Source organism: Anas acuta, chromosome 1, assembly GCF_963932015.1.
Source record: "Anas acuta chromosome 1, bAnaAcu1.1, whole genome shotgun sequence".
Lineage (NCBI taxonomy): Eukaryota > Metazoa > Chordata > Aves > Anseriformes > Anatidae > Anas > Anas acuta.
Genome location: NC_088979.1, coordinates 29,835,506 through 29,979,684, shown reverse-complemented (window position 1 = coordinate 29,979,684; position 144,179 = coordinate 29,835,506). Strand labels below are relative to the sequence as shown.

The 144,179-nt window shown below is 40.7% G+C and overlaps 4 protein-coding genes across 12 annotated transcripts; 1 reads left to right on the top strand and 3 right to left on the bottom strand.

Annotated features, from left to right (window-relative positions):
* Nucleotides 1–3,016: 3,016 nt before the first annotated feature.
* On the bottom strand, nucleotides 3,017–50,292 carry ZC3H13 (zinc finger CCCH-type containing 13). 6 transcript variants are annotated; one of them, XM_068675022.1, is made up of 20 exons: nucleotides 49,982–50,292; nucleotides 44,156–44,278; nucleotides 43,605–43,714; nucleotides 38,139–38,250; nucleotides 31,393–31,501; nucleotides 28,661–28,800; nucleotides 27,737–27,897; nucleotides 26,232–26,429; nucleotides 24,719–24,892; nucleotides 21,123–21,433; nucleotides 19,667–20,131; nucleotides 18,614–18,793; nucleotides 15,839–16,382; nucleotides 14,690–14,793; nucleotides 13,347–14,354; nucleotides 11,801–12,310; nucleotides 8,753–8,908; nucleotides 7,655–7,855; nucleotides 4,105–4,268; nucleotides 3,017–3,502 (listed from the first exon to the last, which is right to left on the bottom strand). In XM_068675022.1, exons 2-20 carry the CDS (start codon nucleotides 44,270–44,272, stop codon nucleotides 3,332–3,334), a joined length of 4,935 nt encoding a protein of 1,644 aa, XP_068531123.1. In that variant the 5' UTR covers nucleotides 44,273–44,278; nucleotides 49,982–50,292; the 3' UTR covers nucleotides 3,017–3,331. The 6 variants fall into 6 exon arrangements, with proteins under 6 accessions (XP_068531123.1, XP_068531102.1, XP_068531112.1 ...); XM_068675001.1 differs by having other exon boundaries at nucleotides 44,156–44,281; nucleotides 49,982–50,270; XM_068675011.1 differs by having other exon boundaries at nucleotides 8,759–8,908; nucleotides 44,156–44,281; nucleotides 49,982–50,270.
* A 1,357-nt stretch (nucleotides 50,293–51,649) lies between these two features.
* On the bottom strand, nucleotides 51,650–67,263 carry CPB2 (carboxypeptidase B2). The gene is made up of 11 exons (XM_068674985.1): nucleotides 67,108–67,263; nucleotides 64,223–64,298; nucleotides 62,730–62,854; nucleotides 62,528–62,636; nucleotides 61,857–61,958; nucleotides 60,593–60,697; nucleotides 58,624–58,740; nucleotides 57,573–57,663; nucleotides 54,014–54,216; nucleotides 52,048–52,132; nucleotides 51,650–51,906 (listed from the first exon to the last, which is right to left on the bottom strand). The coding sequence occupies exons 1-11, from the start codon at nucleotides 67,176–67,178 to the stop codon at nucleotides 51,722–51,724; spliced, it is 1,269 nt and encodes a 422-aa protein (XP_068531086.1). The 5' UTR covers nucleotides 67,179–67,263; the 3' UTR covers nucleotides 51,650–51,721.
* A 9,073-nt stretch (nucleotides 67,264–76,336) lies between these two features.
* Nucleotides 76,337–121,911, bottom strand: LCP1 (lymphocyte cytosolic protein 1). Of its 3 annotated transcripts, XM_068674972.1 has the most exons (17): nucleotides 105,333–105,604; nucleotides 97,972–98,002; nucleotides 96,087–96,169; nucleotides 94,013–94,164; nucleotides 92,998–93,127; nucleotides 91,745–91,877; nucleotides 91,095–91,176; nucleotides 88,996–89,161; nucleotides 85,427–85,569; nucleotides 84,109–84,204; nucleotides 83,287–83,482; nucleotides 81,939–82,017; nucleotides 81,623–81,737; nucleotides 80,618–80,751; nucleotides 79,584–79,707; nucleotides 79,004–79,128; nucleotides 76,337–77,769 (listed from the first exon to the last, which is right to left on the bottom strand). In XM_068674972.1, exons 3-17 carry the CDS (start codon nucleotides 96,151–96,153, stop codon nucleotides 77,637–77,639), a joined length of 1,875 nt encoding a protein of 624 aa, XP_068531073.1. In that variant the 5' UTR covers nucleotides 96,154–96,169; nucleotides 97,972–98,002; nucleotides 105,333–105,604; the 3' UTR covers nucleotides 76,337–77,636. The 3 variants fall into 3 exon arrangements, with proteins under 3 accessions (XP_068531073.1, XP_068531064.1, XP_068531054.1); XM_068674963.1 differs by lacking the exons at nucleotides 97,972–98,002; nucleotides 105,333–105,604 and adding an exon at nucleotides 121,877–121,911; XM_068674953.1 differs by lacking the exon at nucleotides 97,972–98,002 and having other exon boundaries at nucleotides 105,333–105,602.
* A 2,180-nt stretch (nucleotides 121,912–124,091) lies between these two features.
* LRRC63 (leucine rich repeat containing 63) lies at nucleotides 124,092–143,499 on the top strand. Of its 2 annotated transcripts, none has more exons than XM_068674928.1 (10): nucleotides 124,092–124,174; nucleotides 124,488–124,606; nucleotides 127,679–128,518; nucleotides 131,445–131,579; nucleotides 132,178–132,338; nucleotides 137,709–137,807; nucleotides 139,350–139,486; nucleotides 140,267–140,350; nucleotides 141,165–141,404; nucleotides 142,161–143,492. In XM_068674928.1, the coding sequence occupies exons 2-10, from the start codon at nucleotides 124,519–124,521 to the stop codon at nucleotides 142,318–142,320; spliced, it is 1,944 nt and encodes a 647-aa protein (XP_068531029.1). In that variant the 5' UTR covers nucleotides 124,092–124,174; nucleotides 124,488–124,518; the 3' UTR covers nucleotides 142,321–143,492. The 2 variants fall into 2 exon arrangements, with proteins under 2 accessions (XP_068531029.1, XP_068531039.1); XM_068674938.1 differs by having other exon boundaries at nucleotides 124,146–124,174; nucleotides 124,488–124,596; nucleotides 142,161–143,499.
* Nucleotides 143,500–144,179: the final 680 nt, after the last annotated feature.

Sequence of the window (144,179 nt, the reverse complement as noted above, 5' to 3'; positions counted from 1 at the left end):
TTTTTTATTTTATTTTATTTTATTTTATTTTATTTTATTTTATTTTATTTTATTTTATTTTATTTTATTTACCCAATTCTGCTCAATTTCTACTACTCCCTTCTCCCCCTAATTCCTACTACTCCCTGCTCAGGTACTTCCCATACTGTGTCCCAAGATCTCCTCATACTCATAATTAGGTTCAAACAACAAATCTAATCCCAAAGTAAATCAAAAAGGGGTTTTCATTCCCACTAAACCCATGAGCGTTCTTAAAATCCACTTCAATACCTGTTACTCCAACAACCCCTTGTTTAGGAACCGTGTTCCCAACCAACACAACCCTTTCCCATGTGAATGCCCCCTTAAAATCCGGCAACGCTTCGGTTTGTACCTCAGCAGTTTGCTCTAGCACGCCTTCCAACACTTCTGTCTTTCAAAGCACAACTTCATGACTCAGGAAAAAGCCACTCTGTGGTAGGCATATCCCTGACAGTGAGTGCTGATACCAAGAAATTAAACTCGCCCAGCACACACTTATTTTCCCTCTTTAATCTCTTGATCTCTTACCGATAGGGTAAAAGCAATGGAACTGTCTGTTCCCGTACAGCACTGCCTTCTTCCCAAAACCTTTAGTTTTACTTGCTCTCTGAATGCCATTTTAACTCTTCCCTCTCCTGCACATTCCAGTTTGGGCATCGATTTTGATGGAGGCAAGTTTCCAAATCCAGAAGCCTTAATTTAGTAAAATTATCTAAACTCTGTCTTCTGAGTGCACCATACAGATGGCCCAACTGAGATAATAAACTTGAAAGCATCCCAAGGTACAGGCGTCAGCCTCATTTGGCCCTTGAGGCTCTAAAAACCTGCCCTGCCTGGGAATTTGTCCTGGCTACGAGAGCTGGGCATGGTGGTGTGCCTGGGTGAAAGCCTGCCTCATCCCACCAGCTCACCTGGCAGCTTGTTCCGCATCGCCACGCTCCGTCCTGCGCCTCAGGGCTGCTTAAAACCAATTTATCAAGGAGAAATTCTCCACGTTTTCAGGCTTGGAGCTGGAGCCCCCAAGGGATGCTGAGACGCACGCAGCCTTGCCCTTTCTGCTGCCCAAAAGGTTACAGGCAGCTGTGGACCACGGCTAGAGCCTCACAGAATAAAAACTGGACTAAAGTCACTACAAAGCACTGCAGATCACATCAAAACAAAGAGGAATATGGGGCAATGCAGCACCTTTTTGGTTTTTGTACTGTTCCAATACATGGTGGCACAGGTCAGCATTGGATTTGAGGTTCAATGGGACAGTCACTTCACAAGATACTCACCGTAGCACACCAAGCCTACCTGGTTTTGCTTCTTCTAGGGCAGTCTGAAACAGTCTTCTGCAAACTAAGTGCATATATACACTCTGACTGGTTTATAGGAAAAGTGTTTAAAGTAAGCAGAGTGTAATTAAATACCCAACAGTGAATCTATTTTGTGTACTGCAGCCTTAGACAAGGCTGCTCCCAGCTATCAAACATTTTTATGTCTTTTAGAGATGATTAAAATAGGCTGGAATGTAATTGGAAGCAATGATCTAATACTTTCAACTTAAAGGCAGCATTATTGTAGCTATAAAATAGGTGAGAATGAATTTAAATGCTGAATAGGTTTGTTAACTCTTGCTCAGTTTAAGATACTGGTGTGCTTAAGAACACATACTTCTTTTTAAAGCATGCATTAGAAACTCCAGTGACATCGAAACCAGCCACCAAGTCCCTTAAAATGTTCAACAAGTGAAAAAACTAGGAAGATTAAGTTTTGCCTGGACCACTTAGTTTAATAAGAATCGAACCAATACTAGAAACTTCTCACATCTTTCATATTTGAAACGGGCACATATATTGTGTGGGCACTTAGGAAATATAAATAACCTCCCCCACATTTTCTTTAATAACTATTTCAATGTGGAATAGCAACGTGTCACTGAAGTAAGAGGCATTATAGGAAAGCATTACAGGTAAGAAAGCTTTGCATTAATGTTCTGAATAGTGAATTTGAACCAAATTGGAATTTGTATTTGGGTATTTACTTGAAGCCAGCACAACTCTAAGCACCAGGCAGATGCTAGATAAGCCCATCACGTCGAACTACACACAGACAACATCCCCCTCACTGTGTTGGTTCCAACCAGAGCAAAAGGATAAGAAGCTAGTATCAGCCAACCATCAAAAAGACTTGTGGCTCGTCACTAATTTCTAACCTGTATGAGAACAGTGAAAACAAGTTGCTTTGCAGCAAGCCAGTACCAGGGTTAAGCTCTGGATTTCTTTCTCACACTGTGTGAGCAGATTTCAACGCAACAGTTCAGGTTTAAACCTGGGACAAGTATAGAGGTGTACGCAAAGACTTAATTTAAAGTTTCAGAAGCCTCAGTTTCACATGGAGGCTTCCACAGACTACCTAAAGATAGCTGACCGGCATAATCCAAAGATCCCACTAGAGATTCGCTTCTCAAACTGAAAACAATTCTTACAAAACTGAGCCCAGGTTTGATGAGTCTCCAATCAGGCCCCTGAACCTGTAACACCCAATAAAACACAACTGCTCACTGCCTTTACTGCTAACATCTGAAAACTTACCAAGTGTGAAACACCCTCAGGCTACTGCAGGAAATTGATCTGTCCTGATACGTACAGAATGTAAAGCGTGCACCAGTCTTCCTTTGTAAGCAGCAGGCATTTCCAAAATGCAGTGAGTCTCATAAATACAGACATCTAAAACTGGTCAGAAATCACTTCCTGAAAGGTTTTTCTTTCCATCTATCACACTAGATTTTTACATCCAGAAATTATCAGAGGAAATCACTGCTAAAGATACAGACCTAGAGCTTTGTCCAAATCCAGATTCACACCAGAGGCTACTGCAATAAGGAAAGGGATTTGAAAAGCAGAGGTAGACAAACTCCCAGGAAGCAAGCCACTTAGGAAATTCCAGACACCTGTGAAGGGTCTGCAGTGGTGGAGTACAAACCCATTTGCAATAAGGAAAGAGATACACAGACTGTTTTCTTCACTTTAATATCAGCTGGAGTTATAAACTGCTAAAACCAGACATCTTCACATTATTACACTTGATGCACCATAAAACAGGTTTTTGTTAGTGTAAGATTCATATTACAAAACTTGCAGAGAACTTCACACAGAAGTCTACTTTTTACCACTTTTATTCACAACCGAAATCCCCAATTCTTTTCTGTGTACAAACAGAGTCTTTCCTTCCATCTTCTACAGCTGCTTTCCAACCAACCAGTTCTAAACAGTACCAACACTGGGAACGGGATATCAACTAGAAAGAACTGCTGCGGTCGTTGGCTTTAAGACACACACACTTCTTGCTGGATAGCTGGCTGTGGAATTTTACTATCCTCTGTCTTTTCTTGCCCAGGAGCCTGGCACACAGTCTTGCGTTTGAATAACCGTAGACTCAACCGTAACAAGTCACTGTCCATGGCTGCAGGATTCGTGTAAGCTTGTTTTGTTGCACCCTATTGAAATTAAAATAAAAACCAAAAATAGTGGCTTTTAACGTGCAAGCTGAGAAATTAACATCAAGTATTTTCAATAATTACAGGTTTAATCATGCATATTCACTAGAAAATCTTCAAGAACTAAAGATTTTTCTACTAGCCTGCCAGAATACAAAACCTACTGTAGTATAAGAAATGGCTGAAGTATCTCTTGTTTTTGAAAAGAAAAGTATCTAAGTTCTTTTAACTTGGAAGAACAGAATCTTACAATTCTTATAAAAGTACATGGACTCTTAAGCAGGAAAATTATTCAACAGTTATACTTGAAAATGTATTTTAACCTATTACTTTGATTACATATTCTCTAAATGCAGAAAGCACCTCCAGAATTTAAATGCCACAATAAGGAATAGTTTAAGTCTCCATCTTAAATTAATGTCCCAGCTTAATGAAAACATAAAAACCCTACAATATTTCAGTAAGTCTGTTCTCCATTATTTAAAGGACTAGATCTGCTCCAGAATAAACAATTACTACTAAAATTACCACCCTAGACAAATGTTGTGCACAGTAGGACCTGTTTCCACATTTTAACCCAGCTCTGTAAGTGAACAACTTGCCTTTTCATTCTTCATTAGCTGCTTACGAATTGCAGAATCCCTTCTAAAGCACAGAGCTTTACAGCAAGGACCCAGATTACTGAGCAGACCCGCTCTCTCTTCTTTTCGTAGAAGTGCAGCCATGTTCAAGGCCCCCAGTTCATGTTCAAAAAGGTTTTCCGCATCTGCAAGGAAATGACATTTACAAAGATCAACAAACACACGGCATTTTGGAACTATAATATACAGTAATATGAATTTACTGGAGTTAAAAACAATCTTGCATGAGATTTAACAACTGCCTTGAAATTTTACTGTTGGTGTTTCTGCCTTTTAAACAACGCCAAGCTTTGGGGAAAAAAAAAAGGTATTGCAGCTTGTAGAAAAAATCAACAAATTCCTCACCATCTTTCGTAAGTATGGGTACACTTGGATGTAGCTGCAGCACTGGAAAGCAATATTGAGACAGCAATCACCAAGCTGCCTAAAAATCGAGTGAGAGCTCTGATGCAGAAGAGGGGATATCACTCATGATCAGACATATGAAGAAAGGTGTTTACTAGCACTAATCAAAAAGTGGTTAAAATTGTACTTCCCTGCAAAGAGTAGGACTGTACCAGTGTTAAAACAGGGTTTGTATAGCTAAGTAGGAGTGAAATATACACAATAACTCTTTTATCCATGGTGGTGAACCAGGAGAACAACTGAACAGATGCTAATAAGCTACTCCCTCCCTTTAGACTCACTTAAAGCATTAGCTAATAGTACTTAAAGCAGCAACACTAGGCCTTTAATACATTTATCAGAAGAATGTGTGCAGCTAGAACACATTAACCAAAGTTGCTTTTCAAGATGGATCCTGAGACAAATCTTGTTCTGTAACATCTTTTCTATGAAATGTTGACAAAGACCAAAAGACTGCGTATGGCGGGACTGCAGTATATTGACTTATAACCAATCCTTTCACAATAAATAAGAAGATACAATATGATTGAAAAAAAGATGGGAAGTTATGCAGTTAGTAGTCCAATCCAATCTTCTGTATTTAACACAGCACGTGGTTCTTAGCAGAGAATCGAATGCCTAACTGCAGACACCAGCAAACCTAGGGAAAATTTAGCAGCTAAAAGCAAAGATTGTAGTTTGGCAGAACACACCCAAGAGAGAGCAAGGACACCGCTTTAAACCACTGAAGTTGCGATGGAGCTGAGTATAATTAGTTTTCGAAGAAGGTGAAAAGAAACAAAAAAAAAGTTAGAAGACATCAGGGACAGGTTAAAGAACTGCACTGAAGTTATCCAGACAACCAGCACAAGTGAGACACAAAAAGGCCACTTCAAAGCTGACAGAAACTGCTTGCTTGTAGTGCCTATGTGCCAGGTGCTGAGCATATCTGACAACAAAATACTGTTTGATGCTCATCCTCAACTGCACACAACAGGCGAGGGCAAGTCAGATACAAGTCTCAATTCCATCACATACTATAACACATTCTTGTTTCCAAAGGAAATGAACACAAAAATCCCAGTAATAAGCCAGCACTTCCTTTTTTTCTGCATTTCAGAGTATTACCAGGAACTACTCATCCATAAATAAGAACAAAAAAGTGAACACCAGAATCAGGAATAAAACAGGGAAACAAAGACATGATATGACCACAAAGAAATCCAGAATGAAAGCACTGCATTTTCACTGCAACACAAACTGAATGCCTAGCTCAACGTCTTCATTTTTCAGGGCACCAAAATTTGTGCCTTATTTTAGAATACTCACATTATGGCTGTGTAATCACTATACAAGGAATCATCTCACCTAGCAGGAGATTACAGAGAAAATGCATGTGCTTGAAAGCAATACTGGCACTTCCACATGTACTAACTTTGATGAGTGAGAGACTGCACACGCTAAAGAGAAATTAACAGAGGCATTCAAGCTTCCTTCCTCTCCAGAGCAACGTTCTCCTGCATCTGAGCACACTTGAGACAACCCAGAGGCAGCGCTAGAGAGCCTCCTACTATCACCACTCCCCTGGACTTTGTTATTTCTAGAGAAGCATGCACAGACTGCTGAGGTTATTTCAGGCAGCGTATTAAATAGCCAGGTGGATTCTGCACTGCAGCTCCTTTTGAAGTATGCAGCAAAATTAAAGCTTAACAGAGAAAGACACAGTTCATAGCTTTACTATGTCAGACAGCTTGCATACTCGGGAAGATACAATAGTGCATCAATTACATCAGTTACTTAAATTCCTAAGCACAAGAGCTACAATTTTCTCTTAAGCTAGAAAAATGCTAATACTGCATGGAAATAACTAAGTGATCACTGCAAAATAGTCACTAATACCAAGCACACACCTCAAATTACGCTTTATAAGATGCATTTAAAATGTCTGCATAGAATTGGGCTTTAAAAGAAATGTAGGAGCAGTAGCAACTGACCATGATTAACAGTTATACGTTTCTAATGGCTCAAGCAAGCAGTGAAATTCATGAAGATTAACAGGGCTTGGAGAAGCAAGTTCATTTTTTTTTTTTCCCTCTCTACTGCTTGAAAGCAATCTTACTGTAAGGTTAACAAGACAACTGCACAAAGGGTAACGTTGCAAAGAATTAGAGTACTGTTGCAGGGTGTTTGGACAATGTTCCTGGAAATAGGGTTTGGGCTTGATGATCTTTGTGGGCCCCCTCCATCTCAGGATATTCTAGGTGTCATGCAAGAACTAGAATTCACAGAGTTAAAACAAAAACCTACTCCCTAAGACCAAGGACTCTACAGAAACTGTTATTTATAAGGCACACTTTTATCATATTTAGATCCTGAAATAATTTGCATAGGGATCTTATAGAGAGCAAATGTTTCATAGACCTAAGTAACAATTTTACCAAGTAAATTGTTGCAAGCAGCTCAGCTGGTTCCTGGGATGATCAGTACCCTCTCTCACACAAAAGCCCTACTTACCCTACACAGCTGCAGTGAATACCACTGGTTTAGTTCTTGCCCGTTCCATCCATCATGCATGTCTTAGGCCCACGTATTTTGACCCAGTGCTAGACCTGCATACTATTCATTTAATTTCTCACTTCTACTACATAATACACAAATTTCATTTGAGTTCTTCATTCTGAACCAGGAACTCCTACCTATGCATTCTGGAGAAGGTCTTCAGAAAGCAAGCAAGAGAATCTTCAGAGAAAATAAGAAATCCTATTTTTCCCCTCACACAGTTACTACTGGTTCACTGCAGAAGATCATTACCTCTCAAAATGTTGCCAACACACTGCAGGCCAGGCATTAATTCAAGATAGTCTTACAGAAGAATATTCCACTATGACAAAAAATGCTTAGGCAGTTCTTAAACGATCTCTCTAACACTGCTGGAACACTAATATGATTGATATACAGCTGTATTAGATGCCTGAATTTTTTACGCAATGGTCAGGATACACTTTCTATGGCCTGGAAACCTGGAATAATGAATTAGAACCTGTTTCATTAAGTATCTTTACAAAGTTTTCATTAAATATCTTTACTAAGAACAAAAAGACAGTTTAAACCCTGCAGAAATAATTACCTTTAGGTTTTTCTAATACTCTCTGGCAAGTCTCTTTAATTTTGGTGAAGAGTTCTGGTCCTGCCAATCGCTTGGAGATGCCAACTCTCAACATAACGGCCCCTGGTGTGAATTTTAAGAGCGCAGCCCCAGCCTCCCGTGGTTCTTTTGGCTGCTTTGGCATAAGACTGGACCAATCGACATCGATAACATCCACAGGATCTGTGAAAACATTGACAGAAAATGAGTTATCACATCATCATCTCCTACCACAGCTGATTAATTTAACATGCTGTAGACATTCCTGTCTTCTAAAAGCAATATACATTGGATGAACATCGTTCTGCAGTTCTCCAAGAGAGTTCCTTGGACACTTCAGATAAGAACATTCAAACTCACTTTGATTGGTGCTGAAAAGGGACATATAGTTCCTTAAAATATAAAGCTTCGTGGATTAAAATAACATTCTGTTTCACTTTGATCGTAATCACTTTGTGGAAGGCTGCTCAGACCCTGCTTAGACAGCAGATTTGGACAGAACCACTAACGTGCTACGATATATCCAAATTAAATACTTAAAAAACTGGCTATTCAACTCTGGATGCTGCTTTTTTCAAAGGAACGGTATATATTAGTCATTGAATAACCATACAACTGTGGGTGCGTATTTACTACATAAAATATGAACCCTGATCATGCAGCCCAGGTGACCTAGAAGATTCCATGTTTCCCAGTGCATTCAGGAAGCATTCAAGCAAGGACAAAAATCTGTTCCTAAAAATATCAGTTCCAAATAATGACCAGCTCCAAATGGGCTAACATTTGTAATCATTGATGTTCATTTATAACATTTATAAAACCAAAGCTGCTGCTTCTAGCTATAAACATAATAAATACTACTTCAAAATGAAGTTCCCAGGACTTTTTAGTTACCTCTGTACCTCACAGGCATACCCGACCATTATAGAAAAAATGAGAAATACTGAGGAGCACAAAAACAATGCTCTGAATTCACAACTACTCTACATTACAATACATTTTGAGACAGAACAAAGTAGCTTTACATGCAAACAGATCTCATCTTTATATTCAAATAAACATAAAGGGGTTTTGTTGTACTTTTACCAGGCATCTTCTCATCCTCTTGTTGATCCTCCCTCTTCTCGGCATCACCTGCCAGAATTTCATCCAGTTCATCATCACTGATTGGTTCGTATTCTCCAGCACCAGATCCCAGCGACTGAACATCATCAATCTTTGCTTCATCTTCTCCTCCTACAGACACAGATACAGACTGTAGCTTTAAAGCAATCATTCTTGTTTTTCAGACATGCTTCAAGCAGACTGACAAAAAAAACAGGGTCCATAAACGAGCTTGTTAATTTTTTTTGGGTTGAGTATATTCAAAATGAGAAAAGGTATTCACTTATGGAAACAAAGTTATTTCTCACGTAGACAAAGTGGCCATTTGAATTTCACACATCTTGGCCAATTATTTTTTGTGCGGTATTACTCAAAGTGCTTGTAGGAGACCACATTCAGAAGAAATTTAAGTTGATGATCTGATATGTAGTTATGCAGCACCACCATGAATTCTACCAGATGCTTTTGCACATGTATCCTAACTCAAATGTAGCAGCTTGCAGCTCATGAAAGGCACCTCTGAAGGTATTCTCTCACCCCCAGCACTCAAAGACCTGACTGAAGCATTCGCAAACCCTGCTGCTCAGAATTCAGGCTTCCTTAGGATTCTCCGCCAAGGTACTTGCAATCAGTTGCACAGTACAAAATTGACACAATTTACAGGGGTCATCCCCTGTGGATGACTAATCTATTTTCTCCAATCTTCCCTACCCAGAAGAGAAACTGCCTCTGTGTTAAGATATCCCCTCACTTTTTTTTTTTTTCTTTCCTTTGTAAAGCCTGCAGGAAAAGAAAAGTCACCTCAACTAATCTAAAAATCAGCACTGAAAAGACAAGTAAAAGAGGTGCTAGCAGAGTGTAAATTAACTACTCAGACCACCTGGCAGCACTTTGGAGGAAGCATCGAGTATCTTGGGCATCATTTAAACCTATTCCTGAAGCAAACACATTAAGGTTCAACACATCACCATAATTAAGTAATTATACCCTCACACATCATGTTAGACAATGTACTGCAGTCATTGATCCAAATAAATACCAGATACCTCCTTACCATCACCAGATCTGGAAATTTTATTCAGTTAGTTTGCTATCATCTTTAAAGGATCATCTTTTATATCATCTTTTATAGCAATCTTTACTAGATTTCATTTTCTATCTTGTGATTTTAAATATTGACTGCCTGCACGATCCATTTTCTGCTTCCACACGGACCTAACAGGTACACCACCAGCTCACTGTGACTCCATGCCTGGATGGCACAGATGGACCATTAAAAATTACTGTATGAAACAATTAAAAACAACAATCTACAGTTCTCGATATGTAATCCAAAAAAGACTGAATTTCAAATCAGGTTGATAATTTCTAAATTATATTATCACTACCTGTACTGCTTTTTTACTGAAATGTCATTTTATGTTAATTCTGATTGAACACAACACAGCTAAAAGAAGGAACAGGAGTAACAAATTAATGAAAGAGAATAAAATACACTACCATCTTAGAAGATCAGAAATATGTTGTTTATAGTACGCTTCACTAAAATTGTCACCTAGTATTTTACAAGACGTTTCTTCTAAAAAAAAAAAAAAAGAAAGAATCCTAGACTAATATACCATAACTTCCTACACGATCATTTTCAGATAACACACAACCTTTGAAAAATACACGAATTCATATTAAGATTCTTACAAGAAGTCTGCGGAAAGGCTAGACCTAAGAACGCATTTAATATTCAAAGTCTGTTTGGCTCCAGGCCCTCTCTGAAACAGAAGATAAACCTAAGAACAGCCTTTCACCAACTCTTTTCTGAAGTTACCATGCTGTACTCTCAGATTTACTACACCATTCCTTCCTTTTGCTTAAAAATGGATGAATTCTGTCCATTGTACCAAGATAGAGCAGACTTTCCCCAGGCTCGCTCCAAATATTATCTCTGACAAATGCTTCCACTCCACAGATAATCTCCTTAAATGGAATTTTCTCAATTGTACCAGTCAACCGTAATGACCATTTTGTGAGCAATCAGGTAAGAGATATTGTAGGTAATAAAACAGCCCTCCTCATCCTCTCCAGACTGCCCAAATGAACAGGTATCTACAATAAGATAATTCTTTTTAAGAATGCAGATAAGATGAGACAAGGTGCTGGTATCTTACGGAAAGCCACAAAAGCTTAATTTGTTTCTGAAGACTACAGACTTGAGGCTTTACCAGCCCAAACACTCCAAATTCCAAATCCTACACATCACCTTCCTGCTTATTAGAGGATGCAACACTACGATCACCAAAAAAAAACCTACTTACTGAACATAACCATAACTTACACCACTTACTCTGGATTTAGATTTCTGCTTTTTGCATTTTTATAAGGGTTAGATGTACTTCCCAAGCTCTTTCTTCTAGCAAAGCTCAAGCTATGTGAATTTGTCAGCATTTGGCCCTTTATTTATTAATCCTAAGCGTGTTTTCCCCAGTACCATTACAGCCGGCAAATTGAAGCTACAGTTAATAAGATTACTTCAGTAAAGTAATTTTTGGACTGTTGTGCCAAGTCATACATATGTTTCATCTACTAATCAGACTATCATTTCTATGGTAATTGGGCTCTGCAGAAAAAATCCCAAAGAACAGCTGCAACTCAACCCTCATTTTTTTTCATTCATTACCTGTGACTTCCTCACTAAAAAATATATCTTATAATGGTTTAACAAGGCAATCAAACCTTTGGTGTTTCAGCAAAGTGCCTATGCAGAAATGTTACACCTTGGCAAAATTATATCATTTATGAGGCATATCCTAATGCCTCTTTGACTCGAAACTTTAGAAATGAAGCACTACCATTCACACAATTAACATTAAGAAGATGCTTGCCAGAATTCTCCCTTATCCTGCTTCTACAGTAGAGAAGCTGGGGCCAATACACCTTTCAGTAGCAAAGTGTTCTAATACAGTTCAGCATTGTGCTAAAAGGGAAGAATGAAATACTTGACAGTGAAGGCTCTTTCCCAGAATATCTCACCTTCTAGACTCTCCACCTTCTCAGCCTCATTTCCGTCTTCAAAACCTTGTAAAGGTCCTAAATCTTTGTCTGGCCTTTCCTTCTCTGAAGCTGCAGAATCCCGACAAACACTGTCAAATTCTTTTTCATGATCTCTGTCCAGTTTTGTTTCACTGTGTTTTGTTGATTCTTTTTGAGAGGAAATGTCAACAGTTCTGTCTCTCTCTCTTTCAACAGGATCAGGTAGCTGTCTGTCTCTCTCTCTGTCCAGCTCCCTTCTCTTTTCCCTCTCTCTCTCCCGTTCTCGGAGTCTCTCTCGTTCCCTGCTCCTTGGCCAGTCTTTGTCAACATCTCGATCCCATTCTCTCTGTCTTGCCTCTCTCCTCTCTCTCTCCCGCTCGCGATCATGGTCGTGTCGATCTCGCTCCTGAAGCCTTTCCCTGCTGTCAAAGGACCCAGATCTGGAATGAACCTGACGGTCTGATTCAGGAGAGCTTCTTCTTGAACTGTGGCTTCTTGAATCTTGACGATCTGGATAAAATATTTTAAATACAGGAGCATGAGTACAGCTCATGAACTTAACACCATTTTCCTACACCAAAGTGTTTTAAAGATTCTGGTATGAAAATGGACTTGTGAAAAGCATCATCTTAGAATTAAAAATGGTATTTCTCCCACTCCCCAAAAAACATTTTTAGTGGCTAATTCAACTATTACAGAAGTCTAACTGAACGTGCATAATTTACTCACACATTTAAGCAATGAATTTTTTTTTTAAAAAGAATCATCTCAAAATTATTTTCAAAATATGTTTTTTTTTTTTTTTTTAAACTATCATATAATAAATTCAGAAAGATAATTTCAGGCATGTAACCATGTTAAGAACAGAAAGCCAAATGGCTTTAGGAGGAAGATATTTTTCTATTGATGCTGTATGTATTTTAAGCAAATATTTTACCCATTTCTTTACAGGAATTACAGAAATAAAACAAGTTCATTGTGATTACTTTGATTCGCAGCAAAGATGATTTTCATATTTATCAAAAGCATGCCTGAGAAGAACCACAACAGATTTCCCTCAGCTAAAAAAAGCTCCAGAGATCATAATGGATCTCTCTCTCCCAGAGCGAAAGGGCATTTCAATTTTGCCTAGATTTCAGTATTTCCGTATCAAAATGAATGTTAATAGCAAATTTAAAAACATTATTTATACAAAACTAGCTCAACGGTCTGTTAGCAGAAGGACTTTTTCTTTCTTTCAGTTTCATTTGTTCTACAAATTGCTTTATCCTCTAGACAGCATGAACTGCTAAAGCTGACTGAATATTTTGGCGTAAACAAAGTGGTAATCATCATGCCCACTGAGGATCAACTTTTCAAGTATGGTAACACTTCCAGGAATCTTAATTCGCTCTGGTTTTACTATGAATTGCATAGAACCTCCCTCTCCCTTCACACTAATTACAAATTAGAAGAGTATATGGCCACACAAGAACGATTTGGGATTTGTAGCTTTGCACTTTCATGAAGAGTGATAAGTCAGCCTCGCTAAAACGTATCTCATTACCTGAAGATGTGCTGCGACTGGGCTCCCCTCTTTTCAACTGATCGATCCTGGACTTGCGTTCCCCAGTGATTTCTAAGCTTTTCTTCTCTCTGTCCCTGTCCCTCGAGGCACTGTGCAGGATCCTCTTCCGTCCAGTCTGGTCATCGCCACTGCGATGAGCTGACTCGTTGGAAGGGGATCGAAGTCGGCTTGAGGCATGGCTCCGATTGCTGCCGAGGCTGCTGCTGCGCTTCTGATCCACGGGTTTACGGTGTGGTCCATCATCTATAGTAACATGAGGGGCTTCCACCTTTTCTCCCCTCGTTCTATGACTTTTTCTATGGGAGTCCTCAGTGCTTCTTTCTGGAACAACAATGTCGCCACGTTCGGGAACATCTTCATCTGACCAGTCACTAAATGTTGTCTCTTCCCTTTTTGGGGGGACTTCTGCCACAGTTTTCTCAGGTGGTGCTTCAACCATTTCTTCTTTTGTGACAGGGGGGGTTCTTGGGCCTTTCTTCTTTTTATGATGTGGAACAATTTCTTCATCAGATACCTCAGAATCACCCTTGGACCTCTTCCGCTTTTTCTCTATGTTCTTCTTCTTTTGACCTTTCTTGGGCGAGAAGACCTGGCTTTCCTCAGTCGTTGACTCATTAGCATACCTTTCCACCCCACTGTCATCATCTTTCTTTTTCTTTGTGGCCTTCTTCTGTATTTTAGACTTTTTCTTGCTGTCATCATGCATTCTATCAGAAGCATCTCTTTCTTCCGAGGGACGGTGCCCAAGGTTTTCCTGAACCCTGGACCGGGAGCTTTCTGAAGCATCTGGTTGCTCTCTTTGCTTATCTGCTGAGGAAATTCTCTCTTTAAACTCTGGTTCTTCGTAACGCCGGGAACTTTCCTTTCTGTCTGATTTGCGCTCTTCTTCTTTCCAGCGACTCTGCCTATCTTCTGCAGCATGAGAGGGGCTCAGTGACCGGGATTCCTGTGGTCGCACAACCTGGCTCAGAAGTCTGTGCTTTTCATCTACAAGATGGGAAAAAGAACACACTTGCATAGTTTAGAAAGGAGAAAGGATGCACATTTGGTATCTTTACATGCTAAGAAGTATCAATCGAAACAAAAAAAATCCATCATTTCAGTTACACAAAAGTTTTGTTTGTGTTTTTTGGTTTTTAAAACTGCAGCAGCAGCAGACTGCTACGATTTTGGTAAACATACACCTTAACAGATGAGAAAGGGGAAGAGGACCTTTAAAAACTCTCCCCATGCTTTCTTCTATTTAAGATTAGAGATTATTTTCCATAGGCAGAGGATAAGCTGGATCCTGCCTACAGCAGAAAGAGACAACTCCTACTTACTTTTGTCATCTCCACTGTTGTAAGCATCACTATCAGGAGAGTGCTCACGGCGACGTTTGGGTGACTGACGAGGACTTGGGCTGCTTTCATTTCTGTGACGCTTCCTGTAGGACAAACATTTGTAGTCAAATTCCTTGAGAATTCTTTGAAGAAAACCTTCAGTGATTGAGTTTATCATCAATACAATCCCTCAAGTGTAAAACACCTCACACAGAAGATCTAAGGATGCTCGGAAGTTTTGTAGCTTTCTAAGTTGTTATTTCAATACTTCCAAAAGTATTTGTCTTGTCGTACATATATGACACCTTAAAACTAAAACTTAAACACTTAGGACAGCTTTTTTTTTATTTTTTAAACAATAAGTACAAAAGGCAATTAAGATCACTTTTTTCCTATGGCAATGATCCTTGCAGTGGGTTGACCCTAGGTGGCAGCTAAGCCAGACGCTTGCTCACTTCTCCCCATGAGGGACTGGGAAGACTCTGTACTGGATGATTTATAGGATTCCATACTTTTCTCACACAAAAGCTGCTAATTATTTCTAGGCAAAGCAGCCATCCAGGACAACACTGCTTTGCTCATTACCAATGTCACAATGAGAATTTTATTGTACTAAATGGAAAAAAAAAGAGAGAATCAGTGCCATTTAGATAAAACAATAGAAGCACCACACATTTACTTGAAATATTGTTGATGTCTTCATCGGTAGCCTTCTGGTGTTGAAAATTCAATAGTGCAAAGGGTAATGTAAGTTCCACAGAAATCTGATGAACAAAGTCATGAACCCTGACCTAGTTAGTTCCTATCACACTCTTGAGACTACAAAAGGTACCACAGCCTCCTATTAGGTTTCAAAGAACGCCTGCATTATTAAAGCCAAGGCCAAACAAGCAGACTTTAGCAGTTCCATGATTTTGCATTAGCAAAAAAGCATCAGAATAACATCACCAACATAGTACACAGCCTACGATCTGATTTTGGGGCCACCAGCACATGCAACACAGATGCAGGGGAGACATGGTTCCAGATCACACCTCTGAAGGGTATCTTCTCCTTCCCTGTGATATTCCCCTGCTTACTATCTTACCAAAATCAATATTAAGAGAGTTTTTTATTGATGTTATTGAAGGAACAGTCAGATCCACTCACTTGGATTTTCTTTCTTCATGGACATCTCTTGAACTTCTTTCTTCTCTGATATCTTCTCTCTTGTCCCTGCGGTCATCCCTTCCTTTTTCTTTGTCATCCCAGTCTCTTTGGCGCTCTCTCTCTTTATCTCTGTCTCGACCTCTCTCCCTTTCTCGCTCCCGCTCTCGATCTCTCTCCCGCTCCCGCTCCCTTTCCCGCTCCTCCCTCTCCCTCTCTCTCTCCTTTTCTCTCTCTCTTTCTCGTTCCCTTTCCCTGTCATGGTCCCTGTCTCGATCGCGCTCACGGTCCCTGTCTTTGTCTCGCTCCCGCTCTCTCTCCCGTTCCCGAGCACGATCTCGTTCCAGCTCCCTCTCCTTCTCCCTCTCCCGTTCACGGTCTCTCTCTCTCTCCCTCTCTCGATCCCGCTCTCTTTCTCTCTCCCTCTCGCGGGCCCTTTCATCTCTCCTATCATCACTCCGATCCACCCTTCGCTCTTCTCGTCTTTCGTCCCGCTCGAGGTCATCACTTCGTCCTTGATGTCGTACCGGTGAGCTTGCTCTTGTATCTGTGAAGAGAAGCAAGTTTGATTACCAGAAATTAAAGGGATGTACATTACTTCCACTAATAAAACACCCATGGCTTGGTGTTTTGGCAATCTAGCTACTGGTTTGTGCCAACTGAAAAGCAACTCCCTGTAGCTCTGAAATATTTTTCCAGTATTTCAAGAGTGAGTTATCCTTAGTTTAGAGAAAAGTCACTATAAAAAATTATTTTCTACTGGGCATTTCTGAATGGCTTCAAAAGCTAATTATACTGTCCCAGAGCCTAGCCATTACTATTACATTACGGAGTCATTCAAAATCTGTTAGGACCTTGGAAAGCTCAGAATGACATACATATGAAAACCAAGTATCAAGACTTCCATAAGAAAATTTCACTTCCAAACTTTCAGAGTCACAAGCTGATAAGAATTCACACTGTTTATTTTCCTGTAACTTTACTAGGTATTATAAGAAATATTGTCCTCTCTCCTCACAGAAGAGATCCCTGCATAGAAATATACAACCAAATCCAAGAGAAAGGGAGAGATGAGGATGAGCTACAGGAAGCATAACTGCTGTAAACTTGCACATGCATTCACATAAGGTGAGTTTTTCAGTGTTCATCCAGTGGGCTACGGTCATGGAGAAAATTATATTCATACAGAAAACAACTGATCCAGAAAGATAGTGAAGACAGCTTAGATAAGGGTATTTAATCTCCACAGACTTAAGGCTGAATTTGGCTGCATTCTGTTAGTTATTTTTTGATATTTTTGGAATATTTATATACATTTTGACTACTTTATGGCAATTTTTATGCTAACATTTGTAGCATTTGAACAGGAACAGACCAGTCAAACTTCTTTCACAATACATATTCAAAGCATTATACAAAAGAACAAGAAGGGCATGAATAGAGGTTGGTATTTTTAGGTCCATTACTCTGACGCTGAGTGTACTTCCCTGTAAATTGAGACCATGTCCACCAGGGACAAGCAGACAGAGCTTGAACAGGGCTAAGTCAATAAAACATGCATTTCCATTAGTTTAATCAATTTTAATCTCTGAGTGAATTAACAATGACTTAATGCTCCCCTGTTACCAGGTAAAATTAAAAGCAAACTCGAGTAACGTTTCTGTCATAGATGTAACACTTCTTTTTTTTACAGATTTAAATGATCAGACTAAGCAAATGGTTCCATGAATGCATTTCACCTTCAACAATGCATTTCAACAATGGTTCCTGTAAGTTTATAATCTGATTTATTGTGCATAAAAAGTAGTAGGTTTTATACAAAAGTTCTGTAACGCCTGTTTATTGTGTCAGTTTTGGGTGACAAAACATCTACACACAACTCTTGCATGAATCAAGACGCCTGTAAGTGTATTAGACAACTGAACATGGATTGTCAACACTTCTGACACGACTTTGTTGTGGTAACACGGTTTTACTTCCAAATTGTTGTTTGTTTTTTTTTTTTAAATAAAAAACTTGGTCTGATAAGAAAAGTACAAATTATATGATAAGGTATCTAGCATTTACTGGAGGTTTGGAGGTGGAAGAGGTGAACACTAGTCTGCAAGAGCCAACCTTCCAGACACATTCAGACTGCAGGGTTTTTCAGCTGACAAGGAAAAGAAAGTCTGGAGATCAGGTTTATTGAAACCCTGCCTTGAAGACATGAGAGAATCTAATGCAAAACCTTTCGCAAGAATAGGTGATAATAGACATTTCAGTAAGCCAAAAAGCATTTCACAGAGTAGCATACAAAACATTCCTCTGAAAAACTGAAGGTGATTAACAGCTACCACACATCTTTCCCTTCCAAAACTCTCTTCTTAAAATAGAAAAAAATCATTTTCATTTTGTATTCATTCTTCACATCCTTTCATTTCCATACTATTTTTATTTGCTTGACTCCTCCTATCGTCTTGATTGGTGAGCAATACAATTATTCTCCAGAGTGGCAGTTGATACTAAGTTCCTCAGAGACAACGGCAAACTCTTTCAGGTGCAAAAGTTTGACATCTTGCACACTATGTCTGAAAGAACAGTCTTGTACATGCTTTCCACGATCACTGGTATCTGTATTGGCTACCTGTACTAACAAAGTTAACTCACATCAAGGATAGGACTTGTGTCAGCATGCAATTATTTATGAATTGGTAGTGGAAGGAACTGATAGAAAAACATATTCCTACATATACTTTCAACTCCATATATATGTGTGTGTAAAAATATACATGCAAATACCTCTTTCCCTGTTGTCACGCCTGTCCCGTTCACTATGTCTTCTTTCGAAGGAGGAATCTCTTGCTTGGTCTCGACTATCATAGCGATCTCGGTCAGGGTAGCTACTCCTTGATTCCCAGCTGTCGTGGTAGTTTCCACTACTGCTGTGACCATCCACCTGGGAGCTTCTAGTCCGACTTCCTAATAGTGACATACCAATATAGAAGATGAATTCCCACACGTCAGGAAATCCAGTGATGTTTTATAACATCTATCTAAAGCAGCAACTTTTTAACAAACTTGAATTAACTGTTCACAGAAATAAAAATTGCACTGTCAAACTCTACTTAACCAAAACCTCTTAAATTTCACACCGTTTAATTGTAAAGTTATTATTTTCCAACTGCAGACTCAAGATTTCCTACCTCATCCTCCTCTAGCCATAACATGAGGTCTCCTGACTAGGAATAAAACAGTCCAAAAGCCAGTTCATATTTGTTCCGAGTATGATGTAAACTTACAGACTTGGCAGCAGGAGAATAAGAAAGATCATTTTCCCTGTATAAGTTGTATGGCCTATTCTTATTGCAAAAAGTTTAAATGCCATTTATTAGAGAGGTGAAAGGTGATAAGTGAAGCTGTTCTACAAAGTGCATCAAGCTTTCAAAAACACTGCCAAAGGTTAAAATTGCATTTATGGTCAATCAAGAAGGGTGGCGAGGGTGAAAGATGGTTTTCAAGTGCCTACGCAGCTGCACTCGAGAAAACAAAGAATTGCTACCCAGTACTTTGAGACATGCAGCCTCCTACTAATCCTGCGCTGCACATAAGCCTCCTGCGTTTGTGGCACATGGGAAAACCTAGGGCTGGGTTGCAGAAAAATTAAGAGCAATGAGGTCTCCCCTGAGCCTCCTCTTCCTGGACTAAACACCCCCAGTTCCCTCGGCTGCTCCTGAACACTCTTATTTGGCAGCATTTCCACATGTTATATCAAACAAGGTAATACAAGTGTCAGTGCTTGATCTCCAATAATAAGGACACTTATTATTTATTTTTATTTAAATCATGTAATACCTTTATCAGATAGTTCTGGCCCTCTGCCTCGACTTCGGCCAGTTCGATCACTTCTGCTGTCGTTTCTGGAGTCACTTCGGGAGTCGTTCCTTGTTTCGGCACGAGAGCTCTCCTCTCTGCCATGGGATCTTCCATAGCTGCGTGAGTCCTCCTGATACTGGTCATCCTTTTTATGGGCATCCCGACTTTCTCTGTCTCTGTAGTCATGAGAATCTCGCGTGGAACGTGAGTCTCTTTGATCACGACTATCCTTGTTATCTCTGCTATAATCCCTTGTATCTCTGGAGTCTCGAGTGTCTCTGGATTCCCTCGTCTCCCTCCGATCTCTGGTATCTCTCGTCTCCCTCCGATCTCTTCCATCCCGAGATTCTCTGTCATCTCTATGATCCCTGGAGGTACTCTGCTCCTGGTCATAATCACGATCATCTCTTGTGTCTCTTTCTTTTTCCCTTTTCCCTCTAGTTTCTGTAAAATGTTTAAAGGAGTGTTATATACTGAGCTTAATCAAAGCAAGCAAAAATTTAGAGGACAAGTAACACTAAAATAATACAGTCAAAATATACTTCTGTTACACATATTAATTTAAATTTTGTGTGTAAGAAGAAGGGTAAGATTGTTCTTGGTAACCACCTACATATTTCATTAAGCTTTAAACATCTTTTTGTGAATTTGAGCTTTACAAATATTTATGTGTTCAAAGGGAGAGTAAGTATAGTAAAAATAAATTTCTAAGACATTAGAAAGCAAGCACACTTCAGTAATTTAAAGGTAAGATCACTTTTCCTACAGTCATAGGTTCCTTTGTTTTCTCTACACACACTTTCAATAAATTTGTGCTATAATTAGACCACTTGCTTTTAAGACCTCTTTGCCCTGATAAAATCATTTTTTTAAATTATTTATTTACAATGTTACTGCTAAAGGAAAGTGAGTTTACAGTCAATCTAAAAAAAGCTGACATGTTCTCTTTATAATCTGTCTATCAAGAGAAATGGCATGTTTGACCATCACAGATTGCTCGGCCAACTTTAAGGATTTCCAGAGGGAATGACTCTTTGCACACACCTCACTTAATGTCAGTGAAAAAGACAATGGACAAAGCAATCAGTGATGACTGGATTAGCATCGGATCCGCCAGTATATGCCTCATACAAATTGAAGATCACTTACCTACAGAAACAACCACTGCATTACACAAAACATATCTAAACAGATGCTTACAGGATCTCTTGAACCAGCTGAGCCTACCACCTAAGCAGTCCTATCAGGAACAAAGCCCTTGCACAGTCCCTGAAAACAACACCACAAACACAGCAAGAATTATACAGATTTCTACCAGTGCTTTCTTCACCACCTGGCCATTGGGATAGGTTCAGATTATGCCACAAACTGAAAATCTTGTTCAAAATGCAATCTGCAAACAAACATCTGTTGGAAATGTTATTTTTATTCATACCATCCCGTCTTTCGTGGCGCCTATCGTGAGACTGTGAAGTCCGATCACGATCGTGCCTTCCCTTTTCTCTTCCAGGAGATCGGTGCCTTGAAGGGCTTCGCTTCCTCTGAGGAGAAGAGGAAGAGCGTGGGGGGTAGGGGGAAGATGACCGCCTCGTAGGCGGGGAAGCTGTCCTTTGATAGGAGGGAGAAGGGGTTCTTTTGCGGTGTGGGGAAGGAGAATGTCTTTGAACAGAAGAACCCGACTGCGATGAAGAGGAGTGATGTCTGGAGGATATGGGAGAATGATGCTGACCTGACGGAGAGGCAGACCTGCAAGGAAGGGTTAGAATAGCCACGTATGAAATAACGTGATTTGAAAAGTTAAATTACTGTACCCTACACAAAATAGAGGGATTAAACTAATTTGTGCATTCTCTATCCTCTGTCCTGTTGAAAACAAGTGCTGTGTCTATAACATTCATCTAATCTGCCCTCGTATATTTCAAAGTATACTTATCTCTAAATGGTAATAGTTTATTTAATATCCTAGGACAAGTTTTTCAATCAAAATTACATTACATATACTGCATTACATAGATTAGACTGCTTTCCCAGGGGAAGAGAGGGAAGAGTCGGAAAAAATGTGATTTCTCCCACCCCATGAACCAAGTACAATTGTTTTCTTCAATATATGCTACTTCTTGGTCTTCATGATAAAATTAGGCAGATACCTTTTATACAGTGTTACATAAAAGCATCCCCCCTTCCTCCCAAATAGCATTTTTTTTCAGAGAACAGTGGTGTTTTTTTATTATTCCTTTTTTTATTAATTTCTTTCTTTTATTACAACTGTTGATCTTTAAACTACTTAGGCCTGAATCCTAGAAACCTAGAAACAGCATACCTACTTAAGTTTAGCAAGCATGAATTTTTCCACAAGCAGGGAGATCTCTTATCTAAAAGACTAAGAAAAAATATATACCAAGTGTCTCTCATCTTGGAAATCCCATAGCTTAGCTAAATATCATTTACATACCAGTGAACAGATTTCCTCATAATATGTTATCACATGCACAGTCTAACGTGGACACATCCACGCTTCAAGCCTTTGAGCTCAGTAGTTTTCATTACTTATCAGCATCTGAGCAACATGAAAGCATCGTTTCTCATGAAATACGCATTGCCCTTTATTCCCAACTGCCTTCCACTTCACAAAATTTCAGAGACTCCAAAGAGAAGAGTCAGAAGAACCACACACAGACAATATGTTCTCAAAAAAAATCACTTAAGCAATTTACTTCCTGCTTCTGAATATGCATGCCTGTAAGTGTCAGTGACTTCAAACAAATACCCTGATCACCCAGATGAATTCTTCAGTTTCAGGTGACTCACAAAAGAAGGAGTACTTTACCAAAGGCAGGACCTTCCTGCAGTACTCCATAATAGCCCAGCAGTTGTTACAGCTATATAGGTAATGCAGCTTTTGCTGAGTATCTTGCAAATGTCAAGATTTTTGTCTCAGCAAGATAGCTGATGTCAGTTGGGCTCTGAATAGAAGGAGCTCTGAAATAATTCAGATTAGCAGGCTTACAGCGTGTCGCAATGCTCTCCAGGACCCAAATGGACAGACATCAATGCTGTTCAGCAGCGGATCTCACAGCTAAGGCCATTTTCTAAAAGACCCAGACATTGTGCAGGTAGAAAGACTTTCCTTATGTCAAGAACACAGAGCAATGATTCAGCTTCCAAGGAGCAAAGCTCTGGGAACAGAATGTTATGTGAAATCACTGGCGACCTGAGGTAGGAACTCTGTAAGGAAGTCTTTTTTTAGGTAAAATACATCACAGTGGGAATCTTCTATTAATATCAGCGTTTTATCCTTCCTCAGAGTCAATGTCGGTGACTCAAGAAAATTGCCTCCAGAGCCCCATGGGGCAGTACGTTGGTTATCACAGGACCAGTCTCACAGAAGTGTTGGTTCTACACCTGGATTCCATTACAGAACCAGATATATCCACTAACGGATGCACTGTGACTTTTCCTTGAGGCACTTCAACTTCAGACTTGTCAACTGAGGGAAGTCAAAATTTTTTACAGCACAGCTGCAACAACACTTGAACAGAAACACTTTGGTTCTATTAGAAAAACACACAGGAAAATGGCAGAAAGAAAGGTGTGAGATAAAAATAAGTAAAATCAGCCTTTATAACACGCTTAACTGAGACACGTCGAGACAGGCTGTATCTGTTTTTTGATTTAATTCATACAGTGTCTGTGAACCTGTATGCTCAGATATTGCCAAGCCTGGAAACTATCCCACTGAGATGCATCTATGATGGTCAGTGCCAGACACTATTTGTAGTCCTCAGCAGTAGACTAAGATTTGCATCTCCTTGTCTGTGTAAGTAAGAGTGCATGGGGTCCATCTGATGCACTCCTGTAGCTTAGGGATGCCTTGAATGTCTACATGCAGTCTGACCTCCAGGATGTTTGCATGTAGCTTCTTTTGTCTGGAGAAAGAAAAAACCTCGAAGTCTCCCGTGCATGCTATAGGTAGGCATTCCTCAAGGATAGCAGGAAAGAGTAAACTCAAATTTTTGTTTCCTTGACTGCATATTTATGCTGGCTGTAGCTTTCTATCATGAGAGGAAAAGATCTGACCACTGAAATCAGAAGACACTTTTCCTGAGAGAACAAGTAGCCTGCATGCCTCTACAATGACCATTTGTACACATGCTCACATACAATTAAAACAGCCTGGATTTATTAGAAAAGCTTCTAAAGCACTCAAATTGAAACTCTGTAACAGCCAGAACTGACAAAATCTAATTTCATGACTTACTGTCTTTAAACAAAGACTACGTTTACTTTTCACCATTAAATGAAGCGTATGTAACAGACATAGGGTTACCAAAATTTGCTTGCGTGGAAGACTATCAACTGTTTGGAGACAAACAGAAAATTTCAAATCCTGCTTCATTGCCTCTAGCAGAAGGCAAGAGGCACTTTTCTTCCCTGCTTAGCTCCCTTCCACAACACTTTGTATATCTGCATAGAACCTCCCTGCAAGTAGCAACAAGCAGAACATTGGAGTAGGCTAGAAAAAATGGGGAAAGAGGCGCTGCAAAGGTGGTTTCCAGTAAATTTTCTCAGAATGGCAAAAGGTTTTCCTCTAAGGCTCCTAGAACCAATAGGAACTGTATCTTCTCTGAAGGGTCTCTGAAACTGTTCTGTGTAAGTCAGACACACTTGCTTTTGTAATTTTTGAAAATTTTCTTCAAGATTTTGTGATCTTTAAGAAGCAACGAGAGGAGGAAGAGGAAAAAAAATTCCCAAAGCATCACAGAAAGAGCTTGTCTCCTATCAAACTTCTGAAGCTCCACTCCAAGCCAAAACATTTGAGAGGAACTGACGAACAGCAACTTGCACAATGACTTGTGTTCCTGACCTGACAGGTACCTATAATATTTGAAAACAAACCAACAACCAAAAAACCTCACATCAACACCAATACACATAAAGGAGCCTCTGAGCTCAAGTTCAAGTAGGCAAAGCAACAGAGGAAGTTTCTAAACTAGATTAAAGAAAGTTCTGTCTTTGCAACTGACCACCTACCTGCGAGAGGGGGAAAAGTTATGCTTGTGAGTAGTCGACTTTGCTGGGGCTCGGGAGGCTTGTCGCCGCCTTGCAGCAGGTGGTGAATACTCTCTGGAAGGAGAGGAGTTGCTGCCAGAATGATCTGCAGGACTGGGAGAACGCTTCTGCCTATGGGAGCCTTCAGAAGGATCTCTGGGAAACAAAAAGAGCAGGCTGTTCAACAGGCATAGCAGGACATCAGTACATTTCCAAGAATGAACCTGCGCTTACGAGGTCAAAAATTACTCTTAAAGAATGCTTTGTTCCATCTGTAATTTCATGAAATTACCTGAAAGTTAGCAGAACTAAGGAATGCAAGACCCATACTAAATTTCTTCCTGATTTCTGGATCATAAAATCCAGGACTATAAGATAGTAAAACCAAAATACATTTATATTTTTACCTGATATTTCAGGCAGTGGCGAAACAAAATTTCTCTTAATAGAGACTCTTTTGCTGCCCTATTAAACATTTCTGTTAACATTTTATTCGAGAATCCTTAAGTTCACAGACATTTTCAAACACTAATCGCAATTTCAAATGAATTTAAAATATCTCCGAACCTTCAGCTATTTCACATCACGAAGCACTGACATTACGTCTGATTTTCTATTATAAAAAAGTCAACAAAAATCCAATACTGAAATTAAAGGTTGCAGTCACCATAGCAATACCTAAATATAGTACAACCATGAGCCAATTACTCCCTTGACCCTTTCAGCACTACCTAGAGCTTTTTTTCTACTGCTTATGGCCTTCCAGTAATACAGTGGGCAAGTACGAGTGAAATAAAATATTTTTAAACAAATTACTGCATTTTTACTACATTGATTAAAAACAGACAATTTACTGGTCTTCAACCTCTTAGTCTTTGCTATACTGGTTACAAAAGATGCACTTGTGACCACATACCCTATTTTCATCAAAGGAATACAGGACTTAAAAATGCAAGTGTTATGTTTAACAACTTAAATGGACAACTAAGCTTCAGAAAATAATGGAAATAGTCATGTAAGCTCACTATTTGATATATATACACACACACATATGCATCAGTGATGAAATTCTAGAATTGCAATAGCTTTTGACTTCAGCAATACTTTTTAACCTACAGAAGGTCAGGGAAAGTCTAAATGTGCCACCGCCAATTTAGAAAGATATTAGTCCTCTAGGATTTCAGAAAAGCAGGCAAGCAGACAAGTAAATGACTTTGACAAAGACTTTGGCAAATGAATTGTTTCACTGGTGAAGATCCAACTCTCTGAAAAATAATGAGTCTTTCAAAAGGGCATATGAAAACCTTATTGTGCAACTTAAACCTGTTAATATATTAGTTATAGTTTATTAAACTACATAAGGCATTTAAATATTTAATGAGTACTGAAATGGTTGTTGGCAAGGCAGGTATAAATCCCTTATTACTCTGTGTTTTGATAACATTAATGTAACCTTGCTTTTAAGAGTAAAAGCTAATAATGCATTATAACTTACCTCTGCTTCTCTTTTTTCTCTTTGTGCCTTTCAAAGTCACGGCCTCTCTCTTTCACCTCCCTCGTCTTCTCCTCTGAACGTTCTTTTCCTTTATGTTTTTCTTTGTGTTTTTTTCCTAACGGAGTTTCCTCTTGTACTGGAGGAGGAGGACTAGGGGTACGAGGACCTTTCTTTTTACTCTGGTTACTTTTAGAACTCCTAGATATAAACCAACAAGAAAAAAAAAATGAAGGACTGCCAACTACTTCAAATAATGATTTTTCAAATGTTGGCAGGAAAGTACAATGTAAAGGGCCTTGAAGCTTTTAGGATAGGATTTGCCACTCCATTAGCAAGCAGTGCTCAGGAACTTGACTGACGGGTGAATGCAGGTGGTAAAAATTCACAGCGAGCTCTGCAATTTGTAACCTTTATTTCTGAAGCAAAAATAGGAACTGCTCCCATTCAGAAAGAACTATTTTCCAAGGTTACAATGCCTTTGCATGAACTGCATACACCACAAGACCAGAACTCTGGAGTATCTTGTCTGTTTAGACTCCCAATTCTGCAATGCAACACCCCACTCAAGCATGGAAAATGACTTCAATCACTCATGTCTTAGATTTACCATTAACTACTTGATGCAGGATAAAGCTTTTGAGTATGTATTTCATATTACAAAGGAATTTACACAATTTTTTTCATATAAATTATCACTGACATAAACCCTACGAACTAGATGCTACCACGTACTACATGCCAGTAGCATATTATCCCCATGCTCCATCCTCCTGTAGCAAAAACCATTGGTTTGTTCTTAAAGGTTTTGTTTGCTTTGCAAATACAGACGTGTCTGCTTATACTGTTCCAGAAATTTCTAATTTCTTCTCTATCTAAAAGCACCAAATAGTCATTTGAAAGCCCCTGCAGCCATCAAGAACGTAGTTTCAGGAGACTGACTTTTTGTGGCAAGGTGCCCAGTCTGATCTTCCTGGAGCTTTCATGCATCTTATCCTTTCCTGTGCTTTTTTTTTTTTTTCCCTCACCCACATTCCGCCTCTTCTTTTCTTCTCCTGAAGCCTGAGAAAGTCTCTGGCTTTAAAATCAAACATTATTTCCCGAACAGCAACATGCAATACCAACAGAATGTGAAGATGGTCACATTTTAAACATCTCACTTCAGTCTAGATGAGCTACTTTGCAGGCTGCAGCATCTCAAAGAAAGCTGTCTCTCACTTTAGTTATTTATATTTCCTCATCACATCCCAGACACTCTGGACATTCAAAGAGAAAAGGCCTGCTGTAAAGCATGAAATCAGTCAACTGACAACTACGTGCATGTAGCAATTTTCCACAGTAGATGACTCACGCTGCATAATTTAGAGACTTTTCCCTAAAGTTATAAAATCAATAGTTCTGAAAGCAAGGAAAATGAAAAACTGTGTTAATTATGAAAGCCCCGGTAATAAAAATCAATGTGGTTCTCCACTCCCACGTTCTCCCAAGATGCATCTGTACGGACTGACCTCTGCTGATCCAAAAGCGGGGAAGATACAGCAGACGCTTTCTTTTCTTTCTTACTAGCCGAAGAAGATGATTTGGGACTGGATCTTCGTTTTGGAGACTTGCTAGACTTTCTTGGTGATGGTGATGGTGTCAATTTAGATCTAACCACCTCAGGAGAAATCTTGAGATAAAGAATATATTAAATGTTAAAAGACTGATGCTCAAAAGCTTTGCTGTATGCTGATACACGTCACATATGTAAAAACAGTAACAGTCGAGATGTGAGATCTTAAACTTTTATACATCTACCTCCAATAAACTAACCGTACAGTTTTCAAAACAGTTTATTAGCTTACAAGAACACCATAAATGAAACATGCCAAAAAAACGGTGGGGGAAGAAAAGATTTGCAAAAACTGTAACGAAAATTTTGAAGTTAGTATAATCCCAGATAGTATGATCCCAGCTAGCATTCAAGTTTGTCCAGAAAAGAAGGACCTTGTTTCAGACTTCTTTTATTTATTTTTTTTTAAAGTCTTCTCCAAAATTAGTCCTTCTAGCACTTTGGTAACAGCTTTGCCCATCTGTCACTCTACTTTCCCTCAGTTACCACAAGACACGTAGGAAAAGGGACTGGGTATAAGTTATGCCTTACGTTTTCTCCTACACCATCTCTGTTAAAGGTTTTATTAGCTTTAAATCATTAAACTGCAAAGTTGCCTATTCATTTAATAGCTGACTTCATAGAGGAGAAAACTTGTTTATGGTGCCAGATGACTGAACAGATGATACGTGACTTGCAACTAATATCCATGTCACACATCAAGTTATAAACATGCCACTTATCTACTACTATGTGCAGAGTAGAACTTTTGTAATCCAGAAAGCTCAGGTCTTTAGGAAACAATAAGAAGTGTTTAGTTTTGCATTTACAGAATACAAACCTCTTTTTTAATGACAATTTCCTCTCGTTTCTCCATGTTTTCCTGTTCCAATTTCATGAGTTCTCTCTGAATCTTTTGGCGCTTCATTTCCAAAGACAGCTCATGATCATAATCGTAGTTAACATCTCCATTATCAGAGTCTTAATTAAAACAAAAAGTAAACAGACTAGTAAATGGATTGCATAGGAAATAAATAATATTCCTTTAGCATGCTGGATGCCAAGCATAAATATTTCAGTGACTTTTAAGCATCGCATAAATGGTTCAACAAGGCTAAGCCAAATCTCTTCTCCAATTATCTGCGTGAACCTGAAATAACTCCAGTTAGTCCCATATGAACCACCATTAAAATACTTAAACTTCATTAGTAACACTTCACTTCTTTTAGAGACTTGTGTCAATTATTCATCTAAGGGAGCACGGGAAACCCAGTACACCATTTCTTTCCATTTATATAACAAAAATATTCCCCAAAAAGAGTGTTTTCACAAAGACTGAAAATATGTGGAGCCCTGCTTAATTGGGAATCTCACATGAAATGGATTAAAGTAGTAATGCACTATACTAGGGCTTTTTGTTTAACATGTTATTTCACACACCTGTCTAATTACATCTATAAAACGACTTTAAAATAAAAGAAGAGGTCTGCATAACTTCTTTCACTGGGTAAAACCACGCTTAAAACATTCCTACTCCTTGGTATTCACATTAGCATTTTTTTCTCGCTTTTTTATTAAGTCATTGTCAGTTCATACCACACCTTTCAGGCCACGCAACCGGAATCTTGTTGAAAAAGGAAGCAGTCTTACTGTTTACACTTCTTATTTTGTTTATAGTTACTTCAGTCAAATACTCAGAAAGCACATTGATAAAAGAACCTTCCAAGAACAGATACCTCATTAAAGATTCATTAGCTTTCTCCCCCCTTTTGACACACAGGAACTATATAAAAGCTTTGCAATAACTATATTGAGTTTACAAATTCTCTTCATGTGGCTTGAGAGCATGAGAACAGCCTCCAGAAAGGAGCAGCTCTTAACAGCGTAAGTTCTTTCCCAGTCCATCTGTCCAATTATATTACAATACAACTTCACAGACACCAATTCTGCTTTACCCACAGCAGAGGTTATAACTATGAACAGCACTATTTTGAGAAATTCATAATTCTCAAGCTAGAAGCCTCCATGTCTAAGAATTAAGACATTCATGTTACATATTTATATAAAAATAGATGTTTTTCTGTTGCAAATTTTCTTCAACTTAGATTCCATTTCCATGCATATACGCCATAGGACAGTCAGAGCACAAATAACTAATAGTACATCTTACTGCAAAAAGATTCGTTATATCCGAATTCACTTGAAAAATTTCTAGTTTGTTGTTTTGTTTTTTTGTTTTCCTTCCCAGAAACAAAGTCTGCCACTTGGACTATTAAAACTTTATTTTCTACACTGACTATATCACAGTTTTCTACGTCACAACAAAGTACCAGACAAGCAACCTTAAATCAACTAACAATTCCATTTATATGTTTAGCCAAAATTATTTTCACGTTATCAGAAAAGGTAAACCACAGCATATGCAGATTTCTAATTTGACAGAGATTTTTGCTATGACTGTGTAAATTTTAGGCACCTTAATTTAAGTGAAAATCACACATCTCTCTCAGTGTATAACACATACTTTCCCCCTTCCAAATGCTTACTACAAACACTTTCGTTTAGGAAGGCACTGTGACTGCATTTGGTTTGCATCATGCAGAACTTCCAGCAGAACATAACCAGAAACATAAGTAAAAGTGTTGACCATACAGGATCGTTTGTGCATTTTTAAAAGATCTGTGGTTATAGGAACAAAATGTAGATACGTATTCTAATATAATTATTTATAACTAATATCTTGTCTAATAAAGAGCTATAAATTCTTTGGAAAATGACTGTTTCTTTCTTTGGCATCGCTACTGAATGGTAAAAAGAATCCTTAACTGTGGACCAGAACCCCCCCCACTGTCTTGCAATATTTTAGTAACTGCTGAAACGTTGATACTTACAAAACTATGTAAGTACCACACTTTATTACAAGTTGCCAGATTTCAGTGGCAGTTTAACTTGGCCCTGAAAGGAAAAAGGAAAGACTCAGGAGAGGGATGAGAAAACAATACAGATTTTTCCTCAACCGTCTGTGTAGTAAATGGATGAATATTATCAGCACCAAGGACAGTAAAATCACCTTTCAAGCACAAGAGCCTACAGTAGCAAAGCTCTCACCACCCCACTAGTATTTTCAGTTCACCAACTGCGCCCTTCAGCTGTTGGCATATGCATTCTAATTAAATACTTGGTTAATGAGATAGTCCACACTAATACAAATTACACCAAAAAAACCAAACCCTGCTGACTTTTGACTTGAAAGGAGTCATGCTCTATTCTTGGACTGATCAGTTTCAAAATCATCTTGGATGATTTTTTGTGGTTCAACCACAAAATAGCCAATGGCCCTGTTCCTTGTCTGAAGATTCAAAAACAGAATGTTTCTAAAAGAAGTTGCTTTTACTATTATAGCAGCCCATATCAAACTGCTTCTTTGCCCTCTTCCAAAAATAAATCTTAATGGCTACTGCACAGAAATACTCTACTTAAAGACCGAATCTTTAACTATTTTCCTTTACATGCAGTCCAGTATTAGTGCAATTCTCTGAGCTGCAGGGAGACCATTAGTTTAATTTCGCTTACCTTCTCTATTTGTTTCCCAATCTCCATTTTCCTCTTCACTTTCTGGTGTTCTCTCCTTTGTAATTTTGATATCCTCCTTTTCTCTATGTCTTCCTCGTGAAGACTCTTTCTATAAGGGAAAAATGCTGCATTAGAGTAAACAACTTTATTTTTAAAAGAAGCCTGAAGAAGCAGGTACATTTTACATGGTATTTTGGCTGTTCCTTTTTTATAGTACAAAAAGCAATTTCCCCTTCAGCCTGTTGAAAAAATACCTTTTTAAATAAGCAGAGACTCCACAGGCAAAATACTCTAATGCAATTTCATATAATCAGTATGCAAATAGCAGATGGGGAAAAAGAAGGAAGAAGGAATTCATAAAATAAGGCTTAGAGGCAGGGCAAGAATTAAGCACGTATCAGAGAATCGAGTTTAAAATAAGAACCAAAAGAACAGAGCGGGTTCTTAAAACCAGAAGTTTAACAGCGTGAATAAGTTCTCAGCTGTAAATAAGGATGTCATATGCAAGGCAGATGACCCTGTGAGAAGCTGAACCACTTAACTCTCCAGAGGATAAAGAAGGGGGTGGTAAGGCAGGGGGGGAATCCTTGGTTGGCAGAAGAAAGGAGAAAGAAAATCTAAAGCAATGGACTAGATAAGAGTTTTCTTAATAGCTTTATAGCTGAACGTTCATCGGCTCGATTTATTAGTCGTGTCTAACCACTGCAGTAGCACCCACTTTGCATGTGGCAAAACAGTGCATGTGATGCACAGGACCGGTGGTCCTATGGATACCTAAGGATGCCAGACTGTTCTTACAGAGTGTAAAGTAATTTATAAAGGCGCCTGGTCCTGAGCTGCTCTTCTCCCCCTGCTATATTCCAGTAGTAGAGCTACTTAGTTGCATCATTGCCTCTGCTGAATCCGTATTCTCTAAATAATCTACCTGGGTTTAGTGGAGTACAGGACAAAGTTTTTTTTTTTTTTTAATTGTTCACCAAAAAAAAAAAAAGACAAACCACCCACGAACATCCAAGCTTAGAAGTATCACAGATTAATTTATGTACGAAACCACAAAAAGCAAATAACAAAAGCCTGCCCCGCTCCCCGTTTGTTCTCACCTCCCAGAGTGCTTTCTTTTGGGGATTCTTCAGTGCTGCTTTGTAGGACCCTTTATGCCAAGAAAAGGAGATGCCTGAGAATTTCGCTAGCTATTTCTTATTGAGACTTAGACCATTTACTTGATTTAAATTCTCAAGACCACGTCACAAACACGGTAAGGAAATAATAAGAGTGACTACGCAATATTATAAGTGAATACAATGAAACTATTCCTTTTTATTCCTTAACAATGTTACAGACTAGCTTAATGAAATAAGTGATCACAGAGTAAGTACTGCGTTTATTTTACCTAGTAAACTGAAAAATGCTTCAATGCTCAGTTACCTTCAAGCCCCTCATCTCAACACGCTAAGTATATCATATTCAAACCCTTACAAGATTTTGAAAAACTGACCATTTGCTAAATAACACAAAGAAACTTCACATGAAAGAACTAACTTGAGTCGAGTGTAACTAAAAGCAGCTTGTAGAATAAGGTAAAGTTATGTTTTCTTTACTTCATGACAGGATCTCTAAAGTGATGCACAAGACCCTAACCTATCAGGCCACATCGGTTTCTGACACCAGTTGCAGACAAGTCTACATCAACTAAGCCACCATCACAACAGGCACCAAATGCATTCCAGTCTAACAGCAACAACTCCACCAAGCTCCAAAGCAAGTTACTTCAAGAGAAAATAGACTTTCATAACTCTCAAAATTTGCAGCTTTATCAACAAGCTCCTCCTACAATTATTTTTTTCGTACAGCACCTTCATTTTTCTAGACTACTCTCCTTGAATGCTGAATTTGTTCTTGCAAACTGTTTACTTCTGCTATATACTAGTCCCTATAAGCAAAAAAAAAAAACAAAAACAAAACATTAAATACATGTACTAAATTCTATTAATTCAACCCTACGTGGTACTAGCAAGCCACAAGATGCATGTGAGGTCATACCCTATACATACTAACTTCAAAAAACTTCAAGGCCAATCCACCAAATAACTCATTAACAAAGAGCATTCTGAGTAAACTGCATGTTTCAAGAATAATTTCAGGAATCATTTCATACTCCACGTTAGAAGCTGTACACAACCTACACGCATCTCACCTACACCTCCAAACTCACAACACCACGCAAGCATATTGAAACAGCCCGTATTTTCTCCTCTCAGGGGAGACATTTGGTAGTGGCAGCAATGGGACAATCATACTTCTAAAGAAGAATTGAGAACAAAATCATCTATAAAAGGAATTTTATTGCATTATTGAATATAGGGGAAGAGAATAGACAATTTTAATGCAAGCATGCTATTTTAGAAGCCAACACAACTTGATCCAAGCCCATCCATACACTAAGCAACTTGAGTTGTCACAAGAAAAATTCTGGTAAGACAGCATCTTGGGAAGAAAAAAAAACAAAAACACAAAAAACTGTGCTTAGAAACTGAGTATATTTTCCTGGGGCACATGATTCAAGAATGTAAATTATGACGGTATAGAACACATTCAAATTTGCTCATGGAAAAGTCTTCAATATATTCCTTTCATTGCGTTTGTTTCACTTGCAAGGCATTTCATTCCCTCTTACTATGGGTTGTGTTAGTTAATGAGTAAATATTTCATTCATATCAGACCTTCTTACAGACCTTCTTATACTTTACATTGTTTTTTTTTGCACCTCTACCTTAATAAGCCAAGAATAAAATAAGTCAAACTCCTACAGGGCAAAAGCATGTCTTTTATTTGTACTACAAGATACTGTATCTGAAAAAGACTCCATTTACTAGAATAGAAACAAACTTTTATAGTAGTATAATTATTTACTTAAAAAAAATGTTAACTGTCCTAAATGCAGATAATAATTTGGTAGACTTTGTCTACGCTGTTTTCATGTATGTGCTCAAAGTTAAACTATTAACGTGTGTTGAATAGATTATTGCAGTTTAATGTTGAATTTCAGGAGAAATGCTACTTAAGAAAAAAAAAAAACACAACTTTATGACTGATTTCTATGAGACTTTATTTAATTAAACATCTGCTTAAGTTGAAGTTCCCCACCTTGTAAGACAATCAACCCTCTGCAGCACAAGACTCAATGTCTCCTTGGATGAATTTCCCACTGTGGCCAGAAGAGTTTGGCCAAGCACTAAAGGACTTACCCAGTCTGCAAAACATGCTTCTAGCTAAAGTGTTATTTTGCCAACACTGATGAAGAGAATATAAGGCTTACGGTCTACAATTCTTACAAGGCAGAAGCTTCAGTTGCAGCCTTGTCAGCACATGTGCATGCAGCAGCAATATAAACTAATTCAGAATTCACTTTAACTCTGGAACAAGCTATTGTGCATTACAGCTCACATCTTTTGGGTAAGCACAGTACTGTTTTGCTCTACGTACAATACCTCTATAATGAAAATTACTAGCACATTGCACAAACGTACAAGAAAATGTATTCCATTTCCCTGAAATGAACAGGTATTGATTCCATTTCAGAGATGGAAGACAACGCTGACCTCTATTTCCAGTGCAGATATTCAAAAGCCACAGTGACAAAAAGCAGATATAAAACAAGTGATAGATATTCCTTACAAAAACCTTCCCTAAAGGTAAATTAAGTTCTTCCCACTGTTTCCCAAATCACACAAACCTCCCAGAAGTTGCTTTATGTAATGCTTCAAATACTCCAACGTAACTATCTCAGAATTCGGAGATAATTTCAACATGAAAATTTCCAACTAAATACAGTAACAGCAAGAACCTATCCTAGTTATTTGCAACATATTTGATACACTAACATCAGAACTGAAGTACTTCCAAACACAAACCTAAAAACACAAAAACAACTGTGTTTGCTGTACTTGTCCACGTAACACAGCATATTGTCTCTGAAAATAATAGTACAAGACATGAAGAAATAATAGAAAATATATTTTTATAAGCTGTCCATATATATGAAGTTTCTTCCTAAATATAAAATAACCAGCAAAAGCTCTGTCTCCAAACACAGAAAATCTCTTCTCTTCTACTTCCTCAACTTTTTTTTGGAACCTATTCATGTTTTTACCTCTATCTTCCAGCAATCAGGTAGAATTGTCATATATAATGTAAATAGCATTTCCCCTCAATATTTTCAAACTTGCTATTGTTTCTGCTGGGATAAAGTACGAATAAGACGCATCTAGTTTACATTCTCTCAACCATACATTATATGCATTCGCCACAACTCCTTTCTTCTCCTCTCCGCAGTCTCCTCCCCACCCTTTGCTCACTTCAAAAAGACCTTGGACTGTATTGTCTTGCATACAGGTGATCATAACCAAACAGCATTTCAAATAAAACTGGACCATTAATTCCTACAGCATAGCAGTGATAATTTTCTATTCCGTTTTTATATTACTGAGCATTTTGTTTCTGTGACTGTACTTTGAACAGATGATTTCATTGAGCTGTCCACAATAACTTATTTCTACTGTATGGTTTTGGTTACTTTAAAAATATTAATTCATATATTTTTTGTCGTAAGTACTTCCTTCACTGTGCATTACCTTGCACTCGCCAACACCATGTTTCATCTGCCATTGTACTGTTGAAAATCTTTTCCGCAGTCCCTATGGCATTCCTCTGACTTTATTTAGCTCAGTTAGTATCCTCATATCTTCTGCAAAGTTTAACATTTGGGATGTCCATCATTTTTCCATTCTTAAAAAGTAGAATCTCTTTAGATGAAGCACCATAGCATTCTCTGCAACCTCATTTTAAATTAATCTAAAATTTTCCCTTTATCTGGCTTCTAAAACTTTTGATATTATGCTTGTTATTCACCTATCTATTCCTCAAAAGCTTTGTTTCAAAGGAAGCTATTTAAGATCTTGCTTATATCAGTTTTCTTTTAACCTCTGCTCTCTGGTCAAGTTTCAATGCTAGTAGATCAGCGAAGCACAAATTTTGACTGCAGGAACAGTGCTCTTTCTTCTTTATTTAAAAAGAAAAAAAAATCACAAACAAACCACAATTACGAAACTTTTCATGAAACAAGCTACCTTGCATTATTTCAAAATGAAATTAAGACTTCTTATCCGTTTCCTCAGTTATCCCAGAAGCTTTAGTAAGAGATGAGAACGTCAATCATTAGATCTCCACCGTAAGAGTAACTAATGATGGAGCAAGATTTCTGTAAGCAGTTCAGTTACTTCAGTCTTCTGTTCTTTTGGATATCCTGGTTCTTTGCAATGCAACTCTTGATGACTGTCCCTCTTCATCTATTTGTTCCAGAATATTTTCTTTGGATATCCCATATTTTCCACAGTTGCCTCCGTGCAATTAATACAAAAACCTCAGCAGTTTCCTCAGCCTTCTGTTTTATGAGACTGAAGCAGAGCAATTTTTTCTCTGCAGTGTGCTTATCCTGTAAATAACTCTTTGGTACTTTAACAGATGCTCTAATTCTCCAGTTCCTTTTGACTCCTGTTTCCAGGTCACCTTTATTTGGGGTTTAGTTGTTTAAGAGTATTTTATTATTACATGAATAGAACACTATAAAAAGCAGCAGGGTTAACTAATCAAACCCAGAATTACATCAAAATTAAGAGTTATACCAGGAGAGAAGTTACAATAAATTTTTAATAATGGTTGGAAAAAAAAACACTTTTCCCACCAACCATGTACTTAGTAACTAAACAGTTTATTCAAACTATTAGAAAATAAAAGAAACACATTTAAGAAAAGAAAAGACTGAAATTTTACACAAATTAACAGCAACTGAAAACATGATTGGAAGGTAAGCCATTCTGTTAATTTAATGATAGCAGCTGCTGTTGATTTATTTACACCTGACAGAAAAATTCATTTTACACAGCAAGTAGAAACAGATCCAGAGGAAAAAAAAAAGAATACTGTTAATACCTGCAGAAGCAAAACTGATTTTCCACAAAAATAAAAAAAATGAAAAATTAACCATTATTCATAGGAAGTCTTAAAAAACATGATACAAGAACAAACTGATGCTGATAGCACAGGTGGCAGGATCACACTACCAACTCTGTCCCTATTTGCAACATCAGTGCAGAAGTATATAACACAATTTTAAAGTAAATTTTGATATTTGAGGGGGGTTAGGATTGCAGAAAGATGCTTATGAAGTGAGAATGATGAAAAATTAATTTGTTGCAAGATCCAAAAATGAGCAGTCGGGATGGCTAATGAATATGTGAGGAGGAAGGTGAAGTGGACCAGCACAACAATAACTGTGTTGTCTCATCAAATGCAAATTTGAGATGAACAACTGAAGTCAGGATGCACATAAACAATGGATATGAATAAATGTCAGGGGGAAAAATAATGGATGATTTGAACAATGGTCAGTATGCTTTCTTGGTAATATTGAAGAGTCTGCACTGTTATTAAATAGCTGTTCATCAGTATTTATGGCATTTTAGTCTGTAGGACTTATAAAATCTCTGAGAACCAAAAGACCAAACAGTGCTATAAAATTTCAATTACAACTATTATGACACTTCATAATGAAATATGCCACATACTATGTACAATATCATCAATTTGTTAAACATTTCAAGTATTACAAAGCACCACAATCAGGTTTCTAGGACACAGTGCCCAATTGCTACTGAGGGATTCTGGAGTTCTGCAAACTCCATTCTTACCCTAACAGGAGAGGACGATTCCTCTGTACTTCGTTTCTGTGGCTCAGCCTCAATGTCTTGACGTTTGTTCTTCATTCTTTCCCGAAGATCTCCAGTAGGCCTTTCTGGTGACCTGTATAATACAGAAACATGATATGACCAGTTCTATGGGATCATTTTTAAAGAAATACAATCTTTTAACTATTTTTGTCATTAATATAGACAGAGATCTAAACCTCCCACCAAAAGCAATAAGGATGAAAAATAAGTATTCAGTTCTAATGGGTTTAAGTACTCAAAGAAAAAACAAATGAAAACCAAAACTCTTTCAGAACATCAAGGAAGACTTGACTCTAAGAAGTAAGATTACTTGTATGTACACATGGTACTATGTCATGGCTCACTGACCACTTTAAATCAGCTTTAGCTGATCCTAGCCACAACAAATCCTCTTTTTCTGACCATCATGCAAACGTTTCACAATCATTCAGACCAAGTCTTTCCAGTTATCTTAAGCCTTATCCATGTGCTAAGCTGCACTGATTTATATACATAAAATTATTGCAGAGTCAAACTACTGTAGACTAGCAGTTAGTCACATAAAAGCACAACTCCAAATGCAGAAGTGGAGATCGTCTGCCCTAATTGTCATCCTCCCATGATCTTGGTTAAGACTGCTACATAAAGAGTGGCTGTTGCAAGGCCGTGCATCAGAAATTCACTCTTGGAGGCCTCCTTCACTTTCCATCTTGCAATAACATAACTATTTCATTATTTAATTTTAAAACTCTACTAGTCTTACAACTGTTTATCTTCTGTAAAATGTATTACTGTGACGTGGGAAGGGGAATATCCTATACTACTACAAGGTAACTTTATAATTTCATCGCCTCCTCGTATGGATTCAGAAGCTGATTTATCAACTTATTATAGATTAAATAGATTAGGTTAAATATATATATATATATATATATATATATACACACTATAGGTTAAAAGGAGAACAACTCTTGCATTTAAACAAGTTCCTAAGCAAAAGGGACATTGGAGCTGCTTCAAATGATGTTTTGGTTCAAGAAAACAAATTTTCTCTTCATATAAATCTGTCTTGAAACAAAATTTGGTACTTCTGTGATGGCTGTTAAGCTTTAATTACAGATTCTTTTGTGAAATGGTTATATGGAAGTACTGGATCTGCACCCGTCAGTTTACACTAAAGAAAGAGTTAAAAATGCTACTTTAGTTGATTAAAAGAGTTTATCTAATATTTGGATAATGTAATTTGCATTTATTTTTTTTTAAACTGAATTAGTTTCCATTTAGAAAGAGTTGTTTCTTCCATCCTTCCTGTCACATAACATATAGTAGGAAAACTTCCCAGCTTAGGCATATTAAAATATTCAAATTAACATGATTTCATTTTCAACCCGTGCACCTTTGGAACACAGTAATTTGTTTCTACTTCCTCCTTTGCAATGTTACCTGTATTTAATTCTTTAAACAATGTCACAATGTTGTGTGCCTTAGTACATAAAAAGAAAAAGACCAATGACTGCTCTCATTTTTAAATGTGTTTAATTCTTCATGAAACTGCAAATACAGGTCAGTCTAGATCAGAGGAATGGTACAAAACAGTAGCGTGCTGCTTCTTTCAGCACTAACAAGGATCAAAAAAATATCCAGCATACTAATATAAACAAGTTACCTTCCTTGCACACGTGACTATATCATCTTTAAAGTATCTGGCTTTTGTAAAGGTTGTAATTCAGTATCTTTTTTTTTTTTCCCTCCCAGCTTAGAAACAGAATTCCATTGTATGACAAAAATTCTCTGAGGCGTTCCAAACCATCAGCTACCTCCACATGTAGACCAGCTTTCAATATTAAAGTGGCAATTCAAAGCTTAAATTTTTAAATAGTATTTCAGGTATGGCACAAAGGATCCAGATTTGTGAAACTGAAAATCAATTTCAAAGGCAAGGAGATTACAGATGGAGTACTTGTAATTATTATTCCTCAAGAAGAGCAATTCTCAGGAAAACTTGGTAGCTGAAGGAGAAAGCAAGAGAACTTACAATATAGCCCACACATTTTCTAGACAGACATATAATACTGTGATATTTATTGAAGTTGTATGCTGGAGTGGAAAAAATAATGCAAACCATATCACCTTCAATTAACACCCTTTTCCAGTGTGGAAGGGAAGGAAGAAAAAACTTAGTTTATTAAAACAGTATTTAAATCTGCTTTAAGATTATGAAAGTCATCAAGAAATCACAGGAATGAAAAAAGCTACAGCTTCAGAGTCGTGTTGTGCTCTTGGGTTTGTTTGTTTTGGTTTTGTCTTTTTTGCTTGTTTTGTTTTTGTTTTGTTTTACAGCTTTGGGAGAAGACTGGAGCAAAGTCAAGGTAACCATCCAGTCGTTCCACACTGCCCTCCTTCCCCCCAAGTATTATAGCATAAAAGCCAAAAATATCAACCATTTGCCAAATTTTCAATCTCATGTTATTGAGGAAATAATTACTCAGGAAGCTGTGACTCTTTTTCAGATGCTTTGGCTTATGCACAGAAAAACAAGCTGGTCTACTAACGAGTTTTCCCTTCAGGTGCACCACAATTTTTGTTTTTATAAATGGCCTACTGACGCACTTGCTTTTTTCTTCCCTTCCAAAAGGGGCTTTTGTTTATTCCAGGTAATGCATGCTGCTGAATTTCACCCCCCCCAAAATACATGATTTTAATTCTACAGTTTAAGACTGTAAGTTTACATCATAACTGATAGAACCTTCTGCACAAAAGGCTGCACGGTGTTATCACTGTACAATGAAAGAAGAAAACTAAATGAAAAATAACTTTAATGAATTAACATTTTGGGAGGGGCCCATATTTTAAGCAAGGCCAAAACCGCTGAATTTCACCATTTCCAATTTTAAGCAGTGCAGTGATGTGATTTTAAACAGCGTTACTTCCTGCTGCAGCTCAGTTCTCCAGGAGAAATGCCCATTTGAACAGCACCTCCATCTGCTTCTGTACCTATCTCCCAACGCTGGGAGATGTCTGCTAGCAGCAGGCACACATTACAGTACACCCAGCAGAGAATTTGTGTGTGTGTGCACGTGGGTGTGTACGGCCAGATTGGCATTTCATGTATATAATAACTCAGTGCTCATGAGACACTGTCCTGGTTTCAGTTTCCTGTGCAACAGTGTTTGTTCTTTTTAAGATTCATACGTTTTTACCTCCTACTGTTGCTTGTTTATTTTTTAAACCCTGTGTAAGGATGCAGAATTAAGAGGTTCAGGAAAGAGACAGGTACTACAATGGCACAGATCCTGACAACAATATAAGACGGATGGGATAGCTGCCAATCCACAGGCAGAGCAAAATTCCTCGCAGGACAGCATGTTTACACACAGCTCTTCCTTTATTAGCTGCTGCTTCTTTCAGATGCCTGGAAGGGCAGGTCTAGTACTGGGTTCTTAATATGCTTATCAGCAAAGCTTTACATGCAAAAACTTGCTAGTTGTTTTAAATAGAAGGATGAAAACTCCTGATGTGAGAAGCAGCATTAATGCTGAAACACACACACTACCTTTAAAAGGCTTTTTTCACATTTTAGAGTCAAATTTTCCTATTGTCTGGTGATGATTTGAACCAAGGGAAGAATTATGGTCAGAAAAACCATTAACAATGAGACTTTATTCAGACAGGTATGAAATAGGAGGAGCAAGGAAGGGATAATGGTGTGCCGTGTCCTACCAAACTGCCTGCAAAGCAGACAAAAGACTGCCAGCAGTGAACGCTGAACACACGTGTGGCCACACCGCCAGCACGTCCCAGACATGTGAATAGGAATACTGCTTAAACTGAACTGGTGTGGAATCAGAATTAGCTTGACCTGCACAAAGCCAATAAAATTACATTTAGAATACCTGGATACATTTGTAAAATGTTGTTGAATAGCATAAAAACTTCTATTATGCAAGTAAAACAGCTTTTTCTGTGCCTAGCCAAGAGCTCTCAGTAGAATCCTCTGAAGACAAGTGTGCTTTTTTCATTTGTCTGTTTTGGTAGGAGGGCTTGCCCCCCTGCCCCTTGTTTTTTATTTTTTCCTTTATGAACATCTTTATTAAAATGTTGAACATGTCAGCCAAATGAGCAGCAAGACCCATCCTTTGACTTTTTTAGTACATTCCTAATAGGGAGAAAAAGTTAGTAGTAAGTAAATCAGCGTTGTTCTTAAGTGTTAGTGGTGACAGTGCGGCAGTAACAAGGCTTTAGTCATTAAAAGAAATGTGACTTCTCTTCAAATGACCAAGCAGAACCACAAACTGTGCGTTCCAAACTCTGAAAGCAAGGAGAAAGCAGCATGCTACATTTAAGGTTTTTAATTTAATCTCTACCAATAAATCACTGGTTTTTTTGCCCCCATTTGGAACATTCAGCAGAGAGCAGAGTAAGATCTTCCACACAGTGAAATAAACATCAAGCTTAGTGATGTATTTCGTATCCCAGAGGCTGCCACGTTAGAAGATCAAACAAGCAAAGTCAAGATCATCCTGAGAGTATGGCACAAGAGCAGGAAAGAACATCAAGCCAACCTTCCTGTTTGACCTTCACCAAGTTGCTTTACGTTTTGATGCTTCAGTGCACCCGTCTGTAATCTAAAGGTAACACTGACATCACTGTAGCTCAGGAAACAGCACAGTTTTTGCATGGTTACCCTTTCTATGAAGTCTTCATTCTCTACAAATGACTATGTTTTTTTTTTTTTTTTGTCCTTTATAAAATTAATAGTACAAACTTACTGCTACATTTAGTTTCAGTTGACAAGCACGGTGTTACACCATACAGAGGACAGTGGGAAAAAACGCATTTTAAAATGAGAGTAATGTGGGAGTAACAGTAAAAATTCTGTTTTCTGAAAAAAAGTAGTAACTTTTAGCATCTCTTCTTTTGATATAGGATATTTAGCCTACAGCTAACGAAGTTACAACACTGTGTTTTGAAGAGAAGTGTTTTCTCACAGCTAGAAAGGTTATACACCGTAATCAAACAGTACAGTGAAGGCAGAAGGGCTACAAATACGCAATTATTGCTGTAAGTAGTTACAAAACAGTATTTTAGTAAAGGACAGAAAGGTGTATCAGAAGCTGCAGTGACACTACACATATAAAAAATAATTTTTTATGATTCTTGATTTCCCTATTTCAAGCAATGTAAGGAATTAATCTGCATCCAGTGGTCTTTTTAAAGTTACATACACACAAAAATCCTGGGAAAACCCACTGCAGGTTGCCAAATCAACTGTTTTGAGCAGCTTCGCAATACAAGTGGTTATTGATAAAACACACCATTAGGCACACCACAGCATTTCATTATTAAAAAAACAAAACAAAAACAAAAAACACAAAAGAACAGAAGACATAGTTGCAAAAGCTATTTTCCTACAGCATGTGAAGAATTCAAAGTGAGTTCTTGATTTACCTTCTATAACTGCTGCTATAGCCTTTACCTCGTGGTGAAGGGCCATGTACGAATCTACATGTGTTCCCATAGAGGCAGTTGCCAGTCTTCAGCCAGTTACGGCACTGTGTCTAAGAGACAGACATCACTGGGTGAATTTCACACTCATTTCTGGAAATACCATCGGTGTGAGTGTGGCAGAACAAACAAATGACTCCACATTAACTCCCATTTATCTCTACTTTCTGTCCACCAGTAATATAACTCAAAAAAAAAAAAAAAAAGATCAACAACGAGAATCAGGTCTGGCAGAGAAAAAATTAGGTTGGTGGAAACAGTATTAAAATGTACAGTACTACTGCTCCTGTCCAGAAGCTGGGACAACACACGTTATTTGAAAACTCTAGCATTAGTATTTTGAACATCCATGAGTTAAGGAGTTCTTTTCACCTTTACTAACACCTGTGACATCTGAGTATTTGGCACTTGTGAGCTACGCTTTCCCACCATCTAAATCCTGGAAAAGAAGATGCTGGGGTGGGGAGGAAAAGAAGAATGCTTTCACAACTCACCTCTGCAGTACTTCCAGTGCTGGGTCCAAGCCTTTCAAACACACTGGGTCTTCGGGATGTGCTATCGGATATGGTCTTGGTATTTTCCACTGTGACCTTCCTTCTAATTTTTGACATTTTGTACTACTTCAACCAAAAAAAAAAAGCAAAACTGTAAAATCCTTCAGTCTGGGGCTATTGACACTGAACTCACATGAATAAAATAGTATGATACACGTTGCAAGAGTTGCTGCAGAGGTGATGAAGAAAGAAACAGAAGTCATAAATGAGTGAAATGTATTTAATTACAAGGAATGTCTCTGATTCAAACTACTCAGCAGAACACCAGTAATGATCATTTTTCACTTTATTTTATGACCTGCTTTGGATTCTTCAGCTTCCCTTTGGGAAAAATCATATAATGTTATTCGTTTAGGTAGCAAACAATACACAGTGCAGATGCTTTCCTTGATCATGTATTTTTCTGCATCAATTCAAGTGACTTCAAGTGAAAAGAACTTTTAACATCACTTCACCGACCTCTCTGAAAGATTCCAGCTACTGAAAATGGCTCCCATTTTCAGAATGGTGTTTGAAAATGAGAGTTCCTTTTTTTTTTTTTTCTCCTTAGTTATGCATGACAGCCTATTGAAAACCACCTTGACATCATCCACACTCTTTACTTCTTACTGATTTATATCACTCAACTATTTGGAACTAGCCAAGTATATTAAAAAAAAAAGTAGTAATACAACTATTAGGCTTCCCAAGAAGTAACTATGTTTAATTAAAAAAAAAAAAAAAAGCAGATTTTGAAGCAAATACAGCACACATTTGACAAATAAGAAGTCACAATTTATCATTTATCTTACCTGAGAAAACAAAAAAAAGGAGTTATTGAAAACAGGAAGAAAACAATCTAAAAATAAAGCATGATACTGGGCAATAGAGACGGGTTATTGAAAAAGGAGACGATGGGCTCCAGGATCTATTGTGCATTCTTTAAGTGTTATCAACTTGCACGGAAACAACACAAATTTGGGAAAGTCTGCCAGTTGCAGGACAATTTACATGCAGCTCAAGAAGCCACCTCTTTGTTATACAGCCAAACGCTACCACTCTGGAGCTCATTAGTCAACGTAACATGATTAGCCCAACACCAACCTGCTGCCCTTCTGCTCTCTTCTGCCCCATCCTCGTGTTACTGCGCTCAGTGCACACGCACTGCAGCTGATTTCTTACACCCAAACAAGAGCCGCAAATGGCAAAAAGCTCGTCCATACAGTCAGAATACATTTTTAAACTAGCCCCCACCACACTGGGTTAGTACCAAATGCCACTCATCTGACCAGCAGCACACTCCCATAGCATTGACTGTAAGCTTCCATTCTACAGTAAAAAAGTAATAATAAGGTATAAACGTGTACAACTGCATACAAAATGTAGCACTGCTGTAACTTACATTTTACGCTTCAAAGTTTGGTAATACCTGCTTATTTTCCTTGTAGCTTGGTGAAATTTCTGAATCCTACTGTTACTTCAGTGGTGAGACCTCCCTAGAAGCTGACATCCGTGCACTTTCTACAAACAAAACTGGGCTGAAGCTCTTGCTAAGTACTTTACCTCATTTTATAGACAACAAAAGAAAGCTTATAATATGTATTTGTGAGATTTCTCAGCTCTAGTGACTACTTCTAAGCCTTGGATTATCTGAAGAATCACCCGGGTAGGGTTGACATAACCTAGACCTTAACCAAGATGCTCAGAGGGCAAAAAGTTAACCATGTGGTGTGTACCAGACATTAAAAACAATGGTTAACATTCATTAGTGCTCTTGAGGATGGAAGCAGACAGTGAAACAGGAGAATTTGCCAGTAGAAGGAAATTATTTGGGTTAGTAAAAACTGTGGAGATTTCCAGAGAGATCTAATTGAGTTAGGAAATCGAGTAATACAACAGCAGATGAAATGCAAATAAATATAATGTAATGCACACAAGAAGAAATGATTTTATCTAAATACTTGATGAGTTCAAATTAGTCCAGTCTTCCGAGAAAAACAATTAGGAGTCATTGTGGACAGCTCAATGTGCAGCAGTAGTTATAAAGTCTGACAGGATAAACCATTAAAGTTAGAAAGCAAAACAATACCACAACTAATCTAGCTGAGCACCCTTCCGTTTCAGGATTGATCCCCGCTGTATTTTAGCAAAAAACCCGCTGAATTTGTCAAGTTCCATGCAGCTACACCCTTCGGAGGATACAAAAATATACTGACATATGCAGAAGCATTTTTATTATAGGCGATCACATACCAAATACTGAATTTGGTTTAAACGGTTACAGTAAAAAGAGCCATATCTGAAACAAAAAAAGGTTAGAAGAACGGCACTGGCAATGGCAGAGGGGGAGGGGGGATTCAACACATGAAAGACAGATAAAATGGGTGCACCTAATACATAAGTACAGCACAGTGACGTGACAGCAGTATACAGATGTGAAAAATTTACAAACGTTTGGCCTCCTAACTTGAAGGTCCTTTCATTTCCATGAAAAACAGAGGCAAAAGATATATACAGATATTTTAAAATGTCGCCCTTTACCCAGTAACTAGTACCTTCTTGGAATTCACCTCAATAGGAAATTATGATGATGACTAGGCTTAAAAGGGTCATTATAAACACGGAGAGGATTAAGAGGGCAATATAATAACTGAACAGATTATTTCATTCCAACTGCCAGCTTCCCTGTATTTGGCCTGATAACTACTTCCAAGGAAATCAAGAGAACACCATCCAACCCTGAATCTTCTAAGGTTAGGGAGAAAAAAAAAAAGGGGGGGAAAGATGCTTTTAAATAAAATAAAAACTTGGAATGTGAAAATAAAAACCAGGTAACATTCTGTCAGTCCTTAGTTCCCTCCCATACCCACTAGTTTGCTATTAAAAACAGACAGTTTGTTAACAGAAGATATATTTCATGAGAAACTATTTCAAGCAAACCAAAACAGCATGCTGGGACTGGACAGCTCGTTACTTTCTGTAAGCACAGGTTATCACACAAGGGCCTCACTCCTGCCACCAGAACCACACGATGAGATTTCACTTGGAGGAGAACAGACCTGTTCTGCAGGCTGCAGGATCAGAGCCCAGGCATGTTATCCAGAGACAAATCAAGGAATATTCACACGCTGCACACACACATCGCATCTCAGAGGCTGTATCTGCATATGCAGGCACTCCCATTCGCATTCTCCCAAAGACCAAGCAAGTCAGATAAACAGAGACTATAAGAACAATGCTGCGTTTGAGATTTTAGATGAAAAGTGGTGGTTTTGTATTACTGGCAAGCATAGAAATGCTCCCCTTGCTTATAGAAAGCATAGTGAGGGGGAAAGGACCAGAAAAATTTAAGTGAAATATTTCACTTCCAAATTTTTCAGGTGGCAAGTTAACGGATAAACAATTACAATTCAACACCCATAAATAAATAAAAAAAAAGGTAACTCGCTCAGTTCTTCCCCGTTTTCATCTTACACTGCTTTACCCTTCTTGACCACGATCCTGCTATTCCTCCCACACCAATGGCTCCTTTCCATCCAACTCCTGTTCCCGAACTACCATCGCCTTACCAAACACTCACGTGGATCAGACAACACCAAGCATCAGTGCGGACTGGGCCTCAAGCAGTCAGGTTTCCCGTTCAATATTTCAAATACTTACAACAATGATTATTTTTTTTTCCAAGTAAAACTTATGATTTTCTCTATTTCAGGTACACAGCACCGCATTGCTAAATCTACTTAGGGTTTCTGAAGTATCTTCAACTTCTGGAACAGCTTCCTTCTACTAACAAATACGCTAGGTCCCGTAATAGGAAGGGTAAGACACCATGGAAATCAACTTTATACTAATAAATCAAATTCTTGAGCTATGATTTTAACTGTAGAAACTATACAGCGTTATTACTTTCCCATACATGAATAACATCTGCAGGAATAAATCTCATAAATCAGAAGTACTTTAACACTGTGATAACTTGTTTAATGATAGATAAACCTATGTTATTCTTTAATGCAGGAACTTTGTCTCCCACTGTGGCAATCTGTTAAGGACACTATCTATACTACAATTTGAAGTGAAATATACCTCAGGGGGTTACTTTATGAATAAATCCTAAATGTGGATAGATTTGAGTATACCTACAGGCACTGACCAAGGAACTGAAATCAATGAGATGTGTTATGATTGACACAATATTTGTAGAAATTCTGCGTGTTTGTTATCAGTACTGCTACATTTTGGGGTCAAGCATGCTTGACGTTTTTCTTCAATAGAAGTATGATATTAGATAAGCCACAATCAAGTGAAACACATCTGAAAAATCTGCTTTTTTCCCCAAAAAGAACTAATCCAGTCCTCTGCAAAAAACAATCCTGCTTCTACAAGTAGACTAGTAGCTAAGACATAACAAAATTCAACAAAAGCAAAGTTCACAAAACTCTGTAAAGAGATGAAATCTCTTTAAGAAGTCCAAAACATGACTGGCAAGTATGCATGCATACATGTACACCACACACAAACTAAGTATTATGTCAAATATCCTACCTGTAAAATGACAAATAATATTCCATTTAAAGTAACAATCAAATTTTAAAAATTAAAATCTAATACAACTTCAGACACAACCCGATTAAAACTCTAGGATAAACTAAATTACTGATAACCGCTGATGACTAAATAACAGCTTGGAAAGAGGAAAAGGGGCAGAACTCCCCTTTCTTTTTCCCAAATGAAGAGATTTTGAGCTGAAAGGGTTTTGCTTCTAATTACAAGGCTAACACTTCTGTGACATGATGCTAATCAAACAGTGATACCTGAAGGAGCTCCACTGTTCCACTACCTAAAAATAGTGTTAAAAATAGTAAAATGTGTAGTTATCCAACTTCAAAAAAAACAAAACACCTTAAATACTAGCTGTACTTTTACAGGATGTCAGTCTAGCGATCTTCAACCCACACAGAGAAGTCTGCTTGACAGAAGACTCAAAATTATTCCGAGCTTACTTTCACAGCCCCACGCTGCCAACCCATCGCCCTGCTAACTTGAAGCCACCCCCCTAATTTTAACACACGGCTTTTCTCCGTTGGCAAGGATGAGGAACTGCCAATTATGTTTCCACCTGCATAAAACCACGGTTGGCATCCGACAGGTAACAAAAATAAAAGAACCAGGGCCTAGGATGATAGATAGAAGAAGGTCTGCAGTGTTTCGTGCCTTGCCCTCGTGCTCAAAGATGATGTTTTAGCAGGGTAAGAGACAGCTTGGGGCAGATCCAAGCTGGATTAGCCCTGAAAGGTTGGAGATGTTATCTGCGAACCGGACAGCCACGTTACGGTGCTGGGGCAGTGGGACACCCTAAGGAGCAGGGCTGGTTCCTGAGGGCTCAGCCACCCGCTAAGCCACCCCTGCAGCCCGCAGACAGGCCCTGACGGCGGGATGAGCCCTCCTGCCGAGGGGCACGGCGCTGAACCCTTACAAAAAGGGCCCTGCGAGGCTGCCGGGCCCTGCCTGCTCCTGCTGCCCCCCCCCCCCCCCCCACAGCGAGGCGACGAGGCCCCGGGCGGGGTCGCGCCCTCGCCGAGGAAATGGCGACCCTGCCGCTTCTTCAGGAAAAGCGGGAGGAGGAGGAGGAGGCCGAAAACAAACCATAAACGCGAAAATTTAATTAAAATAAATAAATAAATAAATAAATAACCACACTCAACAGCCGAGCAGGCGGGAGGCTCAACGCCACCCCCCCCCTCACCTCACCCCGTCCCCGTCCCCTCCCGGCCCGGCCGCCCTCACCTGCTCCTTCCGCTGCCTCCCCGCTCCCCGCCGCCTCCTCCGCCGCCGCCCGGGGCGGAGAGGGTGGGAGGGGGCGAGGGGGGAGTCCGTCCTCCCGGGCCTGAGCGCGGAGCGACACGGAGAGGAAGGCGGGGAGCGCCAGCCGCTCCCGCAGCCCCACGGCGCCCGCCGCCGCCGCCACCACCGCCCGGCCGCCCTGCCTCAGGGCCGCGGGGAAAGCGGCACGGCCCGGCCCGGCACGGCCCGGCTGGGATCGGCACGGCTCGGCTCGGCTCCGCTCGGCCCTCCCCTCCCGGCGGCCCCTGCGCCGTGATGGCGGCAGCAGCGGGGGAGGAAAGGGGGAGGCGGCGCCGCCATGTTGGGGAGGGAGGGAGAGTTCCGGTGCTCTGCCTCCCGCCTCGCCCCTGTGGGGGTCTGGCCGCGGTGAGGTGCTGCTCGCTGCCCCCAAGCAGGGTGGGATCCTCTCCCAGCCCTCTGGGCTTGCATAAAGTTATGGTCCTGCACGCCAGCAGTTAGTTGGATTTGTCTTCTCTGCACACTTCACAGAATCACAGAATTTCTAGGTTGGAAGAGACCTCAAGACACTTGAAGCCTGTCTTGGGATTGTTATTGCATTCGTATGGGTATCCCCACGGTACAGGACAGAACCATTAGGGTTGGAAAAGCCCTCCGAGATCACCTGGTCCAACCATCCCCCTACCACCAGTGTCACCCACCAAACCATGTCCCCAAGCACCACGTCCAACCTCTCCTTGAACACCCCCAGGGACGGTGACTCCACCACCTCCTTGGGCAACCCGTCCCAGTGCCTGACTGCTCTTTCTGAGCAGAAATGTCTCCTCATTGCCAACCTGAGCCTCCCCTGGCACAACTTGAGGCCATTCCCTCTAGTCTATTACTAGTTACTATGAGCAGAGGTCGCCCCCCAGCTCCCCACCCCTTCCTTTCAGGCAGTTGCAGAGAGCAATGAGGTCTCCCCTGAGCCTCCTCTTCCCCAGCCCAAACACCCCCAGCTCCCTCAGCCGCTCCTCACAGGACTTGTGCTCCAGGCCCTTCACCAGCTTCGTAGCCCTGCTCTGGACATGCTCCAGGGCCTCCACTCTTCAGACACATGAGGTGCATACAAACCGTTGGCCACAGGATAAATGAACTTCACGACCTAATTGCAGTGGAGGAGCCTGCAGGCAGCTCCCACTTCGTATCAGTGATGAGGTTGTCTGCGTGTCCTTGCCTTTATCTAAAAGTGCAGCAAGAAGTTCTCATGTGAACATCCTTTCAGTTTGACAGTAGAAGTACTGAATAGAATTGTTTTCTAGTCAGAAGATCCTGTAATAGCACAAATGACCAAATGGAGGAATCTCTTCTGTAGGTAGGGGCAGCCCTGCATGCTGCATGTGGATCAGAGGCCCATGCGATGCTACAGCACCTGGGGTTCCAACCATCTAAAGGGACATAAAATTATCAATACTGTTTTCCCCTTACAGTGCTAGGACTAATACATAGTATTTAAAATGACTTCTTAGAGACTCTTGAGTGCCTTTCTTACAGAGATTGAACTACTGTTGTATTCATAGGTGTGGAAGTATGGTAAAAGAAGCTTGAGGTATTCCAAAATGAAGTGTATGGGGTGTCGTTATTCCTTTTTCTCCTATATAAAAATACTTCTAGTAAAGCAGCAGTCTTTTTATTGTTATGTGACCTAACTAAATACAGCCATGCTGGAATAAATTATATAAAACTTTACAAGTTTTGAAGAACATGCTGCGCAATCTCTTTGACAGCAGAAAGTGCTTCTAAGCAAGTTGGCCGAATTTCTTCAGGAGGAAGCAAAAATCCGTAAGTTCCTGTGTCCCGAAGCTCAATGGTAAAAGAGTATTTAATTCCAAGATCATAAGCCCAGTCATCTGAACCTCCAGGAGCTAAATCTACACAAGGAAGGGAAAAAAAAAAAAAAAAAAGATAAGTTAATTGAAACCATAACTTCAATTTTCTGTTCAAAAGCTGTGTCCTGAAGATAACAAGCATATGCTATCATGCTTGTTGTTGTGATAAAAAGTCATACTTACAAATTGTTCGTGCACCAGTACCAAGTTTATAAATGTAATTTGTTGTTCTTTTTATAGCCTTAGCTGCTTTCTTTGCCAGACTTTCCTGAAATTAGCAAAACATTATTAGCTTTAAAGCTTTGTGATAATAGTTAATATATATTCAGTTAAGATTTATTTACGTCCTGCTCTGGATCTCAAATTAGTTAAATATGCATATAAAAGGCTCTAAAAAACAAACAAACAAACAAATATAAAAAAGCAACAGTATGGTGAAAACTTTCAGTGTAAACCCATGCTACAGATTCCATTTCTGTTGTATCTAGATAAAAAATATAGATGGGACCTATATATTCCCACTTGTCTCATATTTTTCCTTTTTTTTTGCCACAGTATTTAAATAGTGATTCATGTACTATTGACCAAAACCAGCAGCACATGATTTGCATTGAGGAAATTCTGCTCTTAATCCACATAGAGGACTGAAGGCCCAGAATTAGTGCATTTCCTTCTGCTCTACAGTCACAAATACATTTTTTAATGCAGGCAAATAAAATACTTTGTTTCAGTAAATTAAACAGTAACCAAGACAGCATAAGAACATATGCTGTTTGGGATTATTTTGTTCTATATTTACATTACTGACTTTTTTTTTTTTATTTCTTCTGAACACACTGGCACTGGTTACCAATGGAAACACTACATTGGGCTGTTTTTTTTTTTTGTTTGTTTGTTTGTTTGTTTGTTTGTTTTCAAAGTAAGATGCTTCCAATGCATTCCATGTGCACTTTTTACAGTATTCCTATCTATAGAACATGAAGATTAAAAAAAACGTATATGTTAAGTGACCTGGGAGATGTATAAGGTTAAAAAGCAGTGAAAATGACAGCAGTAAGTGTGGATCATTGCCAGTATATGCAAATGTCAATCCTATATCTTTCTAAACTCTCTTCCTGTTTGTCGCTATGTAAGGATTCATGTGACACATGAAATGATGTGTGTACCTCAGACATGTGCTGTCTTCCCATATGGCAAATCCCAGAGCGTGAAAATCAGATTTATGGTCCCCTTTACACAATTTTCTGCTCCTTAGTGCTGTGCAGGAGACATTGTTTCAAATAAAAGAAGGTGTTGCCTCTGCACTTGGAGCCTAGGAACACCCAAAGTGGGCTATGAAGTGCAGGAGAGGGAATTCCTTGCTCTAAGGAGCTTGAAGACTTTACATTAAAAAAATAAAAAATAAAAAATTAAAAATACTAAGCTATGCACCTAATTTTATAGCTTAATTATTTTGTTTTAAGAAGTCCCATTTTAGCCTGGATCTCCTTTCCAGATCCAGGAAACTCAGAGTTTTCCAGTTACTGGGGAAAAGCACTGGCTACTTTTTCTATTTTGTGCTCTGCCTGTCTTCTAGAAGAGTTTTTACCATGTGGTCTGGTGGCTCAAGGATCTAAAATTCTGCCTAAGCAGGGTATGGTATCCATCCTACCAGTAGAACCATTTTAAGATAAGTATCCTTCACAAAATACCTTTAATAAAAATAACAAGTATCCACCAGAACACCTCATTGCTTTGGTATGTAGAGGTTATTTTTCAGAGTTACACAACCAAGTACTTCCATATAACATAGTCATGTAAGATTATGTGCATGCAAACCACACGACTTCATTATGAATTTACCCAAATGTCCTTTCCAGTTGTCCAAAGAACTGACACTCCACTCTTTTACCAACAGCTTCAAAGTATCAGGGATTGATGACGTGCTATCAGTCTGGGATAAATATTTTATTTTTTCCAGTCTCCAAAAGTAGCTGGCTGGTTTGCACACTGCTAGACCAGCCCAGACCTCTTTCAGTTCTCAAGAGGAGAAATTTCACTTCCAATTTCTTGATCTTCAGAATACTGTGACTCCCTTATTACAAGCATAACCAAGCAGGGTAAGAGGTTCTGAAATAAACGTGAAACTTAAGGAAGCAGGAAGACTTACCAGCTCATCATGGTCTTTGCTTTTCTTCCTGGTGTAAGAATATGGGAACAATACCATCTGGGAGTAAGAGTGCATTGTTATGTATGCTTTAATGATGTCTTTGTGATCTCTGATAAAGCGAGCCACTGCTTTAACCTCAGGTTCAGACTCTGGATAGGGTCCACAGTATATCTCAGAGCAATCATTGGGAGATGCTCCTTTACCTGTAACAAAAGGGCATGCAGTGTTACTCCTTAAGTTCTTCCCTTTACTCCTTAAGTTCTTCCCTTCTGCACTCTTGTTCATCTAATGAAAGAATAGAGTATGGTGCCAATATGCAAGAAACAGTGGACTCTGCCATGCTGTGGAAAGAACTCTAATTCTTGCAAAGACCAGTGCAAACCTACTCAGATTTCTCTCCTACTATATTCCCGTGGAAAAAAATAAATAAATAAATAAATAAATATTAAGGAAAAAAAAATGATTCAAAGACTGGATAAAAAGTCTTAGAGGAGAAGATGAAAGTGCTCCCATTTCTACAAGTTAATCAAGAACAGGATTGCGAGATCCCTTCTTGAAATCTAGAAGTACTACAGGGAAGAGATTCCTAATTCTAAGGGCATGTTTGATCTCAGGGGGAAAGCCAACTATTGATTGCAAGTTGAAAGAACACAAATAAATTGAAAGTAGTGTAACAGAGTTTTAAGAATGAAGAAAAGTATACATTGGAGCAAACTACCAAGAAGACATCTAGGGTTCACCATTTTGGGTATCTTGACAAGAAGATCAAATTTGTTTCTGGAAGCAACCAGGACATTTATTGTTAAATGTTAACTCCTTGCGTTTTAATAAATTTTGAAAAAAAAATCCCTTTGCTACAATCTGATTTTTAAATAAGTATCTTATCCTTGAGTATTTATCCTTAAATATTATGCAGGAATAAAGCTCATTCAGTACTTTAAAATGCAAAAATCTTTCACTGGGCACAGGGATGCTTTAACAAATGTCCATCTTCCAGAAATCAATAATGCCAATGCATCTGCAGAGTAAAATCAACACTAGTGATTATCATATGATACAGGCACAAAGCTGCATCAGGGGAGGGTCAGACTGGGTGTTAGGAAAAGGTTCTTCACCAAGAGGGTGATTGGGCACTGGGACAGGCTCCCCAGGGCAGTGGTCACAGCACCGAGCCTACTGAAGTTCAAAAATACACCTCAATACAAGTGTATTTGGGTAAAATGTAATTGTGATAGACAAAAGGGAAATGGCATCTGTGTGAAATCGTGCAAAAATGACCAAATTCATTACGTTAAGTTTTACGCTATTCTGTTTTTTGCAGACATGAGTAACTGCCTAAGGAAGAAAGCAATGAAGGATTTGTTTGCTGGCACTATTGGATGATTGTTCTGTCTGCTTTCCTAAATTCTTAGTTGTGCTGAGAACAGCCAACTGAGAAAATAGTATGGAAAACACAGAGAAATACTTAAGTCCAAGTCCCAGCCAATTTTAGTTCCACAGAGGAAATTCCAGGTTAGATCATTGCTCTTAATGGAGTAAATCTGAGCTTCATTAGTATAAAAGAAAACCATATTGTATCAGCTCATTAAGTAGTGATTTTTGCTCTTCCTAAAAATAGTGAGGGGTGTTTTCCTGTTCCTAAGGTTGTTTCTGAACAGATAATCAGGGAAGTACAGTTCTAATTAAATGCATAGATATAAAACCTGGAATTTTGCCATGATGCTAAGTATATTTGAAAGCAAGTCTGAAGCTAATGAAAGTCTGAGCATTTTGCATAATGACAACAGCTCTTCTCTGTTTAAAAATTTGTGAGTAAAGACTAAATTACAGGTACCTGTGAATTTGTGGTCATTTCCCATGAACTCAGTTGTGTTATGGTATTCAACTAATACAGCTAAAAATAGTTAAAACATTACCATAAAATGGTAAAACTCCAGTTTAGCTCTTCTAAGGATCCTGCTGAACTCCTGACACTTTGCACAGCCACAGCAATAATGGAGATCCTACAGTTAGTATGTTCTGGATAAAATCTGTTCAACCACTGCTATCAATTGCCACACAAAGGTATATCTGTTCCTCTATAAACAGCATTTTTATGCTAATTAGGAAAAACATGACTGTTTTTCAGCATGCTACTGAGTGTGCCACTAAAAGGAATAGAAACCTAGGGAGATCCTTACAGTTATTAAGGTTTTCTACTTAGATAATCCTTACAGTTACCTAAGACCTTGTAAGCGTGTGGCTTTGGTGCTTAGATTCATTGGTGCAGATTTTTCTCTCCAATGTACCAGCAAGGTGCTGTGGCTTCTCTCCTCTGTGTTTTCATCCACGTCTAAGAGACAATCGTAGTATGTCTGAAAATAGTATGACTATTTCCCTTGTTACTAAGGTAAAACACTCAGGGTTGTCCTGTAAAAATATGTACAGATTGCCCAAAGACTCTTTTAGTGAAGAAGCACATTTTAAGCTGTGTTTTTCTCCTCTTTTTAAAGTAGAATCACTTCTCTGATTCAGAAGCTGTTGAGCACCAAAAGTGTTTGCCAAGTTAAACACACTATATAAACTCTCCCTGAAACTCGTATGTGTATCACATAGGTTATTTTTGCTGTTATTTCTCCATACTTTCTTCAGACCTCTCTTCTTGGCATATTTATAGTGAATATCACTTTTAAACATATGTATTTGGTCCCAAACTTCACATTTTTGTGCCTGAAAAAATGCATGTTCTTCTCCATGATAAAGAGACATCTTAATTCCCAGTTCAGCAGTGGACTAACAAACGTGTTAGTTTAAAGGATATGCCCCAAATGCCTGTTTGGGATACCTGACTTCACTGTTAAAAGTGCCTTTTCCTCTCACAGAATAGAAACCCTGCATAGAAAGGGATTGAATGCTATTCCCCTCTTGAGTTTAAAGATCAGAGCAATTGCCACGTTTAAGGCACTTTCATCAGGTCTCTCCAAACGTGTCTCATTACTTTGCTGAAAGTCACGCAGGACATTAGTGACACTGCTGAGTGAGGCCAGACCTGATCTATGGGGTTTTCAGAGAGCTGTTCTGCAGAATATTAAAAACCTATCAAGTACTAAAGTGCCCGTGGGTAAGTAAAAGTGATATAGCCTTGGCAACAAATGCTGAGAGCCAAGAAATTTTGGTCATTTAAGCATTGCTGAAGGATGACTGAGGTGACCCCGTTCATACAGTGCCCTGGGTACTCCACTGGGTGGTGCGGTAGGCTTTGGGTGACTTGGCGAGGGACACCTCGTCCCTCTGTCCTCCTTCTCCCCCACAGCCAGGCGTGTTGTAGTGTGATGCAAGGGACATGGTCCAGGGTCCTGGTCCCCCTCTCTCTTGTCATCATGCTGGGAAGAGGTTAGTCACTGGTTTAACGTCTTGGGAGTCCTGGGTCCCAAAAATAGGTATCTCAAGTGGGGAAGTGTTGGCAGGTTTGTAAACGTGCTTAGGTGCGTTTGTCTTTGTATGAAAATGTTTTCAAAGCTAAGAATTTTACAGCCTGAAACTGAGACAGGGGTGCAAGACAAAGGAAACGGTGTCATACCGCACCACTGCGCGTCAAAATTCCTGTTCATGTCAGTACCGATGCACCTGTTGTTACCGTGCTGTGAGCGGCTCTTTCTCCACAGCCGATTCTGTGAAAGGAGACACGTAAAGCATGTTTAGGAAAAAAAGCTGAGAAAAGTGATGGCAGCATCTCCCCTGCTGGTTAAATGTGACTTCCCACTTGTAGCTCTACAGGTTACATGCCAGTGAAGGGGTAAAAGACCATGGAATATTATAAAACCACAGTCTGATTGCTAGTGAGGCTGGATGATAAATGGAAGTGTTGGAGAGGATGAAAAGTGCTCTGATATCAACGGATTTGGACCAAGGAAGGGGAGGAGAATTCACACTGTTTAGCCAGGTGTGTGAGTTTACAAATCCAAATCTAATCCTTCTGTAGACATCATTAGCAGCACGTGTAAAGTTGGAAATTTGATGTATGTGTGTAGCTATCCAAATACAAGCTAAACTGGACTGAAGATCTGAAATGGAAGAACTTATTTTTTAACCTTTTAACATTTTAAGTGTAGGGCCTAAACATGAAAAAAGTGACAAACAAACAAAAACCACTCAGCGACTCAGAGTTCCTAACTGATAAATAAAATCCTGGATTAAAGATACCTGTTGTACCTCCCTTTGTCTGAAACAAAATGTGCTCAGAGAACTGGGCTATCGTGCAGGAGGGAGGAGTGGATTGTTGGCTGTGGTCTATCTGATGCAGTGTGCTATTCGGTCTGTGCTGGCTTTGCAACCTTGCAAAGGCATTCCCTGACAGCTGGAAGCTTTGCCATCCCAGAATGAGATTTAGTTGTTTCTAAATGCGTTTCCAGCAGCTTGGAAAACACAAAGGTACCATGGGTCAAATACCAATTAGTTACAGTCTCTGTTGTGGTTTAAATCAGGCAGAGATGCAGAAACTGCAAGCACAGATTAAGGGCTTGGGGCATGCGGTTCCAGGAAGGAAATTATGCCCTGGACATGCACAACAATAATTTCCATAAACAGCATGTCAGTACGTTGCACAGTCTGTCAGAAAAATCTGTACGTACAGAGGGATGGCTCCACGTGTACTCGTAGCCATCCACGTTTATCACAGGCATGACGTAGAAATCAAAATGCTGCAGCAGTGTCGTCATGGTCTGATCTCTCTCATGCATATTGATTGCCTGTAAAACACAGGAAAACTTATTAAAGGCATTTCTAACAGAGGTTTTCTTACCTTCCTAGGATGGCAACTGAAGGCCCATGTAAAATAATCATGCAATTATCGCACCGGTCTACCTGCTGATGGAGGCGTATCACGTCACAGAAACTGCTAAATAGCCAAAGAGCGATTTAGTCAGAGTGGCGGGGAGAGGAGAAGAAGCAAACTGATGCAGTCAGTGAGATACACTGCAGTCTTTGAGCTTTAGCAGGTGGCCATGAGATGGAATTAAAGCTTATTTGTCTGAAGGCTTAAGCTTTTGCTGCTTGTATAAATGGTAGGAACTCTTCTCCCACCCAAAATACCAGCAAGGTAGCGTCAAATAAAGCAAGCACAAAAATAACAAATCACATTTCAAGTGGCTGCTGTATATAACGTTATTTCTGCTAGTTTCATATAAGTTCAGTGCATGTGTATGCAAGGAGCCAGCAAGAGCTACATTGCTAATTTGGCCTCACCGCCTGTTCTGAAGGCTTTAGTGATACCTAGCCTGGTTGTTGGTCTACCACACAGGGATAAATTTTAACCCAGATAAGTGGTTTTGTTCTATTGGAATAGATTAAGTCCTTAATCATATATTTTTCCTTTTTTTTTTTCCTCTTTATACTTTTTTTAAAGCACTTTCTTTCATTTTAAATCCTTCCCAGTTTTCCTCAGGCAATGTACTTTGACTTAAATGAGAAATGTCAATCTTCCTACAATCTAACAACAAAACTAAATGATAAAGAGTGGAAGCATTATAAAGAATGCCTTGTATTTTCAAGAGAGAGCTACTGAATTTAGTGTGTGCGCAGACCTGTATTAATATCCAATTTTAAAATGTTACTTCACAAACTGATATAGAAATAAAATCTGGATTTAAAGCATGTAAATTAGATCAAGGGGATGGAGAAGCTAAATGTTCAGCTTGTTACTTCTGAAAAAATGCTGCAGGGACTTGTCACCGGCAAACTGACAGCGTAGCTGGTAATTATTTGGAGCACCGTGAAAAGGGCAAATGCATTTCTCTCCAAGGGAACCTTGAAGGCTGGGATTATCAATGGGTCATAAGGTACATTCGCTGTGTCTGTCCCAAACTCCTGCAATCTCCTTTAAAATGTTATAGTCATTGAGGCATTACAGTTGTGGCTGAGGACAGAAACAAAGGTATTTCTTCTTTTTATTATTGTCATCATCATCACCATCAGGATTTAGTGATATCCTGGACAAACCATAACTCATGTTTTAAGGACACCTCTATGCTGATGCTGTGGCTACAGTGCTGGTGATTTTGAAGTCTCAGTCTCATCTAGTTTATTTTTATTGTGAACTTGGCTTTTGTGAAAGGTGTCCTTTCATCTACTCCAGGCAGTGCCAGTTGGAGTAGTATGGATATGAGCCACCATGCACTGCATGATACAGAGCCAGGATCGCTCCTTGGATCCATGAGGCAATATAGACAAAGCTCTGGCAGATTACCTAATATTTGCTTTTCACAGCATGTCTTCTCCACCCCTGACCATTCCATATCTTTAAAAGTCTCTGCTGAGACTCCACTTTGAAATACGTACTTGAGAATACATCTGAACTCTTTTGCATTTAACCCATGTATCTTTCTCTCCCTCACACACACACCCCTCCATCTACTGGCATGCACACACATACACACACTCACTGCTCCGTGTACATCTTGGGGAAAATCCTGAGCTGGCGTTGTGGAAGTAGGTGGATTAAGACATTACAGAGCTTAGAATGCAATTGGGAAGAGAAGGTAAATGGCAGCAAGATAGTTTGCTTTGCTTTGAAAACGGTGGCCAAGTATGATATCTACTCACGTGGCCTATGAACCACAGGCAGAAGGCAGGAGAAATCCATTCTCTAGCATGGATACCACAGTCAATCCATATTGCACTTTTGGGATTTCCCTGACCTTTAGAAAGCTGACAAAACAAAACAAAACAAAATGTTAAAATAGCTATTGTGAAGAATATCACATATAGGTGAAAGTGAGCAGGGTAACTAAGATGGAAAAAGAAGTCCCTGTGATGTAGGGAGTGTTTAGACTGACCCTGGGCCAGGTTGCTGCTCTCATTTATGTTCACATTATGGTCAGAGGGCCATATTCATATCCATACTGCTAACATAACAACCAAGACTGCACGAGGCCCTGATTCCAAGACATCAGATCACCAGCTACACAGGGCAACTGTCGTGGTTTAACCCGGCCGGCAGCTAAACACCACGCAGCCGTTCGCTCACCCTCCCCCCTCCCTCTCTGGGACGGGGGAGAGAAATGGAAAGTGAAACCCGTGAGTTGAGACAAAGACAGTTTAATAAGACAGGAAAATAATAATAACAAAAATAATAATAACAATAATAATAATAATGATACAATAGTGATAATACGAAAGTAATAATAGTATGTACAAACAAGTGATGCACAATGCAATTGCTCACCACCCGCTGACTGATGCCCAGCCTAACCCTGAGCAGTCCGGCCCCCTCCCCCCGGCTAGCCACCCCTATATATTGTTTAGCATGACGTCAGATGGTATGGAATACCCCTTTGGCTAGTTTGGGTCACCTGTCCTGGGTCTGTCCCCTCCCAGCTCTTACTGCACCCCCAGCCTGCCCGTTGGCAGGACAGAGCAAAAGGCTGAGATGTCCTTGGCTTGGTATAAGCACTGCTCTGCAACAATTAAAGCATTGGGGTGTTATCAGCACTCTTCTCATCCTAAGCCAAAACACAGCATTCCACCAGCTACTAGGAAGAAAATTAATTCTGTTCTAACTGAAACCAGGACAGCAACAGAGCAGCAGAGGAAGGTTATCTCCCATGCCAGTATTGCATGCCTTTGGATGATGGCCTAGATGTGGTGACTTTTTTGTGACCCAACAAGGAACCTAACATGGTCAAATGCCTTTGTCAAACGTAATGGCACCATATCAGAAGAACTTAGGAAACTTCTAAAAAAGACAAATGTTTACACATTGTTGAAATATGCATTTAAGTATAGATTTAAGAAAGTGTTTTGGTCAACACCCATCACTTGCTCGCATTAGTACCTGGAAAGATTTCTCAGTAAGTCAAAGCCATACCTTCAAAACATAAAGTGGTCGTTTTTCATATGATGATCCAATATATATTTTCTCAAGTAGGTCAGAATGGACTCGCACTACTTCTTCCATCCAATAATATATCTGCAAAGATGGAGTAGAGCAGTTTGTGAAAGGACTTTCTCCCTATTGTTTTCCCGTGTTCCTAAAAGTAGTCTGGACCTGACGTCATTCTTTTTCCCAAATTCCCACCTCTTCATCTGATTGGTAAAAAAAACCACCACCACCACCACTGAAAAAACCCTAGCAATTCAGACCACTGGCCGATTTCCAGGCTGACTTCTCCTGAGCCAAATGATGAGACATAGTCACAACACCATTTAGGTATAGCCTTGAAACTCCTCTTTAGTTTTATTTAGTTAAAATATTATTCACTTCATGTTTGAAATATTTACGTGGTGCTTCACTGCTGCATTTCAGTTCTGAGCAGGCTGCTTTTGAATGCTGGTTTGAGGTAATGTGTGTATAATAGGTTTTGTCTGGTGCTTCATTCCTTCTCTGTAAAGGCATTACACTAATTACAGCTCTCAGTGGTTGAACAATACAATGATAATTATTTACCTGGTGATGGTTTCTTTTCCCTGTCTCTATTCTCAACCATGAGGTCTTTCACCCCTTAAACAAATCTACAGAGTAGTACAACAATACCTTACTTCTTTCAGAGAGTGGTAGGTTTCATAGTACGATGAAGAGATGCGTGAGTTCATTGTATCATTGATAGTCTGTTTCTTGATAAGTTCTTGAAAATCTCCCATCAAAATTCTGAAAAACAAAGAAAGGGCACAAACTCCTGACAAACGACAGTGTTGCCAATCAAGTTTACTGAAATATTCATGACAAGAAATAAATACATACCTGTGCTGGATTCCCAGTTTTTCTAAATTAGCTTTTGTGCTGTTTATGCTGGAGGCAGCGACATAGAAATGGACTTCCATGTTCTTCTTGATGTATTCAACCACAACGGGTTGCCACAGGATGACCTGCAAAGTTTCCAGGAACATTTAATCTTTTTTTTTTTACTTTTTTTTTTTTTTTTTACCAAGGAAAGAAAAAAAATATTCTTATTAACATTTTGTAAGCACTTTGAAAATTATCAAAGCATACATTTTCAATTTAAGAGACCACTCATAAGAAGCATATAATGTCTTCTGCTGAATGCTACGTGCAACACGTGTGATGTACAGATAGTGTTTCCTTTGTTTTAGATGTTTGGTTTCCAACTTTTGCAGGACTAACACCTACAATTAGCCTGATGATTTGTTGTGTAAGATGCCAATATTCAGTTGTTTCCTTTTTTTTTTTTTTTTGGCTAGATTTTAACCATGAATATTTACTGGGAGGTGCCATATGTGTCTTTCGTTTTCCTGTTCCTTTTCTCTCTATCTTTCCCCCTCTCTTCATGGCTTCTTGGGGCTCCTGTGTGCAAGCAAATGAAGAATAACAGAGGTGAGGAAAGGAGATGGAGGAAAGGAGATCTATTTTAGTACAGCAAAGGAGATGAATATGTGAGTTGACCTGTGGAGGCGGAAAAGAGTAAAGAAAGGTATCAAGGTTTATGTGAACTGGAAGGAAGAATAAGAAACTAGGAGGGCCAGCAGGAGACAGGTGAGAATTTGGGTGGACATAGCATTAATAGGAGCTAAGAAAGACAGAGAAAGACTTGGCATAGGCACCGTTAAAATCTTCAGTCATCTAAGACATGTCCTCATTCATCCTGTAAATATGTTGGCTGAGGGAATGGTTGCACCTCTTGATGCAGAGTGTTGGCTTGAAATAGTGAGGGTGCAATTGGGGAAATGCTTTTGAAGAGGTAGAGATGCCTCATTTTAATTAAATGCTCTCTTCTTTAATGACAGAGTAAAATAATAATAATAAAAAGTATTGCATAACAGAATTTTTTTTCCATCTAAATGCTGCTTTAATAAAAATACCACTTTATATTGTAAATCCAGCCCTGATCTTTAAAGCTGTGCAAGTCATATAGGTAAACATTGCATTGGGTTGAAGCACTAAGTTTCCCTAGCAAATGTGTTTTCTACTTACTGTGCTCTACCAGTTCCATGGTGTCTTATACACAAAATCAATTGCAGAAATCTGAGCTCTGATGTAATAATGTTATGAAGTAGAGCTCTCATCATGTAAATTAGGGGGCAGCAGAGTGATAAATGCCAAGTATTTGTTGAGTTGCTTCATTAGGACAGAAGAATGAAAGTGGGATAAATCTTTCTACTAGTGGGGAAAAAAGTAGTGCACTCTTATTTATTTATTTATTTATTTATTTATTTATTTATTTATTTATTGTGGAAGAATTTGGCCTAGAGATGAGAGAGCCACAGGGAACCATTTACCTCGGTGGTGTTCAGTAAATTCTGAAGGGCTTCAACCTGTTCGTCAGTTTGTGGGCAAGCCCACAAAACCTCATCCCTGAAAAACAAGGGTATTCAGGTGAAGCACAGGTACTTGAAACTGGAGCCTAACTAGAGAAGCAGCCTTGACCTTCCTCTTCCCTGACTTGGCCATCCAGAACTCAAAGAAGATTCAACAGTGAAGATGCTGAGCTCATTTCCAGGCCCTTCTTCTGCCAATCAGCCAAATATATGCAAGAGCTGAGTGGCTGGTGCAGGGCTTTGGTAGCTAGCATCTACTGCAGTACTCCAAGATTGCTCCTGGGAGCTGGCACCAGCACCACAGCTTTCACTCCCAGCTGATCCAGAGTGCAGCAGGATGGCTGTAAAACCAGCCCTGACCAAGAAGATAGCTCTGCTGTTCTCCTGATATCAACCACTCTTCAGCAGAGATGTGAACCCTCCCATCTTGCTGCAGAAGCCCAGCACAACTTTTGGTAGATGTGCAGAGACCACTGCTATCACCATTCCTACTTCACTCCAGTTTTCCTAATCTACTTTTTCTCCATCTGCCACTTACCCTGGTTTCAGGTGCTCTATACCACTGTCTTCCCTACTATTTGCCCATTAATTTATATTCCTTGAAAACCCAATGGTCCAGACTCACTGTAGAGAGAGATGGCCCTTCCCATCTACTCCATGCCTGACTCCACCATTAGTGACAGGAGAGAAATTCATGCACAGGTTGGCAAGAATTAGAGAAGAACCATCCCTGAGGGTGTTCAAGGAAAGGCTGAACCTGGCACTTAGGGACATGGTTTAGTGGGTGGTGGTGGTAGGGGGATGGTTGGACCAGATGATCTTGGAGGTCTCTTCCAACCTTAATGACTCTAGGATTTAGAGTTTTCCACCCCTGTGCCAGTGCGGACCAGTTGTGATAGAAGCACATAATTTGCAAATGAGAGGGGAGAAGTACTTATCTCTCTGAAGAGATCTTTATCATCTGAATGCTGCCTTAAGAAAAATACCGCTTTACATGGTAAATCCACCCCTGATCTTCAGTGCCCTGCAAGCCATGTAGTTCAACACTGCATAGAACAGATATTTAAAGTAATTCATGCGTAGAATGCAGAGGGAGGAGACTCAGAGGAATGTCAAGCCCTTATTTCCATTTTCTGGGTTGGGGTGGCTCTCATCCCGTCAGTCATTTGGCATACAGTGGTGGCAGTGCATAAAAGAGGCACTAACTCCCCACCAGCCCTATCTGAAGAGATGTTTCTGAAAAGAAAACAGGCAGGGCTCTCAAAACAAGCATTTTCAAGCTGTGTAATGTGATTGCCACAAGTCATTGTTGTGACTGATTTCAAGCGGAGACACGACAGCGTCTGGCAACCAGGTGATTCATCTTTTCTACTTTTAGCCGAGCTCCACGCAATCACTGCTGCTTCTCATGCAGAACCAACAGCATGCCAGCCTTATTTTTGCCTCCGCCATCATTTGGTGGAGCATCAGAAAGCAATCAGGGCCAGGCAGGTCTGGCACTTGGCCTTCTTCTTTAGACAAGTGCATGCCAGAACTTGTGTTGAGGGCTATTTTAAAAATGAATTTGCCCTCTTATATCTGGGAGAGACTTTTCACAGGGGAGATCAGAAAAGGGCTGTTGCATGCGGTTTCATCCTACGATTGCCATGGCCTGACGTGGCAGAGGGTGCCGTAACGAGGAGGTTGGTGTGTACCTCTGTCCCACAGTTTGTTGCATAAATAGTTCAGGTGAGTGTGGTTCGTGGCAGACAGCTGGAGGCTAGCAGCAAATACTCATAGCTCTCATTCATAGGACATGAATATTCACATATTCAGTGTTTTATTTAAATGTTAAATAAATGGACCTCCAAGCAGCACACAACAATAGTGCTGAATTCACCTACAAGCTTATTTAACTGTCCCCCTACTTCGAACCCCACACCCTTGTAGCAATCCACAACAAAATATGATTGCAATGTGAAACAGAGTTGAACGATCCTGTTTTTAAGGCATAAACTCCAGAAGCATTGACCTATCGCAGTCCTGCTACTGACTAGGGGTGCAGAGTAACAGAGGGCCCTGAGACCCAATTCACTGTTACTTGTGTAGGAATTTGGGTTCTGGGAGCAGGCTGTGCTTAATCACAGTTCCTCTAGCTTGTTCAGCTTGCTTAATGTCCCCACATGAGGGGCTTATCTGTTTAGTTCTACCTATTAAGACATTGAAGGTTTTAAAGCCAGCTGCCCATATAGAAAATAAAAGCACTTTGGCTGTCTTCCTCTCTGACATATGTTCTCATGTTTTAACAAAGCATTTGGTTGCAGGGTATTTCTGAAGTTTATCGATAGGTAACAATAAAGCTGCATCTGAAACACTGTACAAATACAAAATGGTTATTCAAAAATGATTTATGATTGGAGAAACAATCATAAAAGCTGCTTTAGAAAGAAAACAGATTGTTAGCACTTTCTGAAATGGTTTCTCTTTCTACCTCAAGAAGTAATTCATTTAAAGTCTTGTTTTAAGGCAGACGAAGCAAATTATTTTTTCCCATTAAGTTTCAGAATGCCCTTTATTGGCATTCGAAAGCACTGAATGAACAGAATTGATTTGCACTTAGACTGAAAAGAATAGTTTTAATATGATTAAAAACATAGGATTTATGGATGCAAAGAAGACTTAGAATAATTTCATTTCCTCCACCATCTATATATTAAATTGAACCACAGACCCAATTACAAGAGCAATAAATAAATGTCAGCCTTTGCCAAATGTTTTCCTACGCAACTTGGAGTTACTTTACCTCAACGTTTTCCCTGTCCCACTCACCACATGCCGAGAGCCCGGTAGCCACAGGAGGTATTTACCTTGAATGAGCAAAGACATGCTTCTCTTGAATCCAGCTGAATAGGGTAAAAAGGAGCAAGTAAAACTTCATCTTCACAGCATCCACAATGAAACCCACTGCGATTGGAAAGCCCAGGGTTCAGGACCCACATTATTGATTTCAAAAATGTTATTTAAAGAGTGGTTAAAATTTAATGCTGCCTCTCACCTCAGCCCCAAGCTGGCGGTGGCTGAGTCAATATGACAGAAGTCTCTGGGCTGGTTCTGCTCATATTGAGGTCACCCAGCACAGAAAGGATAAGGTACATTTTGGACATTCTCATATTGACAAGTTACTTTGTCATTTGAGCCTTTGTTTTATTTCCTTGTGGCTATGAACCACAGACAGAAGAAAGAACAGCAAGCACGATGGTTTTGTGACCCTGTCACATTTACAGAGGTCCAGCAGTGTGCTCTGCATTCAGTACTCCTACAGCACCTCACAGCTGGGCATGAAGCTGGTTTCAAGAGTGGCAACGAGGTTGTGAAGTCCAAATGGAAGAATCCTAAGCAGAAAAGATCCTTTGGCTGGTATTTGCTAGAGAGAGAACAAACAGCAAGTGAGATGGATGCCTTCTTGCTATGTTCCTCTAGTTCCAGATGGAGCACCTTGACTGGGCCTCCATCTCCCACTGTTGGTCTCTACCTCTTTGGTTAACACTTGATCCATCCAAGGATTTCAGATCGCTTGTGTTGCTCCATATCCCCTTCTCTGTGACATTCTGACATCCAGCTTGTGCTTTCCACATGCCACACTTTTCCAAGGAAAAGTACCACTGACTCTTCACCTCATTATTATTAATTTTTGCATGCCTCAAGATTTGTCTCCCATGTTTTTGTGTGTGGTTGTGCAGACAGGACATGCCAAAAGCTGAATGAATTGGACACATCCATGCTGTCTGATATAAAATGTTCTTCAGGTGAATGGTGCCCAGCAAGATACCATGGTTTTGTTCTAGAGGGTTTTGTTTTCAGGAGGGGACCAAGGTGTGAATCCACACACATCCAGTGGGGACAACAGGGAGCCAAGACCTGGGACTGAATGGGGGAACTAAATTATTTGACACTGTAGCTATACAACTGGATTAAAAAATGCCTAGGAGCAATCCCCTGAGCCAAGGCTAGGTAAGATGGACTAGGTTGCATCCACCAGCCACCTCTCAAACAGCTCTGGAGTGGTCCAGATCAGAGCCAGTGTTCCAGTTAGGCAGGCAATTGGGGCTTCGGAGCCCAAAATCAGTCCTGGCTCTCTTAGGAGGGAAGATATGTGCTAAAATGTCAGACAGCTAAGTTTTAGATGGCTGAAGTCAGCAGAGGTGAACATCTCTGTGAAAATACACAAGCACCAAAAATCTCCAAACTGGAAATATTGGGTTAAGCACAAACTGGGCACCAAAGTGAAACTAAAAAAAAAAAAAAAAGACTCACAGGAAGCTAAACCACTGGCACCTTACCCAGATTTTGCAGTTCTTCCTTTATCTTTTCTAGATGTTGTTCAAACAAACATGAAGTTCGGTAAGTCACACAGGCTGTTTCTGGCACGGGAAGTGGGCAGCGCTCTGCCACTGTGGTTGATTTTTAAACTGATGGCTCAGATGTGCTTCCTTCACATAGGGAAAAAGAAGGTGCCAGCAGAGGACAAAACGTAGGAGACAAAACTTGACCATCTGGTCGTGCTTGCGTCTGGAAATGTCCGATGCACAGGTGCAAATTTAAAGAAAAATTGAAACTACAGAGATAGGTATAGCAGAGGAAATTGAAAGAAAAAAAAAATGATGGAGTGGAGTTGCTGGTAACAAAGGAAAGAGAAGAATCATTTTCATCCATATCTAAAAATGTTATTTAATATGGAAAAGGACATACTTTCCCATATCTACCCGAGAATAAAATTTTGGACAAATGGTAGACATCAGACATGATTGTATGTTGGGTGCTTCTCTTATGCAGTGGATATTGGAGGAAAATAACGGCACTAGCTGAAACCCTGAGAGGACAAACCCAAGTCCTGTGATGGTTCAAGCACCATATAGGCTGAAATGCAGAGAACCTAAAGGCAAATGAGAGTTAAAAGAATAACAAATGGGCAATGTGACTGACAGAGATGGCAGAGGTGTATACCCATCACTCTTGCTTGGCTGAAAGCCCTCTGAAGTGTTTTGGCTCAAGGTAGGACACAAAAAAATGAGTTTCAAGCATGTGCTGGATGTTGCTTATTTGGATCATTTTGGCTTATTTTTCCTTCCTTTAGTATGTAAACAACACAGAAAATGCCCTTCCCCGCTTGTGCAGCCTGCCTCAGCAACAGGGACATGTGCAAAGCCAGCGTCACTGATCGTTGGCCTTGGGTCATTAAATGGCAGCTCCATACCCAGCACAATCCCCTGCCCCATGCCAGCAGCACCCCCCCAAGAACAGCACCTGCTCAGCTCTGGGTGCCTAAAATGAAGCTCCTGGCCAGCAGCGAGCAGCTCTATGAAGCAGGCTGATTTTCGTAAGCACGGAGGCTGCCGTCACAAGGACATCTACAATGTGCGACGTGTGTTTCACACACAAAGACAATTTCTGTGACAGTTCAATCTCCGAGTGAATTCCTTTCAGGATTTCCTCTCCTGATACAATCTATTCATACCATGGTGCTGAGGTTTGCTTTAATGAGAGACCACCTATATTGATTACCCCCAAAGCCTTGTCAGCTGCTGACAGAACCTAAGTATAAAAAACTACCGACATAACAGAGAGAGATGGGTATCTATTTAAGCAGCAGACTTAAACACCAACTTCCTTGCTTTTCCCCAGCTGTTAGGGGTTATAATTTGTCCTTTGACTTCTGTCGACATTCCCTCCATCTGCTCCTCTCATCCACGTAGGAGGTGAGAGTCAACGCAGGCTGCCTTGCGCTGCTTTCATAGGCACTGCAGAGAAATGGGATTGTTTCAGGAGCAATTCATCCAACCTGCTGTGGACATCTCAATCAGAGGGTGATGAAATGCCTGATCCTGTTCTTTCATGGCGAGTGGAGCTGGAGTGACTTGCTTGGGGATAGGTGGATTTGTTCCTGTGAATCTTATTGATTCTGTCTCCCTCCCTCTGCTTGGACACTTTGGGTGCTCGTTATGGACAGGATCTATCTCCTGTGTTCCAGGCTACATAAATTAAGATATACTTGCTCTACCTACAACAGTAATTTTTTTTTCTTAACCTTCAAGAATTACTGAGAACCTGGAAAGTATTTCCCAGCTAGGCTGGGAAGAAAAATGTGGTTGTGAGAAACACCGTGAAGGACAATTAAAAAAAGAATTGGGTTGGTCAAAACATTTCATTTTGATAATTTCACCTCTTTGATTTTGATTCAATTTCAAAGCTTTTAAATAGTTTTATTGGAAACTAATTCACATTTCTGGACATGTTTTTTTAAGACCTAGAGGAAAAAAAGATTGGATGTAGACCTGGATTGACTGTTGCTACTACACTGAGCAGACACCGCACTGAGCAAACCACAGGCCATGCAACCACAAGCCTTGCAGTAAAGGGGAGAGTTTGATCTGTGCTGATTTCTGTTAACTTTTAGAGTAGCCCTGGGACATGCACAGCCTTTTATTTAAAAAGGGAAGATCAGGCCCTAATTTTTAGAGCAGATAATTAACAAAATAGTCTCTTAGTTTCTTTGTTCAATACTACTGCTATGGGAATTAGGACTGGCAGTACATAAAGCCTCCTGGTGCCATTATTATATTGCTTTTTGAAGTATAATCACACTTTAAAGGCAATTCTAATGAGATATTTCCACTCCTTTGGCTGAACCTGCTGTCTTTCCCCTCCCTCTCTCACATGTGGTCATATCCACATCCTTTGGACGTTGCATTGGTGTTGCACCTCATACAGACCAGGCACTGTTTTGTTTTGTTTTTGTGGTGCTTTAAGATGTAAGTGCTAAAAAATGTGGCAGCAGAAGAGGCCGGGCACCTATGTTTTGAGATGGTTTCAGGCAGATATGACTAAGGCATCTCCAATGACTCCTGATAGCAGCAGCCTTGGCTTCCAGCAGCCAGGTGCCACAAGGCTCCCTCTGAGCTTAGCCAGGACTGAAGCATGGCTGCCTTCTTTGATCCCTGGACTTGCACAGTACCCAGCAGCAAGGCTTTAAATAACAAGGCTCATCCTGCCTGGAGGTTCTCAGGTCTGAGTTCTGTGTTTCAGCACGTGCTGGAGCCCATGCTAAGTCTGTCGCTAATAGCAAACCTGTTAACAAGCACACAGAAGGGGCAGGAGGAGGGGAGGTCGGCTTTTATCAGCAGTCACATCCCTCAGATCATTTTCCCTGTTCAGGATCATCATATTCTGCTCTAGTTTTGATCCTCCCAACTCCTCTTGTTTCCAGTTAATCAGTAACGAGTCCCTCCGGGGATGGGTAAGCACCCCTGTGGGTCCATGTGCTGAAGCAGAACCTGAAAGCCAAGTGAGTCCGTGCTCTTCTTCTTCTGGTTCTTTAAATCCAGGTTCAAGTGCAAAATTAATCTTCTGAAAAATATTTACAGGCTCTTGCCCTTTTTTGGGTGCATTATCACTATTGATGAGGCCAAAGGTAACTGGCTAGCATCCTTCTTACGTGAGGCAAAGGACGGCTAAAATCTAACTAAACTTTGATCCCTGAGGCTTGCCACGCAGTGCAGCTGAGTGCCGCTGCTCCTGAGCCACACGAGGATGCAATTAGTTGAACAGCTCTTTATTATGGATGCGGCAGAGCAGAATTAGAACTCAATTTACAAGTCTCCCTTTCAAAACCATTCAGCCGTTAAGGCCACATCATCTTTCAGTTTTCCGAGGCATATAATTGATAAATGATTTCTCCCTCCACACCTCAGCTCCTCATCTTTATTCATGAGCCAATTAATCTCCGTAGGACACTGTGATCATTTACATACATGGCCAATGTCACCAACCTCTGTCATTTCAGTCTGGAAACAATTTTACAGCCCGTGAAACCACCGGGATGGGAAATTGTGGGATATCTCTAAACTTCTATGCTTCTGGTATTTCTGCCTGATGTTACTCCCAAGTATAAAAGTCAAACTCTACCTGTGTTAGAAAATGATGGGTTAACCTGGGAGAAAATGAACGTCTGAGCCCTGTGTGAGTGCTGTACAGGCAGCGTGTGTAGATATGAGCAGAGGCTGAAAACGTATGTTCACTTTGTGTGATCCTACACCTCAACCTACTTCATTCATTTTTATTCTTCCTTGGTTGTTTCTCTTTCCAGGCTCAGTGGAGGAGAAGACGCTGTAGTGTTTCAGCACCTCATTTTGTTTGTGGGCTGGGGAGGTGCAGAAGTGTCACTACTGGCTAAACGCTTTCTTCATGATCTCCAGTTCCCCAAGGGCTGTTATCAGCTTCCACCCAAACAGTATGTTCTCCAAGTGACTCGCGTTTCCTTACTGCCAGGAGATATTGATTGATTTGCCTGTATCTTAACAACCAGCACTTGCAAAGCAAAGTGCAGCTTTGTTAAACAAAGGATGTCAATGGGAGCTGCAGGAGCACCACGGGCAGAGTTTCTGAGCACTTGAGGACTGTGCCCCATGCACCACGTGCAGAGCATGCTTTGGCTAAGGTGCAAGAGGATGCATGGACACAACTCTCCCCCTCTCTGTGTATATGGATATACATACCAGGAATGCAAGTACCCCCACAAAAGTTGTGTATTCTGCCTGTCACTGAGTACATCAGCAGTGCTGATTGCTTTTCTCTGCATCGCCTGAACTTACCCATTTTGCTTGCATGGCATCTAGCAGAGTTTAGAGGACTGGGCCCTTCCTTTGGGCCTTTGGAGGATGCCAGGACCTGCTTGAGGATGCTGGTGAAGAGAAATGCCATGGAACAAAACTCCTGTCTCATAGTCAGGCATTGGGACGGGTTGCCCAGGGAGGTGGTGGAGTCACCGTCCCTGGGGTTGTTCTAGGAAAGGCTGGACGTGGTGCTTGGGGACATGGTTTAGTGGGTGACACTGGTGGTAGGGGGTGGTTGGACCAGATGATCTTGGAGGTCTCTTCCAACCCTAATGACTCTATGATTCATTTCATTCATGCCTCTTGGCCAGTGTGGTCCCCACCTTGGAGTGGCACATCCCAGTCCTGGCTGATGCTGAGCATCAGTCTGCACGAGCAGGTCCATGCTGCAGAGACCTTCTTCAGTGTCCCAGTGTGTCCCCTTGCAGCTCCTGGGGCACCCCCAGGAGCAGAACAGTCCTGGCTCTGTGCGAGCACTGCTCTGCAGCAACCAAAACATCAATGGGTTATCAGCAGTGTTATCATCCAAAATCCCAAACACAGCATTGTGTGAGCCTCTGTGAAGAAAATTAACTCTATCCCAGCCAAAAACATGACACTCAGCAAGGCAAGGAAGTTCGTGACAGCACAGAGTCCCCTGAGCACTGTTCACAGACCCTGCAGTTAGCAGAACCTATATTCCTAGTATTTGGCCCCAGCAATAGGTTTGGGGAGTTTCTCACTAGAAAGAGGCATTTGTGTGTTCTGCAAAGCCTGATCACCACACGGGCAACCCTGCCCCATGTTGGTCTGGGAAGGGTCATGACTGAAACACTATGGGGCACTGCAGCCACATTTCCCCAACATGAAGTGTAATTTGTCAGTGCAGCAAGCTGAGGAGGCAGGCCTGGTGGTGAAGGCCTACATTTTTCCTCAGGGATCTTTATCACTTATCACTAATGTGGCTGGTTGAGCCTTACTCTGTCATGCTGCTTAACCACTGGCCTCTTTCCCTGGCACCTGCTAGGAGATTTCCTGGGTGGATGTGGGGGGGTTTCTCTCCATGCTTCGTGTGTTTGCAGATATTCCTCGCTGTGTTCCTTTAGATCCTTAACACGTGGCACTAAATGAGTGCCTGCCCTGAGGGAGTGCAGTGCTTATATGCATGATCAGTTTTGCAGCTTTCTGCCTTTTACACAAATTTCAGGCATGTCTTTCCTGGTGAGCACATGGCCTATGGGATTTCAGGCACGTTTAGGCTTTGGACAATTTATTATGGCTCTGTGATGTACTTCTCAAGCAATAATAGCTTGCAACCTGGGAGGGAATTAGGTTTTCTGTAAGATGCTGTTGCCTTCAAAAAGTGAGCAGTGCCCAAAAAATAAATAATATGCAATAAAGAAAATGCTTTCAAAATAGTTATTAGACTCTAGGACAAATAAGACTCGCAGCTGTGTGTCACTTCCTGAGCAGCAAAGGAACATCAGGAGAGCGATGTGATTTTCCCAGGAGTGGAAGAGGAGTTACACTGACCACTGATCTGTGTAAAAAATATGAACAAAATGAGAATGTAATCAAAAGTTGGTCTTAATTCAGACTTGGCTTGCAGTAAGGTATGTAAAGTCCCCAGAAACTACCATAGTTAGGCAGTGGTGGACACCAAGATCTGAAGTAGTGGCCAGGCCCGCAGCAGGCCTAAGCTGCCCTTGGCAGAAGGCGTGATGCCAGGCTGGGATTTCGGCTCATTCCCACCTCCAGAGGAAGCAGAAACATGACTTGATCTGTATAAGACCACAGAAGCCAGTCATACCGCTTGCTATCCCTCTTCTAAAGGTAGCCAGGAGGGATGATTTACAACAAGGTGTAAAATCCTCATCATGCGCATGATTATGCTCTACTACACTATGGGGGGATATTTCCTTCTGAGTCCATCTGGTGATGAGACCGTACCCTGAAGCATGTGATTGATTGCCCTCGTGCTTTTTTTCTCCTAGTTAGTCTAACTGCTGATGCTTTACTTTTATTCATCTGAATATCTAAGCCCTTTTGAAGCTTTGAAAATTATGATTAATTGTGCAAGGAAAATCAATAGTGGAAGTGCTTACAAAGCCAGCTTGATTTAGGAGTGAATCCCAAAGACAGCTGCTTTCTCTGAGAGTGATGGAAAAAGTTGGAGAAAAGCAACAGAATAAAAAAAAAAAAAAATCAGATCCCCTTTTTGCTTAGGGGTGATGTTTGTCATGGGATTAACTCTTCCAGGGTTGGTAGGAGCTTTATTACAGGCTAATATTACCAGTCCCTGAAAGCAAAACCTCAAGTTCATAAAAAAATAATATATATATATATATATATATATATATAATAAAGGTTAAAAGTGAAAATGTTTATAGTCCTGTACCAGAATGCAAGTATTCCCACACCTTCAGGTCCATGACAGCTTTATTTTTCACAGGAGACTCTAGAGATAGGGGTGAAGATCTGGTAAGGCATTTACTGGAGCATCCCTGCCAACAGATCTTGTTCTCTTTTGTGCACTGACAGGTGCTTGCGTTGTGCCTAGGGTTAAATATCCCAATTTTTTCTCCATTTCCCGAGATAGCATTTTCGGAGCTCACGAGTGCCAGTCTCTAAACTCCAGATGAGTTTTAGATGACTGCCATCTCGTGGTTGGCTCTCCTTGCTGCACTGGTGTCAGGGCTCCGGCTTGTGCAGAGCTTCAGCTTGGGATGCAGATCACAGAATTTTGGAATCAGATGCAGATCACAGAATTTGTCACAGATACTGCCTCAAAACGCAGCCTGGGAAACAGGGGACCAGCAACGGAGACGGCTCTGGGTCAGGCACCCGGCTCTGGTGCTGGGATACAGGGAGGAAAAGCAGCCCCCACCACAAAACACGTTTTGAATAGCACGGTACAAGCCCTGGCCCCTCTCCTGAGCCAAAGCTAGAGCCAGACATCAACCTCTTGAAATCCTGCCTATGGGAAATGGGTGATGCGTGAAAGCCTGCTCTCCCTGTCTGCCTGAGCAGGCTCCTCTAAAAATCCCCCTAATTTCTCCCAAGTATCATTAGGACAGAAACCAAATGGCATGTTTGCATTGCAGAATGTATAAAGAAGCAAAGTCTACTGGTTTATGAGAAAAGGCAGGGGAGGACAGGTATTGCAAATAAAAATTTCGTATTGCATACCACATGGGGACAATGGTACTGGCTCAGGCTGCAGGTCCGTCCAGCATTGTCACATCTTTGGCAGTATCTCAAGAGTGGCATGTGCAGAAATGGCCTAGAAAACCATTCTTCCCACTTCCCACAATCTGTGGTTTCAACAACAATATGTAAGATGTCCTCAGTGAGCCCACAGTGTTGTTTTCTAAATTTGTCCCACTTTCAGCTCTGTGATGCTCACTTTCCCATTAGCACACACACTGCTAACAGCCAAGACCACACGTTTGGCTTTGTAGAACATTTTATTTAGAGAGACTTCTCACATCATTGGATATCAGTTCTTTATTAAGGCAATTCTGAATGGGCTAGAGGGGGGGAAGGAAACTGAGACTGTGTCAACAGGATCACATTAAGGCAAAATTCCCTCCTTCTGCATTTCACCACAGTAAAATCCACATAAAGGCCAGGACAGAAAATGACTCATGCCATGGAAGAGGTTCAGTGCCATCATCCCACTGACTATCCATGGATAGGGCTAGGTCCTCAACCGAGGTAGACTGCTCAGCTGGGGATCCTGGCCTTGGTTCAGGGAAGCATTTAATTTGTAATCACACATTTAAATGCTCTTCTGAATCAGGGCAACAGCCCTTTGAGTGCATGTCTGTACAGTTCATTGTTTAATTTTTACTCAGTACATAAATATATTTTTCTGTATCCCTTTGGTTAACTTCTTACCTCTGCTTTATTATTGCTACTAACTGAGTATACCCCCTTAGTTTCCCTAACATGGTTTTCATTTCTATCGTGCTTTGCAGTCTGCTAACATTTTGAGTGTATTATGGCATAAAAGTGAATTAACCTTTGGAGAGCACTCCTTGTAAAGGCTCCAGAGTTCGGCTCTTCTTGGAGAACCAGGTTACAGTAAGGTTTGTCCCATGAATGGTAATGTACTCTGTGAGTAACACCAGTGATGGCAGAGGCAAAGCTTACAGGGAAAGGTACTGCACACATCACATACCAGCAGCACACAGCAGACCCCAAACACTTCTCTCTTTCCACGAGCATTTCCTAATTTCCTAATTCCAAAAATATAGTCACTAATACTTGTATTGGTTGGGGAAATCCCTTTTGTAACCCCAGGTGCAAATTGAAGGAAAGTATGGCAGAAATACTGCCAGAAGCATGAAGACGTTTTCAGGCAGAAGCAATATATAACATTTCATAATCCTAAAATCTGTCTGTACCTCCCAAGACAAAGATCTCCAGGTGACTTCTGACAGATAACCCTGGTATCTATTAACTGGAGGTTATGTACAGACCTCCTGGAAAACTCATTCAGGAATATGAAATGGTTATATCTAGCAAAGTGGAAAATAAGGCAAAGAAATCAAGCACATAGTACTGTTCAAACTAAAACATTTCCTGGATACAGGTGGATACACAAGTTTTGTATGATCTGGAACCACGTACAACATTCATGCCTAACAAGCATGAGCACCCTGCATATTTCCTTGATACAAAGAGCATCCAGTTTGAGGGAATCAAAAGGGTGAATACCAGGCATCAGTGCAAGTCTTTTGTGCTTAAACTGTCTTCATGCCTTTCCCCATAAGGCAAGCAAACACTGTCATGACCATTTTGGGTTTTACTTCAACCAGGTCTTCTGGAAGGGCATAGACTCTTGCTCCAATTTTTCTTGCCATAGAGATGGCATATCTGCATTGCAGGGGGAGAAAAAAAAAAAGAAAAAAAAAAAAAGAAGTAAGTTAGTGCAGTAGCATTAATGTTAAGAAGTTCTTCATTGAAAAGTTTTTTCATGATCAGTACCAGAGAGTGTTGGGAACTTTCTTATACACCAAAATTCAACTTTTATGTAGGAACATATGAGCCAGTTCATAAAGAACTACATTTTTTAGCAAATTCCCGAGGAGGAAAAGCACATGGCTGATGCTGGTGGAGATCAGAGTTGGCAGAAATCATTATTTAGGAACTTCTGCTTGAGTCATTCCCAGAATCTGCAAGCTGACCTTCCCAACCCCTGTTCAGAGTGTGCTGTTCTCCAGTGTGTATGTGTCTTCTCTCTATTATTTCCATGAAAAATGCTTGAGAAATCCTGGGTTCTTCCCATTACAGAGCACACACATCTGTGAAATCCCCTCCCCTCCAAAAATGCAGAGAAACATGCATATGGGAAAGAAAGGGGGGAAAAAAGTCAAAAGAAGACATCAGCAGAGGGATGAAGTACAGAGAGAAGCACACAGAAGACAGCACGGAAAGAAATGAACAGTTAGTAGGAAATAGGAGAGGAAAAGAACAGGGGGAAAAGTCATTATAATAAATATTGGCAGCTGTGACTGCCTTACAGTCATCCTTTTCTCCTTCGTAGTTGCCACAAAGTGAAGGAGAAGCTAAACTGATAACCAAACTGGGAGGTGATCCATGTAACTGAAATCACAGGGAGATGCTCCCAGGATTGCCTTCCTGATAGGAAATGGTTGCAATCAGAAAAAAAAAATCAATATCCACATCCACAAAAACAGTTTTTCAGGCATGAATCCTGTCCTCCCCTTTCTGCCTTAAATATGCCTGTGCTCCACCTGTATGTGGCTAAGGAGGTATCATGACCTCTAATCACTGGTGGAAACAGCTTGCGTTGTTGGTGCTGCTCCCTGATCTCTGAAAGAATTTTAAATTTAATAAGAGAAAACAGAAGCTTGGGAAGCCAAGTGATTTTGATCCCGTGAAGGGAATTATAAAGCAGCAACTGTGACACTTCATTTTTGGCGATAGCCTTTTTTACTGTCTGACTTCTAGCCTTCATGTTTCTAACTCTGGAGGTATTTCTCAGTTGAGGATGTGCCAGATGAGAATGATAGCAGAGTGGTTTGAAAGACAGTCAAGCAAGGCTGAGCACAGAACTGGTGGTAAGTGTCACTTGGCATGAACATACTTAGCATTATTTAGTTTCTCCTCATCATTCAGGTCCTCTGTTTTCAGGAGGTCGTATTTGATTGATCCTGGTTGAATGGCATCAATGAGGTCCAGGACTGGCATGCTGGTGCTGATTTTGCCATCCTGCACAGATGAAAAATGCAATTAAATGCAAGAACAGGAAGACATGTCTCCCACAAAGCCAGATTACTACCAGATTACACGTGTACTGTTACTGTTGTTTTTAGTACTATCATTTCTAATTGCTGTTGTTTAATAACCAACAACACAACAGGTCTTGTCAAATACCAGTCATCATTCCCAGCTCCATAATTTCATTTCCTGTGGCAAAGTAACATTCAAAGTAACAGCTTTCTGTTATGTTCATATTATGTTTCTGCTACCTCTTGATAATAAAGGCCCTTGAATAAAATCTGTGTATCTGAAAATGCCTTTAAGAGGGAACGAAAAATATCTAAACAATGTAGTCAATTATATCATAATATAGCATATGATTATATGCTTATATATGCCTATATGCACATAAAAACACTGTATAAGAGATTCCTAAACAGAGACTTCTAACAAAAATCTGTTACCTTGAAACTGGAGATAGTTGAATCCTTGCCGGCTGCAGTCAGTGTTTCATTGACCCAGTTGACAATGATTTCATCGTTGACCTTTTCTCCACCACCAATATCTTCAAGGATATTCAGCGTGTACCTGACGAGAGAAGCCAGAATGCTTGCTTTAGCTCATAGTCTACCACCAGAACCACCAGTCTACCTCAGAACCACCCTCGTACATGCATAGCCTGACTTGGACAAACCCAACAATCCTCTTACACCCAATAGCTTCCCACTTCCCACACACTTAGAGAATGAATTATATTATAACATACTAATTCATCTAATGGGTCTCATTCACCCCCAATTCCCTAAGCATTGCTCTGGCAGTGTCAATAGATTTTGTTTCTCAAAATTCCTAGAAGGTCCCATCCAGCAGATCTCAGTGTAAATGGCTCGTTCACACACTGCGTTAAAAAATAATCACCGACTTTATGGGCAGAAGGAAATTGTTGTACCCCTCTAAGACTGACCTTCTGCATAAACACAGGCCTGGAATATTTTGCTTATATGACAGCATATATTCTGGAAAGACATACCAAATTGATGGCAAGTAATCACCACATCCGTTGATTAATCACATGCCTGATAATCCACACAAAGAATTACATGAAAGTGGGAAGAGCTACCGAGCTACATCCACTCCAGGTAGCAGATTACAGAATTTCTGCATCAATTCTTAATTTCCAGTATATCCTCCCCACTCCCTGATACAGAGATGTTTCATCTTGTTTTTCTCTCTTCTGTGCAGTGAACATTTATTCACACTATATGGATAGTGACAATAATAAACTTCTGCATGAGCTGAATGTAATGTTCTTGGCCATAAGATAATGTACTTCATGATCACATCCCTAACTTGGTTACTCTGTCTCTGCATATATGTGCAAACAGGTGAGAGAAAAAGCTGTGGCCTGTAAAGCCTTCTCATCAGTAGCATCAAGAAAATATTACCACGCCAACTGTGTGTACCAAAACACTCCTAAACTTGTCTTTCATCACCATACCTTCTCATCAACTGCCAGATTAAGGCCAGTGTGAGTGTACGGTTTCCTTCATTCAAATCTTGCCCAGCGATGCCAACGAGGGAGAATTTGGCTTGATTTTTTCCCAGTTCCACTGCATAGTTGCAGTTTTCAAGCTGTTAACGAGAAGATCAGTTAATATGGTTCAAAAATACAGAAAAAAGAAAGAAAAGAAAAAAAAAAGAAGTGGCTATCAAGACATCCACTGCTACTTTAAATTCTTTCAATCACTTAGCCCAGATCCTCCTGGGCAAACAGGTCTATCTTTTTTGATAGATGATACAGCTGTTCGACTACCAGCAGCCAGCACCATCCCAAAGATACTAAGATAAGAATCAGCCTAGAAGGAAATGTTATACTTCATCATCAGGGCTCATAAAACACATTACCCTGGAAAATATGAATCTACAGCTCAGAAGTACCTCCAGTAACATGGCATTGCACTGAGACAAAGGATCGGTGTCCCAGCCAATATTTCAGGCCAGTTAGTCACCTTGCCCAAACTGTACAGAGCTGCTCATCCAGAGAGCTGGGAGAAAGCTGTGTATTTAGCAGCAACTCCACGATCAGTTCCTGAGGCACACGGTGAAGAATGCTGATTATCACTGTCCTCATTTCATGTGGAGGGCAATGGTCCAGACAGCAGCAATTAAGCTGGTGCCATATTACTCATGCTGAAGATGCATTACAGTTGGTGACTAAAACTGCAGCAAAAGTGGTCTGCAGATAGAGTTTTTAAATATTGATACAAAAGGTGTCAAGACTTTTTATGTCACAAATACTGTTTACCTGTCAACAAAGTTAATGAGTCAGATACATTTATTTTCAGGGTGAAGAATTATTCACTGACAAGACAGAAAGAATCATTTGATGTCCCGTACTTGGGTCTTGAGAGCAACACATGAGTGCCCACATTACTGCGTGAAATTATGTAGACGTCTTTTGAGGGTAAGGTATTGCTACTGGAGCTATTCCAGCTATTTGTACCTTCTTCATGTTGCCACCCAGTTTAGGATATGGTGGTTTGTTCACTCTGTTCCAGTCTACTGGCACTTTGATCTTTTCATAGAGCTGGAAGATAACCAAGGCATCTGACAGGTCACTGAAAACAACAAAAAAGGTAGATCATTGACCAAAGAACTGAAGAAAGGAATTCAACCATTAGTAGAGGTAAATTTATTTTTCTATTAAAAATAATATATATATATATATTCTTACAGCAACCAAAAGTTCTCATATGTTTTCTGTAAACAATTTGCTGGCTGCATGTATTGTCTGAAGGAAGTGTAATGCCTCCCCTTACCTGTATAAGTGATTTACACGTGGATTAACACCCAGGGAGTTCATCCAGTTCCTGAATGTCCTCTCTTCCCTTGTCTCACCTAAAACAACAGATATATCAATCAACAGGATGGCAGACCACAACACTCCAGTAAAATAAGTGTCTTGTGATGAAACCATAACTCAGAATTTACAGTGCACTGAACCATAAACAGAACGAGACAGTGGCTGACAAGAGAAATAAGAGAGCACAGTGCAGCACTTAATATTTCTTCATGCCCCAAATATTATAGTATTTAGGCAGACTGGCCTTGAAATACCTTCAAGAATTCAAGAATAGCCTGTGCCCTAGCATGAATAGTTTTGTTATGAAGCTTTTGAGAAACTTAAAAATAATTGAAAACACAGATTTATTCTGTGGGTCTCTTTGTAAGCACGATCTACACTGAATAAATGCTAGACTGAACAGAGCACTTCCATTCATTTTAGCTTTCAAGTACATGCTCAACTGGTTATTAAACTGGTCCCATTGACCCCAAGGACACCATGTATTTTCTTATTTGTCAGTACATGATTAAGTACTTTCCTGACTCACACTACAGAGCTCAGACCCTCAAAAGATTAACAGTCTTAACTGCCACTTGAACTGTTTCAGACTTTTTTTATATATGCTGTCATCAACAGCACAGCTATTTTACTAGAAATATCACATACAAAGAGTAGGCTGCCTTCTCCTAAAATATCAGAACAACTACTGCTCAATGACAACTAGACCCAGAAACAATCTAGATGTTTTCAATTCAGGTTTTTGTGAGTTATCTTTGTGTATGAAAAAAATCTTCAAATGGTACCAAAAAAGGAATATTTTTTTCTGTTGCCTTGCTTCATGATGGCTTGACAGACCCTGCCTCAGAAAATTACAAGTATTAGAAATAGAAAGGTTTCATTGAGCAGCATCTTTAAGAAGGTGTAAAACAAGAGAGATGAGAGAGGCATTTTCAAGTGCTCATTCATCAGGAATCACCACCTGCTTCAGAGCTGAAGTAGTCCAAAAGATGAGGCCACTGGGACTACAGATCCAGAGCACAGGTCAAACAGAAGGACCCATAGCTCAGCGAATGGCCCACACAACGGTGGTCCTGACCCTAACCCAGACCAGGCAGGCATTGGGTCCATGTAATATCAGATTCTTAAATTACGTTCTAAATTAAGAGAATGCCAAATCAACTGTGATTTCAACTAAGAAGCACACTCAATAGTCAGTATAAGTTCAGACATCCCACAAACATTTTCAGCTTTAACGTATCATGTTAGCAGGGGATACTGTGGCACGAATGGCCAGAAACATCCTTTACTTGAATTTTTCTTACCTTCAATAGAGCTCCAGTCGATGTCCTGGTTCTCTGGCTTATGCAGGGCAGGGTATTTGTTAAACAAGTTGGCGATGAATGCCAAGTTTAGCTTTGGGTTTCCCCGGACAACATCTGTGGCTGTGACGAACTGCCGGCAGCCCAGGCGCTCTGCCTGCTGCAGCATGCACTCTGCGCGTTGGACGTCGTCCTTCTCCTGTGCCAGACAAAAATCAGGATGAAACCACATCAGCCTCAGCCTACAGCCTGGCACCGTGCACACACCAACCCACTCTGGCTCCCTGTGTGTGGTGCTAGGTGTGGGGCTGCTAAAATAGGTCCTTGTTGAATTTATAACAATTTCCTCTCCCACCTTTAATAATATCAACTCAGTGTTTCAGATGGGCTTTACCTACAATCCAGCCATCTCACCATGTTCTTTTTTATTTGTATCTCACATAAAAGGGAATTAATTCCCAAATAATTGCATTTTAATATACTCGCTACATGTTAGTAGTTTATCAGTGTGGTTCAGTGGCTGTAGGATGGCACTCTGAGCAATTTGGCCTGGTGGAAACTATCCCTGCCCAGGGCAGGAGGGTTGGACTAAGATGGTCTTCAAGATTCCTCCCAACCCAAACTGTTCTGTGATTCTATAAATATCTAATGAAAGGCAAAACACTTTATTTAATTCTTCAGCTTTGAATTCTGAAACATAAGATCATGTTGCAACACTAAAAAGAGTTTGCTTTCTGTGGTACCCTCATGCAACTCTGTGCTGGCCAGCAACGCAAGTAACAGACAGAAAATATAGGCATTTACTCTAAACTTATCTCATCTTACCCTTAATCCTGACATGTCGATAGTAATAGCTGGAATGCCTTCTTCATCTCCCTTGGGGGCAACTTGGTTCAGCAAATGGTAATAAGCTCTTGAGTCCTGTGACAGACAGAGAAATTAAATGGAGAAAAATTACATCTAAAGCCCAGATTTTGCATTCCAGCACTCTCCTGAACAATGTGCATGCATGCTTCATTTTTATTACATCAATCATTGGGCTACATAATTAAATTACTAAAGTTGGAAGCACTTAACAACCCCCACTCTATGCTGTGTTTGCTGGATCTACCTCTTCCCTAAGCCAATACGTACATGCTACAGAAAGCTCAAAGCACGAGACAAAATGCTGTGTTGCAATTACAAGAAGGACAGCAACAACAAAGAGATGTTAGAATTGACTCAATATGAACATGATACTAGAGATTAAAAAAAAAAAGTATACCTTTATAATGTTGTAGAAGTCAGGCTGCTGAGCATTTAAGAAAAGAAAATGCAGAAGGAGAAAGCAGAGGTTTAAAGCAGATTTCAAAGAAATGCTGGAACACTTATAGAAGAGAAAGCACAAATTTCAGGGACAAAAGTTGAAAACAACAACAGTATCAGCATTTTTTTTCAGGCAAAAGGGCAGGAACAAGACAAGGATTTAACATGTTGTGTCTTTAAATTTTTGTGAAAGTTGTTTCCATGTGTGGACGATATTAATATCACTTCAGAAATAATTCAAAAAAGAACTGAAAACAAAGCTGCATGTTAGAGTCTGGGGACTTGACTACCTAAACCAACAAATACTCTTCAAAAATATTAAGTAGATGAGCTGTTCTTTTTATTTATTTTTTGTTTGTATTCCTTCTTGTATGAGAAATACCATTTATCCTAGATAGGATTTAATCAGTTACATTACAGTCCTCTCAGACAGCCTATGCAAAGATGGGAAAGACCCCACTCCCTTCCCTTTCCATGGATATTCTGCAGTCAACTCCACACAGTGAACCAAAAATCTGTTACAATAAAAATTATAATGTTGAGTGTGACTCTCAGACTCTCCAGTTGTCTTCCCTGATGCTTTTTCTGTATGTCATTTAAGTCATATGTAAGTAAATGACTTCTTGTGCTGTACTGAAGGAAACACCAAATGGAGGAATTGGAAGAGCTCCATCCTCTTCCCCCGTACCTAGTTACATGTCTGGGTAAGGTTCAGCCAAACTAAAGACAGATCTAGAAGAATTTAGGGACATTCAGCAAGTACATGACCTTTGTTTGAGGGACATGGATTTGGGTGTGGAGCTGCTGTTCTGCTAATGTTGGTAAGTATTCTTTATACCTTGATGTCTGAGCTGAAGTTGTTGACCTTGTTACATCCTGCATTCTCCAGGTGATAGTTCGCCCATCTCAGCAGCAGTTCCTCTGGAGACAATTTCATCAGATCCTCCAGGCTCTCTCCTTCTCTCAGAAGAGCAATCAAGGCTAAGCAGAGACAGAAGAAAAAATGAATAAATAAAGGCCACGTACTGCCATACTTGCTTTTTCACTGTATTCCTAAAAAAATGAAAAAAAATAAAAATTGCCAAATGGTTGGTCAAAGACTGGAGCAGGTTCCTCAGAGAGGCTGTGGAATTGCCATCCCTGGAGGCACTCAAAGCTCAACTGAGCCCAGCCCTGAGCAACCAACCTGATCTGAGGTGGCCATGCTTTGAACAGGGAGTGGACTAGATCACCTCCAGCAATCCTTTCCAACTAAATTATTCTGCAAGTCACGGATCCTGGTCTTGCAGACGCCAACAGGTAGTAGCAATACCCACCTGTACAAGAGAGGCTGAGGCAGAATAAGGCTACCGTTAGATCTGATATTTTTGATACTGATGTTGTGAGTATTTGTAGAGGAGGATGTATAATTATTTTCTTTCTCACATATTTTGCTACCTAATTTCTAACTGAGCAACCAAAGGATTGCCAAAATTCAAGGTAAAATTGCATGACAGAGGATACAAACAACAAAAGGATCTCACCAATAAATAAATTAAAAAAGGGGACAAGGATGTTAGTCATGGATCTAGGAGTCAGTCATGTATAAATGCAAGACAGTTTCAGTACGCTCTAAAAACTACCTGATTTCCTTGCCTCAGATTCTAATTAAAAGGTGATGATATGGAGCACAGGAGCAAGATGGGAATAAAAAAAAAAAAAAAAAAAAAAGAACATGGATTTTCTGCAATTTAGGTGAAACAAGTCTGCATGACCTTCACATGGAAACTGGATCCACACAGGAATCCTGAAGAACTTGCACATGACTGCACAGGCTCATTAGAAAGTGGGGTTTACATATCTGTCAAACTGGAGAATATATCCTATTTCTATAGGAAAATTAGTGTAATAGTTATGCTTATAAAAGGAGGAAGAAGCATGAGGAAAAAACTGACCCTTGCAACTGCAGGATATTCAGCTGTTACTCTAGAGCATGAAGGGCTTTACAAAAAGTTTTGAAAAGAAACTAAAAATGTGGAAGTTCACTGTTAGCATTATGAAATGTACCACTGGTTTAGAAAGGAACAGTATGTCATACCACCGTGATATGTTTCTCCTGTCTGTTGTAATTTCTTGAACAAAATGGGGATTTGCTACATAAAAGAAACAGTGGAGATCTAATATATCTAGAGTTCCACAGACAATTTCATACAGGGTGCTACAGGATTAAACTGAACCAGAAGGGGATAATAGAAGCATTTTAAAGTAGACACTGTTTTTTATGAAGAAAAGAATGTTAACACTGAGAGAAGTACAATGGAAGAAGGATTCTGGTGGAGTATATCATGGATGAATTTTTGGATAAATGTTTTATTTAAAAAAAACAAAAAGAAAATTATTTCAGCACAAATACTAGCAACGTACAAAAAAAATTATGATATTATGCACTAGGTGGCATAGTTAATACGAAGGACAGTCAGGAAATCAGACAGGAAGAACTAGATGGCAGTCAGTAACAGAAATTGACTGAAATTCAATAGCACCACGTTCAAAGACACTCACTGGGGAATTAATATGAATATCCCCTATTAGCCAAAAGCTTCTTATTACGAATAGAGGATGAGCACAACCTGACTGTATTAGATGTCCCCTGAGCTAATCTGAGCCACCATGTGATATGACCAGAGAAAAACAAACATGATATTAGTGCACCCCGGGTATTTCCCATAGAGGTTGGGATGTGTGACTGCCGTGATACTAGCTGCTGTACCAGGTCTGGCTGGGATGGAGTTAACTTTCCCTGCTGCAGTAGTCCGTGCAGTTTTGTGCTCTGCACTCACCAAAGCGATATTCCATGCCTTCTCTCTCAGGTGGAAAAGGAGAAGGAGAGGGGAGCTCTCGTTATGAAGACATCTGTTCTCCCAAAAAAATGCTACACGTATTGAGGCCCTGCTTCCTGGGACATGGCTGAACATCGCTCGTTGATGGGAAGTAGAGAATATTTCTTTTTTCTTCTCTCTGTACTTCTGTGCTGCCTTTGCTTGATTTTTCCCTCTTTCCTTTCCCTTTAATTAAATTAACCTCATCTCAACCCGGGAATTTCACCCGGAACAGCTGTAGAGGAAGGCTATCAGGGAAAGAGAGAACCTGAAAAGAAATTGTAATGACGGTGGTTTGTCTACCCCTACAAACTGAAGTTTGAGATGAGAGGTAAAGAAGAAAATACCATTAAGGGAAAAGATCTACTGAGCAGGGTAAGGCTGCCAGCTTGACCACCATTGCTACGTAACAAAGGAATGGGAGCTGGGAATTCTGGAAACTGGTCTCTGGCTATGAAAGGGTTAGAAGGTGCAAGGGGTGAAGCAATGAAGGTAATAGCTGAAGGAGGTATGGTAACAGAAGGGAAGTGGTGCCACTACTGGCTGAGCAGGCTACCCAGAGAGGCAGGAAACAAAGCATCAAGAAGAGATGCCATGTAGATGGTACGTTCACATCCATGGCTTCCCACTGAAGCAAGTTCTTGGAGAACTTTGGTACTGGCAAGACACGTCTGGAGTTTTATGTCTGGTTTGGGGCTCCCCAGTACAAGAAATGTTGATGACTGCAGCAAGTTCAGCAGAAAGACATCAAAATGTTGGGCTGGAGTACATGAAACATGAGAAGTTGGGAAAACTGGGTTTGTTCAGCATGCAAAGAGGTCTGAGAGGGGAACTAACTACTGACTTCAACAACTACAGAGGGGATGGAGCTGTATTTTCCCGGTATGCACTGCAAAAGGACAAGAAGTTGGAGCACAAGTTGGAGGAAGGGAAATTCCAAATAGACATAAGAAAAAAAAGAAATCACAGTGAGAGTGGCTAGCACTGGAACAGGCTGCCCAGAGAGCACAAGAAAAGGCCCTAAACAACCTCATTAATCTTGAGGCTGGTCCTGCTGTAAACTGGTGGTTGGATGCCAGACCAGAGCTCCCTTCCAGCCTAAATTATTCTGTGATCATATAAATCAAAATTTTCAAAGTAAATGAGATGTTTGGCGCTGATTTTGTCAAAAGACAAAACAAAAAAAAAAAAAGTAAAGCTTTCTGGATGCAGTGTAACATTTCCTTGATCCTAGATATAGACAGAATTAATTTTGTGTCAACCATAGAGCCAAAACCCCAATATACCTGGATGTAGACCATCAATCCATCAGTCCTCACTGAATGAGCATGAAATTGGCTCTGCACATACCAGCCTACACACAGCTCTGGAGTTTGGAGTGCCAGAACTTGTGGAAAGCAAGAAATATGTCAGCAATCAAGAAGACAGTCAACAAAGACTTGGATAAAAAATTTGAATTAAGACTTAAAAAAAAAAAATAAAATAAAAATGTATGACGAAGACTGTTCAGTAATAACAATACAACTCTGAAACCAAGAGCCACACTTACCTTCGTTCCTGCTGATCTCTATGTCAGCAAAGAGTCCAATTTTGATGACTTGCCACAAAAGACCCAAAACCAGGTAAGGTTTCCCTTCTTTTAAGTCTTCTGCTCCAATGTTAACAACGTGGCACCCAATGGCTGAAGCAGAGTTCAGGGCCAGGTTCAGGTTTTCCTAGGGAAGAAAGAGAAGGTCTGAATGATACAATAACTGGAGAGCTCAGGGTACAAGAAGGGAACACAGGTAAAACTACTGAAATCTGTGAGCAACTTCACTGGTACAAGTGGGTCCTGTGCTGGGTGTAGGGAGCAGGGGAACCCAGAATCTCCTAGAATTACAGATAAATTCTTAGTCCCAACACAAAGATGGAAAGGATCCTTTTGAGAAAGATAAAAGCCTTGGATGGTCTCACTGTGTCTCAAGGCACAAGATGCTCAGAGCATGACTGCACTTGCAGTGGTGTTCTGGCTCAGTTACAGCCAGGCTCTCCTCATAGCCACATTGGTGATGCACAAGCACACATTCAAATTCAGACCTGGCTTCAGCATGGGGTGAGCTCTCCTCCACTCAATCGTGCACACATGCAGGAATGAGGGAGCTGACCAGCAGGTACTCCAGATAAGCAAATGCCCTAACAGCCAAAATACAAGAAAGTGTCTAGTTGGCAACGTGTACAAAAATATTTAGTCATAAGAATCAGTATGAATAAACCTGTTGTATTTTTAACCTTGTGGTTAAGCTAACGTCAGAACTGGTCAGGCCTGGGTATTTTCTTTTTGAACATTGGGGTGTGGAGTCCTGGGCTAGGAGTAGTTAGTGGAGGCAAAGGGCTTCTGTAATTCACTGTGAGGGGCAGGAAGAAAATGTTTCAGGAACGCTGTTTCTTCACCACTTCCTTCCCATTTAAAACAAAGGGTGTAAGAAAACCTGACCCACAGGTATGCAATATTCAGAGAGGAGGCTTGGTAAACAGGGAAAGTAAAGCAGACAAAAAAGCCTGGCAAATACCATTTATCACACAGATTTGCAATATTCACCTGAATTTCACCGCTGCTAGCATGACAAAGAGATTTGATTAGATACAAAATGCATGGAGAGACATAGTGTAAATTCTCATGAGCTGGAAAAATTGGAGCATTTCAAATTAATTATCTTTTCTCCACCAGACAGCTGTAAAAGGGTTAAGTTAAAGTGGAAGCTGTATTGATCAAATCATGTCTACATGTGACAGGGATTGATCTGGGCTGCATCGCTAAGTGATGCTGCTGACCAAAACGATTAGAACTGAAAAATGTGGTATACAGCACAGAAATCCAATTTAATGGCTTCTGAGCTTACTTGAGCCTGGCTAATGTTCCATCTAATCAGAGTAGCTGAGGGCTAAACTGGGTTAGGTTCACATCCATTCCAAATATCTATTTATATTCTGTACTCAGATATATAGACTCTGTTCATATAAAAATATCTCTCTACATTTTGCTGTGTGAGAAACACAATAAACTTTAAATAGGTGAAAATTCACCTTTTTGTCCAGTTTTAAAATCATATCTATGTGTACATAATAGCAATAATTCAGGGATTCAGTTTTCAAGGTGAAAAAGCACAGATTGTAAAGGACAGGCAAAGGCTCTGGTCCCACCTCAGGCACGTAGCACCACAGTGTTGCCTGGACCACAGTTAGTATTTGGGTGAGGGCATCAGACTGCAGCAGGACAACTGTGAATTTAAGTCCAAGGCCATGCCTGGGTAACCTGGGAGAGGGGATTCAGCATTCTGAGAGTTACTGCAGCTGGAATTTATCATCAAATTATCTAATTGTTCTTGCATTCATATGACGTCTTCCACAGAAGTATCCAAACCTTTGTCCTGGTAAATATTTATATACTGGTTTAAGGACAAACACAAAATTTGTCTAGCCAGATTATTTAAATGCTTACAAAGAAACAGAAATCTAATCCTTCTTTACCATGTAATCCTGAGCATCTCACTTTGCCACAAACAACTTTGCCTGATTGTTTTGTGCAGGACCACCTCCAGCCTCTGCTCTAAGCGTTTACATTGGAGCATCCTAAGTGAAAAAGCAAGGAATCCTGTTACATTTTGGTACCTGTATTGTGAAGGGTGTGAGTTTCTTCTTGTTTATTGTTCTCTCATCAATGGTGTCCGGGACTGAAAAGTTGATCATCTTACTGGAAAAAAAAAATACACTAGTAGCTACACATGCACACAATACAGACAGAGCTTTTATCACTACACTGAAAAAGTCAATTAAAGAGGAGGAGAATTACAAAGTGAACACAGTCAGCCTCCACCTTTTACATATACATTAACACATGCAAAACTTGACCAACTATTTTGAGTCACATGCCAAATATACTATAAATGCCAGGCAAGAATACCATAACGTAAAGTTGTATAAGAAGTTTCTTTTGCAGAAATTACTGTGAAACCACTCACTAACTTATGCTGATTTGTGTGAAACCCAAAAAGCCCTTGAATAAAAATAGAAACAAGTAATTACTCAGGGCAAGTTTCACTGACTTCATCTCATTTTACGGGTCTGGAGGCAAAGAAAAACTCTAATTTAACTTGATAAAAAGCTTTATCTTTATAAAGAGAAAAGGAGCAACAAAACTAGCCCTGAATCTGCAAAGATTCATGAGCCTAACTGTGAAGTCAGCAGCTTCCATGTAAGTAGTGGTGTGTGTTTCTGCAAGCTTATGGTTTGCATTCATGAGAAATACGAGTATCATTTACCAAAGCACTATGCCATCACCGACCGCCTGGAAGAGATCATCTGTTTCTGGATTCATTGGGACCACGTGTTTACAGTCAGGGTCCTTCTCAAGAGCTTTGTTAATCCAGTTGACGAAGGCATACTTTTCTTCCTCTGTGGACACACCATCAAATCCATCATTATGCTGTGTTACATCTCCACCACCATTTTGCTTTCAAAGGAGGGACTCATGGGGGGAAAGACTCTCCTAAATCTGAATGTGACTAATTGCAGAACCTCTACAAGGGAAGAAGGCTCTGAGGAGACAGGAAACAGGCATGAGGTTGTGAAACTCAAGAAGGATGTACAGGGGACTGACCACAGCTGTTGAGAGGGGAGCAGAACTTAATCTTGTCATGAAGGGAAGCAGGGGGTATCATTTATTCTGTACAGGTTGGTTCTGTACTTCAGCTGAGTGAATCAGTGAGCTGTGTAACTGTTCATCCCTAAGTTAATGAAGAGAATGCGAATATATGTCTTCTTGAGTTAGCTAGACCAGTATGGGGGAATATACATGGCTCAGCCCAGCACAGAGTAGAAAAATGGACAAAATGAGTTGACAAGAGCAATGGGCTTCAGTACATTCAGCCCTCCATATTCCTTTCCACTGAATGGGGTTGCCCATCGTCTTGTGCGTGAGCATGTTTTGAGATGGGTAATGAAATTCCCATGATTCAACTATATGTTGCGAATGCTATGCTCTGCTAAGCATAATTTGCATTTACACAGTGATCTGAATGCATTGAGCCCTGGTGGGGTTATGCTGTCTTTAGCAAAAAGGTCAGGAACCATTTGGTTACGGATTTACAGAGGTATACTATAGAAGAGGGAAAAATTATGAGGAAATGGGTTAGCAATAGCAGGGACTCCTTGCCTTGCCTTGCTGGTGAGCAGGGACAGCAAAGGGCCAGAGTCTTCATGCAGCTGAAGCCATGTCAGGATGCTGCAAGGCTTTCCTGATGGGAGAAGCTAAGGCAGATGGAGCTTTCTTCTTTAGTCCCAGCTCTGTCCACCCCAGTAAAGCTGCTCATGCTATTTTTGACAAGGATCTAACTCTGGTGTTTTGTCACTTTCACAACTCCTTGCCTCAAATCATCTTCTCCTGGGCAACCTCTACAGCTGCCAAACCTCACAGAAGCCAGAGCCCTTGGATTTACACCAAGATAAGGTGCAGACAAATCCCCATGAGGACATCTGCTCCTGGTTGCTACCAGCACTGGGCCTCTGTACCTACCTGAGTAGGAGTGCTGCGTGCCGGCGCTGGACTGCTCTGACATCCCACCAATAGCACAGATCCCCTCCTTTTTGTTGATTTGTTTTCGGAATGACTTAGCAACATCGTCACTCTTCAGGTTTTGGAAAATCTTTCAAGTAAAAGAGACAATTTTTCATTTTCAGAGATTTAAACCAAGCTAAAACCATGAGCTCCTGGGCTGTAAGACACATCCCCTCTGCTTTACACATATAGAAGCACAGCTTGTGTGTTATTCAGTGAATTTCTGTGTAGTAACTGTGTTATTTGTTCTTATATTTTCAAAGCCATGAACAAAGATCAGCTAAGTGACAGAAGCATATATAGTGTGAAACTACATAGCTGAAGTTTGCAGGTGGAGTGCTTTTGAAGTTTTCAGTTTGAGAAAAGGACAAGTAAAAATCTGTTTCTCCATCCCAAAGGAAATTTTAGCATTTGCTTTTGTCACAGTTCAGGCCAGAAAAAAATATTTATTTTTTTTTTAATATAAAAAGCATCCCATAAAGTTTTCATTTTCATCCTGTATCCTGTTGAAATTTCTCATATCCATGTAGCCATAACATTATCTTCTTGCAACTTATAACTGAAAAACTTCATCCCACCACCTTAACCAAACTGAAAGATATGAAGTCTGTTCAATACACAGCTGCACTCATTTAATTTGTCCCAGCTAACTGCAGGATATCTAGTTTGGTTACGTCCTACTCTTGTCTTCTCCAGCAAGGGAACACATTGGCCAAATGATATGCCCATGAGATCCTGTGCTCATGGCTCTCCTGTGCCCCAGGGTCCACCCTGAACACCACAGATAATGAAAACATTTTGGGGAAAAATAAATATTTACCCACAGAAAAGGTCAGTTTTGTGGAAATTGTATTCTCAGCTAAAACAATGAACTGAAAATTCCCAACAAACTCTGTTATTTAAAAATGGTCTTTTTTTTTTTTTTTTTTTTGTCTTCTTCTGTATTTATTCTCTGAAATAATATCTCACTTACTGAAATAAATTCATCAAAGCTGATCCTGCCATCCTCTGTGGTTGTCAAATTCTGAACGAGTTCTCTGGCTTTATATCCTGGGAGCGGGAGGTTGGCTGCCTTCAACACATCTGTTAAATCGTTGGCATGGATGAAGCCGTTCCCACTAACATCTGCAAAAATTAAAAAGAATGTTGAGATTCTCTACCAGCCCAATGAAATTTTCTGCAGACAAAGGCCATTGCTTTTATTTCACCTGAAGAAGTGTACATTGTATATAAAGATTTGTTATCCTGAAGTTCATTATTTTCAAGCACTGCAGTGGCATTTACACCCCAAAAAAATTACAGTCACCATTTAACAAACAAAAACTCATGCTGGTGAATTTACATGTTTTAGACACACAATAATGTTTTAACAAAGCTATGTTTAGATGGATACCACGGACTTTTCACAGATTACATACAGAAAAACACATGGTTTATAGAGAGATTATCCTGCCTACGGAGCAGCTAAGAAAATGGACTTGATGTGATATTATGTTAGATACTACATCTGCGTGTATTCATAGATGTAACTTGTGATTTTGGCCTGTTTTTTGCATCTATTATCATCACAAGTTATGAGTTAAGAGGTTTGGAAATGCATATGTGTACTGGGTTCACATTTATGAGAGCTTGGAGGCAGGGCGCTGCAGAGGTGGCCTCTGTGAGCAGAGCCCAGCAGCTGCCCCATGTCAGACCAGAGCCAGCTCCAGATGGCTCCAAAGGGACCTGCTGCAGCCCGTGGAGAGGAGCCCACGCAGGAGCAGGGGGCTGGGGGTGCCAGAATCCCATGGGAGGGACCCCACGGGGAGCAGGGGCAGAGAGGGACCGTGAAGGAGCGGCAGAGACAAAGCCTCAGGGACTGACCGCAGCCCCCATTCCCCGTTCCCCTGCACTGCTCAGGGGGAGGAGGTGGAAGGGGGTGGATGGGGGGAAGGTGTTTTTAGTTTGCTTTTAGTTTCTCACTGTTCTAGTCTGCCTGTGATAGGCAAAAGATTATATTAATCTGCCTATGCCGAGTCAGTTTTGCCGATGATGGTAAGTGCTTTTTTTTTTTTTAATCTGTCTATGTGTTTCTTATTCTGCAGTCTTTTTTCCCCAGCCCAGAGGCAGAGGTGATTTCAAAGAGGCGGGTGTCAATTTCCTGCGTGGTGAGCTGCAAACTGAGTCGCTGCACGCTGCAAAAAGGGCTGAGCCCTCAGCTGTCAGCATCCGCAGCTTGGATTAATACAGATTGCAGAGCGCATCCTTCTCATCTCTGAAGTTATACAACAAAAGGATCTGGACTTGAAGAGGGAAATGTCTAGAAAAGGCATGAGAGCATCCTTCCAGCCTTTGGGTACAGCCCAGTGCTTTGGGTACACTGGCACACACAATGACCAGGTGTTTCAAATTTTGCCTGGACTGCTGTGTGCTCAGAAATGAAAAGATCATCTGAATCAGTAAGGACAACTGATAACACATAAGCCACTAAGGCTGACGGATCTGTTAATAGAAGTAAATCAGCTGTGAGAGAGACTTTTTCTGAGGATTTGGGTAGACAGTGATAGATCCGCATGACTTTAAGGGAAACAAATCAGTGGAGACCTTTGAAGGCTCATAAAGGAAACACACAGCTGAAAAATAACTAGGGCTTAAAAGGTCACAGTAAAGGGATTACAAATTTTGTAGCTATTTGCACATTTGTTCCCTGTAGACTCTTCCTCCCTGGGAGCACTCAATTTGCATTAAAGTAAAAACTTATTATTTTCCAAATAATTTTCCAGGAGTAAACAGCATTTCTAGGAAAACGCTTCCGAGTATTTCTAACATGGTTTTCTGTATAGGTGTTTTTTCAAGTTATTTCCTAACATCTGCTGTTCTGCCTCTAGTACTGCTCTGCAGCGTGCTGCTGTGGTTTTGGCTGGGAGGTCTGCAGGGGCAGGCAGGACTTGCTGTGGTTTCTGTGACACAGCAGATCAGTGCTGGTGTAAACTCTGTTTCACCACGGATGGTCAGCGTTGGAGCAAAAAGCCAGCTACAACTTCGCACTCCTTTCCGCTCATACTCACCCACTTTGCTGAAAGCCTCCCGGAGCTCTGCCATCTCCTCCTCTGAGAAGTGTGCTGTCGACGCCATGCTTTATCTGTAAAATCTGCAAGAGGAAAGCACTCATTTTCGTGCGGTTCCCTTTTGGGTTTGTAATCATCACCAAAAAAAAAAAGAGAGATTTTCTTTATGGATTTAATTTTTTGGAGTTAACAGCATGGATACAAATTGTCATAGCAATTCTCCATAACTGAAAGCCCAGTTCCTCTCTGCATCCCAAAACCAAGTGATGGGTTAAAATCTTGAGTACCTGAGGTATAAATCCATGTCACTCCTGCTGTTTTGCCAAAATACTACTCAAAATCCCAACAGATTTATTTATACTAACTTCACTGGAATTAAATCCTGCCCCTCACTTTGGTTTCTTATGGAGAAAAGCAAACAAAATTATGCCATTTTGTTGTAATTCCCCCTTTGGACACATGACTCGTCATAGCTCAGGGTGCTTCTTCAGCAGCCCTGGCAGCACAAGGCTTCCCAGATGGATGTCCCTCCTTCTGGCTGTGGGAAGAGGTTAGGGACTTGCCCACTGAAGATGTTCCTAAGATTAGGTAGCACATTAGGGATGGATGGCTGGAAGAAGTTTTTCTGCCTTTCATCAAAACCATGAGGAAGGGTTAGCTTAGACTTATTTTGATTATTAAAAATGGTGCCTAGAAATGGAAAGCTTACTTCTGCTTGCTACATCATCCAACACATTGCCATAAGGTGCACTTTATAATTACCTCTTTGCTTTTTCCTTCACCTGCTGTCCCTCATATCTCCTCATGGAGGAAGCTCTTCAGAAGAAAAGCTGTTTATTATTCTGTATTTGTGAGAATGACTTTAGTGTCCTATGTCTTTTTAAGTATTAATTAAGCAAACAACTGTTTAAATAAAATAGAATGGAAACCTGAGTTGATCTTGAAAAGCGGTGGCTGTAGTTCCAGTGTTTAAAAAAAAAATTGGAAAAGAAATTCAGAAATACCACATTCCCAGACTAAAAGCACCATTGCATTCTAGATACTTGGATTCCAAACTTTATGTAAGCGTATTCAGGGAAGAATTAAAAAATGGCAGACTTTTTACAGCCCTCTACAAACACACAGAGTTGTGCATAGTGTATCTGGGCTTCACATTTAATGCTCTCCTGAACTCATGCATTGATTCTTGATTAGTGAGCATCACTATGGAAATGGGTTTGAAATTGCCCAAAGGCAATCTCCTGTGCTTGGCATTTTGTCTGCTCTGTCCCAGTGGTGTCATGCGTTAGCTGCCTCATCACTGTGATTTTGGGGCAAGGCCTAGAAACAGCTTCCAGAGAAACATCTGTTCAGCTACTACCTCCAGGTTGTGTAAGTAAAGGAATACAGCATAATTCATAAATCACCCACTCTCAGGGCCCATGAATGTCTATGCAGTTTTCAGCACAACGGGGCTGATGTTTGGTATTGAAGTACTAAGTAATTCCAGCGATGCTTTCAAGGATTGTCTGTAAAACTCCCTGTGATCCACTAACAACGTGGGTTATGTTGGCACCATGAGATCCATAGTCTTCCTCCATTATGCTCATCTATTTTCTGCACAATTCCTCACTACTATTCTTTTTTCTTCATGTTTCTGCAGCATGTAGACTACCTAAGAAGCTCCTGGACACATGAAAACATTGCAGCACTATCAGCGAGAAAATCCATGTTCCACTGCAAGATCACCCATTCCTCTCCAGTCATTTTATCAAGCAATACAATTTGCAACACAACTTTTAATAGCACTAAAGACTCTAGAGCATAACAGGGAGGAAACACAACAGGACATTGCCTACTGCTTTTGCAAAGAGTTTTATAGCCTCTAGCACAACTCATCACCAACCTAAGCTGGTCTTTTCTTGATTGCACCCAACCTGTTAAATACAGAATCCTATTAATAGTACGTATCTTTTACATGAGCTTATACTAATAATACATAACAGGATGATGGTTTTTGCTGCAGTGAACCCTTCTGATATCTTTATTTAGGTCAGTATTGCCCATTCTTTTGTAAAGGTGGCCACACATAGCAGGGAACACTGAACTCAGGGTGAGAACTGGTCCTACATCACCCAAGGATCGGTTGTACTTGAGTGATGGAGGTACAGTGATGGCCTGCTCCAAAACACAACTGTGTTATACGCTATTAAATGTCATTATCATTTCTGAAATTGGTTAAGTAGTAAAACAGAACATAGGAAAATCTAGAGTGAGGCAGCTATAAAAGTCCAAAGCAACAGACAGGAGCAGACAGCAAACGAGCAAGTACATTTTTAAAAAGCTTCTTTTCTGTATATAAACTGCCTACTTTGCTCTGATCATTAAAAGTAAACTATATTTAGACACAAAGAAATGCAAAATGCTTCTGGATAGTGGTATGGAAGGTCAGGCCCTATATCTACCTTCTGATTTTATCAGCCAAGACCAGAATAATTTGCTTCTAGAGGTCAAACACATCTAGCACCTCATTGTCCTGAAATACCTTTGGCACCCCATCAAGAGAATTATCTAACAGCTCTAGGAACGATCCAGTTACTGATAGTCCACAAGGCATTGTAAGTACACATCTCTGCTACAAAACATTCGCAAAATCAGCACGACGAGACAGATGAAGGGAAAAAAAATACAGAGATTGATACAGGAGCAATGTCATTGAGCACAGAGATGAATGACAGAGCAGAGAGAAAGCTGGGCAGGAGGGAGGGATAGCAAGAGGGAAGGGAATTTAAGAAGGAACAAATGCAAACAACAGCTTAGCTATCAGCACAAATGAGACTTTGAAGGTCATCAGCAGCTGGGAGGAAGGATCTTGAGTTTGGCATGGCTGAAGATCAGTGAAAGCACTGAAGTCCATCAGAGAGAACAAGATGAAAGTCAGCATATGCTTGGATGTGGAGGCAGGATGCTGACAGTGAAACTGCCAACAAGAAAGAAATGGAAGGTGATAACAATTCAGAAGAACAATACTCCTTGAGACAGTGAGCTTCAGATCTTTATCAGGACACCTGAAACATACATTGCCTGGACATGACACTTCACTCTTGTTTGCCAAACAGCAATAAGCCCACTATTGCAAAAGCAAAAAAGCTGTTGTGCAAATACACTCCTTGCTCAACAGAAGACTGTTGAGTTACAGGTTTACGTAAAAAAGACAAAATGGTCTCATGTGAGCTGCTGAGAACTGTAAAAAATAGATATCAGAACAGCCTCTGTGAAGCATTATTTCTCCTGCTGTCATATCCAGACAAAACCATGCCATAAGCCTCCTTTTATTTGACCTTACAGAAGGATCTACTATCAAACTGTTTTAGGAGATCTGATAACAAACTATTTTCTGTCAGGAATGTAAAGGACGAACTAAAACCCTAACATTACTGTTAAATTGAAACACAGCACTATTGATGAACCTTCATCTCTTTCGATTTTGAGTCCAGGGCCTGCGAAGTAGCCTTGTTATGTATTACTTAGCAAAGCGTGCATTCACGATGCAATCTAAATAATAAATGGCAAAGCCATTAAAACCTAAAGGTTTCCATGACTTATATTAAATGGTCACCTTGTTTCACATTTCCCTCCATTTCTCTGCTGTTTAAGCTTTATTATAGGCAAGAAAATGAAAACCTTGAAGACGTAAAACTGCACTTGATAGATACACTTAAAGTCTCACTTTCCCCCAAAGCAAAAAAAAAAAAACAAATTTCATGAGGCAGCATTACATTCTACAAACAGATATTAAGTGATCAGGATCGATATAACCGTGAATCTGGTGTTGATAAAGTTGAATAAATGACTAATATCTACTCATTTCACACCATTAGGGTTTTAATTCGTTAATGCACTAGCACTTTGCTAATAACATGATCACCCCTCTAAGCTGTCAGAGAGTGACCAGATAATGGATTGCACGTGTGTTCCCTGTCACAGAATTTCCCCAATTCTTCTGCTTTCTTCTCTTCAAACTTGTTTATTTTTTTTTTCTGAAAGTGATGTAACACCAAGCATTTCAGTCTTGCAAAATACAGCTGTTAGAATTGCATGGGGAAGCACAAGACTGTGCCCCTTCCCCCCCTAAAAAAAGTCCCTGCACACAAAATTGTGTCATTTGCTTTATTAGAGTTCACAGCTCCAGCTCCTTCTCTTTTCTGTTTCTTCTCTCATCCACAATTTCAGTTTCCAAATGTCTAGCTTTCCGCAAGGGTTGTGGAGTACTTCTCCAGCTCTTTTTCTTCCAGCTGGTATCAGACAGACAGGAGCAGCATCCCTCTCCTGATGCAGAGCCTACCTGAGACAATGGCACCAGCAGGCAGAAATAAGAGAGGTGCCCCTAAAACTATCCAGAAACTCTTGAGATACATCTGAAGTGCCAGAAAATTTGTTTTTTATCCCATTCTTCTTGGGACCCTCCTCATTCCTGTGTGCTCATGGAAATATCCCCAATAGGATATTCCATTCCAGAAATATTTCCTTCTACCTTTCTCTTGTAAGGTCCTCCCTCCTCCCCCCCCAAGTCCATATGTGCCCTGACACAGCTACCACCCCTTTTTTGTGCATTTCTCTTCAAATTATGTCTCAATCAGTATATTTTCTACAGTATGGAAGGACTAAGGACAAGACAAGAGGAGAAGATTTATGAATAAGGCTCTTTTAAGTGTTGTCCATCTGGAGACAAGTGGTGGCAATTTTGGTCTCACAAAGGAGCAAGAAAAAGAGAAATTCTTCAGTGGATCTCATGTTGAAAGAAGAATCGATGCTATAAGCACAGCAGCGTTGCCTAGAACTTCCTCAATTTCAAAGTTTCATCTTGTGCTCATTGACCAAAACAAAAAACAACTTTAACTAAAATAATTGAGGCAAAACCATCTTGTTGGCATTCAGCAAAACATATTGTTTTCCATAATCCAGAATAGTTTATCTCCCCATAAAACTTCATGTTCTTGGCACGTGTGCTATTCTCACGCGTGCTCCTCATACATTTGTTAGTACCTATTGCTGTTGTTATAGTTCTGATTAAATAATAATTCTGATCCATAATGCACCCACAGCCAAGTAGGATAGCAGCATTAACACTGAATTTTGTCAGAATTACTGCCACTTTGGAGTAGTGATAATTTGTGGTGATGGCTCCAGGGAATCCAACAAACTTAGACAAGCACACAGTCCCATCAGGGTCTTTTAGTCTAGATCGGTGTCACAGCTTCCAGCCAGATTGCATCAACACTTCTGATAGTTTTTTTTTCTGCTAGTGATGTATGATAACAAACAGAATCCACATGTCTCTATGCCTTTTTCCTCATGGTTTAGTTAGTCAGTTATCCAGCTACTCACCATGACTGATAGCATTAGCAAATACCATCAGGTTTTGAGCCACTTATCAATTAGATGCATTTCTCACATAACAACTTTGAAAATCATTGAAGATGCATGAAGAATTGCAACATATTTGAACAGGTGATGAGGTTCGTTGAAAAAGTTCATTTTTCAACTCATGCACTTAGTGGTATGACTATTTGCCTATTTAAATAGCTACAGATACACACATAGATAACAGGTTTTTCTTATTTAACGATGCTAAATGAAATTTTAAATGCTAAGTTAGAAACATGCTTGGTTCCATTAGCAATACATAATTTATCTAAAATCTCACAGTGGCTTCAATCCAAGTAGTATCTTGATGTTTAAATCATCATATGTAATACAAACAGGAGTCTTTCGGAAGGTGTGGCAAATAGTTCCTCCATGATATGTGTCAGAGATTCACAATTAAGCCCACAATAAACGACAATCTTTGCCTCAAAAGCATTTTAAAAGCCAAGAGTCTGTAACAGCAATGTACATACAGACACTGGGATTATTAAGGTTCACATAATTTAATTCACTATGGATTTGAAGAAACACAGACAGAAGACATTTACCACTGGTTAGAAGACAACTTGGTGATGTTCCATATGTAATTTTCGTAATGTTCCATTTTATAAAGGGCTTCATTTGTCACTGCAGTGCCTGAATCCAAAATCAAATACAAATCAACAGGCCTTAGGAAGGGAAAATCCACAGAACTTAGAGAGGAATGGAGGACTCTTCCCAATATACTGCCCAGCAGTAGGGAGTGCTAGTCCTTCAGGGAAATTAAGGCACTCAGGACGTAGAGCTGTGAACCCACAAATATTGTCCTTTTATGTCAGATATATCCTACCAGGGAGATGTGTATATTGTATATATGTGCATATTGTTTACACAATCAGAGCCTCCAGAATTTTTCTTGAAAAAGGAAAAATGTTGAGCCAGTCAACTGTACATTTTTTGTTGGGTAACTTGCCTTCTCTGTCCCTTTACCAACAAAACCTAGCTAGCTTTTAAGTGAAAACACATCCCCATAAAAATAGGAACAATTCTGATTTTTGAAAGCTTGTGGTGATTTTCTTTTTTTTTTTGACTGAAGCTGGTTTTCAACCCTAGCCACGCTAACTGACAGTTTCAGTCTTTCAGCAGATTTCCTATTTGGGAAAGGAGGCCCTGACCCACCCAGTCCCACTTTTGCTCACTACGGTGGGGGAAGAGGAGAGCATCTCCAGGGGCTGCTTTGGATGCTGGTACGAGGAGCTACCCCACACCTGCCCCATCACGACCAGGGTGGCAGACTGGATACAAAACCCTGTGGCAGACAGATAAAAGCCTCTCTTCCTGTTCCCGTAAGGTAGTCATCATGCCACAAAACGATGGCAGAAAGTCTGGTCACAGCATCCTGTGACTCAGACCCCAATCTCCTGCAAAAACCCAGTACCTGATACAAGAGAAGGAGAGCATGGATGGTGTTCCCAGATCACTAGCAGGAAAATGGTTCCTACATGCATGGAAAATATTACAAACACAGTCCAGCCATAAAAAGGAGATGGAGATATTGTTTTTAGATATAAATTATAAATATACATTTGCACTTGACTGATTCCACCTGGATTTACTGTAGGGTCTCTGGGTCTACACTGGGAAACCACAGCAGTAAGTGGAACAGGAGGAGGCTGAATCCTCTTGTGTCCATTCCCTCTGAAGAAAAAATTTGGCTTGATGGCATGCTTCCCTGAGCCCATGATCCTCTCCTCTGCACTTTGCCTCACCTATGCCTGTTTCACCCTACATTTCTTGGTAATTAATGCTCGTTGTTAATTCATCACAGTGAGCAACTTTGAAATGGTCTGAGCTCAACCAATGCAAGCCCTAGAGCAATTTATTTCCTGTCCTGCAGCTCTCCCCTTTGATGACTGAAAAGATACACAGAATGACCAGTACAGAGCCCTACAGCACAGCTGGATTCAGGATGCTAAATGCCATTTTATTTTTCTTTCATAAATATTTTTCTTTTTGAGGAGTAGTTTACGTTTTGTATCAGCATGTCACTGGAGTCTGATGTTTTGCATAAAGGGATAAGAGTATGAAAATCAGCTGCATTTCTGAATGCCTTATAATTTCATGACCTCTCCCCTTCCTTGTTACTCAACTTCTTTCTGAAGTTCTTTCATAAATTAAAAAAGTATAGTAATTATTTTTACTGTAGGATTTCTATCAGGATAGCTCTGCTCATGCTACGCAGCTGAGTGTTAGGCTGCTTATAACTGTAATTAGAAGGGAACAGGATTTTAAGAAAATCGGTGGCATAATAAAACATGATGGCATGCAAGGTAGATTTTGTGAGCAGGGAAGACGAAGCAGCACTACTAGACTTGCTTAAATACAACAAGTTGTGTATAGGACCTCAAACATTTTGTAGCTGTACAGGTATTCAGTCCAAACTCTTATTTGATTTCAACTGAGGAAGCAGATTCAAAAATCTTAATGTAATGGAATCCCTGCTATTGTTTTGATTTGGTTTGGTTTGGTTTGGTTTGGTTTGGTTTGGTTTGGTTTGGTTTGGTTTGGTTTGGTTTGGTTTGTTTTTTTTTTTGACCTATTGTGTGAGCACTTTCTTCAGCTCCTGAGCTAAGTAAATCTGGACCTCACGGTCAGGACTGAAGCAGAAATCCCCATCACTACCAGCAGGTACTTCCCAGTCCCTCCTGCCTCTAGCATCCCTTCTTGGTGGAATTTCCCACCACAGGGGGTTTTCTTGTCTTCCCTTCACCGGGGAGAGCCCCATCCCTGTTGCCAGCATCTCTGCAGCCCTTCTGGCGCCATCTTGAGAGGGCGAACCCCTCCTGTCTGACGAGCGGGAGGGGAGGGAGGTGGTTCATGCTGGAGCGTCTCCACACAAGAGGTTTCAGGGTGTTTATCAAGATGAAGAGCCATCTGCTGAGCACGCACCTGCACCTCTGACAGCACCATCTCATCTACTGTTTGACAGAGATCATCTTCACTCGGTACCTGCAGCAGTGAGGGGTCAGTCGGCCAACGTGGCTGCCAACACTACGAAAACCTTAGGTTCTGTTTGATTGAAAAGTCAACTTGCTTGCAGGCTTATGGGTCAGTTTACAGTGTTCAAACCAAATGCACATAGTGAGGAAACTACTACCTGACAAAAACAGCAATTCTACAGCTCTTACAGTGCAAAAATACAAGCCCCAATGTTCCTGTTCACAATGGCACTACCTAAGATTTTTGTAGATATTTGCAAGTCGAAGTTCATCTAAAGCCTGATCTAAAATCCCAAAGAAAGTTAGACCAATTTCAACACTCAAAATATTCAAAGGCAAATAAAATATTAGGACCACACCATATTACTGATTTTTTAAGCAGAAGCCCCTACTACAATCATGCCCCAAAATCATGAATCAATTTGATTTACTGAGAGCAAATTTGTAAAAGCCTACAATGAATGTCCTAACAGTGTGGTGCACACATTACGGGCCAAAATACATCAGATTTGAGAATCAGTGTTTTTCACCGCTGGAATTAGAATCACCCTTTTACAAGGATCCTCTCTGCAACCTAAACAACGGCTCATTAGTATCTCACAACCCGCCAAATTAATCAAATGCCATCGAATGCAAGTCCAAAGCCTACCACTCTGCTCAGCCATAGACCTCTCTACTCCATTAAATCCACCCAATACTTTCCCGAAGGTCAGCAGAAATGCTCTGCACAAGATAATTGGAAAATTATTACGCTTACACTGAACGTGCACTTCTTTTTCATGGCAACCACAATTTCCTGTGCAGTTCAACTGCTCGTACGCTCAACGAGGGGTGTAAAAAACAGCAGGTGCTGGGATCTTACCTCCCGGGCTCAAGCTGTGGGTCCCAACTGCTGGAGCAAGTGCTCGTCAGTCCGACGGAAAGGGGAGAACTTCTTAAAAAAGTAAAATTTAGTGTGGATTGGTAAATTGCAGAGAAGTATGTCGAAACAGCGTGACTAGAAAATCTTCTGCAGAGCAACCGCTTGAGCCCAGGACTGCAAGCCCAAGACTGAGCCCCGTGAGGGAAGTGACTGGTGACAAAACGTCATAGTGAAATAGATTTTGTCTTTATAAGGAAATTTAGCATTCTCTGGTCTCCCCTCCTCATCACCTCATTACTCATACAATAGGTCCGATACGCGCCACTTCCTCATATCTTCTTTTACCCCCTCTTCAGTTCCTTTCTCTCCCACTAAGTGCGTGCACACACTAACATGATTTTACACCTTCTCTCTTTCATGATAAAACCAGCTGCGTTTTAGGATCACCGAATATCAAAGCCTGCAGCCCCACCCCTGCACCCAACGCAGGGCTGGCTGTAAAGTCAGGTTGAGGCGTTCACGGCACTGCCTCCATGGTTAGAGACTCCTCAGCATCTCTATCAACACCTGCCAACGTTTGACTACGCTGACTGTGAAAACTTTTTTTCCTTGCATGCAGCTGGAATTTCCCTTGCTGCAACTTGTGACCTTTTATTTCCAGTGTGTACCTCTGAAAAAAAAAAAGTCTCCATCTTCTCTATAAGCTCCAATTAGGCAGGTGTAGACAGCAAGAAGGCCATTCTCAGACTTCTTTCTCCTCCACAGCCTGAACAAATCTTCTTCTCCTCCCCTCATACCTCGTGTTCTTCATCCCCCTGGCCGTCCTGGTGGCTCCCTACAGTTTTCCTTGTACAGGGGAGCCTCAAATAGGACAAGGCACTCACGCAGCCACACAGCTGACACCAACATCAAGGACACATTTCCCAGGTACCTTGAGGATCAAGTGGAAAAAGTGCTTAAAATGGATGCAAACATCAGCCGCCTTTCAACACCGATGACGCAGAGTTTAAGAGAACCTTGAGAGAACTGAAAATACAGCATCAATATACAAAAGTGATTCAGCAGCCCCATGGGGATTTTAAGAAATTTCTTGCCTTAACAGCAAAATTCCCACCTCCTTCCACAGGCCAGAAGACAACCTTCAGCTTTTTAAATAACTTCTGTTCTGACTTTTACCTCTGAAATCATACAGCTGAAAAAAAAGAAACAAACTGAGTGTCTTTCGTGAAAAAACTGTCATTCGTGATTCGTCAGACCAGCTGGACCATCAGCTACATGCTGATGTAGAGGACTTCAGAAAAAACTTTGCATGAACAAATCCCCATAATTAAGATGCCATCCAAGCACACGTAGGTTCACCATATTCAGAATTACACTGGAATGCGTTCAAGGCATTTTTGACAACAGAAGACTTCCTTCCATCAGAAAAAGAAATGCCCAATTATCCCTTTGATATCCTTACAGTGACTCTGTGCAGACATCACTTGTAGATTTTCCATGATTTCTGCCTGTCCCTGAGCATTTCTGTTCTAATTGCAATAACACATTGTATTTTAACATCACACTCAGTGTGGGAAGGTCTTCCAAGGTGTGACTATGCAGATTAGGAATGGTGATTTAAATTGCTTTTCAGTTTAATACAAGGTCTCTTTGGCTTTTTATTATTAGGCAAGGAGACATTCTTACTCTATCTCCCCTATGGTATTTCATTATTTGATAGACAGAGCCACAGCTCCTCTGCGATGTTTACTAGGCTGTTTGACAGCGGCCTGATAAAGGTTTGCCGCAACTTTCTCCTTGCAGGCTTTTAAAAAATCCTTTATTATTTCTGTTGCTCTCTGCACAGCATCCCCTTGAATGCTACAACATCTCTTCTGAGACAGGGAAAAGGACACCAAATGGATAATTCTGTGCCATTATTTGGTGTTATACTGCATGCCTTAAATCTAACACCTTGCACAGGAAAACCAGGGGTATGTGTTTCCTTATCAGACATGTTTGCAACATCCTCTCTTGGGTTGTTATAGTTTATATAAATGGTAGGTGAGAGACTCAGATTTTCCACTCTAATGTATGTAACTTTATATTCGTCCTCCTTAGACTGAACTCAATCCTGTGTGATCAGTACACAGCACTGATTCTTACCAGCATGTACCCCAGTATGCACCAGCTGTGCTAAAACAATGCTTTAGCAAGCTTAGAAATACAAGTACAGTGGAGATGGGATTTAAAAGCAAGTGTAAACAAGAGATTTTGATGCATTTACCATGCAGACCATGTATTCCATTCCCTTTTTCTGCCTTATTTCAAGGCCTGCTGGAATGTCTCTGTGCATACCCAATCATGCTGCCTCACCAAATGTTATAAAACTGAAGTAATCCTTACACACAACTCCAGCAGAAGTCCTGGCACAGTACCCTATTTGATTTCTGCCCTGTACATCTGTGAAACGTCATACAAATAACAATTTCATTGGACAGCATTGAATTACATTTAGCTGGTACAACACAATGATCAACTCCTACCTGCAACTGGTTCACTTGCACCCATGTGATGTTCATTTGTGGCACTGCAGATAATATATGATTGTAGGACAATGTATGCCAATGATCCCTCTATTGTAATTTCTTATGCTGGGCAGAATGCTGCAGGCAATCATTAAGAGTATTTATTTTCTGGAAGAGTTTTAAATCATAACTCTTCAAAATAAGTAGCTTGTATTTTGCAATAAGGCACGCTTACGGTTAGCAGGACAACCTGGTGTCACAATAGGATGTACTGCAATACTGAGTTAAATGTCCATGGCTTTCCTGCATTAAAAAACATAATATACTTGACCTAGAGCTCCACTTTTAGAGCCAAACTCCTAACAAAGCTACTTTGAAATGTGCTTCCACAAAAGGCAGACAAGTTAGGGAGGGGTTGCAAAGACATCAGGAACCAGCTAAGGTTGTCTACAAAAGTAAGCGCCATAAATTATCAAGCATTGTGTCTAATAACTCACTGAGGAAGAACAGTTTCCTGGTGGGAATTCATAAACGATATTCCCATGGCAGCCTCTTCTGGCATAGCCGCATCTTGGATCTTGTGTTTGTAACTGCCCACAGCAGTCTCTCAAGGGCTTTGCCTTTCCCTAAACAGTTTCTGCTTCATCGAATGAATTTCTCCAAAAGACGTGTTTTGGAAAATCACATTCACATAATGCAACACCTTTCCTTGCTTCTGCTGATGTTCTGGGTCTGGCTGGGATGGAGTTACCTTTCCCTGCAGCAGCCCATGAGTGCTGTGCTCTGCATCTGTAGCTAGAACAGCATCGGTACGTCTGTGTTGTGTCTGTGGCTGAGCAGTGCTGGCACCACATCAGGACTCGCTCCAACCCTTCCTTCCGCTTCCCCTTTGAGGAGGGGGAGTGAGGAAGCAGTTGTGGTGGAGTTTAGCTGTCCATCACGGTGGATGGAGCGTACCACAGCTGGTACAGTCACGGGTTGTGTACGTGTTGTCCATCCAAGAAAATACACAGGCCAGGAAAGGCATGGCGTGTGGACAGATGCACACATCTTCCAAGATGTCCATGGAAGCTTCCTGTGGACCTTGCAAAATATCTTTGTGTCAATGACAGCACAATTTTAAATGAACCCTTTGAGGGGAGCCCCGTTGTCTGTGAAAAACTAGGACAAATCAAAATTAATGGAAATTATTTAATAAGTGAACTCATTTAGAGCATTACCTTGTTCTTATAAAAATACGGAGGACCCAATCTAATTCCCACTGCAGTTTGATGCAATCTGAGCGACATCTTTGTTCAGTGTGACCCTGTTCTTGTCCCTGTTAAAGTCGGTGACGCTTCCTGCAGCCACTAGCAATTTCGGCACTGACACTCCTGCCTCGTTTCTGAAAGCGGACCCATGAACTTAAATGTTGTTGACAGGTAAATGGGTTCTGCTGAAGCAGGAGTCATTACTCGGATGGCAAGCACTCAGGTAGGGGCTGGTAATTCGACCTGTAACATCTGTTTGGGCAGGCTGCTCTGCTGCTGGGACTGCCCATGTTAGCGGTGTGTCTTGAAATGCCACGTGTGATCTCTGCAGGAGAGACTTTGCAGAATGCATATAAAAATAATGCCTTTCATGCTGCTTTCACCCTGCATTACATCTGCCAGAAAAAGCCCTGAGAATGCAAAGCTGTGATGGTTGATCCCCTTGAACCTGTCACAATACAGATAATGGGAGTCTTTTTGAGGGGTATATCATGATACCACGAAATACCTGTTGGTGCAACAAGAGCGTCTCACTCTTTGTCTCAATCTATTCCTGTGGGAAGTAGTGATTCTCCAGCTGGAACGTGCCACCATGCTCTCATTCCCTGACATACAGGATCCCCAACACCAGGATCAAGAGGTGCCAGGTGTACCAAGAGACGCCAGGACCCATCTATGCCCATGGACCTCTTTTAACAGCCAAGTCACAGCGGTGCTGTGCCACATGGAGCTTCAGCTGGGCTTGTACACTGCCACAAACGGAGATACAGGCACGTAAAACAAAATTATCTCATATTGAGAAGAGTGTTTTTGGTGGGGTCTTTCCAAGAAGCAGTGTCTCCAAATCTTACCCTTTCCCCTAGAGCATGACCATGATGATAACATCCTATTAAACCTTGGCTGGGAGCCTTTTTTTTATGATCTTACCTGCTTGTGTAGCTCCCAGTTTCCAAACTCCTAACTGAAAACCTGGCTTTGAGTCTTCTAAGGAAGTCTTTACTTTGGTTTCGCTGACCCTTTGTCCTATTTGGTAATCCAGATGAGCCACACAGAGCAAAGGGGTTGTGAGGAGATGGTTTCCACAAAGCAATGCAAAAGATCACTCCTAAAGAGAGGGTACAACCAGCATAGAAAGATTTACTCTCCCCAAAACACATGTGCAGGACCTAGAAGAGAATAGTGGCTGTTGGCAGAGGAGCAGATCGTGCAATTATCAATCACGGATCTTGGAGCAGGATGCTCCCTCAACAGAAGTAACCAAACATCTCCGTAAAGCAAAAACCAGATAGCTCTGAGGCCGTGGGTGAACTTTTGGCTGCCAGTCTTGGCACCCAAGTTCCAAAATCATTTGCCCCACCATCATTAGCTCCATCAAATCATTTGTGCCTGAAGGTTTTTCTTATGGCCAAGTCCCAGACGCTTCCAGGAAGAGCTCAGCCTTACTTACAAGGCATAAGGAATGAGATTTAATTTCCTGCAAGCAGTCTGAACTTTGAAGGAGAGGCATTTAAGCGAGTGAAAATTGAAATAGCATAGAAAAAAAAACCTCCAGTAAAATGAAAGCAATAATAAATAAGTAACATGAAAGTGTACACCCCAATACAAATTTAATAGGCTACACCCAAGCATGAATTATTGAGCAGAATTATCCGTTTGTTGCAATGGGGAGTTCTAGTGAAATATTAATAACAGTACATGAGCTAATCTTAGGTTTGACTTGGTGGGGGGGAAAGAAGAAGAGGTTTGAAAAGTCTGGCCATTATTAATGCAAAAAAGAGCAGCCAGGGCCGCAGCTTTCCATGGATCTGGATGAAGTGGAGAGAAGGCAGCAACACTCCTCAGGCTCTCACAGAAAAATACTGGATTCCCATGTCTCGAACAGTGATCAACAGCAACCCTATGAGCTGATAAATCCATTTCCAGAAGGAAAGAGGTTCTTAAGTAGCATTCTCAGATCCTGCTTGAACAATACTGGCTCTCAGGATTTTGTTTTCACTCCTGTGAAAATCAGAGTTTCAGCTAGACCCTGACTCAGCCAGATTGCAAGCTGTTATGTTTTTCTTTCAGGAAACATCTCAGCTTTGTGATTGGGAGAAAAGAGCGAGAACGTGATTTTGGTGGCTCAGAAGCTTGCAGAAGTAAAAAGCATAGAGAAACAGAAGGAAAAAATACTTTAATTATAATTATTATGACAGTTGCTTTTGCAAAGACGGGAGGAAACATAACCATGATTTTTGAGCATCTGGATCTCATTTTTGAGAAGCTGTCTCATAGCTAAGTGACCTTCTCATCTATTTGTCAGACTCACAGCCTCAATGTCACTTTCTGATGGCTTTGGCACTGCAGCAAAATGGGCTTCCCAACCCATCCTCCCCTTCCTGTGGTTCAGGCAAGGGGAGGATGTGTGCCTGGGGAAGGTGTCGTGGCAAAGATAAAGCACTCGTGCCGGGAGCAGAGGCGCCGCAATTCTACCACAAGCATTTCAAGGACCTGTCTTCTGCTGCTAACTGCTGCAAGGGCAGGGGGAAAAACGTTTACAGAAGATGCACTCCAGAACAAGTTCTCCCCTTTGGGCTTTTTGCCAAGGGTTTCAGAAAAGAGTGATTAGTTTTGCTTTATATCCAGAAGGGAACCTGCACACCAACACCTGCATGACTGAACAAAATGTGTGCACACAGGCATGCTTGCACATATACCCTCTTTTATACTTTATCACTACGCTTTGATTTTAAATGGTTTTCAATGTTGGAAAATGTAACTTCCTAGACTTTTTGCTTTGCTGTGAACTTGCTTTTAATTTTCATCACTCAGCTTCTTTAAAAGCCATATTCCTGTATCTCTTCCTCTTTTTTTTTTTTTTTTCCCATGTTTCCCTTTATTCTCTCATTTTCCCTTTGCACATTTTCTGCATTTTTTCTTATCTCCTGCCATTTCCTCACTCCTTGGACTCCTACCCTAGCAGTTTCTGTTCACTTACTCCCACATGCTGCTCTGCTGCCAACGCTCTTAATATTTCCAAGGGCGTTCAGCTTAGAAATCCCACTTCTTGCAGCATCTCACATGCATCTTCCAAGCTTGTGGTCAGTGGCCCAAAATTCTGCACTGAAACCACCACACGCTGCAGCTCAGAAACTCCTTAAAGCAGTTATTAGTTCCCCGTCTGGAGGGGAAGTTTGCCTCCCCCAGGAGGAACTTGCTGTGTTTCTCCCATATGTGCCAAAAAAAAAAAAAAAAAAAAAAAAAACCAACTCAGTACAGAATCTGGAGAGAAAATGCCCAAACCATGGGGTTTCGTTTCCAGTATCACCACAGCTGTGTTCAGAGCAGGCTCTGCATCAGGGGGCTCACCACCCTTCTGCGGGTGAAGGATGAAAGCCAGAACTAAGCTGAAGCTGCAGGATGAAAATAAATAAACAAATAAATAAAAATAAAAAAATGTTGGATTGTGTTTTGTGTTTTTTGTTTGTTTTGATGGAGGCATTAGGACAGAAATCAATCACGGGAGGTAGCTGAGGCCAGGCTTTTGACAAAAGCCCTAATATGAAGATCCTGAATCCAAGAGACTCTTACCTGGTGTATCTCAATTTTTGGAAAAAGGATGTGTATAATGCCACCCTTTTTCCTGACAAATCTGATCTCAGTAATGGTTTTAGATGGTGGCTAAGAAAACTAGAATTAGAGTTTATATTTGGGATATATTGCCCCCTTCTGTAACAAAAAAGATGGCAAAAAAATGGGAAGGGGGAAACATTTCTCCACCTTTCTGCCAGCTAGTAATTACGACACCAATTACTGCTGGTCTTTTGCTTCAGCCCAAGCCCCACAAAGACAGACTTTTGATTCCTTCATGCTCCCAGCACCAGCTTTGCTTATCTCAAATAAGCAAAACCAAGATTTTTCCACTCTTTTCATCTTGTTGGTCAAACTCCTTCCTGTGCCAGTGGTTGGCATTGACACCTCTTGGAAGCTCAGCTGAGACAAGGATGAAGAGATGTGGACATGCTCTCAAAAGGAACCAGTCTGAAGATACATCTCCCCTGTTCTGAAGTCCACAAGGAGCAGTAGCCAGGTTTTGGCAGCAAGAGTGGCAAACATTGTGAGCACCTAAAACATTGGGGTAATAATTAAGTTAGCGATCATACAAAAGGTACATGATATGAAAAAGAAAACTAGGTTTTATTTTCCCTGACTGCTTAGAGTGGAAGACCTTTGAGGGAGCACACAGAGAGATGGGAAGATCCTCCAGTCAAAGGCAAGTACCAAGAGTGAAGTGCCAGACACGTACTAGGTGGTGTGAGTTTTCTCACAGAGATGCTGCCTGTGTTGCTACAAATGGGTGTCATAGAAGAGTAGCCTTTGCTCCTGGAAAATGGGCAGAGCAGACCCTCAGGCAAGCTGAACAATTTCTCTTCTCTGCCTTCACACTTGGCTGCTCCATTTTCTGTGCCACCGTGGCCAACGTGCACCAAAAAATAACAAGACAAAGTCATCGGGTGGGTTTTCAAATGCCAGAAGACTCAAAAGAGCCCCTAAACAACTGCTCTTAGAAAAGGGCACAAAACATGAGCTCTGGAGTGTTATCTAAAAGACGAATTTGAAGCAAACATTAATTGCTCTTCAGACACAGCACTTGGGAGGTATGGGGGCAACTGCAGTGCTAAACAGTTTGGCAGCACGAGAAACCACCACAACCACAGTGATGGTGTGTGTGTGTAGATGGTGACAGGAATTCAGAAACCAAGCCATTGAGCCAGCAAAGCTTGGAGCTGAGAGCCCCGTGCTACCCTCGGGATGCTCCCCAGGCATCCCAGCAAGGCCCTCTGTGCTCTCACAAGCCATGGATGAAAGCCAAGCTCTGCCAAGCAGCTCCCTGCATGGACACCCCGAGGAGGTTTGGTGCATGGAGGATGGATGGGTGCCAGGAATGCCACCTGAGCAGTAGGATTTTCTGGTTCCAAGACAAAGAGGCCTCCAAACACGTTTTGGAGGTGGCCTTACAAACCAGGACTCGCTGTTCACATGCCTGTGGTGATATTCAGCCTCACCAGCAACTGGGGGGTCCCAGACAGCTTGGATTTTTGGGGCAGGGAGATGACTGTGGAGTTTTTGCATCTTAGCATCTTTGTGTTGACCTTCTTTTGCCTGCATGCTCATGCCCAAGAAGCACAGATGCTTAGGGTGGAGGAAAGGAGGAAGCAGGAGCATCAATTGTCACTTCAATCCCTTTTGCTAGTCAGGACTAAAAGACACGCAGGTAGGAGTGATGGAGCACCACTGAGATAAAGATTGGCACAATCACCAAATAGCTGAAGTGAAAGAGGGCTTCAGCGTGGCAGAAGCAGTCTACCTGCTGGTTACACCTGCCTTGGCTGGTTTAACACTCCTTCAGGCGTCTCTTTCCCTTTCCTTCCCTGGTGAGTTACAAGTTTCACACAAGCAGCAATGAGTTTCCTATGTGGTAATAACTCAAAATCCTTTACTGAGTGTTGTTGTGGAAAATATCTAAGTTTTAGGTACTACAAAACATGCTCTTCAGATCTTCACAACATAACATATTACATGGCTGAGTAATATGTCATGAAATACCAGTTTGAGCCTTCAGAAACACTGGACAGCCAAACTAGAGTAGAGCCAGGCAAAGATTTCACACTGAAGAAGAAATCCCCAACACGTTGCCCTTTTTCTCCTCTGCATGTGAGCTTCTTCTGCAACAGGAAAAGGATGAAAAGACTGGGGGATGGCCCTGATGGCCTGCAACAACCCAGCACAAACAAATCTTGCCTAGTATCACAGTAAGAGGAGTAAGACCCAGTGTTCCCATGCAGCACACCGATACGGTGACTGCATGCTGGAGGCTCTGACTTGCAAGTCATGTTTGAAGAAGAGGGTTTGCAGGTGCCCTTGCAAAGACTAGATTTAGCAGCTCAGCTTGTTTACAGTTCCTCGGTAGTTTCAGCTGTGTGTTGTAAGCTCTGTTTCCTGAAGAGCTGCTACCTTTCACATTAAAAACAAGTGCATATCCACACCCCAGTGAGACTTTGGTACTCAGTTTTTCTCCTTAAAGCTCAGGGACACCTCTGGTAAGTGCATTTCTGGCCACGTCCAAGAGGACAACTGGCATGTGAACCATGATTCTCAAGCTATTCTATGCCCAATATTCCTGCAATGTTGCAAGAAATGTTGCGTAATGAATGAAAGGGAGGTAAGTTACCCTGCATACAGTAAAATCCTTGAAAACGCACATTTAAGGAAAAGTCACATTCTTCTGCCCAATATTTCTATAAATATATTCTATAAATATTCTGTAAATACATGGGTTCTGTGTGCCTGGGCAAATGCAGGAGTCTTCAAATTCCACCTTCAACAAATTAGCTCAAATGCTGGTAGTAATATTGTGGCAACTAATTAATGTATCATGTATCTATTAAAAAACATATATATTACATATATAGACATACATACATGTATGTATGTCTATGAGAGAAATCTCTCGTGGCTTGGCATAGTGGTTTAACCACTGGACAGTCCATCCTCTCCTAAAATTTTCCTTGCTTGCCCAAAACCTGCCACATGTCTGCGTGGGGCACGTAATTAGGAAAGTAGATATTGAGATGCAAATGAGAACCACACACAAAGGCAAATGCAAAGCTCTGCAGCGAGGGCAGGAGGGGTTATCTGAAAATCAGTGTAAAATGGCAATCTTCATGGGAGGACTGCTTTTTAATTGTCTTGAAAAACTGATGGTTTTTTCACCTATGTACGTAGTATCACTGGTGGGAGCATCAGAGGGGCTTGCTGGTCTGTCACTGCATTAAGACTACATCGCTTTTTTAACTGAGTGAACACCCCAAAAGGAAAAGAAGGCAGGAGAAAGATGGTAGTCCTTAAAATATTTTGATTCCTTCTGATACTTGAAATCAGACGAAAAACGTGTCAGTTACCCTGATATTTACAGGAGATTGAAGGTGAGTCTAAAGGATCTTTAGAAAGGGCATTTTCCTTCTCTGACTATAGATATCTTTGTCATTTTCTGACAAGTACCTCTGTTTTGACATAGCAATTTCTCTTAGGCAGACAGAAGATACAAGATCTTTATTTGCGATATAAAAATAACAGAACTGATTACTGCCCCACCCTGTACAATGTTTACCATTGTAAGAAAGTAAAATGTGCAAAATATTATTTTCCCTGTGCAGGACTTTCAGTTATTCGCCCCAAATAATTGACATACTGACAACTCTGGTACTACGTAAAGTCCAGCAACTCTTGCGAATATCAGGATGTGCATATTCGAAGATAGCTTCTTCTTAGAGTTTCTGGTCGGTGCTAGTTCTGAGAAACAAGATCTGATGAGCACGGGAGACCCTTAGTAGCTGCCAACCCCACCTCATCAGGAAGGGAGTAGCACAGTGTTAATTCCTCTGTCCCCTTGCAGCATCTCTCTCTTGTGAGGTGTAACTACTGCAGAAGATTACAGGCAGAAGATGTCCCAGGCTTATCACTTGATGGCATCGCAGGGCTCTCCCACCAGGGGGAAGGGACATCACCATGCTCCTGTACACGGTTAATCCCACCAGAATGCTTGGCAATTGGGTGTATTTTAACATAGAGTTGTTAGGAGAAACCATATTATTTTATTTAAGGAAAACTTAAACTCCTGTATTTTAATTCACTGGCAGAAATACATATTCCAAGATTATCACCCATTGCTTGTCCCTGCTTGTACTCCTTGTATTAATCACGGCTCTGATTAGCTTTGCTCATTCATTAAAGCCAAGCTGATCAAGTCACATACATGCAAATGACCTCCCTGTACCTGCAAAGCTTAATTCAAGCTACTTCCACTTATCCTGTATGGTCTTTGCTGTTTGGGCTAACCATGAGTGGAAATGCACGAAATCTGAGGGCCTGATTTGGAGGACTTCCAAGAACATCTGGTCCATGAGACTTTCAGAAAACCTGGATGCACCTTCTTCCCTCAGACCTTACAGAGCACAGCTTTCTGACAGCAGCTTGTCAGCACTTTCCAGAGATTTGTCTATTATTTTTTTTTTCATGTCTTAAACTCTAAAACCTAAGTTTTATTTTGAAAACTCTGAGATACACAGGTGGGAAAACTACGGACTGAAGCCACATGCCCCTTTTGTAAATGTAGCAGCAAATATATGGGTCATGAAAGAAGAAAAAAAATAGTCTGCCAAAGTTAACTACTAAGTACATTTGCAAGCCTTTATTATCAATATTTCATGATTAAAATATCACAAACTGTACTTCAAGTTTCTCCTTACAGAACATCGGCAAGCCAGGGCTGTGTACAAAAACAGGGCAGAAATGCTAGAAAATTTTGCTGACATTTAGGAGCAAGATGCTTCCAAATTCAAAAGTAGGGAAAAGGCTGCATAGCTTATAATGACATTTCAATATAAGGCTTAAATCATTTATTTCATTACAAATGCAAAGAAGTGTTTGCCTGGAAGATCCACTGAAATCTCATCTGTTGAGTTCCTTCTTATAAGCAACAGAAGAAAAACTGCGTTGGCAACTTCCTAGAGTCAATCAGAAACTTCTGTTTATATAAAAATTAGAGCATTTAGTCACATATCTTTTTGTAACCCTGAAATAAAGAAGTTGCTTCTATTTTTAGATATGTCTTCACTGATTCAACTCGAGACTTCTGCTTAAGAGAAGACACTTGTTGGGTTTCGCATTTTTCCTTATTTAACATGATAAATAAAGTCATATAAATTATGAAAGAAAAAAAAAAAGGTAGAAGAAAAAGCAGCAGCTCTTTTTTTTTTTTTTTTTCCAGAACACATCCTTTCCTCAATCCAAAGTAATGCCGCTCGGTTCCACTCTTACCCAGCACACTGTCTCCCTTTTATCAGTACGTGCAAGAAAAGGAAAATTTTCCTGTATTTTTTTTCTGCTATTGATAAGGATCAGGAATTCCATCCCAACATAGCAACAAGCATTTGTAAAAAAAGAAAAAAAAAAAAAACAAAACAAGTTAACAAAACTGCTTTCATTTCTAGGTTAATCAACATAACAGGAAGGTGACAGGAACTGTATCAAGGCAAGACATTCCGTTTTGATAAGACATATGGCTATTTCTGTTTACAGGAGCAAAGCCATTCTGTAAAATACTCAAGTCTCTGAAACAAACATATCCTTACCACAATTTTACTGTGCTTGATCTATGGGGAAATCAATTACAGAAATGATTCTGGCCTCCTTTTCAAAACCTTTTGGACCTCACTTGACTTCAACATCATGTGCTGCCATTCTGCTGTCCCAAATATGTTGACACAGGACTTTTAACCACGCTTTTCCATCCTGTGGTACCCAGCATTAACAGGCTAACAAGCAAGGACCAAGGATGTGTTGGTTGGAAGGGACCTCTGGAGTCACCTCCTCAAATCTGCTCGGGGGTGACATGAAAATGCAATGCTACGAGGAAGGAAACTTCTCTGATGTGAAAGCACACATGCTTACTCAGCTCATAGGTACGACTGTTCCTAGCCAAAATGATTGACCTTCTGCAGGATGAGGGCTTGCAGGACAAAAAGAAATGTTTTGACCTTCTTCTGAGCTTCTGTTTGCGGAAGAAAACCCTAAAAAACTACTTGCTTGGCTTCCTGAAGCAGTAGTTGCCAAGGGCATACATTCACAGTCTGAGGCTCAATAACAAAAATGAACAAAGATACATAAATTTTCAGCTAAGAAAACATGAACTGGGGAAATACATTAAGTATAGATTCAGACTAAAACCCACAGAAGAAAAAAAAAAAAAGGAAGTGTAAGGATGATCACAATCGGAACACATTAAACATGGCCAAAACAGATTAAAACATAAAATGAGTTTATTCAGAATGCTGATTAAGTGGACTAGCTGTCTTCCCATTAAGAGAGAAGGAAATTAGTGCACTGTAAACGTTAAAGGTCACCAGAGCACAGACAGTGGGAAGGAGAAGAAGCCCACAGACAACAGACATTTATTTACACGGGGAATATTCCCACCCCCTAGCACTGAGCATCCCACTCAGGTCCCTACACCTGCATGCAGCAGGACCAACCTCAGGGCCCTGCTCACAGGCAGCACGGGGAGAGCCTGAGAAAAGCAGAATACAGGGAGGAAAGCAGCAGATGTTTTCTTTGCACACCACAGCAGCAATTTGGAAAACCATCCCTCAAGTCCACCTCGTAATGCTATTACTGATTTGTGAATTTTCCAGTCGTGCTCCCTGGGTCTCCAGCACTAAAGGTCAGCAGCACGCTAGTCTAGCGCCTTCTCAGATAAAATCAGTCTATTTTGGTTACCCACACTGCTGTGACTGGTACTTATTTCACCCAGCCCTCAAAACTGAAATACAGATTCTGTAATAACACGGAAAAGAGTAAAATTTCTGATGAATGATTACACAAATCATGAGGAAAAAAATGACAATTGTTTGTAAAACAAATTCAGAATTAAAAGTTGTGTTATTTAGCAACAGCACAGGTTACACGTGCAGGCAGAGTGGCAAAAGAAGTTTATCTCCAAGTCTTTCCTCTGGATCTCCCAGCATGTGCTCCCAACAGAGCTGTCTACAGTTCTCTGATGCTCCCTCACGATTTTGCATAGATGAGGGTATGAGTTATTTCAGGGCTTATATTTTTTATCATCACACCTTTAATGGAGCAAGGGCTATCTGAAACATGCACTGCAGGCAGGAAAATTCAGGAATCACAGCTCTGTCATCAAGACAGTGACAAGGGAGAAGGCACTAGCAGCAAGGAAGCCCTGTGGAAGGGGAGCTGCACCTTGTTTTCTAACTTGGGAACAACATTTGGATTTATTACAGGGCTGTTGTTGACCTCCTCACTCACAATTAGTGCATCTTAATGATTGTTAGAAGAGAGGGGTAATTTTGAAGGCAGCTTGCAGATGCACCATCCAACCAGTCAACCCAGACAGACCAGTGGCACTGCCCAAAAGGACCCCTCCAGCCTGGCAGGAGCCAGTACACCTCGGCCACTGGGGTCACACCACCGTGCTACCATCACCTGCTTCGCCATCAGCTCACACCTGGCTCAGTGGATGTTAGCAAAACTACGAACCCTGCTCAAGCAAAGAAAAATTACCAATTTTGGCTAGGGTTTGTTGGATTATGCCTACGGCCAGTCACAAAAACCTCATGTTTAACTCAATGGGAAGACTGCAAGCCAATATAGTCATCAGCAGTACAAACACACACGAAATGTTTCAGCAGGAGGACTCCGGTCTCCTTCTGGTTAGCCTTCCTCAGGGGCACCATCTTCAGCACACATGCCTGCTTCCAACCAGAGGACTTGGGAGCCCAGATGTGCTCCCAGGTCTGGATGCTCACCCTGGTCCTACCCTTCCTCCAGACCCAAAAGCACCCATCAGCCACCCCCGTGCTGCCTCCCACAGAACGGGGTGATGGAGCTGGAGGTGGGGTGTCCCACCAGGCAGACCTGGGTGGAGATGCCACCAACACTGCTGTGGTGCTGATGGTGCCACCACCAGACCTGCCCAAAAGAGCTTACAGTCTAACACGGGAGGGTTCACGGCGTGGACATCAGAGGTATTTCTTAGCTGTGCCACTTTGCTTCTCAGCTTGTAACGCCAAGCACGGAAGCAAACGATCAAATAAATCACTCGGGCACAGGATCGATCCTTGAGTGATGACTACGTTAAGAAAATGTAAATGCCTTGGTGCGTTACGTAAATAATTCCCCGCTGGTGCCTGCTATGCGGGCTGCAGCCATACCTTGGATTTCATTTACACGGCTTCTTCTGTAGAAAGAGACCCAAATGTAGAAAGAGACCCAAATTTCTCCCTCAGCCTACTCCACTCACTAACCTTTACGCAGCGCGATATGCACAAGGGAGGAGCAGAAGCAGAGGCAAGACAGGGACATTGATTGCTGCCAGTCTGGTAGGAAAACGTTATAACCTTGCAGAGAGGGGACAAACAGCAGAGTCATCTGCAACATGCAAAACAGCTTCTTCATTTCCATAGTGAGTCAAAAGAAATGACCTTCAGATATTCTCCAAACTATTACTGCTTATAAAGAAGTTGTCTTTAGTGGGACCCTGTGGACAAAAAGGAATTTAAGAAATAAATACTAGGATTGAAGGTATTGGCTAAGTACTTTCTGACACGGGAGATGATGGCGGGTGGGTAGCGTTGGCACAACCCAGATACAGGCTACTCATCAGTCCCGAAACACAACCTGCCTTCAGCACATAGAGATGCTCAGAGCATCTCCCCCTGCCTCCAAACCCTCCTGGCCCCCTCTTTACCCTCTCCCCTATTTCCAAACCCTTCAAAACTGACTTTATTCCACCGACACCTCCATCGCACCTCATCCACGGGGGGCTGCCCACCTCGGGGCTGCAGTGCCGGGTCTCCCAGCACCAACCCAGCCTCCGAGGCTCACCGACGGGCTCTGCCCCCCCTCGCCCCGGCTGGCACCGCACCCCCAACCCTGCGGGAACGGGCACCGGGGGGCACGGCGCTTCCACCCCCCACGATGCCTCTGCTATATTGCAGCTCCATCCAGCTCGATGCCAACCCGGGGGGGGCTCCGGCACACGCTCCCAGCCGCCCCGACCCTACAAACAGCGGGACCGGCACAGCGGTGCGAGCGCCCGGCGGCTCGCTTTAAATTAATTTAATAATTTAATTAATTAATTGAATTTCCTCCCCCCTCGTAGAAAATAAAAATGATAAAATAAGAATAAGAATAGTGATAAATAAGAACAGGCAGCGAGGGTAATTACCGGCGAGGAGGCACGCTGCGGCAGGCGGTGCCGGCGGGGGGCGGGCGGGCTGCCGCGGCCACGCTGCCAGTTCCCGCCGGCGCCACGCCAGGCCACGCCCCCTTTCCGCTAAGCCACGCCCCCATCCCACCGAAACCCCGCCCCCTTTGTTGTTAAGCCACGCCCCCGTCGCTAAGCCCCGCCCACCGCGTTCTAACTGTGGGGGCCCCCCCCCCGTGGCGGGAGGGTGTCCGCCATTTTGTGTGGCGGAGGGGAAGCCCCCGCCCAGCAGGGTGCGGGGGGCTGCTCATGGGGAGGGGGGTGCCTGGGGGGCTTATTGGGGTGCACATAGTGGCCAGGAATGGGTGAAACACGAAAATTAGTTGTGGTTAGGGTAGGAGGTAGCTACATTTAAGGCTTCTTTGGATCCTCACCTAAAATCGCTCTTCACAACACGTCCATAAATTGTCTCCCCTTCTCCATCCCCTGGCTTCGCTGCTATCGCAAGGTCTCTGCCTTCACCAGGCTGAATTTCCCCGCTTCTGATGTGCTCCTTCCCGTCTTCAGCATCGTTGGCTCTGCTGACTGCTCTCCTGAGCTAAATTAGACCTACAGTCGCAACCACAGCCGTGTTTTTGTGGCCACAGTCTTTCAACTTCTTGCTTCTGCTCTCACTTGGATTTTTACCTAGAATTTGGCTATTTATAGTGGCCGGTGTTATCTCATGAGAAAATCAAGTTCTCGCTCCCTTTGTCTTTATCTTTCCTGTCTTGAGCATCTGGAACAACTCTTGCATCCAGCCCTGCCAAAAACAGCAGGGTTTCTTGTCTGAGCTCAAGGCACTGATGATTCCTTCTTAACTAAGTCTGAGAGCATTTCTCTCCCTCCTCGACCTGCCAGCCTGCTTCAACCCAGACTGCCTACACAGGAAAGAAACCAAGAACATATTTCTATGTTTAGATGTGTGCGTTTTCCGGGTATGAATTCTACGGCTCGATTTTTATATCAGCGTTGGAAGGAGGTGCAGAGGTTGCCCAGAGGGTTGGGAGGTCTCCATCCTTGGAGGTTTTCAAGATCAGACTGTTTGCAACTCTACTAATCAGAGTAACCTGCTCAGACCTCGTAGTCAACCCTCCTGGCCCAACGTGAATTATTTTGATCAGAGTGAAAGGCTGGGATGATAACATGCAGTGTATCACCTGGGAAGACCAGACATAGCCATGTTTTTCTCCTGTTCTTGAAATTCAACATTGGCTTTGTAATAATTCCTGCCTTGTGTGTTTTTTCTGTTGTCCAGGTTTTTTGTTTGTTTATGTTCCTGCTGTGCCTCTAGTGGGTGTGAACCATGCCACATTCTGGTTGTTTTTGTGCAGTGATAGCTCATCCTGTGATATTCGACCATTTAAACTCAACATGAAAATTGAACTCCAGCCCCCCTTTTTAAGCTTCTCCTGATTCTTCCTTTCTCCATCCCCTTATTTTGTTCTTGTTACTAAGTAAGTCAGTGTAGTTACTAGTCTATAAGCAGTCTCAAATCTGATCTTGGACCTCCTTACGTGCTTCAGGACTGTGTTCATTCTTCAATGCATATTTTTGTTCTTTTCATCACAATTTTCATAATGCTGCACTTTATTTAAGTGAATTTTGTCCACATGCAAAGTTGTACTGAAGTCTCAAGTTTATGTACTTTCCAAATAAATATTTGAAACTTCTTTTTTTCTTTGCCTACAGATCCCCTTGTTTCTAACTGTATGTGAGAATTTTCTTAATCTTTGTGTATCTTCCTGTGAGCCAATAGCTTCCTGATGATTGCACTTTTAGTTTCTCTTCAAAGTCACTTTCATCATTGGTTTGTCTTTTGTGTTCCCCTTCTGATTTCAAGTTCTTTAGGGCAGAGTCTTTACAGTGTGTGATGTCTTACATGTTATTAGCCTTACACCAAAAAAATTAAAAATAAAAAGCCTAAGCCCTGTAACTTGGGACATAGATAATCTTGAAAATTACTGGAAATCAGAAATGTGCTAAACTTAGCTACTAATGAGTGGACTTCTGACACCAAATTGGTAGTTCTGTGATTGAATTCAGTATCATTATGGGCATTCATGAACTAATAAGAAGACAGAAGCTATTTGCATACTTGGCCTTTTTTTTCCCCTTTTTACCAGGGTTAGCTGTTGCTCTTATTAAATCTGTTTATGCAGCAGAAAACCTGTTTCCGGGAGATTTCAGAATGCTTAATGTGGGGTGTTTCTCTAATTTCCTGTGCCTCCTTTTCCTCAGAGATGAGAAGCTCTGATTGCTTCACCTCCTGTGACAGAGGTGCTGAAAATCATTCTTTAATGCAAACGTTTCAAGGTTAATAGAATAGCTCTTTTAGATTTATTTTTTTTAATAATATCACTGATTTATTTCCTGAAACACTAATGATAATTAGAAAAACTGCTGAATCAGTCACTAAGAGAACAAATCTCCCTTTTTGGCTACTTGTCCTGTTTTATGATTCTCCTATCACCCATTTTATACGAGCAGACAGTAATAGTTCAGCACATTAAACTGGAAATGCCTATGTCTTTTGTTTTGACTTGTCAGATTTATTTATTTATTTATTTTTATTTTTTTGAAACCTCTGCAGTCATCTGTCAGGATCAGAGGCAAAGCAGAAAATGGATGAGCAGCCGAAACTACTTCGTAGACCTCTGCCTCCTAAGCTGCCATCTAAGCTATCTACACCAAGGGAGAAGGTTGGTAAAGGTAAATTGTACCGAAATAGATCGTATAGTGCATAGTTTCAGATTCCATGTGCTCTCTAAAATTAACACAGAAGAAGATGGATCTATTGGTTAATCTATGAATACTCAGTGGAGTGCTTGGAGATACCCACACTGGCTCCAGTCAGCCAGTTCTAATGCTGAAGCTCCTGGATAGCGCTGTCAGAGATCTAGAACAGGCTCCATATGCTAATGTGCACTGCAGACACATTAACATGAGCTGATGCTAGCCTGCCAACCTCTTACCCCAGCACAAAATGTGCTGTCTCTATTTCTAATTGCTATGGCTGTTCACCAAACAATAAATCTCATCTGCATAACCCTTGTCAGCAAATGTTGTAAGCAACCAGTGCAAAGCCTTGTGATTAGGACTTCACGATGATCCGTGTGACTTGTATCTCTTTGGGAGGCTGTTCATGTAAAATAGTGGAAGGGTGACTGGGGCGTGTGCTGGAACCTGAGTCTTCCACCTGTCAGACTCAAACACTACCTACTGGACAATAGAGGCTCATCTGAAAATAGAAGATGAAACATGAGAAAATGCTGGTTTCAAGAAAAGCTAGATTGAAACAGATTAATTCATACCATAGGGGATGTGAGATACAACTTCGATTCAGACAAAATGAAGAAACATGTTCAGGGGGGATGGTCCTGGTCTTCTCAGAATATACATTCATGTTCAAAGACAAATATTGGCTTATATTATTTTAAAGGCATCCAGGAAGTCTTATTTTATAACAAAGGACTTGCGGTGCAGTATGGTTCAGAAATAAATAGACATTTTGTGTGCCAGTATACGTGAATGAAAAGCTCTTTCCAGTCTATATAAAGTAGCTATTGATTAAATATTGAAGCACTAACATTTAAAAATAAAAAATGAAAAACAATAACATGATCTATAATCAAAATATTTTTAACCTAAGTGATAAAAAAATAAATAAAAAATGGAGACTAGGCACCAATACTGAAAACAGATCTGTAAAGAAGGATGCTGATGTCTGAACTTATTAACTGACTAGAGTCAAAACTACAAGGCCCCAGGATCTGCTGTAGAAGTATGGTGTACAGCATTTTGTCAATTTTATTTCTCACTGATCGGCACGTTAGAATAAATGTAATATGAAAGAATAAAGGTCACATGAAAGAACAGTGCTGTCCTTACAAACTGGGCTAAAGAAACCAAAGCAAGCTGTTATTTTTTTTTATTTCCCTCTACATTCCACACAACCTCCTAGAGTATCTAAAACATCTCCTGTTAGAGTGTCTAAATAGCTAAAACTGCTCAATCTTTACATGATCACCAAGACAGACCACCAGAAAGAAAAAAAAATAATAATTTTTTGATGTTTGACTTACAGACTTGTTACAACTGTTTTTTGTTAGAACACTGTCATGCTATATTTGTTATTAATGAATATTTAACACTAACTTAAAAGGAACGACAATAATATATTAAGAATAATACCTTTATAACAATATTAAAAATATTAAAGAGAATTAAGTTAGAGAAATAAGGTTGAAAACTTCGAAGATGTGAAGATCGATCCTTTGATATGATGAGGCCCTTCTGAAGATTATTTTGAAGGGCTGGTACAATCTATTTCTATACAACACAGCCTGGTGCTGCCGAAACAGATGTAAATATTTCTGGCTCAGTACCAGAGCTGTGCTTCAGTGATTTAAACCATTTTAAAAGTGATAGATAAACCTTTTATCCCGAAACAAAGTTTTATTATGATGGCTCTCCTTGTAGTAGAGCACGATGATTAGTGATGGTTGCTATTTATAGATTGCGTATTTATATAGTACACCTGACAAGAATCTACGAGCTGCACAGTAAAGTTTGTTCAAGGATCATTTCTCCCAGTGCAACCATTGCACGTGATAGATACTTGTGCAGCAGCATGAGCATTGATCAGAAAGCAGCTCTTCGGCAACGATGATTCGATCGTCTTGGGGGACGGACTTGATTCGTGCTTCATGAAGAGACTGAGACCTGGGACCAGAAGCTCTGAGCTAGGAAAAAAAGATGAGCCTCAGTGGTGTTGCATGAGTGTCTTCCCCTACTACCATCCCATCACGCATGCTACTCATTGAACCGAGGTGAATAAGCTAGGTAAATTATATTTCTAAGCCTCTCAGTAGTCAATGAAGAGAGGTGAGCAATTCCAGTGAGTTGTTTAGCTGGCTGAAGATCTGATTCACTCTCTGAGGGGTCTTTCTGCCCTCCCAAAGAGAGGAATTATATATCCTATTGTATTATTAACAGGACCAAGGAGCAGACAGGCTTCTGAACCTGTTTTGGCTGGGTGCCCAACAGCAGAAAAAAAGAATCCAGACTCAAAATAGAAGTGCTTCTGCAAAAGAATGATAAATTCTCTGAAGCTGTCTACAGCTTGGAAAAGATCCTGCACTTATTTTTAAGACAATTTCCAGAAACTGATTTCCTTGTTCCTTTCACAGCTTGGCCACAACTGACTTGGCCACAAGTCCACTCCATGGTGCTTTTTTGATATGGAGCTTCCCTAAATGTTTTCCCCCTTCCTTTTCAGTAGTGTTAACATGGGATTTAGGTTATACCTGGAACAGAATAGAGCAGAAAGAGGAGCATTCACTGAAGGAATCCCATCTCCTTCCCACAGCTCTCATTGCCTTGTCATGTTGCACCTAGCAGAACAGATGCAGGATCCCTAAATAGGGACCTGGTGGCCACGAATTTCACATGCAGCAGAACATTGCTCATTCAATTTTCCTTAAGCTACATAACTCACACTTCAAAAACCCTGCCCTTTCTGTCCTGCTTGTTATCTAACCTTTCTACTGCATGCTGCATGTCATTCAATATAGTGTATAGGTGAATTCCGTTTGTGTGGAAAAAAAAATAAGAAATTATTTTGTGATTGGTGATGCTTAGTCTTAAGCATTTGTTCATTTCTTCTTCTGAAGAAAAATCTTTAAAGGGCATGGAGATTTGTCACGCAAACTTTTCCTTGAAAAGAATGCCAGAGTATGCATCATTCTAAATGTCTTTTATTTTTTCTTTTGTCGTCAACAGGCAAGGTTTCTGGACGATATCTAAGTAGAGTGATGAAGAGTACAAATGATGAAACTAGAAAAGCAATGTCTGGAGGTCATGTCAGTGCTCAAGGGCAAGTCAAGCAGAAGGATGCTTCCCTCAGCCATGGTCAGATGTCCCAAAGTCTGCTGCAAATCCAGCACAAAGATACATTTCTGTCTATTCATCAGATTTGCCACGATCAAACACAAGTCCAACTCAAAGACCTCCTTCAGGCTCAGTTCCTACCTGGCAGTACCCAACTCCCGTCTGAACACGTTTCTTCTTGCCTAATGCATTCCCAACGCAGACGTGTATGTCAGCTTAAGCAAGATAGTAACCATGGGCAAATAGAGATCCAGCCCAAAGCTACAGGATTGCATGACCAAAGGAAATTCCGTGACCAATATGAAATTATTCCTGTCTATGCAAGCAGCCAAATGCCAAACCAGAGTGAACAGGAAAACGTCCTTTCTGTCCAAACTCCTAGGAGCAATTTTATTGCTATTAAAAATCTCAGTTTGCCTGATAACTTTGCCTTTTGCAAAAATCATAAATCCTCTTGTGTGAAGCACCAAGAATTTCAGAGCACTGTCCCCGACCATTTCATTCCTCCTGTATTTACACAGGAAAGTCTAGCTGCAGGTTCATCCTTTCACCAGCTGCCTTTGATGACAACGCTCAAAAAGCCACTTGTTTCCCACTACAACTGTGAAGTCCTCAGTAGCAAATTAATGACTGAAAACAGGAGCCTGCAGACTGAAGTTAACACAGTGATGTTGTCTGATATCGATTTACCAGTAGTTGAAACAAGAAAGCCAGAGCAACAGAAAATCCTAGGTAATTAATATTAAATATCATAGTATTTTTTGTTGGTACAGTGTTTTATTGTGAGATTTTCCTAAACATCTCTTGCAGGGAGAAAAACAAACAAACCCAACAACAACAACAACAACTAACCTTCATTTATGTGTGGGTTTTTATTTGTGTGGGTCTTGGAATTTGCCCTCATTAGTTGAGAAACAGTCAGTGGAGAATTACAGCTTGTGCTAACTAAATTAAATGTTGTGTTTTCAGATTACAGCAAACGATGATTTAAATGTAAATGTGTAAGTTTATTATAACTGATAGTAAAAGGGGACCGTGAAAAGTCCCATGCTGTAAATCTTTGAAAATACATACAGAGAGAATGAGCTTACATCAAGTTTCTGTAAGCCCAGGCTTCCTACCCACAGAGCACTGAGTGTTCTTGGTGCATTGTGCTGCTGCTCCAGCCGTGTTAAGCAGGTTTAAATGTTAAGCAGGTCTCATGTTTAGCAGGTTTAAAAATAAATACTGGCATCTTGTTTCTTCCCCTTCACAACCATTTACCATCTACGTCTACAACTGTACTGAAACTAGTGCTTACGTGGCCATGCTACAGATGAGATCAAGAAATTTATCCATTTTTTTTTTTAAAAAAGCTCTATTTGTGTTGCTTCCAATCACATCATAGTCCCAACATAGCATGAAACCTCAGCACTAGAGGCCATACCCAGTCCTGCCTTCCCAGAGGACTATGTGTAGTACACCCCAGGTTTGTCAGTGCTTCTGAACCAGGTCTCCTTCCAGCAGAGATGTCGCAGTGATAATAGAGAAAGTTTTCCCCATGGGTTCCATCTTGAGATGCGTTGATGGTGAAGCAGGGTTGCACAACTGGATTTAGATTCATGGAGGTGCTGCCACAAGTTGACATTTTTTTAATTACTTCACATTAGATGTATTTGGCTCTCTGGTAGCCAGGTCTCAAATGTAGAGTTCCTGGGTACCATTTGTCCACTCCTGGGTAGTGAGTAGCTCTGTGCTATGGGAAGAAGGGTTTCCCTCATCCTTCTGCTGTGGTGGTCTAGAAGCAGGTTCACAGTTATTTCCGTGCTTCCACCGTGAATCATTCACACAGTGGAAATGGTGTTTTGGTGTGTGGTGATAAAGTGAAAGTACAGTCTCAAGAAATCATCACACTTGGGGTTTGCATGTGCTTTGGTACAGGGGAAGTGACTCTCATTGCTGACGGGTTCTGTCACACAGCTTGCATGGACACAACTTGAAGAGAGCATCTATTCCGCTGGCAGGAACTCTGTTCACCGTGGTCAGAGTTTGAGAAATGTACATTTTGGAAGGAAAAAGTAGAACTTCAATTTTTCTGATGAGATGCGGTGACAGACACCTGACGGTAGCATTCATGTTCCTATTTGTATCCAGTCCTATACTTGTGGAAGTATAAAAGCAGCATTTTGTGGTTGCCACGGGCTTTTCTTCAGATTAAATAGTCACACCACTCATCCAAACTCTGCATGGGTGGGAATACAGGTGCTGTGTCACTAGGAACTAGACAGGTAGTTTTGAGGAAATGGATGGTAACACACGAAGGTATCACTTTACTGAAAAGGTATTTTGTTAGAAGGGTACTTTGATGTGTTTCTTTTTAGCTGCATTGGAAAGAAGAAAAGTATAATAAATCCAAACTATTTTCTGGGGCCTTTTCTCAGCCTCTCCAGTTCCTTTGAGGAACATCATCAGAGCTGGGAACAGCTGACGCTGTAGTGTCCCCTTCTCCCGCTGTTTCTCAGGCAGGTGCATCCCTTTTTCTTCCTGCCTGTGGGTGTTGGCCAAAACATTAAAAAAAACAAACAAACAAACTTTGAGGTTGGCCAAGCACTGCTACCTTGAGTGACAGTGCAGAGTCTCCTGTACTGAACTGAAACTGAAACCTCAAGGGGGCAGTTCGTATCTCCTAACTTCAAATCCCAAATCATGACTAGTAATGCACGCTTCTGCCTTGAGCTATGGAGAGAGGGACAGAAACTTCCAGAAGGCAAGTTTTACTAACCCCAGGTAAACACCTAAGATGGGTGGAATGAATGAAGCACAAAACAGATGTCTACTTTTTGACCATTTATAGTAAAATAGAGCTTTGCAGTGTCATTTGCTGGCTTACAGTTTCAGTCATATTACCCACGGCCTGCTGCAGAAGGAGCAGACCATAACAGGTCTATTTTAAGCACAGAAACTCGTAGCTCTTCACTGTAGCCAGTGCTGAGGCTCCGTACTGGTTGCTTACACCACAGGCACAGATCTGGTGACTGTGGCTTAGAGGGAGGTGTTCCTTCAGATTGATTGAGAGAAGGAGTGCATGAGTGTGTGCAGCTTTTAAGCTGTATATTTATTTATCTCCTGCTAGTGGTCAGCCCTATTAGTATTTGATCTCAAGTTTTAATGCTGAGAATGCTTTTTTTGTGAAACTATTTTGTAGTTGTTTAAATATAAACCTTTTTACGATAAACTACACAATCTTAGGCTCAGATTTCCTGGGACGTAATTACCCCTTAGCACCAGTACGGGCTGTAAAGTGTCTTTGCACAAAAACACCAGGGCTTCTGGTGGATGACAAGCTGAACATGACCCAGCATCATGTCCTTGTGGCAAAGATGGCCAACCACATACTGGCTGTATTAAACCAAACGTAGCCAGCAAGTCAAGGGAAGTGTCCGTAACCTCATATTCAACACTTCTTAAACCACGTCTGGAGTACTCTGTCCAGCTTGGGGCTCCCTAGTGTAAGACAGATGCTGATACACTCCAGCAGAGGCCAAATGAGGTGGTCAGGAGGTCTTTCTTACTGCATTTGCACAATGTACAAGGCTTTAACACAATAAAATTTTGAGTCATTTGTATTAAGGATTGTATTTCTTGTGTGCAATGTCTTCTGCTGTTGCTTTTTCTTTAGAAATCACCTCACATGAGAAAATTAGAAAATCTGGTTCACCAGAGCAACTTTTGCAAGAACAAAAGAAAGAAAAAGCATATATTATACACTACGTAAGGCTAACTGAACCTGGAAGAGAAGAAGGACCCTTTACAGGTAGGAACAAGATATATGTCAGTTTTGGGAGATAAACCAGATGAACAGCATGGGGTGACAGTCATAAAGAGGCACTGTGGGAAATCAGATTGTCAGAAATGTGCCATGACAACTCGAGATTGTAGGGGACTACCACTACCTGTTGTTGCATTAGCAAAATGGTGGAATTATAGCATAACAAAATCATTTGCAATCTTGGCTTTGAAGTGACAGTGAGGTTGAAGGTGTAAGACCTAAAGCACTTGGGAGAAAGATTCCACTTCTGAACCCTTTCGTGTTGGGTTCAGTTCTGCACAATTAGAACCCTGTCGTCTCCATCACTCCAAATGGTAACTGTGGAAGGAGGCAAACTGCTGCCATTACTGTAGGCCGTAATCCAAATCTACTCCCTGTGACCCTGAAATCTTTATATTTTTATGCAGATATTCATGAGTTAAATTGATTACTATATGAGAATCTCATCTGAGTATGGCAACAGAGAATCTAAGTGATTAGATTTAGGAGGTTTGCTGAACCCTTCTTATTCAGTCTTTACTTTCTAATGTTTGCTTTCCTCTAAGAAATTCTGTAATGCTTGGCATCCTTTTTCATATCATAGACTCTAATGGTGCCCCTGATGGCAATAGTGTGGACGATGCTTGGGAAACCACTTTCCACTTTATAGCAAGCAAGCAAGATGAAGAGGAAAAACTGATGTTCAGATCCCAAGTGAAAGTATGGCATTGCTCCTTGCATCGGAAGACTGCTCTCAGCCTGCAGGTAAATCATTTAAAGATGCACTAATGTTGCTGTGCTTAAGAGCAGCTTTCATTCAAAGTACCTTTTGGCTTTGTAACTTCATCCACAGAAAAAGTCATCTTAAAATTCTTCCTGGACAACTGCATGAGAAAAAAAATGCCTGGAATGACTTAAAAATCTTTTTTTTTAACAGTAGAGCAGCTGTACGGATAGCTGTTTTACATGCTTTTCTTCTGTAGTTCCCATGCCTACATTTTCCACTGTTTATTTCTTCTTCTATCTCACTTTCTTTCCCCATTTCTCTTGTATGTTCACTGTGTCTTATTTTCTTTCTGATACATCCTGCATAATTTTCATGGCACTTGCTCCACGCTTTATCATCTACCAAAGTGTTTGTAATTTAACCTAAATTATGTCAGAACCGGGCAAAGGAGTTGTCAGATGTGGACAATGAGAAAAGGTTCCTTCTGCTTTTGGTAAGGAACAGCAGAGGTTTAATATTTTGGGGTTTCTAGGAATTTGTCTGCTGATCTAAATTTTGTCCCTTGATGGGTCTGAACCAGCAGTTGTAGTCTCCTAGCTGAACATGACAGAGAAGACTTCACCAAATTTCTACGTAGGATTCTCTGGCAGAATTTTTGTTTCTGTCCATAAATTAGCATATGGAAATAGTTTTCTAAGCCACTGCTCTATAAATGGTTTTTAGGCTTCCCCCCACTGTCTGCTGCAGGATTCCGTTGGAGTAGCAGTTGATATCTGGATAAGCAAAGTACTTCTTGGAGGTAGACAATGGGTTTCATGTATCAACTTTAATATCTCAGAATAAATATATCCAGTCAGAAGGTTGATCAGGAAAAATTGATCAGGGACTTTGGGAATAATACTAACTGAATACAGCCTACTTTAAATGCACCTCACTCTTAAGCAAATGATCTGTGAAAATTAACTGTAAGTATTCAATTCCTTTTACTGTGATCTTGAAAGAATTGGTATTATTGTTTTCTTTCCTGCTCTGTCATCAAGAAAACCTGTTGAAATGTCAGTATTCACTGTGAACTTGCTCAGTATCTGAAAATGTCACGCTGTGATGTGGCTCTTTGGAAGACGTGACAAGAAGTACCCCGTGTTGTTTGCCTGTTATCAATATGGTACAGATTTTCTCTGATTCCTATTCATTTTGAAGTTCACGGCGACCATATGCATAAGATGTGTCACTATCAAATCAAACAGTTTATGTCACTTTATTATCCATTTCTGCAAGTTTCATCAAAATGGAAAGTGGCAGTAACAGAGTTGGAAATACCAGAACCACCATCATGAGCAAACAGTGCTGACAGTTCTCTTTCTCGGTGCTATAAAAAACAATTATTGATTTTTCACCTTCTTGCCAGCAATACTCCATAATGGGTGTAGAAAAAAAAAGTCTTTATAGAGCTTTTTTCTCTTTGCTGAAAAGCGTATGGCATATAAACTCCTCAGCTGTATAAATCATCTCCAAAGCATCCGAATCAATGGAGCTACTCTGCACTTTACCTGCTGAGAGCTGAGATCCTCGGACAACACTTCCTCCTTATTCAACTTATCTACATTTTACCTAGTAATTGTTAAGAGAATTACTTGCTGACATTGCTGTCATTTTGCTGACGTTTTGAGAGGTCTCACTGGGGAAAGACGAGCCTTGTCAGGTTATTTTTAGCATGCAGTCAGGCCTTAACACATGCTAAAAAGATTCTTGGTTCATGGTCATCACTGGTGAAACCTTCTTTACATTCACACTTTTTGGGGGGTAGCTACTTGAATTATTTTAAACTACTTCAGACTAGTTAAATATCACAGCATTGTGCAATACACCCCACTCTTAAGCAAATGCTCTGTGTAAATTAGCCATAAGTATTCAATTCCTTTTACTGCGATCTTGTGCGTGCAATGATCTGTGCAGCTCTGCTGAGGGCTCCAATAACAGAAATCTGAAGATTTGTCATATTGCACTTTTTTTTTTTTTTTTTTTTTAATGTATGAGAGAACTGAGAGACCTGATGCTTCTCTGAGGTTGAAGTTCTGTTCCTGGAAATTCACTGTGTCTAAAAGTTCCAGAAATCTGGGTTGCTGTGTTCTGGTATGCTGTACAGCCATGAAGATCTGTGTGTAAAGGATTTGCATGATCAATACACAAGAGTCATGCCAGACTTTAAAATCAACATGAAAACTCTGGAAGGGCCTCAGTTCAGAGTAAGTGCTCTGGTGTTCCACCTATTTCCTGGCCACCATTAAAGAAAAACAGTCCAAAATTTTGCAATGGATTGATTTACAGAAGTTGTCAAAACTTCCAATTTTCTTTCATTTCATTTCTGTTTCGCAAAACACATTTTTTTATTTGTCTAAGGCATCTTTCCTTTAATGTTGGATTATTTATTAAAAAAAATGTTTGTAGGTTCATAAAAGGATGAAATAAAACAAGTATCTTTCTGAGTCATCAAGAAATTTAAATTTGCTGAATATAAAGCAGTACTAAATGTTACTGACAGTGCTTTCTATTGGGAACAGGAAATATTTTCAGTGTCTCAGAAACATATTTGATATGAAAACAGGTTTTCATGCAACTCTGCATTAAGTCTTGCTTTTGTGCTTGAAGATATAATTAGAAGTTCCAGCAAAAAGCAGTCTTTTGACTAAGTGGTACCTGCCCACAGATTGTTGTTAGAGACACATGACTCTAAATTTGCCTGACTTTTAAGCTCTTATGATCCTATCAGCAGATGGGGACCAAAGCATCCAGCCCACTGTCTTGTCCTTGGAGGAGTCAAGGAAAAGAGCTTTGTCTGAATGGGGAATGTGACGAAAGAGCCAAACTCCCCCTGCTGCACAGGGCCCAGGAGCTGCTGACTCCAGAGCACTCTGGAAGAGGGGAGGAGGCCAGAAATTCATGTCTTCTCCACACCACTGACTGCCAGCTCTCCTGCCTAAGCCCAGCAAGGAATCCTGATGCATTCATCTGGTTTAAGCTGAAGCAGGACAAATTTCCAGGGTTTGCTGCTGTTTCAGATACTCTCATCATTCACACGCTCAAAAACAGAAATGCTGTGAAATGAAAAAGGGAAGGACCTGCACGTGAAGCGGAGCCACCACAATTCACACAGCTCAGTAAATGTCAAGATATTGGTTCTCAGGGTTATCATATTGCTTAGAAGACAAAGTGCTTCTGTTTTTGCTTCTATATCCTCGAGGACAGTTACTTAAAATCAGAAAGAATTGTCGCAGCTGTTTCCTAAATCAGTGAACTTTGTTCCATATGAGGAACTGATATTTGAGAGCTCTTATCTGTTGTTCATGAACTACCCAATTTGAAACAATTCGTCACCATAACAAATGTGAACTCCATGACAAAATCCTTCCAGTATCTCAAACTACCTTGCTCATCTCTGGAATGTTTTACAACTCCCAGTGGGAACATAAGCATTGGATTTTTCATTTTTTTTGCTGGAAATATTTTCCATATTTAGAATTACATTTTGCAGATTTTTGTTAACATCCAGAAGAATTTTCTTTTTCTTTCTTTTCTTTTCTTTTCTTTTCTTTTCTTTTCTTTTCTTTTCTTTTCTTTTCTTTTCTTTTCTTTTCTTTTCTTTTCTTTTCTTTTCTTTTCTTTTCTTTTCTTTTCTTTTCTTTTCTTTTCTTTTCTTTTCTTTTTAATTTAATGAAATATAGACAATCTAGTAGTAGCATAACCATGAGAAATCTTCAGATGAAACATTGTTTTTCTTGCAAAACAGATTCCAGGGATCTGAGAAAATTCTGAACTCTAATAATTTTCATTATTTATACTCATGTACCTATTTATTATGTCTTAGATTGTTTTGTATTGTAATCCTTAGAATTAGATTTGATATGACTACAGGCAATTTAGTAGGTAGTGTATGTTATGTAGATATACTTTACTGTTTATCTGTCATGAAAATTATTAATTAATTCTGGCTTGCAAGGAACCAGATGCTAGACTTAGATCTTAAACTGTATTTGAGATTGTATGTGACACTAATTAAATATTATCTCAGCATCTATGTAGGTTCAGGCAGTGTGTGTAACAATAACTTTATACTTTTCCTGAGATGTCAGAATAATGATAAATAAATCTCTCCTAGCAGAGATTTGTGCAAAGTTTCTTAGGTTAGAAATGAAAGTAAGAATTTAATAAATGAATGACGAAATGAACAAGAGTTTCACTGCCTGGGTCTGGAGATGTTTTGTATTGCATGTTTTGGGTGTTTTGGATCCTTTAACAGATGAGTATATTCCAGAACCTAACAGGTCTTCCTCAGCTCATATATCTTGTACACCCTAAGAAGGTTATGAAAGGAAGTCTAGCACAGCTTGAACAACATTAGAGTGGGATAAAACGAAAATGTAAGCCAAAAATCACAGAGCTTAGAGGCAGCAACAAAACTGGGCAACTTATTTTATCACACAATTAGGAAAGCAGCCTGAACCAGAGCACTAATGAGAGAGGAGGACCTTGGTGTTCTCAGTGGCTGCAGGTGTAGATCTTGTGTGTCTGTATCTTAGTTCCCCTCTGTGCAAACATGTTTCCCTGTTCATCTACATTGCAAAAATATTCGTTCATCCCCAGTTTTTCTTGGTGTGCACAAACAATTCCCTCTACAACAAAACTGTATTGTAGTGCTGGGCTGGTTCATTGCAAGGCCCAACGTAATAAGCAGTGTGGGCAAGACTGCACTCGATTTATCTCCCTTTTCCATATTCATTGAATGCTTTAGGGCTTGTTCCCCTGTATGTCATTGTTCCCTCTATTAAGACACCAGTATGGCAGGCTTCGGGGAATGCCTTTTAATTATTTCAGACTTTGCTGTCTAAAAACAACAACAACAAAAAGAAACCACCACAACAACAACCACAACAACAAAAACTTCCAGAATAACAATTATCCATGAAAGCAGAGGGGAGACCCCCTAGCCAAGTACTAAATAGTGTAAGTGCAGTCAGCTCTCAAGCAGGTCAGCAAGGCAACGTGGACACATGCCACCCTGTACCACATAACGTAGCAAGAGTTGATTGCTCTTTGAATGGGTAAATTTAGCAGAAAGTCAAATTCTGGACTGTGTCCATTCTTGAAAAAAAAAACAACAACAGGTTATTTGGATGTGATGGAAAGGAGTAGGAATGATACTAAAGGATTTCATGGCAAGAGGTAAGATGGGTTGGGCTTAAGCTGACTTCATCCATAGGAGAATCAAGTTGTGGTATTTCTGATTTTCATGACAAATCTGTGAGCCCCAAGGAACTGTTCTTAAGGATGTTACTTTTTTTTTCTTCATTTAAATCAAAAGGCTGAGAGGCTTCCTTACACAGCTGACCCATTTTTTATATATCTTTTAGGCCTACTTTTTGTTTCACCTTCCAGACCTGACCCCTTTAATGGACACCTTGGTCTGCCTTAACCTGTCATTCAATAATTTACTCTTCTTTCCTGTGGAGGTATGTACTGCTTATTTTCCATTGAAAATATTATAAGGATGAAATTTTTTAGGTTAGATATTAAAAGTAACTTTCAGCGAATTGTGATTTAAACACAAATGTAATAGCACAGATATTAAAAGTAATAACTTCCAATACTAAAATTCTTTACCGTTTTGGTTATTTGGGGTCAGTAAGAATCAGGGGAAGAATCACAGAAGTCTTCATGGCTGTCCTCCCAAGCCTCTGTCTGCTCTCACAGGTCTTGCTGTCCTTCATCCATCTTCTCCCCCCAGCAATCTGTAACTACAACTCCCAATAGTTTCAATCTGCCCAACTCACTTAAGGTATCCAGACGTGATCTGCAGCAGCTAAAAACCTGCAGTTACTGGGAAAACCTAAATTCGAGCAGTCTTAGCATGGACAGAATCACTAGGAATAAGGAGCTATTAAAATTTAGAAAAGGTTTAGTGGACATATACAGACTACATATTTTTTTCAGACACTTGTAGTTTGAGCAAATTCATGACGATGCAGACAGATGTGTCCACGTTAGGGGACTGTGGGCATTTCCTTGCTTCTTGTTTTAAACAATAATTGTCCAGGATAACACACACACTGCCAAGCTACCTGATGCAAGAGTAGCTACATGGTTACATGGTCTTTCCAGCTCAGGCCCAGGGCTGTGCGTGCTGTGGCAGTCTGTCCTTGACCATTCTGAAGTTGTAGATGCAGGCTCAAAGGGCTCTGGAAGTCTTCTAATCCAAACCCCCATTCACAGCAGCACCAGTTTAGACCTTCAGATGTCTTCCTCAACAGCAGAGGTATCTTGAGCTGTGGAGCTAAAACGTTATTTTTCAAACTTTTCCAAAATTTATTCCTCCCTACTCCCTGCCTTTCTGACTCACCATCTCTATGCAGCCAAGCATACAAGACCTTAAGAAATGAGATGAGTAACTTAAATAATGGTGCTTATAGTAGTTAACAATCTCTCTTGAAAACTTCCACTACTTCTTTTTGTCATTCTTACCCATGATTTGAAAAACACTGCAGTAGCCCTTTCAAAACCAGGAATATTTATCAGGTTGTTTTTTAGGGTCTTCTCAAATGCAGACCAAACAAAATATTTTTCCTCTGATTTCCATTCATATCTTTTTTAGCAAAAAACATTTTTGAATCATACATTATAGAAATGGAGAATTTAATCTCAAAAAGGTAAAATGCAACGTCAGGAGCAAAAATAAGGCTTATAAAGAGAAATGCTGGACAGTCTTAGCCAGCAGCACTAACAGCTCTGCCTGCAATTCTCAATCACAATGTTTTAAGTGATATGGAAAGTGATTGACAATGGTGTCTCATATTGTATCTGCAGGAATACTTTGAGTAGTTAGCTATATCTACATATGCAGTACTTGTATTAGCTAATCTTATAATATTTATTTCCTAGTTCTTCCAGCATAGTTTGCTGGTACTAGAAATGCAGAATACTTATAACAGAACTGTGCCATGCTTTACAATAAACAGCTGTTGGTTTTATCAGTCTCTGTCCCCTTCCCTTCTCAGGTGTTTAATATTAAATCTTTACAAGTGCTTGTGCTCCGCAACAACCCCATCAGAAAAATCCCAAATGACATTCAACGACTGAAGTCACTCAAGAAATTTACAATTTCCTTCAATTTACTATCAGATCTTCCATCTGGGTAAGGTATTTTTTATTAATCGAGAGATTTGCCACATTTATAGGCACAAACAAGGATTTCTGTCTTGGCATTTTTATACATTATAATCATTCACTAATTTTGAATCTAGCCATTCCTTTAACCCAAACAAAAAGACTTTTCCATAGTACTAGGAGATGGAAGTAATGAAGCAGCTAAGATACCTTGCCTTTTGAATCTTCACTACATATATATATATGTTAGACTGATGTGGCTCATTTTCAGTAAATAGACATTTTAGCTAAAAATATTTTAAAGAAGAATGGCCTTGTGGCCATTCCTTGGCTCTGCTGTCTGCCTTTGTGTAGCAATAAAAATAGGTAGCATTTTAAAATTTAGTCAATACATTAAAATAGAACTGTCTTGTTGAGATGCTGAAATACAGAAGCAAAATTCCCTTTCTAGAGTATTTTGGATTGCTAAGACCCAGCTTTATCCCCCCGGCTTTAGATATTTAATTAAGGCACCCATCTCAGCATCCACACTGAGTGGAGAGAATACTTCTAGAGATCATTTCAGCTCACAGAAGAGCTGAACCCTATTTTTGGATGTGGAAAAGAAGCTAAGTCACCATACATGTTCATAGCAGGTAATAAAATAGAGACCTACACACTGTGCAATAATTAAGAATGATTTGAGCTCCAGGGTTGGACTAGATGAGCTTCAAAGGTACCATTCAGCCTAAATTATTATGATTCTGTGATATTATTTGTTTCTCTCATCTAGGTTTCTAATTCATCATTGTCTTTTCTTTTATTATAGTTTGTTTCTATTAGAAAATCTCCAGAATCTGGACATTGCCTATAATGGTATTAGAGTTATTCCTAATGACATCAAGAACTTAAGGTATGTAAGCAACATAAAATGAAACTAGTTCTCTACAGCATAATACCATAAATCATATTTGGATATTGATTGTATCAGTGAATACATGGGGAATATTCGCTGCACCCTCTCTTCCCTTTCTTCTGCCCCATGTGAAAGGCTCATTTCAGCTGAAATAGTAGATGGCAGTTGGATAATTGTGCCACTTGAAGATAGCTGTAAGTCAACCTTTCCCATGCAAAATATGATCATTCTTTCATTTGGACCGTATGTGTTTACATAAACTTGATTTGCATGATGAAGAAAAAGAAAATGCATTTCTAAACCATGTGTGGTGGCTTTCAAGCAGTGTGAAGTGTTGGTTAGACAAGAATTAAAACCCAGCTCTGTGGAACCCTTACAAGATAACTCAGTTATTTAAACTATAATTAGAAAAATATTGTATCTACAGTTGTGTCCAGTACACGAAGTGTGAGCTTCTTTACTGAAAGGGTTGTGAGGCATTGGAACAGGCTGCCCAGGGAGGTGGTGGAGTCACCATCCCTGGAAGTCTTCAAAAGACGTTTAGATGTAGAGCTTAGGGATATGGTTTAGTGGGGACTGTTAGTGTTAGGTTAGAGGTTGGACTCGATGATCTTGAGGTCTCTTCCAACCTAGAAATTCTGTGTGATTCTGTGATTCTGTGAAGTGCACTGTGAGAAACACAGAGCATTTTATGCACATCTCAGTGCACTAGTTCATCTAATGGGGATTAGGAAATTATATAAGCATGGTCAAGGTAGGATATAATGTGAACAGCCTATAAGTAAATGCCTGGTGGTCCTTAAAATTACAGGAAGCTCGAGTGTTTGAACACTGAAGGGAACCAGCTCTCTGCTTTGCCATCTGGGGTTTTGAATCTTCCACTAAAATACCTCAGAATAGAAAATAACTTCATACACCCCTTGTTATGGAATGAAAAGGTGCAGAACCAACCTCAGAAGCTCACTCATCTGGCTGCCCTTTGCTTCTCCAGAAATAACCTAAAGGAAAGATACACAGACATCACAGAAGATATTGAAAAAATATTGGATGAGTAAGTAACAGAAATATGTTCTGCTCACTTGATCCCCCCATAGGAGTATTGTGTGCAAGAAATATGCATAGTTGGCCCCTGATGAGTAATTCTACAAGCATTAGGAGTGTGGAAGTTCCTACTTTGTCCACTGTTTCACATGAAATTTATGCTGGTCAGTGGTATGCTCTTACATACTGTGGTGTATACAATAGTGCCCATGTATGTATGCTGAGTTCAGATTTTGTGTATATCTGTATGAAAACGAAATTACAGTTAAAATTTATTGGACACTGCATGCAAATTCTTCTATTTAATATTCCTGTTTTTTTACATGGCCACCCATTCTCCAGACAAAATGTGTGTTGCAGCTTCATGTTCTGGCTGCATATGGGGGTCCCTTCCCTTCCCTTCCCTTCCCTTCCCTTCCCTTCCCTTCCCTTCCCTTCCCTTCCCTTCCCTTCCCTTCCCTTCCCTTCCCTTCCCTTCCCTTCCCTTCCCTTCCCTTCCCTTCCCTTCCCTTCCCTTCCCTTCCCTTCCCTTCCCTTCCCTTCCCTTCCCTTCCCTTCCCTTCCCTTCCCTTCCCTTCCCTTCCCTTCCCTTCCCTTCCCTTCCCTTCCCTTCCCTTCCCGTGAATCCAGTGATGAGCCACAGATGTTCTGAGGCCAGATAATTTTTCATTTGTGCTTGTGAGTGAGGAAGTTGAACTGCTGTTGGTGTGGATATGGTCTTAGAATGATGATGCAAAGTTTTTGACCCAGTTTCTTCCCATTGCAGTTTTACTGTCTGTGACTGCTGCAGCGGACCTCGCTATGGTGAAGGACTTCGGCTCATCCAAATTTACAGAAATGTATTTAAATTCGGAAGGCTTCCCTTTTACTTTTATGCTTGCTCATCATCATGCCTGAGAAACTTTGTGTCTCAGACCGGGGCTTGACAAGGGTACTTTGTGGAAAGTGATCTGGATTACAGCAGAGAGACTATAAATGGGACAAAATAGTTGAGAAATGTCTGATCTCGTGTTGTGTTATTCCGTTGGACAGCCTGGCACTCTGCTGGAGTGATGGATCACTTGCTGTGTACCATCACCATGTCTTTCTTAAAGTGCTTTCAGCTCTGAGTGGTCTGTTTCAATTCATCTCCATACTCATTGATACGAAATGAAAGGCAGACTCGGCCCTATGCAAAATCAATGAAGGTTTGTGCTGACCCTATGTTCCTCCAGTGATACCTAACAGGGTAGCAGATGCTCCCCTGCTGCTACCAGTAAGCCATTTTACATCACTGTACTTGTCATTGCTTTGAAAATGAATAATTTTGTTCCTGAACTACAAAACAGTTTTAGTTAAATGACAAAAATCCCTTATGAAGGCCACTAGGACCCGGAGGCAGCCCAAGGGGAAGGAGAAGGAAAAGACAGGGGAGAATGGAAAACTGATGACACAGGCCTTGTTTGTACACAAGTACTCCCATGGACAGGCCACCGCCTCTGCTCCCGTGGTTAGATTACAGAATTTGTCCCAAAATAATGGTCAGAGAAAAGGTATCTGTAAGGTCAAGGGTCCAATGCATGGACCTCCTGCTGCTCTGTCTTCAGCATTGGGTGGACTCGGTGTTGTCTTTGTGTGGCTCCTGCAGAATGATGATCCGTATGAGTAGGTAGGTGCAGTTGGGTGCCCTGGCAAGCTGCAAGGAGAATTTAGGCACCTGTGGACAAAGGGCAAACCAACGATGGAGGTAGGCTTCACTCCATCAGGTCAAAGCACCTGGAATCTGCTTTTTTGGAGCTGAAGGATGAAAGCACCTTTGTGACTCCTTCTCCACTTGCTCTACTAATTGCACTGAAAACCCCAAAGCACTTTGTGCTAGGATTGTTGCTGGAGGCAGTTCATTCAGTTGAATATCCTTTCAGTGCCCAGCCGTGGGCTGCCAGGAATGGGGTCAGGCAGCAGCCTGCTCTGGGAAAGAAGTTAGAGAAATGTAAATGCAAAAGCAGAAATGGATGTTCCAGAAAGAGAAAGAGAACCGAAAGAGGGAATTCAGAGGTTTTTAAGAGAACCCATGGGCATTACGGTGAAGAGAGATCTGAAGGACTTTATGCAAATGATAATAAAGATTATTCAAACACGAAAAACAGCAAAATGCCACTTGCATGAAGACTGCCATTTGCTAAGTTTTAGGTCTTTGCATGCAGAGTAGGAAATAGATTTAGGCCCCCCAGCAGCTGCAGTGCCTACCACAGAGCAGGTGACCCGGGCAACCACCCCCTGATTTTGGGAGGAATGGGAAGAAAACTCCATGGTAGAGGAACAAGGAAGATTTTTATCTTTCTTTAAACTTGTCTGGGACCAATGTAGTCCAGAGGATTTGTGCGTGCTCAAATCCAGGATTTAGGAAGATCCACGGTAAACTTTCCAGCAGCTTTTTGCTTTCTCTTGCCTAAGACTTCAGGGAATATGGGAATAGAGGTAGGCGAGTCTGGGGGTGTGGGAGTAAGGAGCAATGCCACATGCTGAGGTTAGCACTCTGGGTTTTCCCCTGGTTTGGGCAGGTCTGGCAATATTTGTAGCTATAGCCACACGGGTGTGTTTGCACAGGCTGGTGACCATTAGGGCTGCACAAACCTGAGCTGGCTTATGTAGAACCAGCCCCCTCTAGTGGTGTTTTCTGTGAAGTTTTAATGTTTTGGGAAACTTGCTTTGCTTTTTACACATCAGGCATAGTGTGAAGGGTTTGTGACACGACTGTGAGTTAAACTGCCTGACTCACTTGCAGGCTGGCTTGCCCAGCAGAACA

Excerpts from the sequence above, each read along its gene's own strand:
- ZC3H13 (XM_068675022.1), bottom strand. The coding sequence starts at position 44,272 with ATGTCAAAAATTAGAAGGAAGGTCACAGTGGAAAATACCAAGACCATA. Across the intron at positions 12,311-13,346 it reads CAGTCGCAGCACATCTTCAG|ATCGTCAAGATTCAAGAAGC; the intron begins GTAATGAGATAC and ends TATTTTATCCAG. Across the intron at positions 7,856-8,752 it reads TGAGAAGATGCCTGGTAAAA|ATCCTGTGGATGTTATCGAT; the intron begins GTACAACAAAAC and ends ATGTTTTCACAG.
- CPB2 (XM_068674985.1), bottom strand. The coding sequence starts at position 67,178 with ATGAAGTTTTACTTGCTCCTTTTTACCCTATTCAGCTGGATTCAAGAG. Across the intron at positions 64,299-67,107 it reads CATGTCTTTGCTCATTCAAG|GGATGAGGTTTTGTGGGCTT; the intron begins GTAAATACCTCC and ends CTTGTTTTTCAG. Across the intron at positions 62,637-62,729 it reads AAACTGGGAATCCAGCACAG|AATTTTGATGGGAGATTTTC; the intron begins GTATGTATTTAT and ends TTTGTTTTTCAG.
- LCP1 (XM_068674963.1), bottom strand. The coding sequence starts at position 96,153 with ATGGCGTCGACAGCACACTTCTCAGAGGAGGAGATGGCAGAGCTCCGG. Across the intron at positions 94,165-96,086 it reads GGAGGCTTTCAGCAAAGTGG|ATGTTAGTGGGAACGGCTTC; the intron begins GTGAGTATGAGC and ends TAATTTTTGCAG. Across the intron at positions 82,018-83,286 it reads CGACTGGAGCTCTATTGAAG|GTGAGACAAGGGAAGAGAGG; the intron begins GTAAGAAAAATT and ends CTGTTGTTTTAG.
- LRRC63 (XM_068674928.1), top strand. The coding sequence starts at position 124,519 with ATGGATGAGCAGCCGAAACTACTTCGTAGACCTCTGCCTCCTAAGCTG. Across the intron at positions 124,607-127,678 it reads AAGGGAGAAGGTTGGTAAAG|GCAAGGTTTCTGGACGATAT; the intron begins GTAAATTGTACC and ends TGTCGTCAACAG. Across the intron at positions 140,351-141,164 it reads AATGACATCAAGAACTTAAG|GAAGCTCGAGTGTTTGAACA; the intron begins GTATGTAAGCAA and ends TTAAAATTACAG.